Source organism: Ranitomeya imitator, chromosome 2 (assembly GCF_032444005.1).
Source record: "Ranitomeya imitator isolate aRanImi1 chromosome 2, aRanImi1.pri, whole genome shotgun sequence".
In the NCBI taxonomy this organism is placed as follows: domain Eukaryota; kingdom Metazoa; phylum Chordata; class Amphibia; order Anura; family Dendrobatidae; genus Ranitomeya; species Ranitomeya imitator.
The window spans coordinates 350,480,604-350,614,960 of NC_091283.1; the positions used below are offsets into that span (position 1 = coordinate 350,480,604).

General features: G+C 44.8%; 2 protein-coding genes across 2 annotated transcripts; both read right to left on the bottom strand.

Moving 5' to 3' along the window:
• Nucleotides 1-20,041: 20,041 nt before the first annotated feature.
• LOC138663748 (zinc finger protein 585A-like) lies at nt 20,042-114,174 on the bottom strand. The gene is made up of 8 exons (XM_069750077.1): nt 114,126-114,174; nt 94,612-94,766; nt 94,303-94,482; nt 93,787-93,910; nt 93,606-93,703; nt 93,330-93,420; nt 84,360-85,744; nt 20,042-21,524 (listed from the first exon to the last, which is right to left on the bottom strand). The coding sequence occupies exons 2-8, from the start codon at nt 94,687-94,689 to the stop codon at nt 20,583-20,585; spliced, it is 2,898 nt and encodes a 965-aa protein (XP_069606178.1). The 5' UTR covers nt 94,690-94,766; nt 114,126-114,174; the 3' UTR covers nt 20,042-20,582.
• Nucleotides 21,759-57,892, bottom strand: LOC138663745 (uncharacterized). The gene is made up of 7 exons (XM_069750074.1): nt 57,838-57,892; nt 32,447-32,601; nt 30,898-31,077; nt 30,692-30,815; nt 30,515-30,612; nt 30,239-30,329; nt 21,759-23,800 (listed from the first exon to the last, which is right to left on the bottom strand). Exons 2-7 carry the CDS (start codon nt 32,522-32,524, stop codon nt 23,661-23,663), a joined length of 711 nt encoding a protein of 236 aa, XP_069606175.1. The 5' UTR covers nt 32,525-32,601; nt 57,838-57,892; the 3' UTR covers nt 21,759-23,660.
• Nucleotides 114,175-134,357: the final 20,183 nt, after the last annotated feature.

The following is a 134,357-nucleotide window of genomic DNA, read 5'->3' on the forward strand; positions in this document are numbered from 1 at the left end:
TACTCCCATTGGCTGAGTCAAAAGTGGCAACACGAGAGATGTTCGGGCATGAGATACAGTCACCACAGGGGAAGCATCCCCTGGGTGGTCCACCAGATCCAAAATAGTGCTGACTGGGTCTAGGAACATAGTGACTTGACACTAATAGGTCTTTTAGGTTTTTACTCCTTCTCGCAGTCATGGAAGGATACTCTTGAAGGCATTTAGAGAGCAGTGGGTCACTCCTGAGGATGCCCCAGTGCTTCTGGAGACACCTCCTCATGGTGGCCCATTCCCCATTGTAGGTAGAGGTGAACCTCACTATGTAATTTTGTTTAGACATATCCTTATTTTTCAGATTGCCTTTGTTAGTACTCAGACACAGTAGCTCGTCCCTCGATGTATACTTGGCTCTCAAATAGCCTTTCTTAATGTTCCTATTACTATATCCCCTTGTTTGGAACCTGGTTCTAAGATCCACTGCCTGGGCCTCAAATTTGGTAGTTGAAGAGCAGATCTGCTTCATCCTGAGGTGCTGACCAACTGGGATGGCTTTGATAGTACTATAAGGGTGACCCGAATCAGCATGCAAAAGAGCATTGACCGACGTGGACTTTCTGTAGACATCTGTCTGTAGGTACCGATCACCATCAACCTCAATTTTAATGTCCAAAAAGTCCACATCGGTCTTGCTTGTTTGGTATGTTAATTTGATATTGTAGGTGTTATCATAGAGTTGTCTCATAAATTTATGCAAAGCGTCATCGGGCCCCTGCCATATAATGAACAAGTCATCGATATAGCGCAGCCAGCACTGCACATGGTCCGCGGCCTGCGGCCCCCCTCCACCAAAAATCTCCCAATAACCTAGGAAGAGGTTAGCGAAGGAGGGCGCACAGGTCGAGCCCATGGCAGTGCCACGCTGTACTTGTTTTTATTATGTATACCCCTCCTTACATGTAGAGCGCCATGGAATAAATGGCGCGATAACAATAAATAATAATAGTATATTGGTTGTTTGTTATTTTAATCTTTTTTACAGATGACACTGGCTTCGGGGATCAAAATGACAAGTGATGGTGAGTATGTACTCTGTTATATGTACTGTATGTCTATATGTATGTATTGTATGAATGTAATGTATGTAGTATGTATGTTGTATGTATGTAGTATGTATGTAGAATGTATGTATGAAGTATGCATGTATGTTCTATGTATGTAGAATGTATGTAGTATGTGTACGTATGTATGTTGTATGTATGTATGTATGTAGTATGTATGTATGTTGTATGTGTGTAGCATGTATGTTGTATGTATGTATATAGTATGTATGTAGTAAGAATGTATGTATGTAGTTGTTTTTTTGAATTTTTTTTACAATCAACACATTAGCCGGATGATGGGACTACTACTGTCCCAGCATTGGCTAATATGTCAATCACTGCCATTGTAGCAGGCTTAGCCCGATGGGACTTTTAGTCCCATTGGGCGATGCCTGCACAAACACAAAGACCCCTGGCAGGCCGCACAGACCCCCGAGAGGCCCGTACAGACCCCCAGCAGGCCGCACAGATCCCCAGCAGGCTGTACAGACCCCCGAGAGGCCCATACAGACCCCTGGCAGGTTGCACAGACCCCCGAGAGGCCCGTACAGACCCCCGGCAGGCCCGCACAGACCCCCGGCAGGCCGCACAGATCCCCGAGAGGCCCGTACAGACCCCCGGCAGGCCCACACAGACCCCCGGCAGGCTCGCACAGACCCCCGTACAGACCCCCGGCAGACCCGCACAGACCCCCCACGGTCCCACACAGACACGCAGTCTCCGCCCACGCACCGCCCACACTCTTTCCCCCTCCGGAACAGGATGCATTCCGATATTTGTGTCCCATTGACTTGCATTGGTATCGGCGATATCCGATATTTTTTAGATATCGGCCGATACAATCTGATCCCCATATTTCCGAATATCGGAAGGTATCGCTCAACACTACTTAATATATACTTTATACAATATCATGATTGTCACATGTAAATCCATTAAATATATAATGGTCTAACTCTTTTTTCCTTTTGTTATTTTTCCATTCCTAATTATCTTCTTCACATTCCTTATTTGCCATTCATTCACACAAAATATTTGTAACTATAATCAAATAATGGTCTGAATCCTCTATTTTCTTGTCTTCTTTTTCACTTCATATCCATGTAATTGTTCATTTGCATAGCTACATTCCCATGTAACATCCACCTCATCCCTTTGCACGCATACCTTCACATAATTTTCCTTGCACATTTCGCCATTATTTTTTCACCTAACCCACACCATTTTGCAAATATTCCTTATACATTACCAGTCCTTGCTTCCCAGGGGTGTGCGCTCCATCCGGATGTCCTGCACGAGCGTTGCCGCGGCGACGCATCTTCATGTGTCTGGTTCGGCCGTACTGACGCGTCAGGCGGGGGAGAGCAACAGAGTCACATGACGCCCAGACCTGTGACGTTAGGTGGACGTTGCCGGTGGAAGCGCCACTAATGCCGGGCGCACATCTAATATATAATTGCCTAGAATACTACTTCCTGCAATTTGTGCCAACTTCCGTGGCTTTGTCCGGAGCTAATGTCCGGAGCTAATGTCCGGAGCTAATGTCCGGAGCTAATGTCCGGAGATTAATTGCCTAGAATACTACTTCCTGCAATTTGTGCCAACTTCCGTGGCTTTGTCCGGAGCTAATGTCCGGAGCTAATGTCTGGAGCTAATGTGCGGAGATAATGTCCGGAGCTAATGTCCGGAGCTAATGTCCGGAGCTAATGTCCGGAGCTAATGTCCGGAGATAAGTGACGTCAACAGTGTCCAGTGTCTGATTGGTTGCCGCCTGCTGCGAGCGACCAATCAGAAACGTGCCGTACTGTGACACATTCCGCCCGCCATTTTGGTGTGATTTTTGAATTTTTACCTCACAGCAAGTTTCAACTGCGTGGAGGCGGGCCCAATGACGTTGCTCTTCAAGCTCCTGCCGAATTTCGTCAAAAAAATGATAATACCATTTACCAAAACTATATATATTTATTTGTGAAGTGGTTCAGTGACATTTTCACACCAATTTTGAACTTTTGTTTGGTGTTTTCTCCATATACTGCATATTATTTTTGTTCTTTCTTACTATTATTTATTAATTGTATTATTCTTACATTTGAATAAATAAAGTATATATGGATTCTAGACTCCCGATTCTTTAGAATCGGGCTGCCATCTAGTGATATATAAGCTCCCAGACCTCAACATACACCCTAGCACCCCTCGAAAAAGCTGTACGCGAAACGCGCATTGGGGTTCCTGGTCCACACCTTACAGGTAACATGCTTATGTTACTAATGCCATACTACTATCTTGATCACCTTTAGCTACATATGATATTCCTTTCCTTCATTATTTGCTTATAAATTGGTCTCTCCACTGCTTCATGTTTGGCACATGCACTTTACTTACTGTTATGGTGCAATATTTATTGCTTTTATTATGTACACTGTTTACCAACTACCAGATAAACCCTTTGGAGGCACTATGCACTTTACAGGTCACTACGACCACAAAAGAGGTTTTTCACCCTTTTTTATATAAGCTCTTACTGCATATATACATAGTATCATTTATAATATTCTACTCATTTTTTGTAGCTACCGTATATACTCGAGTAAAAGCCCACCTGAGTATAAGCCGACCCCCACTAATTTTGCCACAAAAAACTGGGAAAACTTAATGACTCGAGTATAAGCCTAGGGTGCAAAATGCAGCAGCTACCGGTAAATGTCAAAAGTAAAAATAGATACCAATAAAAGTAAAATTAATTGAGACATCAGTAGGTTAAGTGTTTTTGAATATCCATATTGAATCAGGAGCCCCATATAATACTTCATAAAGTTTTGTAGGGATTGTACTCGCTCAGGTGCGGCGGATGACACTCTGGAGGCACGTTTCATTAAAAGTTCACAGGTTTATTGCTCCATAAACCACATAGCAACAGGAACAACAGGTAAACAGTCTTACTTCAGACAGTTGAATCCTCAATGTCCATATTAGAGCTCCGCTCTCTCTCAGACCTGTAGGCATACAGGCTGTGCCATGTCCAGCACGTAGGCTCTCCAGCCTAAATATGGTCTCTGTGTGCTGTTCAGGACATCTGTCCCCACTTGGAACCGTCCAACACACAGGCCACTCTGCAGTGTCCAGCCAGGACACATGGAAGTGTATCCACTCTGACAGACTTCCAAAACACTCTCTCCAGGTGCTACACACCTCTTTACATAGGTGTAACCACACCCAGGAACACATCACATAATTAGACATGTGGTTCTGACATCACCACAGGTCCTGAAACAAACATAGATAGGCACGGTTATGCCCCTTACCCAGGGGTGTGGTATATGGGTAGCCAGACCCTCCCATCTCTCATAGCTACCCGTAACCCGGACCCAAATATACTACACAATTCCTTATTGCTTTATGTGCATTACAGAAAACACTCCGGGTCACATCACGGCGACAAGCCTTCTCTGTGATACATACCTCCCGTCGACTATCCAACCTTTAGCCATGCTACATACCTCCCCCCTCTGCCTAAAGCCGTGGGGCTTGGCACTTGTCCTAAACCGACTAGAGACCCCTCTCAGTCGTCCCTGACAGTCAAACCGTCTGTCTAAGTCAGGGCCTGTTATTGAACCCTTTCGTCGGCATTTGTCATCCCTTTCCATCACATCCTTTGACAACGTTGACCCCTTGTCATCTCGTCTGCTATAGGATCTCCCGCTTAGGTCACTGAGCCCTGAACTAACTGAGGAGTCACTATTTCTAGCTCTTCCATCTGACCACCTTCGGTTCTCTCTCGGTCGTTGATCTCTCCTATTGTCTTTCTTCGGAGAGCAGCTCTTCTCTTTACGTCTATATCTTCTGTTAACTTCAGCTTGAGGACTTCCAGGCTTTAGAGCACCTCTTCGCCTCTCTGGCAGCTGTTTATTAACTTGCAGTCTCTCAAGTCTCAGCTGCTCTACCTCCCTTAGGTATGCCATGCGATATTCCAAGAGTATGCGGATATTCCTAAGACTCTCTCTGGATCCGACAACAAGGAACGGAACCATCCCATCTTCACCCATGACCTGGACCTCTTCATCAGCGGGTATCCTCAGTCTCTTCAGACCAGATTTATCCACCATCTCCTGCATCACTCTCCCAAGTTTCCCAATGACTTTTGCCACCAGACCTTTAGGTACTTGGACTGTGTTTTCCACTAAGCCCAGCCGACTAAGAGCTTTCCTTTCACGCTCCAAACGTCGAACGGCTTCATCATTCTTCAAATTGACCTTCTGCTTTGTACGGAGGCAGTGTAGGTGCATATCTCTCAGGACAGCCACCCGTTTCACTGTGACTTCCCTAGTCGACAGTATGACCAACTGCTGAGTCTCAGGCACCCAGTGCACACTACAAGCCTCTACTGCCTTTCTAAATGCTTCATGCACACCCTTCCTGGCGCACACTTCTCGCATGTCTTCGGGTACTTCTATTATGCTCTTGAAAAGCGGGGTCTCATCTTCACGGACATCTGCCACAACCGGGTGACTCTCTTGTTCCGCTTTTAGCACGAACTCTTCCTCAGTCTTTTCTTCCGCTTGAGCCTTCGCCAAGATGGGCAATGGCAACTCCTCTGCCAGGCAGCGACATTCCTCCTCTCTCTGGAGAAGCTCCTGCTGATGCTTTTCTTGAGCCATTCTGAGCACATCCATAGCTTTCAATATGGCCCTATTCATGGCCCGACACACTGATACGTGACCTCTGAGTTCAACGACCTCCTTCTCTAGGTCATCCACTTTGTGCTCAATTGCTTGCCTCAGGACCCTATCTTGTTCAACAGTTTCTTTAAGCAGCTCTATGTTATGGTCCTGCTCTCTTTTGAGCAGCACATGTCGCACCACCAGTTCTTTAATTAAACTTTCAAACGGGGGCTCTTGTCCACCCACACTCTGCCTCTTCAGAGTTCCACCTGTTTCTTCAGCATCAGGTACTTCATCATACTGAGCCACTTCACTCTTTGCGGGCATTGCAGATGTGGGTCTACTACAGGTCTGTTCTAACCCCAGCCCGTCACTAACCACCTCAGTGCTAGGGTTTGTCAGAGATAAAGTGACCCCCTCATCAAGGACAATAACGTTATCTGCACCTGACCCTGTCTCTTCCTCATCATCTTTCTTCTCAGAGGGTATAACTTGTCCCGCCTTTCTGCGGCCCCCGCGACGAGATGAAGATCTGTGATTTTTACTCGGCTCCTCCTTACTGCACTCCTTTCCCTTTGTGCTCGAGTCACAGTCTGAATAGGAGTCACCCCCTCTCACTCTGTCATCCTGGAACAGCAATTCCCCATTTAAACATGTGTCAGGGGCGCATGCGCGGACCTTAACAGAGTCAGACATGCTCTGCTGAGCTCCGCAACCCGATATCCCAACTCACCCTCTCAGAGTGCCGAAACTGGGGAGATATTAGCACCAACGGGTCCCCCTTATACCTGGGAAGCCGGCGGACTGCAATACCTAAGAAAGGAGGCACAAACCAAACGGCAAACCGCACAATCCCAGAGCTCCTGACAAGCGCTAGTGCGGGTAAGATGGCCGCCGTAGCTCTTTCCCTACCCGCCCCCACCTCCTCACAGCCAAGCGTGGACGGGAACGCAGAGGAGCACTGTGAGACAGGGGAAACCTCCACCGCGGTCCTAACTAAGTCTCTCCAATAAACTTTTCGGTCATAACTTACCTCAGCTATGAACTCCGTTGCCACACAGCTGCAGGATATTGCTCAGCGTACATCAAGCCTGGAGGAGAAGATGGACGCCACAGCAGACGCCCTCGAGGAGGACCAAGAGACCCTCAGGTACCATGCCGATCGTATCATGGAACTTGAATTGAAAAGCGAGGACTATGAAAATAGATCCCGCAGGGGCAATGTGCGTATACTACTAAAGCAGGATGGCACCATTGAAGCTCTAAAAAACTATAGGGAGAAAAATACTTTATCTAAAAAACTAATTAAAGCTGGCAAAAAGGAAACAGAGAAGCACATTGCTAAGGAGAGTAAAACTAATCCCAAACTGTTCTTCAACTATATCAATAGTAAAAGAATAAAAACTGAAAATGTAGGCCCCTTAAAAAATAGTGAGGAAAGAATGGTTGTAGATGACGAGGAAAAAGCTAACATATTAAACACCTTCTTCTCCACGGTATTCACGGTGGAAAATTAAATGCTAGGTGAAATCCCAAGAAACAATGAAAACCCTATATTAAGGGTCACCAATCTAACCCAAGAAGAGGTGCGAAACCGGCTAAATAAGATTAAAATAGATAAATCTCCGGGTCCGGATGGCATACACCCACGAGTACTAAGAGAACTAAGTAATGTAATAGATAAACCATTATTTCTTATTTTTAGGGACTCTATAGCGACAGGGTCTGTTCCGCAGGATTGGCGCATAGCAAATGTGGTGCCAATATTCAAAAAGGGCTCTAAAAGTGAACCTGGAAATTATAGGCCAGTAAGTCTAACCTCTATTGTTGGTAAAATATTTGAAGGGTTTCTGAGGGATGTTATTCTGGATTATCTCAATGAGAATAACTGTTTAACTCCATATCAGCATGGGCTTATGAGAAATCGCTCCTGTCAAACCAATCTAATCAGTTTTTATGAAGAGGTAAGCTATAGGCTGGACCACGGTGAGTCATTGGACGTGGTATATCTCGATTTTTCCAAAGCGTTTGATACCGTGCCGCACAAGAGGTTGGTACACAAAATGAGAATGCTTGGTCTGGGGGAAAATGTGTGTAAATGGGTTAGTAACTGGCTTAGTGATAGAAAGCAGAGGGTGGTTATAAATGGTATAGTCTCTAACTGGGTCGCTGTGACCAGTGGGGTACCGCAGGGGTCAGTATTGGGACCTGTTCTCTTCAACATATTCATTAATGATCTGGTAGAAGGTTTACATAGTAAAATATCGATATTTGCAGATGATACAAAACTATGTAAAGCAGTTAATACAAGAGAAGATAGTATTCTCCTACAGATGGATCTGGATAAGTTGGAAACTTGGGCTGAAAGGTGGCAGATGAGGTTTAACAATGATAAATGTAAGGTTATACACATGGGAAGAAGGAATCAATATCACCATTACACACTGAATGGGAAACCACTGGGTAAATCTGACAGGGAGGACTTGGGGATCCTAGTTAATGATAAACTTACCTGGAGCAGCCAGTGCCAGGCAGCAGCTGCCAAGGCAAACAGGATCATGGGGTGCATTAAAAGAGGTCTGGATACACATGATGAGAGCATTATACTGCCTCTGTACAAATCCCTAGTTAGACCGCACATGGAGTACTGTGTCCAATTTTGGGCACCGGTGCTCAGGAAGGATATAATGGAACTAGAGAGAGTACAAAGGAGGGCAACAAAATTAATAAAGGGGATGGGAGAACTACAATACCCAGATAGATTAGCGAAATTAGGATTATTTAGTCTAGAAAAAAGACGACTGAGGGGGCGATCTAATAACCATGTATAAGTATATAAGGGGACAATACAAATATCTCGCTGAGGATCTGTTTATACCAAGGAAGGTGACGGGCACAAGGGGGCATTCTTTGCGTCTGGAGGAGAGAAGGTTTTTCCACCAACATAGAAGAGGATTCTTTACTGTTAGGGCAGTGAGAATCTGGAATTGCTTGCCTGAGGAGGTGGTGATGGCGAACTCAGTCGAGGGGTTCAAGAGAGGCCTGGATGTCTTCCTGGAGCAGAACAATATTGTATCATACAATTAGGTTCTGTAGAAGGACGTAGATCTGGGGATTTATTATGATGGAATATAGGCTGAACTGGATGGACAAATGTCTTTTTTCGGCCTTACTAACTATGTTACTATGTTACTATATATACGTGGTCTGCCTGAATCCAATATGGCGCTTAAAGAGACAGCCACCACACTCTTTACCACGCTGCTGCCAGATATAGACCCCGCGCTTTTACATATCACGAGGATCCACAGAGCACTCGGCAGACCTCGCTCCTCGGATTTCCCAAGGGACATAGTCCTCAAAATGCATTATGAGGAATCCAGAGACCTGATCCTAAACGCAGCAAGGCCTCTTACCTCACTACCTGGTCTCCCTGACTCAGTGCGTCTATACGCAGACATAGCTCCAGCCACGCTCTCCAGAAGAAGAGCCCTCAAACCGATCACCGCTGCTCTGCAAACAGCAAAAGTTAAGTACCGATGGGGATACCCATTCTCACTAACTTTCACCCTTGGAAATGAGCTTCATGTTTGCCGCTCGCTGGACGAGGGTAAAAAAGCCCTGGAACAAGCCGGAATACCAATTCCTGATATTATACCACCCCAGCTGCAAAGGAAATAAAGACCAGCCAGAGAATGGAAGCCAGCTCCAAAAACCAGGAGCCAAACTGCACGTATTACATGACTGGCATTAGAACTTATCCCGTTGGTCTTCTCAGGTTAATTCATCGCTATAAGATCAAACGTCGAGAGTTATGCTAAACTTTAATAATATCTTCACCGTTCTCCATTGAATAACCCCCCGGTTCCGAATTTTACATCAATAGCCCGACCCTATCTTACTCCCCCCTTACTTCCCCTCTCCTCCCCCCCTTTTTTTTTTCTCTCTCTTTCCCCTCTTTTCTTCCTTCTTTTTCCCTTTTACCTCCCCTTATTTCCATTTCCCGCCCCCTCTATCAGGGCTTGCTACTGCAAGGGTCAGATTCTCGGGTTCCCTACATGTCGCCCAACCTCGGTGATACCCGGTTTTTCTCCTAATATGAATCTCCGGGTCACCACACTCTTTGGGCTTTTGACCCAAGTCCTTACATACTATGTGGTATATGTTTGTACTCCCCCTTGTTTTGTACCTTCCCTATTGTCTCCCTTTAGAGTTACACGAAGCTGTTCATCACGTTAACATCAACACAGGTGGCATTTCTTATATGGTCAGAGAGGCGCTTGAGACATCTGGATCATGCGCGGTAACTATTTAATTAGCAATGTGTAGAGTTCTATCTCATAATGTTAGGGGGCTCAATTCACCGATAAAAAGGAAAAAAGCCTTTTTAGACTATCATAAGTCCAAGCCAGACATCTTGTGTTTACAAGAAACCCACTTCTCCAACACCTCTTCCCCCAGATACTTTGACTCTAACTATTCCCGTTTCTTTTTAGCCTCCTGGGACCGTAAAACTAGGGGAGTGGTCATATTTCTCAAAAATAACTTTCCGTACCACGTAACCAACTCCTATTCAGACCCAGAGGGCAGATTCTTAATTTCACAAGGGACGCTACAAGGCCATAACCTCTGCATTGTAAACAGTTACCTTCCCGCTACCACTCAACTATCGGTTTTTAAATTAATCCTCTCTAAACTCTCCTTTATCTCCTACCACCATCTAATCTGGTGCGGAGATTACAATTTCACATTAAACCCTATCCTAGATAGCAGCTCATCAAAACGATCAGACATTTCGAAGACTGATAGGAAAAAAATTCTTCGCATAATGAATGATAACCGGCTAGTAGATATCTGGAGAGAAGTTAATGGGCCCACGAGAGTATATACCTATTTTTCCCCAGCTCATGGATCATACTCCCGAATTGACCTCCAGATTACTGTGGCAAACACTCTCCCAACTATTCTATTCTCGCGTCATGTCCCGTCATCATGGTCCGACCATGATGCTGTCCTATCAGTCTTTAAATTTGATATCATTACATCCAATCTTTTTAGATGGCGGCTAAATGAATCCCTTCTAGCTGACCCTATGATATCCTCTCAAATTGTAGAGGAGCTGAAACTCTATTTCCAAACCAATGCTACCGAAGACTCTTCACCTGGGAATGTTTGGTTTGCTCATAAAAAATATATCACCGGCACATTAATTAAAATAGCATCTACTAAGAAAAAAGCCAGGTCCGAGCTTCAAAATAGGTTGGAAACAAAATAATTTAAACTTGAACAGGCAATCAGATGTGTACATCCCGATATTTAATCAAACAAATACACAACGTTAAATTACAATTAGATGCGATCCTAACCACCAGAACGGAAAAAGCTTTAACCTGGACCCGAGCCTCCTTTTACAAACAGGCAAATAAACCCTCTAAAATGCTTGCCCGCCAATTACGATCAAGACAACTCATCAACACTATACCCTCTATCAGAGATAATGCAGGACACATATCAGCACACCCAGGGACCATTTATAAAGCATTTTATGAATTTTATCAGAAACTCTACTCCTCCCCCGGGACACCTTCTCCGCGCTTGTTACAATCATTTTTACAAGATATAACCTTACCCAATGTTTCAGAGTCAACATCCCAACAGCTTCAATCGGAAATACTAACTGAGGAAATAGACTCAGTGATAAAAAAATTAAAAACAGGAAAAGCTCCAGGCCCAGATGGGCTCACTGCCATATACTTTAAAAAATGTAACAATTTATTAATACCCCACATTAAAACCTTCTGTAATGCCCTTTTAAACGGCTCCCAAATGCCCCCCGAGTTTTACACAGCCCATGTGACGGTCATCCCCAAACCAAAGAGACCACTTACTAGTTAAAAATGACAGACCTATTTCACTGCTAAATGTAGACCTCAAAATATTTACATCAATTATCACTGATAGACTCAATAAGCTCCTTCCCTCATTGATACACCAGGACCAAGTAGGCTTTATACCCATGAGGCAAGGCCCTGATAACATAAGGAGGAACCTCAATGTAATTCACTCGGCAAACCACTCTCACAGGCCACTTTTGATGTTAGCGTTAGACATCGAAAAGGCTTTTGATTCACTATCCTGGTCATACCTTTTTTCGGTTTTAACAAAATTTGGCTTTCCTCAAAAATTGATTTCATGTCTCCAGCTAATCTATGATAATCCAACTGCATATCGGAAGCTCCCATCTACCAGACCATCTCCCATAAACATACAGTGAGGTACACGTCAGGGATGCCCATTATCGCCAACGCTGTTCGCTCTAGCCATGGAGCCCTTAGCTCACTCTATAAGAAACAATCCCAACATATTAGGCCCCGCCGACCTCGGAGATCAATATAAAGTCAGTCTTTTTGTGGACGACCTCCTTTTGGCCCTAACGAACCCCTATTCCACCCTCCCCAACCTATTCTCCCTTCTCCGCACGTTCGAAACAATATCCGGCCTTAAAATTAACGTCGAAAAATCGGAGGCACTGTTTATTAATACCTCTAAGGACGACCAAGACAATCTGGTAGCCCAGTTTGGGTTTAGCAAAAAAGATCACTTTCTAACATACCTAGGAATTAACCTAACATCCCATAAATCAGCTTTATACAAGTGGAATTACCTCCCTTTAATTAAAAAAATTCAGGTCGATGTAGCTAGATGGTCCTCTCTGAATCTGTCCATGCTGGGTCGACTACATGCCATCAAGATGATATTCCTTCCGAGGTTTTTATACCTCTTTCGATCCCTCCCTATTACAATACCGTCAAAAAATCTTCGTGATATACAAAGGCTCATCTCAAAGTTTATATGGAACGGTAAGAGACCAAGGATCAAACAAAATATTATGTCCCTACATAGAAAGATAGGCGGACTATCCCTACCTAACCTCACATTGTACTTCAAATCTGCCCAAATAGCCCAACTAGCCAGTATTAACTCTGGTAGCAGATGCCCTAGATGTGTACATTTAGAATCCCATTTCCTAAGGCCGTACTCTCTCCTCGGCCTACTATGGTTCACTGGAAAAATTCCGCAAAATATCTCTGACACTGCCCCTTTTTCTGCCCACTCTTTAATTTTATGGAGGAAGGAGAGGTTCAAGTATGGTTTACAAACCAAGTCCTCCCCACTCACCTCCCTCTTCCGTAACCCTATGTTCCCACCAGGCTTGGAGCCCTCTCTTTTCTCATGGTGGATCTTGAAGGGAATCACCACATTAAAACAACTCTGCACCCCATTCAATACTTTACTCACTAGACAAGAGTTTATTCAGAAACATGAGCCACCATGTAAGGAAGCACTACGCATAAATCAAGTCTTTCACTTCGCTAAACATATTATTCCTCTTGGGACCCCATTCATTGTATCTGGGTTTGAGAATAGATGTCTACATGACCCAATGGGGAGGGGTCTGGTCTCCTTGGTTTACTCTGTCTTTAATACACCTCGCACTAAAGAGAAATTAAAATTTATGATACAATGGGAGGAGGACCTGGGCCTTGTTCTGCCCATAGAAAAATGGCATATGTCCTGCGATACACTAACAAAGGGCAGTCATCAGGCCTCGTTAGCAGAAACGTTGATCAAAGTCCTCCACAGGGCATATTACGTTCCAGCGAGACTTCACGCCATCCACCCACACATACCCAACAATTGTTTCAGGGGTTGCAGTGCCTCAGGCGACATGTTACACATATGGTGGAGTTGTCCTGTTGTCAAGGCTTTATGGCACGAGGTCAAGTTGATCATTGATCAGATCTGTGGTGGAGCAATCCCTGTGGACCCCTCAGTATTCCTACTGGGAACAAAGTACCCTGGATTCTCTAAAAGTCTGCACAAATTAGTAACTATTATATGTATGGCCACGAAAATCCATATTGCGGCCAGATGGAGAACCACGTCACTTTCCATTTCGCTAGTTAAAGACAGGGTGAACTCGATTCTACTTTATGAACGTATTCAAGCAACCAGGAATGATGAGTGGAACAGCTTTTTCCGGACTTGGAACCCCTGGATGGACCTCAATCCTGCCGCTCAACTGACCCAGGCTCTCACGGTTTCCCCATGATGTGGGGCATGCGCGGTTGAGGGGTCTGTAGGGGAGGTTACTTCGGTGAAGTTGGCCTCTCTGCAATTTATTTGTATGCAGTGTAATATACTTTTGGTATTTCTTTGATACACACTTGACTAAGATTATATCTGACAATAACTAACCAGATTATCGAGCCCTTTGGGTATTGATCTATGTGAGTGATCTCTTCTGTTATGTTAAAAATATTACTAAATTGATGACCAATTCAATATCCCCTTCCCTGATGTGTTTACCCTTTGTCTGTTTGTACTGTCTAAGTGTCTTTATATGTTATGTTTGCCCCCTTTAAAGCTGATTGTAGGTGCAAAGTAATTGTTATATTTTTCTCCTTTTTATCAATGCACATTTCTCTTCTGTATAGAGGTTTGTTCAGCTTTAGTTGTATTTAAAACTTTGAATAAAAATATTGAAACTAAACACGTGTCAGACCCACACTTTTTTCCAGTCACCCGGAACTCTGGACTATCGACCTTAGGTGTTGCTATCTCCTTTTCACACATCACACAATCCGGAATCACTACAGCCGCCTGTTGTGGTGGGGCTCCCTTAGAGTCATTCTGGATCCTTTTTGAGCAACCAGATACTCCCCTTTCCTCCCACAAATCCCAAAACCTTTCAAAGTCCTGGCCTATTACAACCGGTAATGGCAAGTCTGGGACTACAGGTACATCATGGCTGGTAATAAACGTGGGCGTCTCAATGATTACCCTGGACACCGGATAATCCCTAGCGACCCAATGAATGCAGTGAACTTCCATCTTCCTTCCGGGATTCAGATAGACAGGGAGTGTGGCGCTTACCAGCATCACCAGGCTCCCCGAGTCACACTCCATTGACTTCTACAGAACAGCTCTGTGTCATCTTGCCAGATGAAAAGTCAGTACAATATTCTGAACATGTGCTGTTCGAACACTGAACCCGGCAACAGTCCATCAGTGCATTCACCGCCACCCCTTTTTTGGACTCCACCACCTTTTGGGTTACCGCCACCTTGTGGACCATTTTCTCCTTTAGGGCCACCGCCCCTTTTAGGGACCCCACCCCCTTTTGGGTTACCGCCCCCTTGTGGACCATTTTCTCCTTTAGGGCCACTGCCCCTTTTAGGGACTCCACCCTCTTTTGGGCAACTACCCCCTTTTGAGACGCAGCCCCTTTTTGGCCAACCATAATTATTTGAGCACCGCTGTTTTTTTGGGACTCCACCCACTTTTTAGGGACACCACCGCACTCTGGGGTACACCCTGTGGACTTCCCACAGTACTCTCAGGCCCCAGTTTGCACAGCACACCAATGTGACTCTGGCCCTTTAAGAGTCTGAACACTCTAAACCAGCACTGTCTTTTTTTTCTTTGCTGCAACTGCACTTCACAAGGCTCTGCACCGCGGACTTCGTGGACCCGCCGATCCACAGCAAAACTTCGTAACCCCGCCGAGTTACCGCCAGACGCCTTCAGTCTTCGTGGCCCCGCCGAGCCACAGCAAGTCGATCACAGAAGAAAAAAAAGAAATACATGGACTCGCCGGTCCACAGCAAGCACTTGCACATGTGCTTATAGAAAAAAAAGTCTCTCAGTGACCTCTGGTCAGCATAGCACAGACTCCTGTCTGTTACAAAAAAAAAATCACTGATCCCAATCAGCACAATACACGGTTTTCAGACCGTTACCCGCTGGCAACCTGCATGGGTTCCTGGACACGCCTCAGAGATGCCCAGACGCACTGTCTGTTTTCTTCCACTCTGACCCCGGTCAGTACACACGGACACCTGTCCGTTACCTGTTGGTGCCGGCCACACAGGTTCCCTGATTCCTCTTCTCCTCAGAGGTATCCCATAAACAACAATTCTTACTGACCCCGGTCAGAATACCACAGACACCTGTCTGTTACCTGCTGGCCACACAGGTTCCCGGATCCCTCTTCTCCTCAGAGGTATCCACAAACTGCAGTTCTCACTGATCCCGATCAGTATTTACTCACGGTTTTCAAGACCGTCCACACTTCTGGCTCAGACCAGCCAGCGCTGCAACATGTGCTCCTTGGATCTTTGTCCGCATTCGAAACACCAATTGTAGGGATTGTACTCGCTCAGGTGCGGCGGATGAAACTCTGGAGGCACGTTTCATTAAAAGTTCACAGGTTTATTGCTCCATAAACCACATAGCAATAGGAACAACAGGTAAACAGTCTTACTTCAGACAGTTGAATCCTCAATGTCCATATTAGAGCTCCGCTCTCTCTCAGACCTGTAGGCATACAGGCTGTGCCATGTCCAGCACGTAGGCTCTCCAGCCTAAATATGGTCTGTGTGCTGTTCAGGACGTCTGTCCCCACTTGGAACCGTCCAACACACAGGCCACTCTGCAGTGTCCAGCCAGGACACATGGAAGTGTGTCCACTCTGACAGACTTCCAAAACACTCTCTCCAGGTGCTACACACACCTCTTTACATAGGTGTAACCACACCCAGGAACCCATCACATAATTAAACATGTGGTTCTGACATCACCACAGGTCCTGAAACAAACATAGATAGGCACGGTTATGCCCCTTACCCGGGGGTGAGGTATATGGGTAGCCAGACCCTCCCATCTCTCATAGCTACCCGTAACCCGGACCCAAATATACTACACAATTCCTTATTGCTTTATGTGCATTACAGAAAACACTCCGGGTCACATCACAGCGACAAGCCTTCTCTGTGATACATACCTCCCGTCGACTATCCTGTTGTGAATTCTGTTGTCAAGCTCCCTCCTGTGGTCATGAATGTTACTTCGGCTGGTTCTGTCCATGGGCTTCCTCTGGTAGTTGTGAGTGGGGCTGTGGCATCTGAGGTTCCTTCCACAGGTGACGAGGTTAATTCGTTAGCTGGCTGCTCTATTTAACTCCACCTAGATCATTGCTCCATGCCACCTGTCAATGTTCCAGTATTGGTCTAGTTCACTCCTGGATCGTTCTTGTGACCTGTCTTCCCAGCAGAAGCTAAGTTCCTGCTTGTTTTTCTTTAGTTTGCAATTTTTCTGTCCAGCTTGCTATTTTAATTGTTGTCTTGCTTGCTGGAAGCTCTGGGACGCAGAGGGAGCGCCTCCGCACCGTGAGTCGGTGCGGAGGGTCTTTTTGCGCGCTCTGCGTGGTCTTTTTGTAGTTTTTTGTGCTGACCGCAAAGCTACCTTTCCTATCCTCTGTCTGTTCAGTAAGTCGGGCCTCACTTTGCTAAATCTATTTCATCTCTGTGTTTGTAATTTTCATCTTTACTCACAGTCATTATATGTGGGGGGCTGCCTTTTCCTTTGGGGAATTTCTCTGAGGCAAGGTAGGCTTTATTTTTCTATCTTTAGGGCTAGCTAGTTCCTTAGGCTGTGTCGAGTTGCATAGGGAGCGTTAGGAGCAATCCACGGCTATTTCTAGTGTGTGTGATAGGTTTAGGGATTGCGGTCAGCAGAGTTCCCACGTCTCAGAGCTCGTCCTATATTATCAGTAACTATCAGGTCATTCCGTGTGCTCTTAACCACCAGGTCCATTATTGTCCTGACCACCAGGTCATAACACTATCCAACCTTTAGCCATGCTACAGTTTATAATGGCCCCATAAGATGTCCAATATTAAAATAAGCTATCCATCTTGTGTAATGACACTGGCTATCAAGGTATCATGCCTCCTGAGGAGCCTTAATTGGCGAAACGCGTCGAGGCGTTAGTTTAAGGCGGACGGTGAACCACTTTGAATGCATTTAAGATGAGTACTGACACTTTTCACATTATATGCCATTATACAGGAATCTATGTGGCTTTAAACTGTTGGCATTTGTGTTGTATCAAGTGAATTTGATGCTCTCTAGATACATGTGATAGGTATTAGTGGCCAATGATTATGGCTATTTGCGGTATTTACATCTAAGTGATATCTTCCACCGCTACAGTGGTTTTCACCTACTATCTGAAAGTTATGTGTCGCCAGGTGTTCATTCAATGCTTTTAAATTTATGTGGGGGTCTAGGTCTTCCCTAGCATAGGTTACTCATTGTCTAGTAATAGGGGACCCTCTAGTGTACGGGTAGAGGCTCTCATTAGTGGCAACAGGGCGTATCAGGGCCTCTAGGGTCAGCCATCGATGAGCGGGGGCACCAATACGTTTCCCCCTAGGGCGTCTACCTCCGCAGCCAGGTAGGGGCGATATAGGTGCCTTGAATAGGGTGGACTAGATATCCCCATTAGATTTTGGGTTTTCTGAGCACTTTTTGTTTTGTGTTTGTCACTATAAGTGGTCTTAGTTTGCCTGTTTTTAACAATAAAGTATATTTTTAGGGGAGATTTATATGATTTTGGTTTCTGCATCCTCTTATTGATATTTTTGTACATGTGAATATTAAAATATGCCCCATATAATCCTGCATAAAGGTTAATAATGACCCCATAAGATGCTCCATAGACACATTTGCCCAATATAATGCTGCACAAATGCTGATTATGGCCCCATAAGATGCTCCATAAAGATATTTGCCCCCTATAGTGCTGCACAAACCTTGATTATGGCCCCATAGGATGCTCCATACAGACACTGGCACCATATACCATAATGCTCCACAAACGTTAATTATGGCCCCATACAGACACTTGCCCCATATAGTGCTCCACAAACGTTTTGGCCCCATACAGATACTTGCCTCATATAGTGCTGCACAAACGTTATGGCCCCATATAGACACTTGCCCCATATATTGCTGCACAAACGTTATGGCCCCGTACAGACACTTGCCCCATATAGTGCTGCACAAACGTTATGGCCCCATAGACACTTGCCCCATATATTGCTGCACAAACGTTATGGCCCCATACAGACACTTGCCCCTTATAGTGCTGCACAAACGTTATGGCCCCATACAGACACTTGCCCCTTATAGTGCTGCACAAACGTTATGGCCCCATACAGACACTTGCCCCATATAGTGCTGCACAAACGTTGATTATGGCCCCATACAGACACTTGCCCCATATAGTGCTGCACAATTGTTATGGCCCCATAGATGCTCCATACAAACGCTTGCCCCATTTGCTGTTGCTGCGATTAAAAAAAAAAATCACATACTCACCTCTCCGTCGTTCAGGCCCCTGGCACATTCAATATTCACCTGCTCCTCGTTTCGGCACCGCTCCATCTTCAGCGTCTCCTGCACTGACGTTCAGGCAGAGGGCGCGCACTAACCACGTCACCGCGCCCTCTGACCTGAGCGTCACTGCAGAAGACGCTGAAGACGGAGCGGCGCGGGAACGGGGAGCAGGTGAATATCGTACAGCGCTCCCCTCCCGTTATACTCACCTGCTCCTGGCGCTGTGCAGTCCCTGCTTCCCTGATGCCGCAGCTTTGTCCTGCACTGTAACCGCTCATTACAGTAATGAATATGCGGCTCCACCCCCATAAAGGTGGAGCCGCATATTCATTACTGTAATGAGCGGCACCATGTGACCGCTCAGTACAGGAAGAAGCTGGGGCGCCAGCGAGTCGGGGACCTGCAGGGACCGCGTCAGGAGCAGGTGAGTATAATTAGACAGCCCCCGCTCCCACTCCCCTGCCGACCCCTGGGTATGACTCGAGTATAAGCCGAGAGGGGGACTTTCAGCCCCCAAAAATGGGCTGAAAATCTCGACTTATACTCGAGTATATACGGTATATTCATTTTGGTAAACCTTGGCATTTTTCCATACTGGTGTGGTCCACCTTACTTGCACATGTTGTCTCTAAGGTTTTATCATACTTTGTCATTTTTATCAAATACATATTTTTAATTTAACTCTAATAAAATGTTAAACTTTTAAGGCATTAGCTTTTTTCTTTTTCTCTGATGGATTGATCTTTTGAAAGCTGCTTAACCTAGGCTTGTGTTTAATCTGATAAATCACTATTCCATGATGTGGCCAGCTACAATGCACAAATGCACAAACTGGTGAAATGTCCCCTGAAAACCTTAGGGCAATGTAAAGCTGGGTAATTATACTAGTTTTCTATAAAAGGACAATTTCAAAAACAGAAAAGTGTCAAACAAACCTGAGATCCTTAATGTAATTCTGCCTTCAATACTTCTATACAAACCATACCAACTACAGAGGTCCTACGGCAATATCTTAACTTATAAATAAAAAATATAAATGCAAAGAGATGGATATTAGTATTAATGGCAGATGTTTATTAATCTTTGGTTTCAAGTTTTAATGGGGTGGTCTGACACTTCTCTTACATGTGGTCTGGTATCACGTGTGCGTAGATGCTGTTGTACTTGATTAGGTCAGTTGAAAAGAGGTCCATCCAGTTGGTCTCAGCTGATTAATAAGACATCATCCTTATTAGATGTGACATGTTTGGTGTCTGATGTTTGCCATAGCAACTGTCCAGATCATGTATACAAAAGAAGTGCTGGACAACCCCTTGAAGATGCAGTTATAGTGTTCGGTAAAGTATTCTATATGCACGGTGAAATATTTAGGATTGTGACATGCATTCTACTTGCTGATGTTTATTGCTCATTGCATACAGTACATTTCCTAATCATTATCATTTAGTATTCTCAATTGCTTTCCCTTTTCGATGTGTGACAACTTTTACTGTAACTTTTCTTGTTCAATTCATGAATAAATAATTTTATATAATATGAAGTGGTTATGTTCCTGTGTAATTTCTCTGATGTTTAAGAAAATGTAATTTCTTTGTTAAACATTTTCCCAGTGCGAAAATGGCTTCTCCTCTGAGTGTATTCTTTGATGACCGGAAAATGGCTTCTTCCCTGTATGAATTCTCAGATGGGCAACAAGATATGCTTTCTTGGTAAAACATTTCCCACATTCTGAACAAGAAAATGGCTTCTCCCCTGTGTGTGTACGTTTATGTTGAATAAGATCTCCTTTGTTAGAAAAACATTTCCCACATTCATGACATGAATATGGCTTCTCTCCTGTGTGAATTTTCTTATGTACATTAAGATTTGACTTCTTGGTAAAACATTGCCCACATTCTGAGCAAGAAAAAGGCTTCTCCCCTGTGTGAATGACCTTATGTGAAACAAGACTAGTTTTGCATGTAAAACATTTTCCACATTCTGGACATGAAAATGGCTTCTCCCCTGTGTGAATTACCATATGCGCAATAAGATTTGCTTTGGAGGTAAAACATTTCCCACATTCGTGACATGAAAATGGTTTCTCCCCTGTGTGAATTTTCGTATGTGCAGTAAGATTTTCTTTCTTGCTGAAACATTTCCCACATTCTGAACAAGAAAATGGCTTTTCACCTGTGTGAATTTTCTTATGTGAAACAAGACTTGTTTTGTAAGTAAAATATTTCCCACATTCTGAACATGAAAATGGCTTCTCCCCTGTGTGAATTCTCTGATGGTCATTAAGAATTGATTTTTTGTTAAAACTTTTACCACACTCTGAACAAGAAAATGGCTTCTCTCCTGTGTGAATTTTCTTATGTGCAACAAGACTTGTTTTGTAGGTAAAACATTTCCCACATTCGTGACATGAAAATGGTTTCTCCCCTGTGTGAATTCTCTCATGTACAGTAAGCCTTGTTTTGTAGGTATAACATTTCCCACATTCTTGACATGAAAATGGCTTTTTGCCTACATGAGCTTTTTGATGTTCAGCATCCTTTTTGTTATTGTCATTTTGCTTAGCTGTTTGAATTGAATCAGAAGATGGAGCCTGTAGATAAGGAACTGATGATAGATTTGTTCTGCAAAGGCCTGGTGGTATGTCTGGAATAGTGTCATGCTCTTCATATATATGTGGTGTGATACCATAATCAGCTGCTTCAAAATCCGTATATGTCGGATGTCCCTCTGACGCACACTCATCTGCCAAGAAAAAAATACATTTCTTCAAAAATGCTTCCTTTTGAAACAAATTGAGATAAAATTCAATTACTAGTTAACAAAGACACGGGTACCAACTGTAGACTTCATTGCAAGGACTAATTGATTGTGATATTCAGCTAAAAAGTTGTGCTTTTTCTCTTGGACTTTTTAATTGATTTAGCCCTGACCAAGCTCACTGTAGTTTGTCTACCTTTGCTGGTAAGTATAATCGTCATAAGACAACTGTTCGATACATTTAGAACATCTGCAATCTACAGTGGATCAAGTTCATGGAATGTCTCAGCTGGATCGAGAATTGGCCAAACAATTTCAACCTTAGGAAATATCCCTTAATGCTGCAGCTGTTACTGAACTCAAAATAAACTCACCGAATTGATTTTTTGGAGACTGCAAAAAAGTCTTGCCTTTCCGTGAAAGTTGTAAATTCTCTGCCCTCAAACCTTTGACTCTGAACATCAACATGCTAGACTATGTTTATTACAGCACTAGGATCCTTAGATGTGGATTTTCTTTCCATTTCTTGGGTCTCCGGAAGTGTTTTCTGTAGAAACCATTTATGACCAAAACAGAACAACATTGCAGAGTGAGACTTTTTCTCTTTTTGTTCACCTAATATATAAAGCTGAATGTGTGTGTGTGTGTATGTGTGTATGTCCGGGATTGGCATCTGCACCGTCGCAGCTACAGCCACAAAATTTTGCACAGTCACACCTCTGGACCCCGAGAGTGTCATAGGCTATGTTGTGAGGCGAAATTTTATCCCCGCGCATTCCAATTCACCAAAAATTTTTGTCCCTATCTACATAATGGGGAAAAGTGAAAGGAAAAGTGTTGGAGGCAAATTGACAGCTGCCAGATGTGAACAAGGGGGACTTAAAGAATGAGAGCGATGGCACCAAAGAGTATATACTGTAAAGTTGCTAAGGTGGGGCCCCGACATGGGATACTCACCACACACGGGGATATGAGCACACACACAAAACGCGCCACACACTACCACATGCTTGAACACATATACCACCCTCAGCACACATTTCACCACACATACACCAACTTCGCCACATAAAAGTCGAAACACAAAAGTCACCGCTCAAAACTCGCCACATGCAAAATTAGCCACATGCAAAACTAGGCTCACGCAAAACTCGCCACACGTGCAAAACTCGCCGCATGGAAAACTCGCCACAAGCAAAACTTGCACACGAGGAAAAATTGCCACATGCACAAAAGTTGCAACACATGCAAAAGTTGCCTCACACAAAACTTGCACATACTCAAAACGCACCACACATAAACCTCGCCACGCGTAAAACTCGCCATGCGCAAAACTTGCTGCACACAACTTGCTACACTAACCTGTCACATGCAACTTGACACACAAAAAGTTGCTATACGCATGTCGCCACACAAAACTCATCTCACAAAAGTCGCTACATGGATGTTGCCACACGCAACTCAACACACACAACTTGACACATGAAACTCGCCCTAAAACATACACACGTCTGGTATTATCCTTCAAAAATAAAAATCTGATTAATAAGCAGACAAACTACAAGAGAACCAAATGTACCATATAGGAAATACGGCAGCTGTCAGTCACATGACCTGTCTATTATGTGTATGTGTCAGCTAATATATACAGTTAGGGCCAGAAATATTTGGACAGTGACACAAGTTTTGTTATTTTAGCTGTTTACAAAAACATGTTCAGAAATAAAATTATATATGTAATATGGGCTGAAAGTCCACACTCCCAGCTGCAATATGATAGTTTCCACATCCAAATCGGAGAAAGGGTTTAGGAATCATAGCTCTGTAATGCATAGCGTCCTCTTTTTCAAGGGACCAAAAGTAATTGGACAATGGACTCTAAGGGCTGCAATTAACTCTGAAGGCGTCTCCCTCGTTAACCTGTAATCAATGAAGTAGTTAAAAGGTCAGGGGTGGATTCCAGGTGTGTGGTTTTGCATTTGGAAGCTGTTGCTGTGAGCAGACAACATGCGGTCAAAGGAACTCTCAATTGAGGTGAAGCAGAACATCCTGAGGCTGAAAAAAAAGAAAAAATCCATCAGAGAGATAGCAGACATGCTTGGAGTAGCAAAATCAACAGTTGGGTACATTCTGAGAAAAAAGGAATTGACTGGTGAGCTTGGGAACTCAAAAAGGCCTGGGCGTCCACGGATGACAACAGTGGTGGATGATCACCGCATACTTAATTTGGTGAAGAAGAACCCATTCACAACATCAACTGAAGTCCAGAACACTCTCAGTGAAGTAGGTGTATCTGTCTCTAAGTCAACAGTAAAGAGAAAACTCCATGACAGTAAATACAAAGGGTTCACATCTAGATGCAAACCATTCATCAATACCAAAAATAGACAGGCCAGAGTTAAATTTGCAGAAAAACACCTCAAGAAGCCAGCTCAGTTCTGGAAAAGTATTCTATGGACAGATGAGACAAAGATCAACCTGTACCAGAATGATGGGAAGAAAAAAGTTTGGAGAAGAAAGGGAACGGCACATGATCCAAGGCACACCACATCCTCTGTAAAACATGGTGGAGGCAACGTGATGGCATGGGCATGCATGGCTTTCAATGGCACTGGGTCACTTGTGTTTATTGATGACATAAGGGCAGACAAGAGTAGCCGGATGAATTCTGAAGTGTAGCGGGATATACTTTCAGCCCAGATTCAGCCAAATGCTGCAAAGTTGATTGGACGGCGCTTCATAGTACAGATGGACAATGACCCCAAGCATACAGCCAAAGCTACCCAGGAGTTCATGAGTGCCAAAAAGTGGAACATTCTGCAATGGCCAAGTCAATCTCCAGATCTAAACCCAATTGAGCATGCATTTCACTTGCTCAAATCCAGACTTAAGACGGAAAGACCCACAAACAAGCAAGACCTGAAGGCTGCGGCTGTAAAGGCCTGGCAAAGCATTAAGAAGGAGGAAACCCAGCGTTTGGTGATGTCCATGGGTTCCAGACTTAAGGCAGTGATTGCCTCCAAAGGATTTGCAACAAAATATTGAAAATAAAAATATTTTGTTTGGGTTATGTTTATTTGTCCAATTACTTTTGACCTCCTAAAATGTGGAGTGTTTGTAAAGAAATGTGTACAATTCCTACATTTTCTATCAGATATTTTTGTTCAACCCTTCAAATTAAACGTTACAATCTGCACTTGAATTCTGTTGTAGAGGTTTCATTTCAAATCCAATGTGGTGGCATGCAGAGCCCAACTCGCGAAAATTGTGTCACTGTCCAAATATTTCTGGCCCTAACTGTACTGCCGGGGGGAGGGCTTCCTATTGGCTGGGGATTTATCAGGCTGCCAATTTAGCTTACAAATACTGAGGTAAAAATACTGATCAAATAACGTGTGAACGAGGTCTAATACAGGAGGAGATGACACACAGATATATACTATATACAGGAGGAGATGACATACAGGTACATACTATATACAGGGGAGATGACACACAGGTATATACTATATACAGGGGAGATGACACACAGGTATATACTATATACAGGAGGCGCTGACATACAGGTATATATTATATACAGGAGGAGATGACACACACATATATACTATATACAGGGGAGATGACACACAGGTGTATACTATATACAGGAGGAGATGACATACAGGTATATACTATATAAAAGAGGATATGACACATAGGTATATAGAGATGACATACAGCAGGTATATACTATATACAGGGGAGATGACATACAGGTATATACTATATACAGGAGATGACATACAGGTATATACTATATATAGGAGGAGATGACATACAGGTATATAGTATATACAGAAGAGATGACATACAGGTATATACTATATACAGGAGGAGATGACACAGGTATATTCAATATACAGGAGATGACATACAGCAGGTATATACTATTTACAGGGGTTATGACATACAGGTATATACTATATACAGGAGATGACATACAGGTGTATACTATATAGATGGTGGCCCGATTCTAACGCATCGGGTATTCTAGAATATGCCGTTCCACGTAGTATATTGCCCAGTCACGTAGTATACTGCCCAGTCATGTAGTATTTTGCCCAGTCATGTAGTATAATGCTCCATGCAGTTATGGCCCCATAGATGCCCCATATAATGCTCCATGCAGTTATGGCCCCATAGATGACCCATATAATGCTCCATGCAGTTATGGCCCCATAGAGGCTCCATATAATGCTCCATGCAGTTGTGGCCCCATAGATGCCCCATATAATACTCCATGCAGTTATGGCCCCATAGATGCCCCATATAATGCTCTATGCAGTTCATTATGGCCCCATAGATGCCCCATATAATGCTCCATGCAGTTCATTATGGCCCCATAGATGCCCCATATAATGCTCCATGCAGTTCATTATGGCCCCATAGATGCCCCATATAATGCTCCATGCAGTTATGGCCCCATAGATGCCCCATATAATGCTCCATTCAGTTATGGCCCCATAGATGCCTAATATAATGCTCCATGCAGTTATGGCCCCATAGATGCCCCATTTAATGCTCCATGCAGTTCTTTATGGCCCCATACACGCTCTATACAGCATTGTGACACATGTAATGCTGCTGCAATTAAAAAAAAAAAAAAATCACATACTCACCTCTCGTCGCTGCTCCTCAGCGTCCCGTCTCTCCGCACTGACTGTTCAGGCAGAGGGCGGCGCGCACACTAATACGTCATCGCGACCTGACCTGCACAGTCCTCTGACCTGCACAGTCACTGCAAGAGGACGGGAAGACGGAAGGGCGCCCGGCGGATGGAAGGCGGACAGGTGAATATGAAATACTCACCTGCTCCTGGCGCTCCTGACGCTGTCCCTGCCTGTCCCATGGTACCGCAGCTTCTTCTCGCCTGCGCGAGAAGGACCTGCCATGACGTAACGGTCACATGACCGTGACGTCATGGCAGGTCCTTCTCGCGCAGGCGCGCAGGGCCTGTGATGACGTCGCGGTCACATGACCGTGACGTCATGGCAAGTCCTTCTCACATACCATCGTTGGCACTGGAACCTGCCGCTTCCATGGAGAGGTCACCGGAACGTCGCGAGGAGCGGGAAAGGTGAGTATATAATAATTTTTTATTACTTTCAACATTAGATCCTTTTACTATTGACGCTGCATAGGCAGCGTCAATAGTAAAAACTTGGTCACACAGGGTTAATAGCGGCGGTAACGAAGTGAGTTTCCCGCGGCATAACGCGGTCCGTTACCGCTGGCATTAACCCTGTGTGAGCGGTGACTGCGGGGAGTATGGAGCAGGCACTGACTGCAGGGGAGTAAGGAGGGACTTATCGGACTGTGGCCGTCACTGATTGGTCGCGGCAGCCATGACAGGCAGCTGCCGAGACCAATCAGCGAATGAATATCCGTGACAGAAAGAAAGAAAGAAGGACAGACGGAAGTGACCCTTAGACAATATAGTAGATAAGGGAGATGACAAACATGTATATACTGAGGGGAAAATGAGAGGTGTGAGGTGAAAATGAAAAGGTGTGAGTGCAAAATGAGAGGAGTGAGGGAAAATAGTGGAGGGATCGGAAAATGAAAGATGTGAGGTCGAAATGACAAGTGTTAGGGGGGAATGAGAGGAGTGAGGGGGGAATGAGAGGAGTGCGGGGGAAAATAAGAGGAGTGAGGGGGAAAATGAGAGGTGTAAGGGAGAAAATGAGAGATGTGAGGGGAAAAATGAGAGGCGTGATGGGAAAATAAGAAAAGTGAGGTACTATAACTAACCACAGATATTTGCTATGCCCAGGCAACGCCGGGCTCTTCAGCTAGTACTCTGTATAAATTTAGTATAAAGTCTCTGGCCCGGATGCATAACTTACAAAATTGCGCCTGAAGTGCGCTATACGCATGCGCCATTTCCGCCAGAGGATTCATGTCCCGGCCTCCAGCCCAAAGAGACCCCACGGCAATACCTGATAAGTAAGTTGTTGTGCCGGAGATCGTGGTATGCATTCAATGCTTACTTATACCACGATTTCCTGGGCCTCAATCCTCACGGATGCGTAACTCTGTGGGGTCCAGACTGTGCAGGCGCGTCGCACTTGCGCAGTCTATAAATGCTTCGAACAGAGTGATGCTCCTAGCATTATATTATAGATATAGATATGTATACACAGGGTGGGCCATTTATATGGATACACCTAAATAAAATGGGAATGGTTGATATCAACTTCCTGGTTGTGGCACACTAGTATGCTGGGGTCATCTGAAGGCAATTGTCTATGAATCATTTCTCTTAAGTATCGGGCCAATCAATCATACCAGGAACTGGATGGGGCCAATCAATCATACCAGGAACTGGATGGGGCCAATCAATCAACCAGGAACTGGATGGGGCAAGTCAATCATACCAGCAAGGGGATGGGGCCAATCAGTCATTCCAGGAACTGGATGGGGCCAATCAATCATACCAGGAACAGGATGGGGCCAATCAATCTTATAAGAATAAGAATGGGACCATGCATACCAGGACTGGGATGAGGCCAATGATACCAGAATAAGAATAGGACCATGCATACCAGGACTGGGATGGGGTCAATCATACCAGAATAAGGATGGGGCCATGCATACCAGGATGGGGATGAGGGCCATGCTTACCAGGATAGAGATGAGGGGACCATATTTACCAGGATAGGTGATCTTAAGTACAGAACTGACCACATTTTTTGCTTCAGTTTTTTTTCTAATTTCCTCCTCTAAAACCTAGATGCGTCTTATGGTCTGGTGTGTCTTATAGTCAAAAAACTACAGTACATATGATGAGAAGAGCACTCCTAAGCACGTCATGCAAGAGATACAACTATGATCTTTTGTGATAAATCTCCTGCAATTTGGACTCATGACTTTGCGCCACCTCTGGATGAAAGCGACATTGGGGATGCTCAAAGGCAAGATATCAGGGAATCGTCATCCTGGGGCTGTTGAAGATCAGCCAGGATTAATGTCACATTCAGGAGGATGTATGGGAGGATAAAGAACTAGGAGCAATTGAATAGGAGGAGTAATAGGTGGATTTGTCTGCCGACACTGAGGTATTCCAAAGTCATGCAGACGATGTAACTTAGGCTGGAGTCACACTAGCTTATTGCATCCAATGTGAGAGCATCGGATGTGATATGCTAATGACCCTCGGCTCCTGCTCTGCTGCGAATGGGAGCCAACTGTCATGCGTCTGCGCTCTGAGCCTCTCGCAGAGAGCGGATCGGAGCACAGCTACGGAGGAGGCGGAGAAACTAATTTCTCCATATCCTCCATTGCCATGGTCAGCGTTTAACGCACAGCACTCGGATGATATCTGAGTGATGGGCGTTGTCTCACTCGCACCCTTAGCCTTATATGGGTGCGAGTCAGCTGAGAGTCGGCCAAGTGTCCGTGACAATCGCTGCATGCTGCGATTGTCTCGGACCGAGGAAAACGGCCGACAAAAAAATCGGCTGCTGGGAGCTGCCCCATAGTTTAACATTGGTCCGAGTGCAATGCGATTTTTTTATCGCATTGCACTCGTCCGTTTTAGTCGCCAGTGTGACCCCGGCCTTACACTCATTGTTGTCCTTGTTATCATATTCACAAAGACACTGACAAGACAAGAATGATAAAACGTCATATAATGAGGAGGAGAGTTAATTAACAGGGTCTTCAATTACATTGGTGAGCATAACAAGTTGACTATTGTGTTGATTGATGGCTGTCAGGTGTATCTTTAGCATCAAGACAAGTGGTGACCATTGGATACCCATGCTGTTAGACCCTCGCTATTAAGGCAAAATGTGAGAATTTTTCCTGCTTCTGAAAGACACGCAAACCTGAAGTATTACCTGAATAAGCTCAGCCTGTGGTAGGTTTCACCTAAAAGATACTTGCTGTCTGTATGTCTGAACTGAAAGTCTCTCTCGACTTCCTGCAGAGTCAATGCTCCAGCACTTCTGTCAGCTATAAAAGTAGCCAAAGAAGCAGCAGAAAAAATAATTTATAGGACATGATACACCACATATTTTATCATTAGCTGCGCCAACCTCACACACATCAGTAAAAGCAAATGCACCACCTCAGCAGCCAGGAAGAGTTATACCTGGACTGTAACTTTTCTCGAGAAGATATCCTGAGATCTGACCCCACGAACTTCAATGTTAAACAATTGCACCAGTAGCAGGATTTGACCGAATTTGCCATTAGTCTACTTACTGCCCTTCCCAGCCTCAAAGATGGTAATTGATTTAGAAATAAAAATATTATGAAAGTTCCTTTTTAATTGCATGCAGATTGGTTGTTGTCCAGGTCCCAAGACCCCCACCTATTGCTTAAAAGACTGCTAAGAAGAGCATAGCTTGTGAGGTAGGTGCACAGAATGGAGTACCGATTCAATAGAAAGTCTACAAAATAATTGTACCAACTAGTGAATATGTAAATATATAGGTCACTACTCACCTGCATGGTAATCTGCAAAAACCTCCACTTTAAAACAATCATCCCCTCTCACATATGTCTCTGTAGTATCAACACTGTTCAAGCCTTCATCCTGAAACAAATATTGTAAAAGTCACAGACAGGTTAAGATGTCACATCTATGAACAGCTCTAATCCTGCCATCTCCACTGAACTCATTACACAAGTATAAAACATATAACCCAAGACTGAACACAAGATCTTCACATCAGTCTACACATCATAGGGAACATCTCAAGACGCCTTCTCTCCATCTACCTGATGATCCTGAGGAACGTTGGGATCTTCTTGCTCACAGTCCTGTGAAAGAAGAGGATGAGGACATCTCTCTGGTGTGGTCCTGTTACTGGACAGAACTGGAGGAAACACATACAAGGACTGAATCCATTCTTTACACACAGATAATTATAGGTCATATGTATTTAGTCCTATTACCTGGTGATGTGAGGGGCTGGGGAACCTCCATCATGACTTCCTTGTACAGATCTTTGTGTCCTTCTAAATACTCCCACTCCTCCATGGAGAAATAGACGGTGACATCCTGGTACCGTACAGGAATCTGACACATACAAAGATACCGTCACCCACCGATCCCTTCATAGCATTACTGTAAAATGTTCCAGCATTCCCAGCAGTGTCACCTCTCCAGTCAGCAGCTCAATCATCTTGTAGGCGAGTTCTAGGATCTTCTGGTCATTGATGACCTCATGTATCAGGGGATGAGGTGGAGGCACCGTGATTGGACTCAGGGTTCTTCCCCATCCCTCAGACACAGGGTTCTGACAGCGCTCACCAGAGGTCTTCTTCACCACTGTGTAATCCTGGTTATGGAGAGACACATTAATAAATCTCTCTACAGACATTTCCAGAGTTCTCACATCTCCAGTTCTGTCCATCTGTTTCCCATAGATGAGAATGATGTGCAACGCCCCAGAGTCCTGGTCGTTGCAGTAATGTCATTCTTCCACCAGGGGGAGTGATGTTACGTCTGATGGCACCAAAGGAGTTCACCTTGCCAGGTATCACAGCCACACACACACTTCACTCGCCAGTCCACCAGGGGGAGCTAAGGGTTCTATCTACTAGGCCACTCCTCACATTAGGGTAAAACTGGTGGGTTGGTTAGGAAGTTAGTCAGTCAGAAGGAGGAGAGGAGAGTTCCTGGCTGGGGACGGATGAGGAAAGGTCTCCCGGTCGAGCTGGCTGGGGTGATCCCTGGTCAGATCCAGACTGAAGTCTAAGGAGAAAGGAAAGAAGGACACGGAGCTGCGCCTGCAACCCATGCGGCAGCATCCTAAGGACACAAAAGGAATTGTGCTGTAGTGAGTGAGAAAAGAAGTCATAGCAACAGGAGTGAAACATCAATGGGAGACCAGCTAGAAGCAGGCTGCCTCCATCTGAAGAGCAGATCCGGTGGCCGGAACACCGAGGGAGTAATAGACTCTACTCTTTACTTCAGAGACCGGCAGGGCAGTCAATTCCAAGTTGGATGTCTGACCTAAATACCTAAGCAGACACGGTGGCAATTGTGGAGGAGGGGCATCTCTAGGGTCCCTATAAAATAGCCTCAGGCCATCACCGTCATACGGGTTTGTCCTATCCATCTGGGGGTCAGAGAGAGAGAAGTAACAACAGTGATGACCTTATGATAGCTTATGCAAGTAGGGACCTACTAAGTTACTGTGCGCAAGGGGAAGGCTATTGAATTCCTCCTGGTCCTGGATAAGGGACTCTGGAATTGCCATCAGACCGGCCGGACCCTGCCTACCCTGTGATCCGGCACTCTGGACTGTGGATGCTGAAGCCTTCAGTAAAGGTAAAGAGACTGCACCCATTGTGTCCTCGTTATTCGCTGCGCCTTACATCCTCCACCATCACCATCTACACTTCTGGGAAGCCCTGGGGATATACTTCACCTGTGGGAAGGTATACCATCTAGCTGCCATAACATCACCCCAGCGGACCCCCAAGCAGCATCGGTCACTCTGACCGAATACCACAGGTGGTGTCACGAACACTACCATTATCTACGAACTCTGCCTTTTATTGAGCGCCCCTCATAGGGCCACGGTCCGGATCGGGCCACCGCGACATCCTCGCTGTGGGAACTGAAGGACCCGGTACCGAGTACCCCATTGCCCTTACGTGGGGGCGATCCAGATGTAATGTGACGTCATCAGAATCTCTCACCTTTCCAGTAAGCTGGAAGAGGATCTCTAGGGTGAGGTGTAATATCTTCTCCACCATCTTGTCACTGTTCCTTTCCATCCTGGATGGCTAAATCAGGAAAATTCTCTTATATAGAAGATCTTGGATATGGTAGTGACCTGAATGAGAAGATTTGCCTGTGTAATAACATAAAAAATGTAATAATACAAATACAGGAGACTTTATATCCATTACTAGCTTCTGAATTTATACTAACATGTATGGCACATGACTATTTTATAAGTGTTCACCTGTTATTTTTATTGTTCACCAATTCTGCTGTGGTTTGGGGTTTCAAGATGTTTTCAGTTGATTCATCAACTACAACTTTTTAAAAAGTTGCAAGATTTGTCAAATGTACTACTACAGTTCATCCCAAGATATATTAGTGCAAGGTTTGTGTAATTTATTAAAATTTGAGACTTTTTTTTACCTAAGAGCATTTTTATTTTGTGCAAAATTCATGACCCGCGTGTGCCATTTTGAAGAGAAAATTTTAGAGAGAAAAAATGAAATGCCTACCACAAGGTAAAAAAGAAAAGTAAATTAAAAATAATTAATTAATTGGGACCCAAATTTTCTTGCTCTGTTATACTAGCAGATCGGATGTGACTGAAGTCCTTTCATAAACAGTCAGTGAAGGGAAAGATTGTTAGCTTTCTACTTGAACTCTATCTCTATCCTTGATGTACCTGCCTCTAAGGCCAAGTTCACAAGACAATATAAAAAAATCCTCAGAGTTTCAAGCAGAAAACCTCAAGCAGCTATTAATAATTTAGAGCTTTTTTTAACTGGATTTTGGTTCAGGGATTTAGGAACAACCAATAGAGCCTAGGAGGGAAAGGTTGCTCCCATACTCCAGTTCAGGTCTTATAGGTCTAATAAGATGCAGCTGAGATGTGTGTTGTGTTGGAACTGGAGAATAGACCGTTAATGGTGGACAGTCTGTGCAAAAGACTCAAAAGTACCTATAATACCAAGTTGGTGATATTGTTTTGCTATATTGTTCCCTTACCAAAAGAAAATACAGTCTTGTTATTAATTTGTGCCCAAAAAAGACTTTTCATTTTGGAGCTGGAAAGTTTATGAAGGAAAATAAACTTTACTTTGTTTTGATATGAAAACCGGTGACTGTGCATGACCAAGCGACAACCAGAGAGCTGAAACTGCCACACCATTTACACTTTACTATGTTAAAGAACTGCGATGTACCTGTAAAAACAATGGATGCTATACGATGGTTGTTTGGAATCTAATTTTTTGTGTGCACCTATTGACTTTAAAGGATGAATCTCATCCACATTATAGAAGAAACTAATGTATGCTGTGACTACTTTTTTCCCCATAAGCACAGATTTGGTCAGTGAAAGGAAAAAAAATTATCACTCATCTGCACTGCCACATTAACGCCTTTACCCCTAAGGGTGGTTTGCACGTTAATGACCAGGCCAATTTTTACAATTCTGACCACTGTCCCTTTATGAGGTTATAACTGTGGGACTGGTGATAAGCGATTGTACTCGTTGCTCGGGTTTTCCCGAGCACGCTTGGATGATCTCCAAGTATTTGTTAGGCCGGCGTCACACTCGGCGTAAGACAATATGGTCCGTATATTACGGCCGTAATACACAGAAAAGTCCCCAAAATAGTGGTCCGTAGCTCCTCCGTAGGCAGGGTGTGTCAGCGTATTTTGCGCATGGCATCCTCCGTATGTAATCCGTATGGCATCCGAACTGCGTGTTTTTCTCGCAGGCTTGCAAAACCGACATACGGATATACAAGGGATCCATGTGTAAAAAAAACCATAAAAACATATATACTGTCTATATACAGTGGGGCAAAAAAGTATTTAGTCAGTCAGCAATAGTGCAAGTTCCACCACTTAAAAAGATGAGAGGCGTCTGTAATTTACATCATAGGTAGACCTCAACTATGGGAGACAAACTGAGAAAAGAAAATCCAGAAAATCACATTGTCTGTTTTTATTATCATTTTTTTTGCATTTTATGGTGGAAAATAAGTATTTGATCAGAAACAAACAATCAAGATTTCTGGCTCTCACAGACCTGTAACTTCTTCTTTAAGAGTCTCCTCTTTCCTCCACTCATTACCTGTAGTAATGGCACCTGTTTAAACTTGTTATCAGTATAAAAAGACACCTGTGCACACCCTCAAACAGTCTGACTCCAAACTCCTCTATGGTGAAGACCAAAGAGCTGTCAAAGAACACCAGAAACAAAATTGTAGCCCTGCACCAGGCTGGGAAGACTGAATCTGCAATAGCCAACCAGCTTGGAGTGAAGAAATCAACAGTGGGAGCAATAATTAGAAAATGGAAGACATACAAGACCACTGATAATCTCCCTCGATCTGGGGCTCCACGCAAAATCCCACTCCGTGAGGTCAGAATGATCACAAGAACGGTGAGCAAAAATCCCAGAACCACGCGGGGGGACCTAGTGAATGAACTGCAGAGAGCTGGGACCAATGTAACAAGGCCTACCATAAGTAACACACTACGCCACCATGGACTCAGATCCTGCAGTGCCAGACGTGTCCCACTGCTTAAGCCAGTACATGTCCGGGCCCGTCTGAAGTTTGCTAGAGAGCATTTGGATGATCCAGAGGAGTTTTGGGAGAATGTCCTATGGTCTGATGAAACCAAACTGGAACTGTTTGGTAGAAACACAACTTGTCGTGTTTGGAGGAAAAAGAATACTGAGTTGCATCCATCAAACACCATACCTACTGTAAAGCATGGTGGTGGAAACATCATGCTTTGGGGCTGTTTCTCTGCAAAGGGGCTAGGACGACTGATCCAGGTACATGAAAGAATGAATGGGGCCATGTATCGTGAGATTTTGAGTGCAAACCTCCTTCCATCAGCAAGGGCATTGAAGATGAAACGTGGCTGGGTCTTTCAACATGACAATGATCCAAAGCACACCGCCAGGGCAACGAAGGAGTGGCTTCGTAAGAAGCATTTCAAGGTCCTGGAGTGGCCTAGCCAGTCTCCAGATCTCAACCCTATAGAAAACCTTTGGAGGGAGTGGAAAGTCTGTGTTGCCAAGCGAAAAGCCAAAAACATCACTGCTCTAGAGGAGATCTGCATGGAGGAATGGGCCAACATACCAACAACAGTGTGTGGCAACCTTGTGAAGACTTACAGAAAACGTTTGACCTCTGTCATTGCCAACAAAGGATATATTACAAAGTATTGAGATGAAATTTTGTTTCTGACCAAATACTTATTTTCCACCATAATATGCAAATAAAATGTTAAAAAAACAGACAATGTGATTTTCTGGATTTTTTTTTCTCAGTTTGTCTCCCATAGTTGAGGTCTACCTATGATGTAATAGGTAGACCTCAATGCCGATACCCCATATGTGTGGGTAAACCATAGTTTAGGCGCATGGCAGAGCTCGGAAGGGAAGGAGCGCCATTTGACTTTTCAATGCAAAATTGGCTGGAATTGAGATATGGATGCCATGTCGCGTTTAGAGAGCCCCTGATGTGCCTAAACAGTGGAAACCCCCCACAAATGACACCATTTTGGAAAGTAAACCCCCTAAGGAACTTATATAGATGTGTGGTGAGCACTTTGAACCCCCAAGTGCTTCACAGAAGTTTATAATGTAGAGCTATAAAAATTAAAAATCATATTTTATTCACAAAAATGATCTTTTCGCCCCCAATTTTTATTTTCTCAAGGGTAGCAGAAATTGGACCCGAAAAGTTGTTGTGCAATTTGTCCTGGTACGCTGATACCCCATACGTGGGGGTAAACCACTGTTTGGGCGCATGGTAGAGCTCGGAAGGAAAGGAGCACCATTTGACTTTTTCAACACAGAATTGGCTGGAATTGAGATCAGATGCCATGTCGCGTTTGCCATGTCCCCCTGACGAAGGACTTCTGATCCAAAACGCGCGTCGGGGCGTGTCTGTCCACACTCACTACACCTTTCAGGTAAACCATTCCTCTACGATCCACATGCTGTGACTGTTATTTTTCAGCTGTGGGTCATGCTGCTACTGAGTCTCACATAGTGCAGTGGGCACTTTTTTGCATACAACCCACGGGCTGGGATTGTTACCTTTTAGCTGTGGGTCATGCTGCTACTGTGTCTCACATAGTGCAGTGGGTACTTTTTCTCATACTCCTTAATGTCTACTGACTATCTTATTTTTGGCACGCACATTGTGCATTTGGTACCGCTTGTAGACATTTCTATATTTATTTTTATATGTATTCTATCGTTAGTACATATGCACGTATGTGAATTAGTAGATACTATCCTGCCCTTTATTTGCTGTTGATTGGTTGCCTGTTCATTTATTTTCATATTACATGGACATTTGTATATACATGTATATGCCCTTTGTACTCTGTATACATGTTTGTTTTCATAGTCTCTATGGGCTATATTAGTGACAGATGTTTTCTTACATTTTGTCCATTTATATTTGTGATATATCTATTAGGTGTGTTCTGTGTGGACTGATACACATTGTGTTTTGGTACCGCATTACCAGGTTTTTCTTTCTTCTTTTGTCCCCATGTACCATAAATAAAATTTACATTTTGATGCTTCCATAGATTATTGTGTGTTTATCTTTTTGCTTTTGGACTTTTTTTGTTCGGTTTGTCCGTTTCTTTTTTGCTCCAGTTTTGCCGAATGGTCTGCCATTCTTATAGTTACCCCTTATCAAGCTTGGTGATATATATCTTTTTCACCTCAAGGTTATGTTTTTTACATTGCTTGTATAGTGTGCTATTTTCCTATGATGTAATAGGTAGACCTCAATGCCGATACCCCATATGTGTGGGTAAACCACAGTTTAGGCGCATGGCAGAGCTCGGAAGGGAAGGAGCGCCATTTGACTTTTCAATGCAAAATTGGCTGGAATTGAGATTTGGACGCCATGTCGCGTTTAGAGAGCCCCTGATGTGCCTAAACAGTGGAAACCCCCCACAAATGACACCATTTTGGAAAGTAAACCCCCTAAGGAAGTTATATAGATGTGTGGTGAGCACTTTGAACCCCCAAGTGCTTCACAGAAGTTTATAATGTAGAGCTATAAAAATTAAAAATCATATTTTATTCACAAAAATGATCTTTTCGCCCCCAATTTTTATTTTCCCAAGGGTAGCAGAAATTGGACCCGAAAAGTTGTTGTGCAATTTGTCCTGGTACGCTGATACCCCATACGTGGGAGTAAACCACTGTTTGGGCGCATGGTAGAGCTCGGAAGGAAAGGAGCACCATTTTACTTTTTCAACACAGAATTGGCTGGAATTGAGATCAGATGCCATGTCGCGTTTGGCGAGCCCCTGATGTGACTAAACAGTGGAAACCCCTCACAAATGGCCCCATTTTGGAAACTAAGGAACTTATTTAGATGTGTAGTGTGCACTTTGAACCCCCAATTGTTTCACTAAAGTTTGTAATGTAGAGCACTGAAAATTAAACAATCATTTTTTTTCCCACAAAAATGATTATTTTAGCCCCCAAATTTTTATTTTCCCAAGGGTAACAGGAGAATTTGAATAGCATAAGTCGTTGTCCAATTTGTCCTGAGTACGCTGATACCCCATATGTGCGCGGCAGAACTCAGAAGGGAAGGAGCATAGTTTTACATTTTCAATGCAGAATTGGATGTAACGGAGATCGGACGTCATGTTGCGTTTGCAGAGCCCCTGATGTGCCTAAACAGTGAAAAAACCCCAATTCTAACTCCAACCGTAACCAAACACACCTCTAACCCTACTCCCAACCCTAACCACACCCCTAACCCCAACACATTTCTAACCCAAATCCCAACCCTCACCATAACCCTAACCACACCCCTAACCCTAATCCCAACACACCCCTAACCCCAACACACTCATAATCCCAACCCTAACCATAACCCTAACCACGCCCCTAACCCTGACACACCCCTAACCCAACCGTAAACGTAATTCAAACCCTAACCCCACTCTAGCCCCAACCCTAACCCTAACTTTAGCCCCGTCCCTAACCCTAACTTTAGCCCCAACTCTAACCCTAACTTTAGCCCCAACCCTAACCCTAATGGGAAAATGGAAATAAATACATTTTTTTATTTTTTTATTTCGCTTAACTAAGGGGGTGATAAAGGGGGGTTTGATTTACTATTTATAGCGGGTTTTTATAGCGGATTTTTGTTTGGCAGCTGTCACACACTAAAAGACGCTTTTTATTTCTAAAAATAGTTTTTGCGTCACCACATTTTGAGAACTATAATTTTTCCATATTTTGGTCCACAGAGTCATGTGAGGGCTTGTTTTTTGCCGGACTAGTTGACATTTTTATTGATACCATTTTCGGAAACATGACATTTTCTGATCGCTTTTTATTCCGATTTTTGTTAGGCAAAATGAACAAAAACCAGCAACAATTCATGAATTTCTTTTGGGGGGGGGGGGGTGTACTTTTATTTATTTTTTCTTTACATAAAGAAATGTATTTATTGGAACAATATTTTTTTTTTTATTATTATTTAGGAATTTAAAAATATATATTTTTACACAGTGTAATTTTTTTTTTATGGGACATCACTATATATTGTCAGATCGCTGATCTGACACTTTGCAGAGTACTGTATCAGATCAACGATTTCACAGGCAGTGCAGGAGGCTTGCCCGCGCATACTCTCAGCAGGCACTGACAAGCCACCTCCCTGCAGGACCCGGAAGCACCCCGCGGCCATCTTGGATCTGGGGGCCGGCAGGGAGGAGGGCGGAGGAGACCCTCAGAACGCGATCACATCGCGTTGTTCTGAGGGTCTCAGGGAAGCACATAGGGAAGCATCGCGCAGCGAGGGGGCTACCTATGTCCCCGAATGCTGCGATCTTGTTTGATCGCAGTGTTCTGGGAGTTAAAGTGTCGGGAGCGGTCCGTGACTGCTCCTGGCACATAATGCCGGGTGTCAGCTGTGATAATCAGCTGACACCCGGCCACGATCGGCCGCGCTCCTCCCGTGAGTGCGGCTGATCACATATGACCTACTATCCCGTCAATGGTCATACGGGCCCAGGTCACCTCGACGGGATAGTACGTCTGATGTCAGAAAGGGGTTAAATAATATTGATCCACCAGACGCGGTACATACTTTACAGACAGCACTGGGACTCAAAATATGGTCGTGTGAACGAGCCCTAAAAAGAACTATTGGAGCTATCTATTATTGCTCCTGTTTAACCAAAGCAAATGCCACTATCAATCTCTGACTGTGGCCTTTAAATTGTGAAATCCTTGTGGGGCATATTGTTCCTTCTGCATGACAAAATAGTGGGATGCAAATGGATTGCCACAGCAACATCGGTCCTGCTGAAGCCTCGCATTAATTCCTTCTTGGTGCTCATGTGAAGCTCAGCTCCAGGCTTGGCTTCCTAAAAGTCTGTATTTTTCACTATACAGGTCCTTCTCAAAAAATTAGCATATAGTGTTAAATTTCATTATTTACCATAATGTAATGATTACAATTAAACTTTCATATATTATAGATTCATTATCCACCAACTGAAATTTGTCAGGTCTTTTATTGTTTTAATACTGATGATTTTGGCATACAACTCCTGATAACCCAAAAAACCTGTCTCAATAAATTAGCATATCAAGAAAAGGTTCTCTAAACGACCTATTACCCTAATCTTCTGAATCAACTAATTAACTCTAAACACATGCAAAAGATACCTGAGGCTTTTATAAACTCCCTGCCTGGTTCATTACTCAAAACCCCCATCATGGGTAAGACTAGCGACCTGACAGATGTCAAGAAGGCCATCATTGACACCCTCAAGCAAGAGGGTAAGACCCAGAAAGAAATTTCTCAACAAATAGGCTGTTCCCAGAGTGCTGTATCAAGGCACCTCAATGGTAAGTCTGTTGGAAGGAAACAATGTGGCAGAAAACGCTGTACAACGAGAAGAGGAGACCGGACCCTGAGGAAGATTGTGGAGAAGGACCGATTCCAGACCTTGGGGAACCTGAGGAAGCAGTGGACTGAGTCTGGTGTGGAAACATCCAGAGCCACCGTGCACAGGCGTGTGCAGGAAATGGGCTACAGGCGCCTGACCTGGGCTACAGAGAAGCAGCACTGGACTGTTGCTAAGTGGTCCCAAGTACTTTTTTCTGATGAAAGCAAATTTTGCATGTCATTCGGAAATCAAGGTGCCAGAGTCTGGAGGAAGACTGGGGAGAAGGAAATGCCAAAATGCCTGAAGTCCAGTGTCAAGTACCCACAGTCAGTGATGGTGTGGGGTGCCATGTCAGCTGCTGGTGTTGGTCCACTGTGTTTCATCAAGGGCAGGGTCAATGCAGCTAGCTATCAGGAGATTTTGGAGCACTTCATGCTTCCATCGGCTGAAATGCTTTATGGAGATGAAGATTTCATTTTTCAGCACGACCTGGCACCTGCTCACAGTGCCAAAACCACTGGTAAATGGTATACTGACCATGGTATTACTGTGCTCAATTGGCCTGCCAACTCTCCTGACCTGAACCCCATAGAGAATCTGTGGGATATTGTGAAGAGAAAGTTGAGAGACGCAAGACCCAACACTCTGGATGAGCTTAAGGCCGCTATTGAAGCATCCTGGACCTCCATAACATCTCAGCAGTGTCACAGGCTGATTGCCTCCATGCCACGCCGCATTGAAGCAGTCATTTCTGCCAAAGGATTCCCGACCAAGTATTGAGTGCATAACTGAACATTATTATTTGATGGTTTTTTTGTTTGTTATTAAAAAACACTTTTATTTGATTGGATGGGTGAAATATGCTAATTTATTGAGACAGGTTTTAAAACAATAAAAGACCTGACAAATTTCAGTTGGTGGATAATGAATCTATAATATATGAAAGTTTAATTGTAATCATTACATTATGGTAAATAATGAAATTTAACACTATATGCTAATTTTTTGAGAAGGACCTGTATATAACAAGCCAGACACCTACAGATACAAAAGGGCGGCACCTCTCCCACACATCAGTTGGATTACAGAGCTCGAGATGACCACCATGGTTAATGGCAACAAAATATGTACAATATTCTAATGGCTAATCAATTGACAAACGTGAAAAACTATTAGGAAGAAGTGCACACCCACACGTGAAGGGAGGGAATCTAAAGGTGATGTCATGGGCTCTGAAAAATACAGTAACTAATACTTTATTAGGTCTCCCATAACAGCACCACGAGACAATTACAGAGAGGAAATAACTGCCTTAGGGAGGGACTATAGCCTGCAGCACCCTTATACCGAAGGTGAGATCTGTGAAAGCACCTATATCCTATCTATAATGGTTATAAAAGGTGAAAGGAGAAGACCAACTGGCTGCCTTGCATATCTGGTTGATGGAGACTTCCATCCTTTCAGCCCATAACGCTGCCATGGATTGAGTGGAATGCACCCTAGCTTTTCCGGAGCTGACCTGCCACTTGATGTCTACGCTAGAGAAATAGCCTTCCTAATCCACCTAGCTAAAGTGCTTTTTGACACTCTAAAGGTACCGTCACACTTAGCGACGCTGCAGTGATACCGACAACGATCCGGATCGCTGCAGCGTCGCTGTTTGGTCGCTGGAGAGCTGTCACACAGACAGCTCTCCAGCGACCAACGATGCTGGTAACCAGGGTAAACATCAGGTAACTAAGCGCAGGGCCGCGCTTAGTAACCCGATGTTTACCCTGGTTACCATCCTAAAAGTAAAAAAAAACAAACACTACATACTTACCTACAGCCGTCTGTCCTCCAGCGCTCTGCTTCTCTGGTCTGGCTGTGAGCACAGCGGCCGGAAAGCAGAGCGGTGACGTCACCGCTCTGCTTTCCGGCTGACCGACGCTCACAGCCAGTACAGGAGGAGTGCAGAGCACAGCGCTGGAGGACAGACGGCTGTAGGTAAGTATGTAGTGTTTGTTTTTTTTTACTTTTAGGATGGTAACCAGGGTAAACATCGGGTTACTAAGCGCGGCCCTGCGCTTAGTTACCCGATGTTTACCCTGGTTACCAGTGAAGACATCGCTGAATCGGTGTCACACACGCCGATTCAGCGATGTCTGCGGGGAGTCCAGCGACCAAATAAAGTTCTGGACTTTCTTCCCCGACCAGCGACAGCACAGCAGGATTCTGATCGCTGCTGCCTGTCACACTGGACGATATCGCTAGCGAGGATGCTGCAACGTCACGGATCGCTAGCGATATCGTCTAGTGTGACGGTACCTTAAGACCTTTCCTGATGCCTTGAAAGGAAACTAACAAGGCATTGTCCTTCATCCAAGAATCAGTGACCGACAGGTATTCTAGTAGGCATCTCCTAACATCTAAAGTGTGGAGCTCCCTTTCTTTCTGGTTAGTAGGATTGGGAAGGAAAGAAGGAAGAACTATCTCCTGTGACCTGTGAAACCTAGAGGCTACCTTGGGCAAGTAAGCTGGATCCGGCTTAAGCACCACCCTGTCATCCAAGAACTGTGTATACGGAGGGAGTCTAGACAGGGCCTGGATACCACTCACCCTCCATGCTGATGTTAATGTGACTAAGAAGGCTACCTTGAGGGAGAGTGCTTTCGCTGAGGCCAATGAAATGGGCTCAAAAGGGGCTTCTGTCATGGCTGAGAGTACTAAGTTCAAGTCCCAGGGTTTGGGTCTGGACCTGCCTGCTGCTTTAATAAACCTGGAAACCCAGTAGTTATTAGCGATGTCACAGGTAAATTAAGCTCCCAGGTCTGACACTTGTACCTTAAGGGTACTGGTGGAAAGACCCATGTTTAGACCCTTCTGAAGGAACTCCAGGATCTGGCCTATTGGCACCCCTTCCCCTGCTCTAACTTCTGTGGTAGCTAGAAACTTTCACCAGGTCCTAACATAGATCCTGGTTGTAATTACCTTCCTACTTTTTAGTATGGTAGCTACCAAATTGGGGAAGAATCCTCTATCCTTCATTAATGCCCTTTCTAATTCAATGCCATCATGTGGAGTCCCGCCACTTCTGGATGGCAGACTGGGCCCTGGGAGAGGAGATCCGGATGTTCTGGTAACACCCAAGGGTCACAAACTGACATGGTCCTTAGCCATGAGAACCATGCCCTTGTGGGCCAAAAGGGGGCAATCAGTATAAACCTTGCCCGGTCTTCCCTGACCTTCCTCACTACCAGAGGCAACAGGGATAAGGGGGAAAGGCAAAGGCCGGGTTAAAGTCCCAGAACATCAGGAAGGCATCCACCAATAGGGGACTCTCTCTGGGGTTCATAGAACAGAATTGTTTCAGTTTCCTGTTCCTCCTGATGGTGAAGAGCTCCACCTCTGACCGACCGCACATCCGCACAATCTGGTTGAAGATGGCATCTTTCAGTGACCACTCTCCCTGCCTTAGCAGGTTGCGGCTCAAAAAGTCTGCCCTGGCATTGTCCTTTCCTTTTATGTGAAGTGCAGGCAAAGATAGAAAATGCTCCTCTGCCAACTGAAACAGGCACTTTGTTACTTCCATAAGGGGTCTGGATCGAGTCCCACCTTGGTGGTTGATGTAGGTCGCTACCACCTGATTGCCTGAGAGGACCCTTACGTTATGACCCTGAAGATATATAAGCAGTCCTTTAACTGCCAACTCTACTGCTTTTATTTCCTTCAGGTTAGAAGAACTTTCTCTATCTTGGTGATCCCATAGGCCCTGGACCATGACTTCACTCATATGTGCTCCCCAACCAGAACGGCTTGCATCTGGTGACTACTCAGGTTACACGATTCTCCCAGGGAACCCCTGTGGACAGATTACCCCGGTCGAGCTACCAACTAAGGGATTTTACAAAAGCCCGGGATAAAGTCAGTCAACTGTGCAGGAACTTCCCAAGGGCTCTTTTATCAATTAAGATATCTCTTTGTAGGGTCTTTGTATGAAATTGTGCCCACTGGACCACCGGGATGCATGAGGTTAGGGAACTCAACAGGGACATAACCTGTCTAAGGGACATGTTAGGATTGTTGGATGCTTTCAACACCTGGTGACGAAGGTGGACCAACTTGTCAGATGGCGACACTCCTGTTTTTCAGAGTCGAAAATGAGGCCTAAAAACTATTGAACCCTCAAGGGTTGTAGCTGGGAATTTTTAATATTTAATAACCACCCCAAATATTCCAGAGTGGATATTGTCCTCTCTACCTGAACCAGACAAGTCTGCCGACCTGCCTACAATGAGGAAATTGACCAGGTAGGGAATGATGAGGATGTCAGACTCACGCAAGTGGGCGATGACTTCAGTGACTACTTTAGTAAACACCCGAGGGGCAACTGCAAGGCCAAAGGGGAGAGACCTAAACTAGAAGTGTCGGACCGAACCTCCAATCAGGGCCGGCGTCAGCACCTGGCGCACCCGGGCAAGTGCCGGGGCCCTGAGCAGGCAGGGGGCCCACTTGCCGTTGGGGACACTGGTGCGCTATAGTGCCAGCCCAGGCGAGTGGACCCCCGCCTGCGCCGGGCCCCGGCACTTGCGATACTTACCTCTCCCGATTCCAGCGCTGCAGCGTCTTCCATCCTCTGACTGTGACGTTCATGTCAGAGGGCGCGATGACGTCACCAGTACGCGCCCTCTGCCTGAGCAGTCGCAGCACAGAGAGCAGGAAGACGCCGACGGTGAGGAGTCCAGAGCAGAGCAGCGTCAAGCAACGAGAGGTGAGTATTTCATTTGTTTTTTTAATATTTGGAGCAATATATGGAGCATTATATGGGGCTAATTCTATATGGAGCATCTTATGGGGCCATTAATATAGGGGACATCTTATGAAGCCAATTCTATAGGGAGCATTATATGGGGCCAATTTAATATGGAGCATCTTATGGGGCCAATTCAATATGGAGCAGTATATGGGGCCAATAATATATGAAGCATCTTATGGGACTAATTATATATGGAGCATTTTATATTGGCAATTATATATGGAGCATTATATGGGGCCCATTATACATGGAGCATCTTATGGGGCCAATTATTTTTGGAGCATTATATGGGACCCATTCTATAAGGAGTAATATATGGGCCCATTCTGTATGGAGCATCATATGGGGCCCATTCTGTATGGAGCAATATATGGGACTCAGTATACTGTATGGGGCCGATCATAAACTGTATGGAGCATTATATGAGGCCCATTATATATGGAGCAATAGATGCGGCCCATCATATACTGTATGGAAAATTATATGTGGCTCACTATACTGTATGGAGTATTATATGGGATCAATTCCGTATGGAGCAATATATGCGTCTCATTCTGTATGGAGCACTCTGTGGTGCCCATTGTACTGTATGGAGCATTATATGAGGCTGATTATTCTGTATGGAGCATAATATTTGGCTCATTCTGTTTGGAGTAATATATGGGGCTCATTATTCTGTATAGAGGACTATGTGGTGCCAATTATACTGTATGGAGCACTATATGGGGCCATTATACATTATGGGGCAATATATGGGGCTCATTATTCTGTATAGAGGACTATACTGTCCGGTTTCTGAGCTAATGTAGAATGCACAATAGATATCACTCATGTAATGTAAGAAGTAAGTGAAATCTTTGGCATTGTACTATACCTATATTTTTCTGCCGTTTCCGGACCGTGCATTATGAATTGTGGTATGTGTTAAAGGGGCCCACCGGGACTCTTTCGCCCAGGGCCCATGAAAACATGGAGCCGACCCTGCCTCCAATGGACACTGCTGAGGAACCGCTGATGATCTATGTGAATATGCAGATGATAATATGCATCTTTCAGATCTAATACTGCCATAAAACAGTTTTCAATAATCAGCTTTATTGCAGAGCCAATTCCATTCCATCTTGAAGGGGTGTACTTTCAGGAATTTATTCAGTGCAAAGTTAATGATAGTCCTGAAAGAACCATCTGGTTTCCGAACCAAAAATAGTGGGGAGTAGAATCCTCTTGTTTGGGATTCCGGAAACTGAATTAGGAACTCCTTATGACACAGTGCAGGGACCTCTGCTTCTAGGGCAGCCTGCTCTGAGGGAGAGGATTGGAATGGGGTTGCCCTGAATTTATCTCATGGAATGAAAGAAAATTCTAATCTGAGTCCCGATAATATTAGACTCTGAACACAGTCACTATTGGTGATTCGTGACCAGGCTGGGTAGAAGGCAGATAATCTACCTCCGACGGGAACAGCTAGTCATTGGGATGGCTTCTTACGCTCTCCTGATGAGCCTCCAAACATAAACCCTGTACCTCTTTTCTTCCTCTTATCCCACTTAGCTCGGTCTCTGGAAGGCATCCTACAACTGAACCTCTTTCTGCTGAAGGGACGCCGGTAGGAAAGGGTCAACAAGCTGGGAAACCTCTTTTTATCGTCCCCAGCTTTCTCCAAAAGCTGGACCGTCCAGGACCGTACCAAAGAGGTACTCCCCCTCACATGGGATGGCACAAAGTCTGGACCTGGCTTGAATGTCCCCTGGCCAGCATTTTAAACATAACGACCTCAGAGCGGCGTTAGAAAGCCCTGCTGCTTTAGCAGCCATCCTGACTGAATCCACTGAAGCATCGGACAGAAATGCCGCAGCATCTTGATTCACCAGTAAGGTGTTCAGGATAGTCATCATTGACCTGGCTGTACAAGTGGACGCCACTGTTAGCCTCAGGGATCCAGCTGACATATGCCATGTCCCTTTAAGGAAAGTGTTAGCCTTCCTATCTAGAGGGTCCCTAAGTCCTCAAAGGGCAAAGAAGACTTATTTGAAGCCTGGGTCACCACCACATCCAGTTTCGGGCTTTATCCCAATTATTTACAGCGGGGTCCTTGAAGGGGTACCTTCTAAGGCATAAACACCGGGAACAATGAGCCCCTTTTTTCCGGCCTCTTCCACTCTCGGCGAACCAGGTCCTGAATTTTCTCATTTAGAGGAAAAGATCTGCGTTTTCTCTGACCCAATCTCCAAACATGACATCCTGTACCGAATGTTCCGGCCTGGATTCTGTCACTTCCATAGTTCCTCTGACTGCTTTCACTAATCTGTCCACTTGGTCTAAGGGAAAGCAGAAACGGCCAGAATCTTCTTCCGAGGAAGAAGATGAAGGGGAAGAGACCGAGGAATCCTCATTCCTCACGTAATCAATAGAGGTCTGAATCTGAAAAGCTTGTTCTACGTCCTTTCTCCTTTTTTTTGGAACTTTCTCCCTGAGACAGGGACCTCATGGACTCCCTCACTTCCGTCCTAATGATCTCCTTCAGGCTTGCAATGAAGTTAGGCATTTCCTCCGCTACCTGTGGAGGGGCAACCATGAGGCACTGTATCTTACCCTAGTGACTGATACCCCCCTCCCTGGAGAAGGCTCACCATCTGATGGACACAGGGCTGACATAACCTTTACAGACAAGAGTCCAACAGGGGGCATCTGCAGAGGGCACATTCCTTGTGTCTTAACTTCCCTGTACATTTCTTCCCCTAGCATAATAGGAAAATAAGGGGAAGACTGCATCACTGAGTGAACGTTCACGAAGATCCCTTACCAGTGTAGAAGTAAGTAGGTACCGGATCACAAGGGGGGCATCTCTCAGTCAACGCTGCTGACTCATCCACTCTGGAGGAGCTCCTGTGGCTGGACCGACCACTTGCCTGGCCATCACCCGTCTTTCGCCGGGCAGTACGGGGCTTCTGAGTAGTGTGCTGCTGTGCAGGATTCTCCTGCTGCTGCATCATCATCTGCTGCTGCTGGTGCTCACCACTCTCCATTCTCCCAGAAGCATGATTTGCATGAGCCCACTTCCTTTTATACACGCCTCACCCTCGAAATCCAGGTCAGAAGGTCATGGCCCAGGCGCCTCCCTTCCCCTGGAACTGCACGCCCCCAGTATTATATGCAGTCCCGCTCCTTAGCGGATGGCGGGACAGCGAACCGCTCCTGGACCCTGGTGTCCCTGACCGCTGCCGCAGTCAGAGGACCCACCATGCGTGCGACCGTGGTGCCATTATTCAGAAGCCGGTTGAGCCCTCGGCCCCGGCCGTGTCACCCGGCACGCCCCCAGACACCGTCGGACCTGGATGCTCAGAACCCCAGCTCCGCAGGGAATACTTACCTTCCGGCGCTGGCCCTGCAGATACGGTAATCCTCGGGACACCGCTGCACCTGCTCGCTCACAAATGTGCAATCCATCCTGGACCACCGTGGGTTGTCCAGGAACCCTGCACTGGCCGAGGCAGGGGACCTCCGCTACCTGAATCGATCAGACGGGCCTGGGATCCGACGACTCCTCACAGGTCAGGGACAAGACACCAGCGGATGCGTGGGAGAGGTGCAGCCCTTTTGTATCTGTAGGTTTCCTGTCCCTGAAGGGTGGATCCCCTCTCTCGTGGTGCTGTCATGGGAAACTGAATAAAATACATTTTTCTATCAATGTACAACTCCATGAAAATACAATACAAAGCGAGCAAAATCTTGTTTGTACCCCAAAATTATAAGCACACAAAACCCTCATACAATTCCACTGGCTGAACAAATTTTTTTTAGAAGTCTCAGAAAATGGGGACACAAAACAATTTTTTTTTTTTTAAGCAAGCTTCCGAATTTTACTAAAGTTACTAAAATAACAGAGAATTATATTGCAGTTTGAATGGGTAGCCTCTGTTCATAAAATGTTCGGCGCTGGCTGCAGTTTGCTATATATTAAACTGAGGTGTACTTACCATCTCTGGTCCAGCATTGAATTTACACCTTTGCTCCAAAATTGGCTGTGGCTTTGACATCCCAATGATAGTGTTGCATTCAATTAGTGATCTCAGCAACTCTGCCCAAGTGGAGAGAACGCCTCCTTTGGAATGGTTTTACATTTGCTTTTGGCAGGGCTGCATACTTCTTCCGTGAAGTCCCGCCCACTGCCGCACTTCTTCCATTCAGCGCTGCCTACGTCCTGTGTACCTATCTTTAACATTGGGTACGCAGGCCATGCGGGTGTATTTGGATGAGTCCGCATGCGTTGTTTTGACGCTGTGTCGAAAGCAACATGTTGCATTTTGTTGTCAAAACGACACATGCGGACGCATCTGCATACACGCATACATCCGCATGGCCTGCGTACCCAATGTTAAAAATAGGTATGCAGGACGCATGCAGACGTAGGCGGAGCTGAATGGAAGAGGTGCGGCAGTGGGCAGGGCTTCACGGAAGAAACGCAAATGTGAAACCAGCATTAGAGGATCCGAGTGCACTGACTGCCTGCCACTGTCAACATCAGTGCCACAATCAATAGCAGAGAGCAGGACCTGGGGACGATGAGTACAATATCATTTGTTATTTTATAATAATCAGTAGCCGGGGCCAAATAGTTTTCTAAAGTGAGAAAAACAAATGTATATCACAATGAACCTGTAAAACTGTGAAAACGAAACCCAAGAAGACAGTGGTAGAATTATATTTTTTTTTCAACAATTTATCTCACTTTCATTTTTTCCCCCCATTTTCAGTACATTAAATCATAAAATCTATGGTGTCATTCAAAACTACAACTCATCCCGCAGAAACGAGTCCTTCCTTAGAGAAAGGGAAAAGGGGTAAATATAAAAATTGGCCGTGGTCTTATAAAGGTAGTCTGAAGTTTGGAAGTTGTAAGCTATTCCGAATGCTGGGACTCCCACCGATCCAGAGACCTAAAGAGCCCCACGTGGATGAAGCAATAGTTGATCATGCGTACTGCTGCTCCATTCATTTTTATTGGGAATGCCAGAGATAGATGAGAGTTGTACTCAGCTGTTCTTCATAAGAATGAAGTTTGCACAATTGCTATTACTCCATTCATATGGTTCTCTGGATCGGTGGGGGTCCATGTGGCTGGACTGCCAGCGATCAGCAAGTTATTCACAATCCAAACTTGAGAATTACCATTTCATTGGTTAAATAAACATGCATAGGGAAAAAACTACACCTCCCATCAACCACAAAAAATAAATCAGAAAGAGGGAGGAGCTAGAGAAGTGAGGAAAGACTGTAAGATGATTGGATGTCAGCCCTGTCAGAAAGATAAAGGGAGAGAGATGAGGATACACTATGGCAGTCTGGGTGTTCTCCATTGTATGCAACACTAAAGAGAGATACCGTAATCGTTCCCTCTTTTTGAAGTACTAATGAAAGTAAAGCTTCCTCCATTTTATCTGAGATACACCATGAGAGAGAACCTCCTCCATTTTATATGAGGTACACCAAAATAGAGACAGAGCCTCCTCCATTATATGTGAGGTACACCAAGAGAGAGAAAGCCTCCTCCAATATATCTGAGGTACACAAGGAGAGATACAGAGTGTCCTCCATTATATCTGAGATACATCAAGAGAGAGATAGAGCACCCTCCATTATATCTGAGGTACACCGAGAGACAGAGCCTCCTCCATTATATCTGAGGTACACCAAGATACAGAGCGTCCTCCATTATATCTGAGGTACACCGAGAGACAGAGCCTCCTCCATTATATCTGAGATACACCAAGAGAGATACAGAGCGTCCTCCATTATATCTGAGGTACATCAAGAGAGATACAGAGCGTCCTCCGTTATAGCTGAGGTACACCAAGAGAGACAAAGCCTCCTCCATTGTATCTGAGGTACACCAAGAGACAGAGCCTCCTCCATTATATGTGAGGTGCACCAAGAGAGATACAGAGCGTCCTCCATTATATCTGAGGTACACCAAGAGAGATACAGAGCGTCCTCCATTATATCTGAGGTACACCGAGAGACAGAGCCTCCTCCATTATATCTGAGATACACCAAGAGAGATACAGAGCGTCCTCCGTTATATCTGAGGTACACCGAGAGATACAGAGCGTCCTCCATTATATCTGAGGTACACCAAGAGAGATACAGAGCGTCCTCCGTTATAGCTGAGGTACACCAAGAGAGACAAAGCCTCCTCCATTATATCTGAGATACACCAAGAGAGATACAGAGCGTCCTCCATTATAGCTGAGGTACACCAAGAGAGACAAAGCCTCCTCCATTATATCTGAGATACACCAAGAGAGATACAGAGCGTCCTCCATTATATCTGAGGTACACCGAGAGACAGAGCCTCCTCCATTATATCTGAGATACACCAAGAGAGATACAGAGCGTCCTCCATTATATCTGAGGTACACCAAGAGAGATACAGAGCGTCCTCCATTATATCTGAGGTACATCAAGAGAGATACAGAGCGTCCTCCGTTATAGCTGAGGTACACCAAGAGAGACAAAGCCTCCTCCATTATATCTGAGGTACACCAAGAGACAGAGCCTCCTCCATTATATGTGAGGTGCACCAAGAGAGATACAGAGCGTCCTCCATTATATCTGAGGTACACCAAGAGAGATACAGAGCGTCCTCCATTATATCTGAGGTACACCGAGAGACAGAGCCTCCTCCATTATATCTGAGGTACACCAAGAGAGATACAGAGCGTCCTCCGTTATAGCTGAGGTACACCAAGAGAGACAAAGCCTCCTCCATTATATCTGAGATACACCAAGAGAGATACAGAGCGTCCTCCATTATAGCTGAGGTACACCAAGAGAGACAAAGCCTCCTCCATTATATCTGAGATACACCAAGAGAGATACAGAGCGTCCTCCATTATATCTGAGGTACACCGAGAGACAGAGCCTCCTCCATTATATCTGAGATACACCAAGAGAGATACAGAGCGTCCTCCATTATAGCTGAGGTACACCAAGAGAGATGCAGAGCCTCCTCCATTATATGTGAGGTGCACCAAGAGAGATACAGAGCGTCCTCCATTATATGTGAGGTACACCAAGAGAGATACAGAGCGTCCTCCATTATATCTGAGATACACCAAGAGAGAGAGAGCCTCCTCCAATATATCTGAGGTACACCAAGAGATAGATACAGAGCGTCCTCCATTATATCTGAGATACACCAAGAGAGAGATAGAGCACCCTCCATTATATCTGAGGTACACCGAGAGACAGAGCCTCCTCCATTATATCTGAGGTACACCAAGAGAGATACAGAGCATCCTCCATTATATCTGAGGTACACCAAGAGAGATACAGAGCGTCCTCCATTATAGCTGAGGTACACCAAGAGAGACAAAGCCTCCTCCATTATATCTGAGGTACACCAAGAGACAGAGCCTCCTCCATTATATCTTAGGTACACCAAGAGAGATACAGAGCATCCTCCATTATATCTGAGGTACACCAAGAGAGATACAGAGCATCCTCCATTATATCTGAGGTACACCAAGAGAGATACAGAGCGTCCTCCATTATAGCTGAGGTACACCAAGAGAGACAAAGCCTCCTCCATTATATCTGAGGTACACCAAGAGACAGAGCCTCCTCCATTATATCTGAGGTACACCAAGAGAGATACAAAGTGTCCTCCATTATATCTGAGGTACACCGAGAGAGCGAGCCCCCTCCATTATATCTGAGATGCACCAAGAGAGAGATAGAGCACCCTCCATTATATTTGAGGTACACCGAGAGAAACAGTATCCTCCATTATATGTGAGGTACACCAAGAAAGAGACAGAGCCTTCTCCAGTATATCTGAGGTACCCCAAGAGAGACAGAGCCTCCTCCAGTATATCTGAGGTACACCGAGAGACAGAGCCTCCTCCATTATATCTGAGGTACACCAAGAGAGATACAGAGCGTCCTCCATTATATCTGAGGTAAACCAAGAGAGATACAGAGCGGCCTCCATTATAGCTGAGGTAAACCAAGAGAGACAAAGCCTCCTCCATTATATCTGAGGTACACCGAGAGAAAAAACCTCCTCCATATTAAACTGAGGAACACCAAGAGAGACACAGCCTCCTCCATTTTATCTGAGTTGCACCAAGAAAGAGAAAGAGCCTCCTCAATTATATCTGAGGTACACCAAGAGAGACAGAGCCTCCTCCATATTAAACTGAGGTACACCAAGAGAGATACAGCGCCTTCTCCATTATATCTGAGGTACAGCAAGAGAGAGAACCTTCTCCATATTAAACTGAGGTACACCAAGAGAGACAGAGCCTCCTCCATTATATCTGAGGTACACCAAGAGAAAGAACCTCCTCCATATTAAACTGAGGTACACCAAGAGAGAGATAGAGCCCGCGCCATATCTGAGTAATACCAAGAGAGACAGAGCCTCCTCCATTTTATCTGAAGTACAAAGAGAGAGAGAGTCTCCTTAATTATATCTGAGGTGCACAAATATGTAGAACATCCTCTATTTTATGAGGTACACAGAGAGAGAGAGATATTTAGCCTTCTCCATTTTATCTGAGGTTCACCGAGAAAGAGAAAGCCTCCTCCATTTTATCTGAGGTACATCGAAAAAGAGAGCCTGTGGTCAGGGAGAGCAAAAACAAATGGCCACACACTCCTCCCATAGACCTGCCAAGGAAGGAACCCGTAAGAAAACAGCATACTGACAAATCCTAGTGACAACGCACACATGAATTGGGTGACAAACAGTGAAAAAATATAAAAATAAGTAATGAAGGTATTTCCAGTGAAATACTGGGAATTTAAAAATAACCTATCAAAAGGCCAGGAAAAGTGTGTGTGTGTGTCCACTAAGGGTATGAGCACGTTACGGATTTTGTTGCGGATCCGCAGGGCTTTTGGACGCACGGAATTGCACCAAATCCGCAATGTAGTGCACAACCAATGTTAATCTATGTGAATCCAGTGCACATGGTGTGCACATGCTGTGGAAAAATCCAAGTGGATTTGCAGAGTTTTATTTTCCGCAGCATGTCAATTCTTTTTGTGGATCTGCAGCGTTTCTGCACCCGTTGACTTCCATTGAGTCAGTCAAATCCGCAGTAAAACTGCAGGTGTAAAAAGATTTGTGGATCTGCTGTGGATGTGCGTGCGAAAAACTCTGCAGAAAAGCAGGAGGAAGAGGGTGTGGGCAGAGAATGTGTGTGTGGGCATAGACTGTGTGTGTGCGGAGATGTGTGTGTCTGTGTGTATCTGCGTGTGTGTGCGTGTCTGCGGGCGGGTGTGTGCACGGCTTTGTGTGGTGTCTGCGGGTGTGAGTGCGACTGTCTGTGTGTTCGGGGCTCTGCACGGCTGTGTGTGTCTGCAGGGGGGTGCGCGGATGTGTGTGTGCGGGTCTGTGTGTAGGCAGGAATCGTCCGATGGGACTCCTAGTCCAATCTATGTCTGCTGTCACATAGAACAGTGACAGCATTAGCCGATGATGGGATAGTAATCCTATCATTCGGCTACTGTGTTGAATATTGGAAAAAAAATTTTTACATATACACATACAGTACATACTTACCAAACAGCTAATCCCCGACGCCCTCGATCGCCTGCAAAAAAATAAAATAATAAACCAACACAAATACTCCCTGTTCCGATGTAGTCCATTTATTAACCAGTGTGCCATGACGATCTCCCGTGTAGAGCTGTCACATCAGGAGATGTGACCGCTCCACAGGGGCTCCAGTGTTACAGTGGCAGGAGGTATCCTCCTGCCTAGAGGTCACTGGAGTTTGTCCTGTCACTTGTGGCACTGCTGAGTGAGAGAATTCTCACACAGCTGTAGAGCTGTAGAGTGAGAGCATGAACTCTGATGAAATACACTGCGGAGTATTTTCTCCGGTCAGTGTATCATTGGAGGCCCCAGTAGAACGGTCACATCTCCTGCTGAGACAGCTCTACACGGGAGATCGCCGTGGGACAGTCGTCAGAATAGGGATTAATTGTGTTGGTTTAATCCTTTTTTTTTTTTTAGCAGGAGAACGAGGGCATCGCAGGAATTAGGCATATAATAAATATAGGAAACTATGTGGTGTTTTATTTCATTGAAAGACTTTATTCTGGCTGTGTCTTTATTTACCATATAACTATAGGATTAGTAATGGATAGGTGACTTATTGACACCTCTCCACTACTAAGCCGTGGGCTTGATGTCACCTTACAATACAAAGGTGACATCAACCCCACAACTATTACCCCACTTGCCGTTACAGGGCAAGTGGGAAGAGAGAGGCTAAGTGCTGGAATTGGCGCATCTTAGACATGTGCCATTTCTGGGGCGGCTGAGAGCTGGTGTTTGTAGCCGGGGCTATTAAGATCAGCCCTCAGCTGTTTGCATAGCCTTTTCTTGTTATTAATTATAGGGGAACACACGTCATTTTTTGAGGTGGGCTCCCCTATTTTAATAGCCAGTAAAGGCTAAGTACACAGCTGTGAGCTTATATTAATAGCCTGGGAAGCTTCATGTGTATTACCCCCTTCCCAAGCTATAAACATCGGCCCCCAGTCGCTGGCTTTCCCTCTCTGGTTTGCAAAATGTGCGGGAGCCCACAACATTTTTTTTAATGAAACAGATATTACGTTTAAGGCCGGGGTCACACTTGCGAGAAACTCGCCCGAGTCTCGCACCTCAATACCCAGCACTGCCGTAGGCACTCGGGACTGGAGTGTGCAGCTGTATGTATTTCTATGCAGCTGGATGCTCCAGTCCGAGTGCCAGTGGCAGTGCCGGGTATTGAGGTGCGAGACTCGTGCGAGTTTCTCACAATTGTTACCCCGCCCAAACGCAGATTTTGTGTGTGTGTTATTTAACTCTTTATGTACCATTTTATGCTTATTAACCCCTTTCTGACCTCGGACGGGATAGTACGTCCGAGGTCAGAAAGCCCCTCTTTGATGCGGGCTCCGGCGGTGAGCCCGCATCAAAAAAAAAAAAATGTGAAAAAAAATGTGAAAAAAATAAAAAAAATATAAAAAAAGTTTAAATCACCCCCCTTTTGCCCCAATCGAAATAAATCAATTAAAAAAAAATCAAACCTACACATATTTGGTATCACCGCGTTCAGAATCGCCCAATCTATCAATAAAAAAAGCATTAACCTGATCGCTAAACAGCGTAGCGAGAAAAAAATTAGAAACGCCAGAATTACGTTTTTTTGGTCGCCGCAACATTGCATTAAAATGTAACAACGGGCGATCAAAAGAACGTATCTGCACCAAAATGCTATCCTTAAAAACGCCAGCTCGGCACGCAAAAAATAAGCCCTCAACCGACCCCAGAGCATGAAAAATGGAGACGCTACGGGTATCGGAAAATGGTACAATTTTTTTTTTTTTAGCAAAGTTTGGAATTTTTTTTCACTACTTAGGTAAAACATAACCTAGTCATGTTTGGTGTCTTTGAACTCGTAATGACCTGGAGAATCATACTGGTAGGTCAGTTTTAGCATTCAGTGAACCTAGCCAAAAAACAAGTGTGGGACTGCACTTTTTTTGCAATTTCACTGCACTTGGAATTTTTTTCTTGTTTTCTAGGACACGACATGGTAAAACCAATGATGTCGTTCAAAAGTACAACTCGTCACACAAAAAATAAGCCCTCACATGGCCATATTGACGGAAAAATAAAAAAGTTATGGCTCTGGGAAGGAGGGGAGCGAAAAACGAACATGGAAAAACGAAAAATCCCAAGGTCATGAAGGGGCTTGGTATGATCTGTAGATCTATCTATCTATGTAAACATTATTCTTCAATGGAGTATGTAAATGAAGAGGTTGGGCAAGGAAACTACATCACAATTTTTTTTTGTTTAATAATATAGCTTTACTTAGCTTACAAAAGCGCATTAAATCCGCACGGATTTTCAACTGTGTTTTTTGCCAAGAGAGGAAGAATCCGTGCAGAAAATTCCACAGACAAATCTGCAACGTGTGCACATACCCTAAGTAAGAAAAGTGACGTGCGTATGCAAATGTGTCCAAACTCATGGGGTTCCCAATCCCATTGAATTAAAGGGACTCTGTCACCTGAATTTGGCGGGACTGGTTTTGGGTCATATGGGCGGAGTTTTTGGGTGTTTGATTCACCCTTTCCTTACCCGCTGGCTGCATGCTGGCTGCAACATTGGATTGAAGTTCATTCTCTGACCTCCATAGTACACGCCTGCGCAAAGCAATCTTGCCTTGTGCAGGCGTGTACTATGGAAGACAGAGAATGAACTTCAATCCAATATTGCAGCCAGCATGCAGCCAGCGGGTAAGGAAAGGGTGAATCAAACACCCAAAAACTCCACCCATATGACCCAAAACCAGTCCCGCCAAATTCAGGTGACAGGTTCCCTTTAAGGCACCACAGGGTCACCAGGCCTAATGGCGTCGATCCTAAGGGCCATGCTTTCCACTATATGACTATATAAACCACCCGGAATACTAACAAGCCCACCAAACCCAGTGTGCACATTGTACCAGTCTAATAGGGTGGTCCCTGGATATAGAGGGCCTTTTCAAAAGATACTACACTTGATCTTAGCCAAAAGGCCTAGAGGCAAAGGCCTGGGCCTAGTAGTAGGGGCTCTTCACCTACCTCCACCTGCAGAGCCGCACACCAGATACATGCTTGTTATGTGCGCACAGGACCTGTGATGAGGTCACAGGAGGGGAGGAGTCAGGGGTCACATGATCAGGGGCCTCACCTCAGTGTATGCAGGACTCTGCTGTGCTGGTTGTCATGGGGCTGGATGAGAGGAAGTTTATGTGTGGGGTGAAGAGGGGTTTACAGTGTGGATGTAACAGAGCCATAGGTGTACGGAGCGGAGCCATATGTACAAGGTGTACGGAGCGGAGCCGTGTGTGTACGGAGCGGAGCCGTGTGTGTACGAGGTGTACGGAGCAGAGCCGTGTGTGTACGAGGTGTACGGAGCAGAGCCGTGTGTGTACGAGGTGTACGGAGCAGAGCCGTGTGTGTACGAGGTGTACGGAGCAGAGCCGTGTGTGTACGAGGTGTACGGAGCAGAGCCGTGTGTGTACGAGGTGCACGGAGCAAAGCCACGTGTGTAAGGAGCGGAGTCGCAATTGTGCGAGGTGTACGGAGTGGAGCCGTGTGCATATGAGGTGTTCGGAGCGGAGCTGCGTGTGTACAAGGTGTACGGTGTGGAGCAGTGTATACGAGGTGTACAGAGCAGAGCCGCGTGTGTACGAAGTGTACGGAGCGGAGCTGTGTGTGTACGTAGTGGAGCCGTGTTTGTACGACATGTACAGAGCGGAGCCGTGTGTGTATAACCTCTACAGGATCTAAAATCCTTAAAGAACAATTTCTCCCAATTACAATTTTCTAAAAGTTTGTAAAGTTCCGTTATGAAATTACTGCATAAAAGTTTCAGTACTTTAAAACATTATTCTTTTTGCAAAACATTTTATGCCAATTTTCTGATATTTATTTAGAGGAAACTTAGCAGCAATTCAAATAACTGAAATCTGTCTAAACATTATTGCAAATTCTAAAGTTACAGAAATTGCTCTACAAAATGTGCTCCTCATTCAGTGATGACTCTTTTTTGCTTGTCTCTTGTACTCCTGCATAGGATCATCTCTTATCATTTCCAACAGTAATCTGCAAGCATTACCGGATTCCATTTTCCTTTATATCTTTTCTCCATAGCCACAATATCTTGGTGAAATCTCTCACCGGGATTGTCTCCCACTGCTCCACAGTTTAGTGTAACATAGTCTAGATACGAATGTAAGAAATGAATCTTTAATGACATGTTACAGCCAAGATCCTTATATGTTTGTATGAGATACTTGAATTCTTTTGCATTTTATCCATTGTTTTTACAAACTTCTTCATTAGACCCAACCTGATATGCAATGGAGATTACAAAATGTTATGTGGGTCAACAAGTGCTGGATGCAGGACATTATTACTCCATGGCTGAAGTGAATGTCAGAGAGGCCAGCCTCTTTTATCGTAGTGATAGTCTCTCGCACGACTATCCCACTCACACAGAAAGGAGCAGTAATTTGTGTATCCACCCTGGAGACCAAGTCACCACAGAGGGACCACAAATTGTTGGTCACAGTTCAGGCACCTCAACAGTGGTTTCATGTTGTCATAGGTTTCTTTCATGTAGATGTCATAACAACTGGAATTGAAGGTAGCGAATTGCCATTATGCAGCAAGACGGCTTTTAGGCTTGTTTTGGACGAATCGATGAAGAGCCTGCATTCCTCTGGATCATGACTTATCTTGAGAGCTTCCAATAAACTGTTGATGTTGTTACATGCCACAAAATCGCCCACCATGAAGAAGTGTTGGAGAAGTTCTTTATCACAGTTGAGGAACAAAGAAATCCGAACATTGCCCGCTAGGAGACTCCACTGTTGTAGCCTCTAAGGCTACTTTCACACATCAGTCTTTTGCCGTCAGGCATCATTCAGCGGCGGGATGGATTGCTGGATCCGGCGAAAATACTGGAAAAACTGATGCAATGGATCAGTTTTTCTGCCGGATCAGAGTAGCTGTTCTGGCCAATCGGGTGAGAGAGAGATTTGTGTTTTTTTTTTTAATTTGCCAAATTATATGTGTGCCGTCCATGTTTAACATGGAAAGCATGTGAGAAACTTTCATTTCCAGTATCCATACCGGAAAAACACAGATGGCACACTGACGGCACACTGATTAAAAATGCTGGTGACACCGATATCGGTGTAACACGTATGTGTTTTATATGGACATGTGAAGGGGGCCTAACAGTGTTGTTGGTGGAATACTTCAGGATTGGGGGCCCCACTTTAAATTTTGCCCAGGGCCCCATTTTGTCTAAAACCGGCCCTGGCTTTGGGGAGTGAGTATTCTTTTGCTGTATGTAGGGACAGTTAAGGTGACATGAAGATGTTGCACCTACTGCTATTCCATTAGGTGTAAATCCATGTAGAAATATACGGTTGTCAAGAGTATAATATCTGTTCATTTGACTTGGACCATAATGTTTAGCCATTTTCTTTTTAGCCTCATTTGCCTTCACCATATAATGTGTCCACTGTACTTTATCCACTAAATCAACTTTTTAAACATTCCAGACAGTAATATATGACCGGATCTACAGGGATTGGCTGTCTGCTGGTTTGTAACAGATGATACTCAAGGAGCTCTACAGGGATTGGCTGCCTGCTGGTTTGTAACAGATGATACACAAGGTGCTCTATAGGGATTGGCTGCCTGTTGGTTTGTAACAGATCATACACAAGGTGCTCAACAGGGATTGGTCTGGGATGAGTATCACACTAGGATGGGTGTGACTTCTGAATACTTCGTGAAATATAATGCCTACAATTTAGGTGCCTATCAGTGTTTTGGGCTCCATATTTTTGAATAGTAGAGCGTTGCCTTGATGTCCTATCATATTTCTCTTTTCTCCTCAGTATGGAGGGGGCATATGATGATGCCTAATATTAATGGTCAGAGCTAACCATGGGTGGGTGGCCATGATTGATGTTTGCATGAATAAACATGATCTTACTAACCACCTACATCTACATATCAACAGTCTTAAGCCTCTGTTTAGATACTATGAGATAAAGAAACCTATTGGTGACCTTGAATGGATGTATATTTGTATTTTTATTTATGTTTTAATGATATTGATGTTTTGTTTTTACTATTAAGTAAAGCTCTATGACAACGGAGGTTGGACTGATGAAAGGATTTATGGGGAGTGGTTTACAATTAACTCTCTATAAATAGGACCCCATCTACTTTGGTTGTCTATGCATATCTCTCTTTTTTGATGGCATGATAAAGGCACTGCATGGAAGGAATGTTGTTATTTTTCTTTACCACAAAAGTTACCAAAGGAATACATATGGTGCCCTGGTTCCTGGATTTATCTGGATTACAACATCAGACTGTCATGGCTTGACTCCTGGACTCAATCCGGTGACCTCCACCTGTGGGTCAGTTTCCCTCTCTGTTGGATCACAGCCTGTGTTATCTTTATCCAACTGCTGATAATGCTCTTGCCTTTGCTTTGCTGTGTTGCTGCTATACAGGTGTTTTCACTTTCTAGTTTTGGTTTGTCCTATCACATCTTTGAAAAGGCTATTTATACTCTCCTAGCACACTTAAGTGTTTGCTGGCTAGATTGCAAGTTAGATGGATGTTTGGAGTCCCAGCTTCCTAGTGAAGGATTTCTTGCTGAGGTTTTCTCTACTGCTTTTCCTGTGGTTTGTTTGCATGTTCCCCTTCTAAGCGCTTTTCCCATTTTGTTACATTATGAGTTTGGAGGGTTTTTCACGTATAGTAACATAGTAACATAGTTAGTAAGGCCGAAAAAAGACATTTGTCCATCCAGTTCAGCCTATATTCCATCATAATAAATCCCCAGATCTACGTCCTTCTACAGAACCTAATAATTGTATGATACAATATTGTTCTGCTCCAGGAAGACATCCAGGCCTCTCTTGAACCCCTCGACTGAGTTCGCCATCACCACCTCCTCAGGCAAGCAATTCCAGATTCTCACTGACCTAACAGTAAAGAATCCTCTTCTATGTTGGTGGAAAAACCTTCTCTCCTCCAGACGCAAAGAATGCCCCCTTGTGCCCGTCACCTTCCTTGGTATAAACAGATCCTCAGCGAGATATTTGTATTGTCCCCTTATATACTTATACATGGTTATTAGATCGCCCCTCAGTCGTCTTTTTTCTAGACTAAATAATCCAAATTTCGCTAATCTATCTGGGTATTGTAGTTCTCCCATCCCCTTTATTAATTTTGTTGCCCTCCTTTGTACTCTCTCTAGTTCCATTATATCCTTCATGAGCACCGGTGCCCAAAACTGGACACAGTACTCCATGTGCGGTCTAACTAGGGATTTGTACAGAGGCAGTATAATGCTCTCATCATGTGTATCCAGACCTCTTTTAATGCACCCCATGATCCTGTTTGCCTTGGCAGCTGCTGCCTGGCACTGGCTGCTCCAGGTAAGTTTATCATTAACTAGGATCCCCAAGTCCTTCTCCCTGTCAGATTTACCCAGTGGTTTCCCATTCAGTGTGTAATGGTGATATTGATTCCTTCTTCCCATGTGTATAACCTTACATTTATCATTGTTAAACCTCATCTGCCACCTTTCAGCCCAAGTTTCCAACTTATCCAGATCCATCTGTAGCAGAATACTATCTTCTCTTGTATTAACTGCTTTACATAGTTTTGTATCATCTGCAAATATCGATATTTTACTGTGTAAACCTTCTACCAGATCATTAATGAATATGTTGAAGAGAACAGGTCCCAATACTGACCCCTGCGGTACCCCACTGGTCACAGCGACCCAGTTAGAGACTATACCATTTATAACCACCCTCTGCTTTCTATCACTAAGCCAGTTACTAACCCATTTACACACATTTTCCCCCAGACCAAGCATTCTCATTTTGTGTACCAACCTCTTGTGCGGCACGGTATCAAACGCTTTGGAAAAATCGAGATATACCACGTCCAATGACTCACCGTGGTCCAGCCTATAGCTTACCTCTTCATAAAAACTGATTAGATTGGTTTGACAGGAGCGATTTCTCATAAACCCATGCTGATATGGAGTTAAACAGTTATTCTCATTGAGATAATCCAGAATAACATCCCTCAGAAACCCTTCAAATATTTTACCAACAATAGAGGTTAGACTTACTGGCCTATAATTTCCAGGTTCACTTTTGGAGCCCTTTTTGAATATTGGCACCACATTTGCTATGCGCCAGTCCTGCGGAACAGATCCTGTCGCTATAGAGTCCCTAAAAATAAGAAATAATGGTTTATCTATTACATTACTTAGTTCTCTTAGTACTCGTGGGTGTATGCCATCCGGACCCGGAGATTTATCTATTTTGATCTTATTTAGCCGGTTTCGCACCTCTTCTTGGGTTAGATTGGTGACCCTTAATATAGGGTTTTCATTGTTTCTTGGGATTTCACCTAGCATTTCATTTTCCACCGTGAATACCGTGGAGAAGAAGGTGTTTAATATGTTAGCTTTTTCCTCGTCATCTACAACCATTCTTTCCTCACTATTTTTTAAGGGGCCTACATTTTCAGTTTTTATTCTTTTACTATTGATATAGTTGAAGAACAGCTTGGGATTAGTTTTACTCTCCTTAGCAATGTGCTTCTCTGTTTCCTTTTTGGCAGCTTTAATTAGTTTTTTAGATAAAGTATTTTTCTCCCTATAGTTTTTTAGAGCTTCAATGGTGCCATCCTGCTTTAGTAGTGCAGTAGTATACTGAAGTTCTTTTAGGCTATATTCACACTTAGCGGTTTTTACCGCGGAACCGCCGCGATTTTGATGCTGCGGGTCCGCAGCAGTTTCCATAGCGTTTACAGTAACATGTAAACCCTATGGAAACCGCAAACCGCTGTGCACATGCTGTGGGAAAAACCGTGCGGGAACGCAGCGGTTTACAACCCGCAGCATGTCACTTCTTTGTGCAGAATCGCTGCGATTCTGCACCCATAGGAATACATTGAACCGCTTACTTCCCGCATGGGGCTGTGCCAGAGGTTGCGGGAAGTAAGCGGATAATGTGCGGGTGGTACCCGGGGTGGAGGAGAGGAGACTCTCCTCCAGGCCCTGGGAACCATATTTGGGGTTAAAAAATAAAAAATCTGGTTATACTCACCCTCTGATGTCCGGAGCTCCTGGGCGCTGCACGCGGCTGTCCGGTCAGAGTTGCTGTGCGACCAGGACCTGCGGTGACGTCGCGGTCACATGACCGTGACGTCACGAAGGGTCCTTCTCCCACAGCATCTTAGGAACCGGACCGCCGGGTGCAGCGCCCAGGAGATCCGGACATCAGAGGGTGAGTATAACCAATTTTTATTATTTTTAACATTACTATTGATGCTGCATATTGCTGCATATGCAGCATCAATAGTATAGGCGGAAACCCGCAGCGGAAAACGCGGAACAAACCGCGATAAATCTGCAGGGAGAACCGCAGTTGTTTTGCCCTGCAGATTTATCAAATCCGCTGCGGGAGAACCCGCAGGGACCCGACGCAAGGTGTGAACATAGCCTTAGAGTTCATTTCTTTTTCTTCCGTCTTTCATGTATGACTGTGAACTAGTGATGAACGAGCATACTCGGTAATGCTCGGTGCTCGCCCGAGCATCACTGTACTCGTGGTGCTCTGTGAGTGTCAAGCATTTCTGGGGTTGTTCGGCAGAAGTTTGGGTCCATGCCCTGCATGTTTGGCGCTCTTTAGAGACCCAATCAACATGCAGGGATTGTGTGCTACACACCGTATTGCCGCAGCCATGTTGGTTGTGACATTACAGTGATTGGCTGGCTACAGTATCTGTGTGCTAAAGATTATGGCATTTCAGGCTTCCATTCAACTGTTTTTGCTGTGTCTTACCCTAGTTTTTGACACTATTTTCCTGTAAAAAATAAAAATACAGGCCAGATATTTGAATCCGGGCTATCTCCGTCAGGTTTTGGCATTTGAGGCCTCCATTCAACTGTTTTTGCTGTGTGTTACTCCAATTATTAACACTATTTTGCTGTAAAAAAAAAATACAGGCCACATATTTGACAGCGTATTATCTCCGTCACACGCCTCATCTATTTGTAGGCTACAAATTGTGGCATTTGAGGTCTCCATTGAACTGTTTTTGCGGTGTCACCCACATCCTCTCGCTCAGCCTTCCTGTCACTATTGCTAGGGAACTGCAGCAGCACACCACTATTGAACCCAGAGCAGTGTCAGAAGGTTGTTGGTTGGATAGCGGATAATGCTTCCAGTCACTTTGCCGCCACCACCACCACCCTGTCTTTCACACGGTCAAGTCTGAGAAGCCGTGAGTGTGGACCACATATTCCTTACCCTGATCCTCCTTCCTCCCACAATGTCTAATGCCCAGAGAAAACTGATCCCACACTTAGACACTCCGAAGAGCTGTTCACTTTTCCATTTATAGATTCGGGCCTCTCACCCAGTCCACTTGAAGCGGAGCAACAGGAGATGGGATGTAGCGATGCCCAAATATTTGAGCAGCCATGGTCACACAAAGGTGATGGTGGGAAAGTGTCACGAGAGGTGGACGATGATGAGACATAATTGCCAGAAAGTCAGGAGGAGGACCAGGGTGCGAAAGTGGATGATGATATAGTAAGTGACCCAACCTGGCAAGAGGACACGCAAAGAGAGGACAGCAGCACACAGGGGGAGGTAGATGTAACATAGTAACATAGTTAGTAAGGCCGAAAAAAGACATTTGTCCATCCAGTTCAGCCTATATTCCATCATAATAAATACCCAGATCTACGTCCTTCTACAGAACCTAATAATTGTATGATACAATATTGTTCTGCTCCAGGAAGACATCCAGGCCTCTCTTGAACCCCTCGACTGAGTTCGCCATCACCACCTCCTCAGGCAAGCAATTCCAGATTCTCACTGCCCTAACAGTAAAGAATCCTCTTCTATGTTGGTGGAAAAACCTTCTCTCCTCCAGACGCAAAGAATGCCCCCTTGTGCCCGTCACCTTCCTTGGTATAAACAGATCCTCAGCGAGATATTTGTATTGTCCCCTTATATACTTATACATGGTTATTAGATCGCCCCTCAGTCGTCTTTTTTCTAGACTAAATAATCCTAATTTCGCTAATCTATCTGGGTATTGTAGTTCTCCCATCCCCTTTAATTTTGTTGCCCTCCTTTGTACTCTCTCTAGTTCCATTATATCCTTCCTGAGCACCGGTGCCCAAAACTGGACACAGTACTCCATGTGCGGTCTAACTAGGGAATGTAGCACCCCAAAAGGCAGGAAGAATCAGTGTGGTGGCCTCAAACAGAAGATGGGCAACCATTACCCGTAACACCAACCCCACGGAAGTTGGCAGTACAACTGTTTGGTCTTCCCGAGTCTGGTTGCTTTTTAAGGATTCTGCCGATAACCCCAAACAGGCCATTTGCTCCACCTGCCATGCCCGCATCACCAGGGGTAGCAAAACTACCAGCCTGACCACCACCAGCATGATCAGGCACATGGCAGCAAAGCACCCGACTTTGTGGGCCGAACCCCAGAGTCCAGAAATAGTGTCTGCAGGTGACAGCACTGCTTTTTCCACTGTTGCACGTGCAAGCCAATCCCCTGTACATGGTGCATGGGAAGATGCATCCTGCCCAGCACCTGTCGTTGCACACACTCAACTAGCACCATCATAAAGCATGTCCACGTCCTTGTCCCAGCGCAGCGTTCAGTTCTCCATACCCCAGGCTTGGCACGCAAGCGCAAATATGCTGCCAACGCCCCACAGGCCACACTACTAAATTCACACAGTTCTCATCTGCTTGCGCTCGAAATGTTGCCTTTTAGGCTCATGGAGACGAAAGCTTTCCGCAACCTGATGGTGGCAGTCGCCACAAGGTACTCGGTCCACAGCCACCACTATTTCTTCCGGTTTGCCATCGCCAATTTACACAAGCACATGTCCAATAACATTAGCCGCGCCCTCAACAATGCTGTTACTGGAAAAGTACACTTAACCACAAACACGTGGACAAGTGATTCTGGGCAGGGATGGTACATCTCGCTGACAGCACACTGGGTTAACATAGTGGAAGCTGGGACCCAGTCAGACCTTGGGATGGAACACGCCGACACCGGGGATTGTGGGCCCTACGTCAATCAGGGTTGCCCCCGCAGTGTACAGCTCCTGCACCTACTCCTCTTCACCCTCCATCTCCAAAATGACCAAATCAGTCACAAGCTGGAATCACTGCAGCACTGCCTCAGCCAAGCGGCAACAGGCCGTGCTGAAGGTAATATGCTTAGGTGACAAACCGCACAATGCTGAAGAGTTGTGGACAGCTCTGAAAGAGCAGGCAGATCTGTGGCTGACACCGCTGAACCAAAAGGCAGGCATAGTAGTGTGGGACAATGGCCGTAATCTGGTGGCGGGCCTGAGGCAAGGCGAGCTCACACACGTACTATGCCTTCACCATGTGCTTAACCTCGTTGTTCAATGGTTCCTCAAAAGCTACCTGGAGCTGCCGGATCTGCTTGTCAAGGTACGCTGCCTGTGTGCCCATTTCAGAAAGTAAGCTACAGCTTCCGCAGCCCTTGCCGTGCTTTAGCAGCGTTAGCAGCTTCTGACTCACCGACTGTTGTGTGATGTCCCCACGCTTTGGAACGCTATACTGCAGATGTTAGAAAGGATTTGTGAGCAAAAGAGGGCAGTTGTTGACTATCAGCATAAAAAAGGCCATCGGTATTCAGTTCAGACTCCACACATAAGACCTCAGGAGTTGACATGAATGTCAGACATATGTACTATCCTCCAAAACTTTGAGGACTCCACCAAGAGGGTGAGTGACGATGACGCCATAATTAGCATCACCATCCCACTTCTCCTGAAACACTCTCTGCTCACTATCAAAGAAAATGCATTGCAGGTGGAGATTGATGAGGAGCAAGCAACCATACAGGGTGACTACACACAGTCCAGCCTCATCTCATCCCAACGTGGATTGGGTGACAATAAGGAAGAGGAGGAACAGGAACTACTTTCATACACTAAAGACGGTACTACAAGCACAACTCTCATACCGTCTGTTCAGTGTGGATGGCCTGAGGACAGGGAGGAGGAAGACTGCATGGTTAGTCCTCTTGGTGAGGACACAGAAGTCTTGCCTGTTAGCAGCATGGCTGAGTTTATATTACGCTGCCTTTCCCGTGACCCTCGTGTTCTCAAAATTTTGGGCGACAACCATTACTGGTTGGTGACACTTCTAGACCCACGCTACAAAGAGGACTTTCTATCTCTTATTCCAGAGACAGATGGGTGTACTAAAATGGTGCAGTACCAGAGGGCCCTTGTTGCGGAATTCTTAAAAAATTCCCATCTGAAAACGCTGATGGCAGAGGTCACAGTTCATTGGACAACCAAGGAGTACAGGCCAGAGAGACAACTCTAATCCAGCAGAGGCAGGGAAAGACTGAGAAAGTTCTGGGAGAGTTTTCTCAGACTCTCCCATTGCACAGGCCCTGAGGCGCGGGGTACACTCACAAGGAGTGCAAAGTTTTGGAAGATGCTGAGGGAGTACCTTTCTGACCGTACTGTCATCCTCTGTGATTCCTCTGTGCCTTATAATTATTGGATATCCAAGCTGGACACATGGCATGAACTGGCTCTATACGCCTTGGAGGTCCTGGCCTGCCCTGCCGCTAGCGTTTTGTCAGAGGGGGTATTTAGTGCCGCTGAAGGAACAATAACTGATAAGCGCATCCGCCTGTCAACTGAAAATGCAGACAGGCGGACTCTTATAAAAATTAACAAGGGCTGGATTGGGCCAGATTTCTGTACACCACCGAATGATAGCAGCATTTGAAAAACGCTTTAAAAACGCTACCTGTCAGAGCCTTGTCCGTATTATACTGACAGACTGTCCTCATTTCCCATAATACATTGCGCTATCTTCAGCTAGTGTCCATGAAATGCCCAACCCCCCTCCTGTGCCCATTAAGAAGGCACATAGCGGTGATGCCCAGCCCCTCTGTTATGTGAGTAGCTACAGGCTGTAGCATGGATGTGGTTCAGCTACTGAGAGACCCCCTACTTCCTGCAGTCAGACTCAGAGGTTGTGTTACTACAGCTCTGGCAAAAATTAAGAAACCACCACATCAAGACCTTGTCATGGGCTGCCCAATCTCCAGACCTGAACCCATTGAAAACCTCTGGAATGTAATCACTGAGATAGTCACAAGCCATCAAACAAAGAAGCACTGCTTACATTTTTGCGCCAGAAGCAGTGTGAAAGACTGCTGGAAAGCATGCCAAGACGCATGAAAGCTGATTAAAAATCTGCAAAATATTGATTTCTGAACTCTTCCTGAGTTAAACATTAGTATTGTTGTTTCTAAATGATTATGAACTTGCTTTCTTTGCATTATTTGAGGTCTGAAAGCACTGGGTTTTTTTTGTTTGTTTTTTTAAATGTTGACCATTTTTCTTTGTCAGAAAAAAAAAATACAAAAATTATTGCTTGGAAATTTGGAGACATGTCAGAAGTTATAGACTAAAATAAAAATTTAAATTTTACTAAAAAAAATACCTATGAAGAGAAAAATCAGACAAACTGGACATTTTGCAGTGGTCTCTTAATTTTTGCCAGAGCTGTAGATGCTGAGACTAAGGCCGGAATCACACACAACATATAAAAATATGGTCCGTTTTCGATGGCCGAGATGCGCAGAAAATGTCCTGAACAGTGATCCGTATTCAATGCGAGGATGCGATTTTTTTCTCCAAAAATTATCTGTGTGTCATCCATATGGCATCTGTACGAAATCTCGCCGGCTTGCAAAATGGACATAGAATGGATCCATGGCCTCAAATATTCGTAAAAACATATATACAGTCCATATATATATATATATATATATATATATATATATATATATATATATATATATATGTCAGTGAGACACATATGTATACATATATTTATATTTATTACAGCGCTAGGTAGCAGAAAATCCGGTAATTCAATTGCCGGCTTTTGCTATCTCCTTCCCAAACACGACATGATATGAGACATGGTTTACATACAGTAAACCATTTCATATCCCTTATTTTTTTACATATTCCTCACTACTAATGTTAGAAGTGTCTGTGTGCAAAATTTGGGGGCTCTAGCTGTTAAAATAAAGGGTTAAAACACGGAAAAAATTAGCGTGGGCTCCAGCGCAATTTTCTCCGCCAGAGTGGGAAAGCCAGTGACTGAGGGCAGATATTAATAGCCTAGATAGGGACCATGGTTATTGCCTCCCCCCCTAAAAACATCTGCCCCCAGCCACCCCAGAAAAGGCACATCTGTAAAATGTGCCTATTCTGGCACTTAGCCTCTCTTCCCACACCCCTGTAGCGGTGGGATATTGGGTAATAAAGGGTTAATGTCACCTTGCCATTGTAAGGTGACATTAAGCCTGGTTAATAATGGAGAGGTGTCAATAAGGCACCTATCCATTATTAATCCTATGTTCATAAAGGGTTAAAAAACCACACACACATTAGGAAAAAAGTATTTTAATGAAATAAAGACGCATGGTGTTGTAATAGTTTTTTAAACGCTCAATCCAATTGAAGACCCTTGTCACCTGAAACAAAGTTAAAATAAAAAACAACAATATCCCATACCTCTCCAGCGTTACAGTCAAGTTCCACGCTGTAAATCCATCAGAAGGGGTTAAATATTTTTACAAGCAGGAGCCTGCTAATGCAGCTGTGCTCCTGCCTGTAAAAAGTGGGGAATGAATGGAAAGCAGGGGAACGTAGCATTGTAGACTTGCGGTGCTGCGCCCCCTGCTGGCATAAACTCATATGAACTCGAGCATGGGAATTTTTCAGAATATTTTCTCACGCTCGAGTCTAGTGTGACTCCGGCCTAAGGTCCATACTGGTTGCAAACTAGATGACCAGATGCCTGATTAGACATGTGTCTTTTCTCTACCATTGTTATATAATTTTTGTTGCTGCTTTTTGTCATTCATATTTTGAATCTGAACAATAAACTTATTTTTTCCCGAATACTAAGAGTGCTGGCTTCTACGTGGATCCACCCATATTACTATTGAGGGCTTTTTGCCATGCACCAGACAGGTGAGCTGATTGCCTCTTTTTTTGGTTACTACAGAGACAGATTTTGCCTAATGAGGGGTAGTGAAAAGTAAAGTCAGAAGAAGTGCGAGCCTTTTGAGCGGAAACTTTAAGGCATTTTTCAAGGCATAAGACATCGAAATTTTGAATCAAACTAAATTGAAGAATTATAGTACTTTTCAACATATTATCTATTAAATAAACTTAAGTTCCATTGTAATTCCTTTACGGTTCAGATGTGATCTCTGGTATAGCGCCCAAAGTCCTTTGATAAGCATGGTGGCTCAGTGGTTAGCATTACAGAGCTGGGGCCCCGGGTTCAAATCTCACCAAGAACAACATCTGCAAAGAGTTTACATGTTCTCCTGTGTTTGCGTGGGTTTCCTCCCACACTCCAAAGACATACTGATAGGGAATCTAGATTGTGAGCCCCAATGGGGAGTTTGTGTGTGTGTATGTGTGTTTGTTTAAGTGGTGAAAAAAAATTCAGATGTACTGTATATACTCAAGTATAAGCCGAGAATTTCAGCCCATTTTTTTAGGCTGAAATTGCCCCTCTCGGCTTATACTCGAGTCATACCCAGGGGTCGGCAGGGGAGGTGGAGTGGTCTAAGCATACTCACCTGTTCCTGGCGCGGTCCCTGGTTCCCCGGCAGCTTCTTCCTGTAGTGAGCGGTCACATGGTACTGCTAATTACAGTAATGAATATGGACACGACTCCACTCCCATAGGGGTGGAGCCGCATATTCATTACTGTAATGAGTGGTACCATGTGACCGCTCACTACAGGATGAAGCTGCCGGCACCAGGGACGCAGGGACACCGCGCCAGGAGCAGATGAGTATAAGCAGTGCGCTATATTCACCTGCTCCCCATTCCGTCGCCAGCCGCCGCTGCGTCTTCTGCATCCTCTGCACTGACGCTCAGTTCAGAGAGCGCGGTGACGGGATTAGTGTCTGCCGCCCTCTGCCTGAGCAGTCAGTGCAGTGGACAGGGAACATAGTGCCAGTGGAACGCGGAGCAGGTGAATATAGAAAGTGTCGGGGGCCTGAGAGACGAGAGGTATGTGATTTTTTTTTTTTATCACCACAACAGCATATGGGGCAAATGACTGTATGGAGCATCTTATGGGGCATAATCAGCATTTATGGAGCATTACATGGGGCAAATGACTGTATGGAGCATCTTATGGGGCCATAATCAGCATTTGTGCAGCATTACATGGGGCAAATGTCTGTATGGAGCATCTTATGGGGTCATAATCAGCATTTATGGAGCATTACATGGGGCAAGTATCTCTATGGAGCATCTTATGTGGCCATAATCAGCATTTATGGAGCATTATATGGGGCAAATGTCTGTATGGAGCATCTTATGGGGCCATAATCAGCATTTGTGCAGCATTATATAGGGCGTATTTTGTATGGAGCATCTTATGGGGCTATAATCCGCATTTGTGCAGCATTATATGGGGCATATTTTATAATGGAGCATCTAATGGGGCCCATCATGAACTGTATGGAGCATTATATGGGGCTCCTGATTCAATATGAATATTCAAAAACACTTAAACTACTGATGTCTCAATTAATTTTACTTTTATTGGTATCTATTTTTATTTTTGACATTTACTGGTAGCTGCTGCATTTTCCACCCTAGGCTTATACGAGTCATTAAGTTTTCCCAGTTTTTTGTGGCAAAATTAGGGAGTGTCGGCTTATACTCGAATATATGCGGTATGTAAAAAAATTATTTTGCTTTTATCACTTTTGTCCAAGACCCGTAACATTCTCATTTTTCGGGAGGGCTTTGTGTGATGGCTTATTTTTTTTTTATACCTGAGCTGAGGTTTTTATTGATACCATTTTGGGGTAGATTTAATGTTTTGATCTTCTCTTATTGCATTTTACTACAGTGTTTCAGCAGCAAAGAAATAATGTAATTCTGTCCGTTTGATTTGTTTTCTCATTACGCCGGTCACTGCTCGGATTTTTTTTTTATTTTGATAAAACTCCATCTAGTTTATATATTGCAGTTCTAGCTCTGTCATTTCAATTGTTATCAGCTCAAGACAGTCATGATAATCATCCGGGTGAGAAAAGGGATAAAAAAAAATGTGTGTGTTATTTGATACCTTGTTTCCTCTCCCCATTCACCACTCACCGCTCTTCCTCTTCTTCGGCTTTCTCATATCTCTCCCATAACTATTTTACGTTCATATCTGTCTTTTGTTTTTATACAACAGCAACATCGTAGCTTGGTGCAGATTTGAACATATTTTAAAGGCAATGTCAGAGGGAATTCGGAGAGCACCATCACACCTGGTGAGTCTGGCAGCAGAGACATGTTTTGTTTGTGTTTGGGTCAGCATTTCAGTGACAATGTGACTTTTGAATTATAAATAGTGATGAGTGAACATGATCGGATGAGGGGTTAGAGCATGCTCAGGTGCTAATAGAGTATCTTCTCAGTGCTCAAACACTATGTTAGAGTCGCTGCGGCTGCATGTCTCTCACAGCTGTTCGACAGCCGCAACACATGAAGGGACTGCCTCATTGTTAGGCAATACCTGCATATGTTGCAGCTGTCAAACAGTCGTGGCAACTAGAACATAATAATCGAGCATGCGGAAGATATTCAGTTAGCACCCGAGCATGCTCGAATAATGGCTTATCCGGGCACGTTCTCATCACTAATAAATAGGTGATCGAGTATCATGTCTGTGTATTGCCACTGCTTGCATGGAGAAAGAATACCTCTCATTATTGGATCTAAGTCTAACATCCAGGCCAGTGCCTGTCTCCTGTTTCCACTTAGGTCGCTTGGAGGTACCCTTATTGCGTGCGATGTGGAGTGGCTGTGCTGTTTATTTAATTGACCTGTTGGTGCTGCTCAGTCAGGCAGCTATGGGGTCAATTCCTGACCCTTCTTTGTCTTCTGATTTTGTGCCTGACTGCCCACCTCATTCTGACCTGATTGCATTGACTTCTCTTGCTTCTGGTTCGCTTCTCTAGCCAGCAGCTGTTCTAATGAAACAATCCTTTGTACCCTGTTGTAACAACCGATCCCTGTAAATGGGTCACAAGCTGAAGACTGTTTTTTTTTTTGGAGTAGTTAGTGCCAAGTAGGTCCAAGGTAGCATTTTTCAGCCATTTTTACAGACATGGCTTTAATGAGTTACAATTTCCTCCCATGGAGTTGGGTAAGAATTCTCTGCGAGGAGTGTTAGGGGTCGAGTTCCTGCCTCTGCACAGGGGGAATCTCGGGCCATCTCCGCTGCGGTCTCACATTCTTCTCCTGCCACAGTGGAGCCTGCTCAGCGGAGACGTCGATCCCAGCGCCTCGCTCAGTCTGACTCTGTGCTAAGAGTTACTGCTGCATTTCCTGCTTCTGCCATTGAAGTCAGTGCTGGGCAGCGGCGAGCGGACGCTTCTGGAGCTAAGTCCTGCTTTTCACATTCTGAGCATGCCCAGAGTAAGATCTCTCAGTGGAGATCGGGGGTCACATGATCAGATACTGCAGCTAAGGTCCTTGTAGGTGCTAGGACTAAATCCTGCTTTGCACTCTGAGCATGCCCAGGGCAAGATCTCTCAGTGGAGATCTAGGGTCACATGCTCAGGTACTGCAGCACTCCATTGGTCCTTCTTTGAAAGGTCCTAGACGTGCTGCAGCTATTTAAGGCTTGCATGGCCGCACGGCCATGCGCTAGTATCAACTCTAATATGTGCTTTGCGCCAGTATGGTTATGCATGTATGTGTTCAGGGACCCGGCTGAAATAAGCCCCTAGAATGCTGGCACCTCCGGCGAGGAGATTGTGTGAACGTGATTCAGGGACCCGGCTGAAATAAGCCCCTAGAATACCGGCACCTCCGGTGAGGAGATTGCGTGTGTGCATAACCACTGACTGCTATCAGTTCGGCAGTAAGCTTGTGCTCCTGTGAGGCTAACAGGGCGCAGTGCTTTCCTCTCGCGGCTGCTCTGTGAGGTAACAGAGCTGGTCTATACCGCCAAACAGTGCCGCCATTCACTAGCAGCAGGTTCCTCCTGCACGGTGGACCCCGGGCTGCGAACACACCATTTATAATAAACATCTAGTTCTACTCGGTGCGTTCCGCTAGCCCTAACAAGGAGTTTGTTGTATTCTCGCAGAATTTAAAGCTGGTTGCAGGTTGATTGTGTCTGCTCTCACACTGGTGATAACAGAAACATTAAAATAGCAATTAAAGTTTGTTCTAAATCAAATCAATAATTTATTTCAATAAAACACAGTGCCTTGCGAAAGTATTCGGCTCCTTGGAACTTTTCAACCTTTTTCCATATATCATGCTTCAAACATAAAGATACCAAATGTAAAGTTTTGGTGAAGAATCAACAACAAGTGGAACACAATTGTGAAGTTGAACGAAATTTATTGGTTATTTTAAATTTTTGTGGAAATTCAAAAACTGAAAAGTGGGGCGTGCAATATTATTTGGCCCCTTTACTTTCAGTGCAGCAAACTCACTCCAGAAATTCATTGTGGATCTCTGAATGATCCAATGTTGTTCTAAATGCCTAATGATGATAAATATAATCCACCTGTGTGTAATCGAGTCTCCGTATAAATGCACCTGCTCTGTGATAGTCTCAGTGTCTTATTTGAAGCACAGAGAGCATCATGAAGACGAAGGAACACATCAGGCAGGTCCATGATACCGTTGTGGAGAAGTTTAAAACCAGATTTGGATACAAAATGATTTCCAAAACTTTAAACATCCCAAAGAACACTGTGCAAGCGGTCATATTGAGATGGAAGGAGTATCATACCTGTTGTGAATTCTGCTCTTGGGTTCCCTCCAGTGGTTGTAGGTGGGAATGCAGTTGTCTCTGAGTCGCAGTCCTGGCCAGGAGTATTGGATGATTACAATTCTGACTGGGATATTTAGGTGTGCAGGATCCTTTAGCCCTTGCCAGCTGTCAATGTTCCTTGTGAAGTGTTGGATCACTTTCTGGCTTCTCCTGCTTGCTGCCAAATTCAGCAAAGATAAGTGTTTGGTTTTTGTATCTGTGGCACACTGCTGTGTGCTTGTTTCAGTTTAATTCCTGCTCTGATTGTAGGATTCACTGGAGTTGCAGATTTACACTCCTACATCTTTAGTTAGATGTAGGAAGTTTTTGTATATTCTGCTGTGGATGTTTTTGAAGGGTTTTAATACTGACCGCACAGAACTCTGTCCTATCCTGTCCTATCTAGCTAGAGTGGCCTCCTGTGCTAAATCCTGTTTTTCTGCCTGTGTATGTTTTTTTCCTCTCCGACAATATTTGTGGGGGGCTGTCTATCCTTTGGGGATTTTCTCTGAGGCAAGATAGTATTCCTATTTCCATCTTTAGGGGTATTTAGTCCTCCGGCTGTGACGAGGTGTCTAGGTGTGTTAGGTACACTCCACGGCTACTTCTAGTTGCGGTGTTAAGTTCAGGATTGCGGTCAGTATAGTGGCCACCTTCTCCAGTGAAAGTTCTCATGCAGCTCCAAGGTCACCGGATCATAACAGTACAACTGGCCCACAATGAGTTAAATGCATCTCAGAAGAAGGGAAGGAAGCTATTGAGCCATTTTTTTCTCCAGTCTGTTCTGTGTTCTGTACCCTCTTAATATCTGGGTGGCTGAGGAGCCTGGTGCAAGCATGAATGTTCAGGAATTAGCTTCTCGTGTAGACCAGCTTGCTGCTAGCGTGCAAGGTATTTCTGATTATATTGTTCAGACTCCTGCTTTAGAACCAAAGATTCCTACTCCTGATTTGTTTTCTGGTGACAGGTTTAAATATTTGAGTTTCAAAAACAACTGTAAACTGTTTTTTGCCCTGATACCTCGATCCTCTGGTGATTCCATTCAGCAGGTAAAAATCGTAATCTCCCTGCTGCGTGGCGACCCGCAGGATTGGGCGTTTTCCCTGGAATCTGGGAATTCGGCTTTGCTTAATATTGACTCCTTTTTTCAGGCTTTAGGACTATTATATGATGAACCTAATTCTGTGGATCAAGCTGAGAAGACCTTGTTGGCCCTGTCTCAGGGTCAAGAGGCCGGCAGAATTGTATTGTCAGAAATTCAGAAAATGGTCTGTGTTGACTAAATGGAATAATGATGCTTTGGCGGCAATTTTCAGAAGGGGGCTTTCTGAATCCGTTAAAGATGTTATGGTGGGGTTTCCCATGCCTTCCGGTCTGAGTGATTCTATGTCTCTGGCCATTCAGATTGACCGACGCCTGCAGGAGTGCAGAACTGTGCGCGCTGTGGCGTTATCCTCAGAGCAAATTTCTGAGCCTATGCAATGTGATAGAATTCTGTCTAGAACGGAACGACAAGGTTTCAGACGTCAAAATAGGTTGTGTTATTATTGTGGCGACGCTTCTCATGTCATTTCTGTCTGCCCTAAGCGGACAAAGAGGATCGCCAGTTCAATTACCATCAGTACTGTACAACCTAAATTTTTGTTATCTGTGTCCTTGATCTGCTCATTGTCCTCATTTTCTGTCATGGCGTTTGTGGATTCAGGCGCCGCCTTGAATTTAATGGATTTTGAGTTTGCCAAGCATTGTGGTTTTCCCTTGCAGCCTTTGCAGAACCCTATTCCTTTAAGGGGCATTGATGCTACACCCTTGGCTAAAAATAAGCCCCAGTTTTGGACACAGGTGACCATGCGCATGGCGCCAGCCCATCAGGAAGATTGTCGATTTCTGGTGTTGCATAACTTGCATGATGTTATCGTGCTGGGTTTTCAATGGTTGCAGGTACATAATCCTGTGTTGGACTGGAAGTCCTTGTCTGTGACTAATTGGGGTTGTCAGGGGGTTCATAATGATGTTCCTTTGATGTCAATCTCCTCTTCTTCACCTTCTGAAATTCCAGAGTTTTTGTCTGATTTTCAGGATGTATTCGATGAGCCCAAGTCCAGTTTCCTTCCACCGCACAGGGACTGAGATTGTGCTATTGACTTGATTCCAGGCTGTAAGTTTCCTAAGGGTCGACTTTTCAACCTATCTCTGCCTGAACATACCGCCATGCGGAGCTATATTAAGGAGTCTTTGGAGAAAGGGCATATTCGACCATCTTCTTCACCGTTGGGAGTGGGGTTCTTTTTTGTTGCTAAAAAAGATGGTTCCTTGAGACCCTGTATAGATTATCACCTCTTGAATAAAATCATGGTCAAGTTTCAATACCCTTTGCCTTTGCTTTCCGATTTGTTTGCTAGGATTAAGGGAGCTAGTTGGTTTACCAAGATTGACCTTCGAGGGGCATATAATCTTGTTCGTATTAAGCAGGGTGAATTGAAAACTGCGTTTAACACGCCCGAAGGCCATTTTGAATACCTTGTGATGCCATTCGGACTCTCTAATGCTCCATCTGTTTTTCAGTCCTTCATGCATGATATCTTCCGGACTTATCTTTATAAATTCTTGATTGTATGTTTGAACGATATTTTGATTTTTTCCGATGATTGGGAGTCTCATGTGCAACAGGTCAGGATGGCATTTCAGATCCTTCGTGACAATGCCCTGTTTGTGAAAGGGTCTAAACGTCTCTTTGGGGTGCAGAAAGTCTCTTTTTTGGGCTTCATTTTTTCTCCCTCGTCTATAGAGATGGATCCGGTTAAGGTTCAGGCCATTCATGATTGGATTCAGCCCACATCTGTGAAGAGCCTTCAGAAATTTTGGGGTTTTGCAAATTTTTATCGCCGTTTCATTGCTCATTTTTACAGCGTGGTTAAACCCTTGACCGATTTGACGAAGAAAGGCGCTGATGTGGCGAATTGGTCCTCTGCGGCTGTCTCTGCCTTTCAGGAGCTTAAATGTCGATTTACAGTTAGGTCCATATATATTTGGACAGAGACAACATTTTTCTAATTTTGGTTATAGACATTACCACAATGAATTTTAAACAAAACAATTCAGATGCAGTTGAAGATCAGACTTTCAGCTTTCATTTGAGGGTATCCACATTAAAATTGGATGAAGGGTTTAGGAGTTTCAGCTCCTTAACATGCGCCACCCTGTTTTTAAAGGGACCAAAAGTAATTGGACAATTGAGTCCAAGGCTATTTCATGGACAGGTGTGGGCAATCCCTTCGTTATGTCATTCTCAATTAAGCAAATAAAAGGCCTGGAGTTGTTTTGAGGTGTGGTGCTTGCATTTGGAAGGTTTTGCTGTGAAGTAAACATGCGGTCAAAGGAGCTCTCCATGCAGGTGAAACAAGCCATTCTTAAGCTGCGAAAACAGAAAAAAAACATCTGAGAAATTGCTACAATATTAGGAGTGGCAAAATCTACAGTTTGGTACATCCTGAGAAAGAAAGAAAGCACTGGTGAACTCATCAATGCAAAAAGACCTGGGCGCCCACGGAAGACAACAGTGGTGGATGATCGCAGAATTATCTCCATGGTGAAGAGAAACCCCTTCACAACAACCAACCAAGTGAACAACACTCTCCAGGAGGTCGGCGCATCAATATCCAAATCTACCATAAAGAGAAGACTGCATGAAAGTAAATACAGAGGGTTCACAGCACGGTGCAAGCCACTCATCAGCATCAAGAATAAAAACGCTAGACTGAACTTTGCTAAAAAGAATTTAAAAAAGCCAGCACAGTTCTGGAAGAACATTCTTTGGACAGATGAAACCAAGATCAACCTCTACCAGAATGATGGAAAGAGAAAAGTATGGCTAAGGCGTGGTACAGCTCATGATCCAAAGCATACCACATTATCTGTAAAACACGGCGGAGGCAGTGTGATGGCTTGGGCATGCATGGCTGCCAGTGGCACTGGGTCACTAGTGTTTATTGATGATGTGACACAGGACAGAAGCAGCCAAATGAATTCTGAGGTATTCAGAGCCATACTGTGTGCTCAGATCCAGCCAAATGCAGTCAAACTGATTGGTCGCCGTTTCATACTACAGATGAACAATGACACAAAACATAAAGCCAAAGCAATCCAGGAGTTTATAGAAGCAAAGAAGTGGAATATTTTTGAATGACCAAGTCAGTCACCTGATCTCAACCCAATTGAGCATGCATTTCAATTGTTAAAGACTAAACTTCAGACAGAAAGGCCCACAACAAACAGCAACTGAAAACCACCGCAGTGCAGGCCTGGCAGAGCATCAAAAAGGAGGAAACAAAGCGTCTGGTGATGTCCATGAGTTCAAGACTTCAGGCAGTCATTGCCAACAAAGGGTATTCAACCAAGTACTAAAAATGAATATTTTATTTAAAATTATTGAATCTGTCCAATTACTTTTGGGCCCTTTAAAAACAGGGTGGCACATGTTAAGGAGCTGAAACTCCTAAACCCTTCATCCAATTTTAATGTGGATACCCTCAAATGAAAGCTGAAAGTCTGAACTTCAACTGCACCAGAATTGTTTTGTTTAAAATTCATTGTGGTAATGTCTATAACCAAAATTAGAAAAATGTTGTCTCTGTCCAAATATATATGGACCTAACTGTACTTCTGCTCCAGTGTTGCGCCAACCGGATGTTTCTCTTCCGTTTCAGGTTGAGGTTGACGCTTCTGAGATTGGGGCAGGGGCCGTTTTGTCTCAGAGGGATCCTGTTGGTTCCTTAATGAAACCGTGTGCCTTCTTTTCCCGTAAGTTTTCGCCTGCTGAACGCAATTATGATGTGGGCAATCGGGAGTTGTTGGCTATGAAGTGGGCGTTTGAGGAGTGGCAACATTGGCTTGAGGGAGCAAAGCACCGTATTGTGGTCTTGACCGATCAAAAGAATTTGATTTACCTCGAGTCTGCTAAACGGCTGAATCCTAGGCAGGCTCGATGGTCCTTGTTTTTTTCCCGTTTTGATTTTGTGGTCTCGTACCTTCCGGGTTCTAAGAATATTAAGGCTGATGCCCTCTCTAGGAGTTTTTTGCCTGATTCTCCTTAGGTCTTAGAGCCGGTCCTTATTCTGAAAGAGGGGGTGGTCTTTTCTGCCATTTCCCCTGATTTACGACGGGTTCTTCAGGAATTTCAGGCTGACAAACCTGACCACTGTCCTGTGGGGAAATTGTTTGTTCCTGACAGATGGACTAGTAGAGTGATTTCTGAGGTTCACTGTTCCGTGTTGGCCGGTCATCCTGGCATTTTTGGTACCAGAGATTTGGTTGGTAGGTCCTTTTGGTGGCCTTCATTGTCACGTGATGTGCGTTCTTTTGTGCAGTCCTGTGGGACTTGTCCGCAGGCCAAGCCTTGTTGTTCCTGTGCTAGTGGGTTGCTTTTGCCATTGCCAGTCCCTGAGAGGCCCTGGACGCATATTTCGATGGATTTTATTTCTGATCTTCCGGTCTCCCAGAAGATGTCTGTTATCTGGGTTGTTTGTGACTGGTTCTCTAAGATGGTTCATTTGGTGCCCTTGCCTAAATTGCCTTCCTCTTCAGATTTGGTTCCGTTGTTCTTTCAGCATGTGGTTCGTTTGCATGGTATTCCGGAGAATATTGTGTCCGACAGAGGTTCCCAGTTTGTCTCTAGGTTTTGCCGGGCCTTTTGTGCCAAGCTGGGCATTGATTTGTCTTTTTCTTCTGCATTTCATCCTCAGACAAATGGCCAGACCGAGCGAACTAATCAGACCTTGGAGACTTATTTGAGATGCTTTGTGTCTGCTGATCAGGATGATTGGGTGGCCTTCTTGCCATTGGCCGAGTTTGCCCTTAATAATCGGGCTAGTTCTGCTACCTTGGTTTCGCCTTTCTTTTGTAATTTTGGTTTTCATCCTCGTTTTTCTTCTGGGCAGGTTGAGCCTTGACTGTCCTGGTGTGGATTCTGTGGTGGACAGGTTGCAGCAGATTTGGGCTCATGTGGTGGACAAGTTGGTGTTGTCTCAAGAGGAGGCTCAACGTTTTGCTAATCATCGTCGGTGTGTTGGTTCCCGGCTTCGGGTTGGGGATCTGGTCTGGTTGTCTTCCCGTCATGTTCCTATGAAGGTTTCTTCTCCTAAGTTTAAGCCTCGGTTTATTGGTCCTTATAGGATTTCTGAGATTATTAATCCGGTGTCTTTTCGACTGGCGCTTCCGGCCTCTTTTGCTATCCATAATGTCCTCCATAGATCTTTGTTGCGGAAATATGTGGAGCCCGTTGTTCCCTCTGTTGATCCTCCGGCCCCTGTGTTGGTTGATGGGGAGTTGGAATATGTTGTTGAGAAGATTTTGGATTCCTGTTTTTTCGAGGCGGAAGCTTCAGTACCTGGTCAAATGGAAGGGTTATGGCTAGGAGGATAATTCTTGGGTTTTTGCCTCTGATGTCCATGCTGCTGATTTGGTCCGTGCCTTTCATCTGGCTCGTCCTGATCGTCCTGGGGGCCCTGGTGAGGGTTCGGTGACCCCTCCTCAAGGGGGGGTACTGTTGTGAATTCTGTTCTTGGGTTCCCTCCAGTGGTTGTAGGTGGGAATGCAGTTGTCTCTGAGTCGCAGTCCTGGCCAGGTGTATCGGATGATTACAATTCTGACTGGGATATTTAGGTGTGCAGGATCCTTTAGCCTTTGCCAGCTGTCAATGTTCCTTGTGTTGGATCACTTTCTGGCTTCTCCTGCTTGCTGCCAAATTCAGCAAAGATAAGTGTTTGGTTTTTGTATCTGTGGCACACTGCTGTGTGCTTGTTTCAGTTTTATTCCTGCTCTGATTGTAGGATTCACTGGAGTTGCAGATTTACGCTCCTACATCTTTTAGTTAGATGTAGGAAGTTTTTGTATATTCTGCTGTGGATGTTTTTGAAGGGTAAAACCCTTCAAACTGACCGCACAGAACTCTGTCCTATCCTGTCCTATCTAGCTAGAGTGGCCTCCTGTGCTAAATCCTGTTTTTCTGCCTGTGTATGTTTTTTTCCTCTCCGACTCACCGCCAATATTTGTGGGGGGCTGTCTATCCTTTGGGGATTTTCTCTGAGGCAAGATAGTATTCCTATTTCCATCTTTAGGGGTATTTAGTCCTTCGGCTGTGACGAGGTGTCTAGGTGTGTTAGGTACACTCCACGGCTACTTCTAGTTGCGGTGTTAAGTTCAGGATTGCGGTCAGTATAGTGGCCACCTTCTCCAGTGATAGTTCTCATGCAGCTCCAAGGTCACCGGATCATAACACATACCACTGCAAATCTACCAAGACCCGGCCGTACCTCTAAACTTTAATCTCAAACAAGGAGAAGACTGATCAGAGATGCAGCCAAGAGGCCCATGATCACTCTGGATGAACTGCAGAGATCTACAGCTGAGGTGGGACTGTCTGTCCAGAGGACAACAATCAGTCTAATTACTGTAATTACTTAGGGATCCAGCAATAGTAGAAACAAAAATACAGCACTCACCAAATGGCAAAAAACTCTACTTTTATTCCTTACTCCATCAATCCAAATACTTTTCATAGGGAAGAGTAGCAAAGCAGATGACAGGCGGCAGCCTTTTTGCATCCACTGACTCTTTAGCCCTGTGTGTTGGCATCATAGCACACATTAGTTAAAGCAATCCTGGCAGCAGGATTTTGCTACAGAAACTACAAACCATTTCAGATTGCGGCTGTCATACTGATTAAAATGATACCTGGGGTGAAGAGATCCATCTTATGGTTCTTGTGTAATCAGTGTTAGGCTGCCGTCACACTTGCTGTATTTGGTCAGTATTTTACATCAGTATTTGTAAGCCAAAACCAGGAGTGGAACAATTCGAGGAAAAGTATAATAAAAACATATGCACCACTTCTGCATTTATCACCCACTCCTAGTTTGGGCTTGCAAATACTGATGTAAAATACTGACCAAATACTGCTAGTGTGACGGCAGCCTTAGACGTTTGCAGTTAATGACATGCTCGTGCTCCGGGGCCTGCTCTAGGCCATAAAAATCAAGGAAAGACCTTGCCACAGGCCACCCCGAAGCACAGTCTGTCTCTATGATGCTACTGTACTTGATCAGGTCAGTTGGTCTCCACTAACTAATAAGACATTATCCTTATTAGATGTGACATGTTTGGTGTCTGATGCTTGCCTTAGCAACTGTCCCGATCATGTGTACAAGAGAAATGCTGGACAACCCCTTTAAGATGCAGTTAGTGTTCACATATTGGTAAAGTATTCTATATACATGGTGAAATATTTAGGATTGTTATATGCATTCAACGTGCTGATGTTTATTGCTTATTGCATACAGTACATTTCCTAATCACTATCATTTAGTGTTCTCAATTGCTTTCCCTTTTTGATATGTGACAACTTATACTGTAACTTTTCTTGTTCAATTCATGAATAATTTTATAAAACATGAAATGGTTTTGCCCCTGTGTAATTTCTCTGATGTTTAAGATGATGTAATTTCTTTGTTAAACATTTTACAATTCTCAATGCGAAAAGGGCTTCTCCTCTGTGTGTATTCTTTGATTTATAATTGGTTGACCGGAAAATTACTTCTCCCCTGTGTGAATTTTAAGATGGGCAACAAGATATGCTTTCTTGGTAAAACATTTCCCACATTCTGAACAAGAAAATGGCTTCTCCCCCGTGTGTGTGCGTTTATGTTGAACGAGATCTCCTTTGTTAGAAAAACATTTCCCACATTCGTGACATGAATATGGCTTCTCTCCCGTGTGAATTTTCTTATGTACATTAAGATTTGACTTCTTAGTAAAACATTTCCCACATTCTAAGCAAGAAAAAGGCTTCTCACCTGTGTGAATGATCTTATGTGAAACAAGACTAGTTTTGCATGTAAAACATTTCCCACATTCTGGACATGAAAATGGCTTCTCCCCTGTGTGAATTACCTTATGTGCAATAAGATTTGCTTTGTAGGTAAAACATTTCCCACATTCATTACATGAAAATGGTTTCTCCCCTGTGTGAATTTTCTTATGTGCAGTAAGATTTTCTTTCTTGTTAAAACATTTCCCACATTCTGAACAAGAAAATGGCTTTTCCCCTGTGTGACTTATCTGATGACTAACAAGTTTTGATTTAATGCTATAGGATTTTTCACATTTTGTACATGAAAATGGTTTCCTCCCCGTGTGAGTGATTTTATGTTTAACAAGCTCTCCTTTGCCTGTAAAACATTTCCCACATTCGTGACATGAAAATGGCTTCTCCCCTGTGTGAATTCTCTGATGTACAGTAAGATTTGCTTTTATAATAAAACATTTCCCACATTCTGAACATGAAAATGGTTTCTCCCCTGTGTGAATTTTCTTATGTGAAGCAAGACTTGTTTTGTAAGTAAAATATTTCCCACATTCTGCACATGAAAATGGCTTCTCCCCTGTGTGAATTCTTTGATGATCAATAAGACTTGCTTTCTTGTTAAAACATTTACCACACTCTGAACAAGAAAATGGCTTCTCCCCTGTGTGAATCTTCTTATGTGCAACAAGACTTGTTTTGTACGTAAAACATTTCCCACATTCTGAACAAGAAAATGGTTTCTCCCCTGTGTGAATTTTCTGATGTGCAGTAAGTGTTTCTTTCCGGTTAAAACATTTTCCACATTCATGACATGAAAATGGTTTCTCCCCAGTGTGAATTCTCTCATGTACACTAAGCCTTGTTTTGTTGGTAAAACATTTCCCACATTCTTGACATGAAAATGGCTTCTCGCCTGTATGAGCTTTTTGATGTTCAGCGTCCTTTTTGTTATTGTCATTTTGCTTAGCAGTTTGAAATGAATCAGAAGATGGAACCTGTAGATAAGGAACTGATGATAGATTTTTTCTGTAAAGGCCTGGTGGTATGTCTGGAATAGTGTCATGCTCTTCATATATACATGGTGTGATACCATAATCAGCTGCTTCAAAATCCGTATATGCCGGATGTCCCTCTGACGCACATTCATCTGCCAAGAAAAAATAAATAAATTTCTTCCTAAATGCTGCCTCTTGAAACAAATTGTGCTAAAATTCAATTACCGGTACCAGTTATCGAAGACACAGATACCAACTGTAGTTTCAATGCAAGGACTAATAGATTATGATACTAAGCCAAAAGGTTGTGCTTTTTCAATTTTACGGTACTCTTCTAATATTAGTTTCTTACACCTTTATGTTTCAATGTGCTTGTCAACATTTTTTTCTAATGAAATGTTCAGTGCAAAATCAGAGAGGCCTGTAAGTCACTGCTATTAGGTGGTGTCTGTCCACCCTCCCTGACAGCTACATGAACTATAGCATAGAACAAGGCAAAAGGGAGGAGCAGTTGGTTGTGTACAAAGAAGCCATGACTAGAGTAGGTGTAAGGTTGGAGTAGTACATGCATTTTTGTAATTATTTTCATTTGCAAAAAATAAGGAGCAAAAAGAAATGAAAGGAGGACAAGTGAAACATTGGCTTTTGAGATGTATATGGAAGCACTGAAAATTAATTTAAAGCAGTGTCATTTTGTCATGGTTGCCAGTCTCGGCTCTTTGGGCGATCAGCTTAAGCTACTTAAAATGTATTGTATAATCCTAACAGAAAAATTTGGTCATTTCTGAATCAAAATGAGTTTTGTTTCTTTGCCCAAAGTACTGAGACTTGTACAAAATATATTACCGTATATACTCGAGTATAAGCCGAGATTTTCAGCCCAAAATTTTGGGCTGAAAGTGCCCCTCTCGGCTTATACTCGAGTCACGGTGGGTGGCAGGGTCGGCGGGTGAGGGGGAGAGGGCGCTGAGGCATACTCACCTAGTCCCGGCGATCCTGACGCTGCCCCTGCCTGTCACACTGTCTCCGGGTGCCGCAGCTTTTCCCCTGTTCAGCGGTCACGTGGGACCGCTGATTAGAGAAATGAATATGCGGCTCCACCTCCCATAGGGGTGGAGCCGCATATTCATTTCTCTAATCAGCGGTGCCGGTGACCGCTGATAGAGGAAGAGCTGCGGCACCGAAGACCGTGTGACAGGCAGAGGGAGCGGAACGCCGGGAGCAGGTAAGTATTACATATTCACCTGTCCGCGTTCCACACGCCGGGGGTCGCTCTGTCTTCGCGTCCTCTTGCTCTGACTGTTCAGGTCAGAGGGCGCGATGACGCATATAGTGTGCGCGCCGCCCTCTGCCTGATCAGTCAGTGTGGAGAGACACCGGGACCGGACGCTGAGGAGCTGCAAGCGAGGTGAGTATGGCATTTTTTTTTTATTGCAGCAGCAATGGCACAGCTTTATATGGCACAGCTACGGGGCAATAATGAACGGCACAGAGCACTATATGGCAGCTATGGGGCAATAATGAACGGCGCAGAGCACTATATGGCAGCTATGGGGCAATAATGAATGGCGCAGAGTATTATATGGCAGCTATGGGGCAATAATGAACGGCGCAGAGCACTATATGGCAGATATGGGGCAATAATGAACGGCTCAGAGCACTATATGGCAGCTATGGGGCAATAATGAACGGCGCAGAGCACTATATGGCACAGCTATGGGGCAATAATGAATGGCGCAGAGCACTATATGGCACAGCTATGGGGCAATAATGAACGGTGCAGAGCACTATATGGCACAGCTATGGGGCAATAATGAACGGCGCAGAGCACTATATGGCAGCTATGGGGCAATAATGAACGGCTCAGAGCACTATATGGCAGCTATGAGGCAATAATGAACGGCGCAGAGCACTATATGGCACAGCTATGGGGCAATAATGAATGGCGCAGAGCACTATATGGCACAGCTATGGGGCAATAATGAACGGTGCAGAGCACTATATGGCACAGCTATGGGGCAATAATGAACGGCGCAGAGCACTATATGGCACAGCTATGGGGCAACAATGAACGGTGCAGAGCACTATATGGCACAGCTATGGGGCAATAATGAACGGCGCAGAGCACTATATGGCACAGCTATGGGGCAATAATGAACGGTGCAAGCACTATATGGCACAGCTATGGGGCAATAATGAACGGTGCAGAGCACTACATGGCACAGCTATGGGACAATAATGAACGGTGCAGAGCACTATATGGCACAGCTATGGGGCCATAATGAACAGTATGGAGCATCTATTTTTATTTTTGAAATTCACCGGTAGCTGCTGCATTTTCCACCCTAGGCTTATACTCGAGTCAATAAGTTTTCCCAGTTTTTTGTGGCAAAATTAGGGGGGTCGGCTTATACTCGGGTCAGCTTATACTCGAGTATATACGGTATCAGTAAGCAGGATTTAAAAAAAAAATGGAGCACAACAAATATAAAGCTGATCATCTAGAAAAAAAGATATTTGTACTTACAATATCTTTGCTATACTGTCACATGATTATGCTATAATGTAATTGGCATGCTCCTGCACTTCACTTCATACCAGCTGCATTAATAGAGTCCATGGCTGCAATGGTGGGGACGCTGCACAATGCACGTGGTCTCCCAATCTGTGTACATCCACTCTGCTTGACAGCTATTTGTTTAGATAACTGGCTCTATTTTGTGATGGTGAGTTTTGCTACTTAGTTCTGACCCAGCTTGTTATCTGACCTTGCTTCTTGGTTCTCCCCAATCGGTTTATACACTTGCTGCTGATCTCCAGGGGGCTGACTTCTATTTTGTTTACCATTCTGGAACTTGAATCGGTGACAGATAATACAGCAATGTCTAAATCTCTGTTTGGCCATCAAATTGTAAAATATAAGGGATCTCTTGGACTTGTTAATTGGTTTAGCCCTGACCAAGCTCACTGTAGTTTGCCTAACTTTGCTGGTAAGTAAAATCGTAACAAGACAAATGTTGAATACTTTTGGAATGAAACATCTACAATCTACGGTGGATCAAGTTCATGGAATGTCTCAGCTGGCTTGAGAATTGGCCAAACAATTTCAACCTTAGGAAATATCCCTTAACACTAGAACTACCGCAGGTTTCATAATACCTATAACTTCCATTAGGGGTAATTTTGACCCCCATTCAAAAGTACTGACTCTGGAGTAAAAATAACTTTTTTGTTGCCAACAAATTAAAGAACATTTATTTTAACTTAGTAGGAACAGTGTTAAGATCAAGTACAGCACACATTTTCCTTTTACACGGTCATAGCATGAAGCTGAAGAATGATCTCACGTTTGCTAATTTTACTCCCAGTTGCTGTTTTATAGAGTATAGTTGCGTTTATAGATGCTAAATCAAGTACATTACAAAACACCTGAACTGGCCATCGGCGGCTTACAGATTTTGTGGTGTACTTTCGAGCCATTTGGTCTACTGTGTCCACTCCAACCTTTGTTTTATTGTAAAATTGTACCGTTTCCGTTTTTTTTTTTCTTGTCGTTTCCAACTGCTACATCTGGGTGAAGACTACTGAGCAAAATGACATTCTTATTTGGCTTACCTTGGTAAACTTTAAGAGTGATGTCACCATTCTTCATCAGAGTAGTCTTATATGTATTTGTTATTAGGAGACTTGCCTACTACTACTTTTATGTATGGGGGTCAAATTGACCCCTTCAGTACTTAGGTATGAATTGTAAAATCCGGGCCCCTGAAAAAGTTTCAATTCATTTTTGTGTCCTAAAATATACACTACCGTGAATAAATAAAAGTCACAAAAACTCAGAACTCATTTGTTAAAATTTTAGAAATTATAGGAAAAAGAAATAGCAAAAGGGTCAAAATTACCCCTCCGGTAGTTCTAGTGTTAATGCTGCAGCTGTTCCTGAACTCAAAAGAAACTCACAGATTTTTGGGAAATTGCAAAAAATTCTTGCTTTTCTATGAAAATTGTAAATTATCTGCCCTCAAACCTTTGTCTCTGAACAACAACATGCTAGACTATGTTTATTACAACACTAGGATCTTTAGATGTGGGCTTTCTTTTTATTTCTTGTGTCTCAAGTAGCGTTTTCTGCAGAAACCATTTACGACCAAAACAGAACATTGCAGAGTGAGACTTTTGCCCTTTTTGTTCAATGGGCTACAAATTCTCAGAGCAAAGATTTTGGCATTTGATGACAATTTCTTCTCGGTGGCTTTGAGGAAATCTACCTAGATGAATGAGTATTTTCTTGATTTATCCAACATTTGGTTGCTATGTTTAGATTTGTTTCAACTCTTTTACACAGCAGAGAAATCATCAGTTTTATTGATCTGACTTTTAGTAGGATGTTGAAATTGCCTTTGACTATTTCTCTGCCAGAGGGATAGACAGAGAGAAACGTAATACACAAAATACACTTAGTGGTTGACAGTCGTAAGAATTAGGGGGCGAGAAGAAAATAAAAAACCCATTTGAATCTGGGATCAACATAAATTTCTGCAGTCTCGTTATATCAAGATTTACTTATGTCTCCAGCTTGAACATGTAACTACAAAAATGGAATTTATTGTTGGGATTCTTACGGTGCAGCAAATTGTGTCACATCATTGGACACATCAAGCAGTAAATATAGTCATGGACAGTATGTCATCTTTTCAGATTGCCTGTGTTTTGCTTGGCAGTGATTTTAGCTCACAAAAAAAGAAAAAAACAAAACGTATTGTTTTGTTATCATATTGTAAAAACAAAACATTTAACTGTTTCTATTTACAGAACTGCATAATGGATTGTATTTTCCATATTGAGCTGAAGTTTTTACTAGTACCATATTGGAATACGTACAAATTTTTAATTTATTATTTTGAACCAAAACTAACAAAAATGACAATTGTATCAATATTTTCCATATATTACAAAAAATAAAAAAAATTATATATATACAGTCATGGCCAAAAGTTTTGAGAATGAGACAAATATTAATTTTTCCAAAGTCTACTGCTTCATTTTTTCTAATGGCAATTTGCATATACTCCTGAATGTCAGAGTGATCAGCTTAACAGCAATTACTGTACTTGCAAAGTCAATATTTACCCAGAAAATGAACTTTAACCCCCAAAACACATTTCAACATCATTGCAGTCCTGCCTTAAAAGGAGCAGCTAACATCGTTTTAGTGATTGATCCATTAACACAGCTGTGGGTGTTGATGAGGACAGGGCTGGCGATCAATCAGTCATGATTAAGTAAGAATGACATCACTGGACACTTTAAAAGGAGGCTGGTGCTTGGTATCATTGTTTCTCTTCAGTTAACCATGGTTATCTCTAAAGAAACACGTGCAGCCATCATTGCACTGCACAAAAATGGCCTAACAGGGAAGAGTATCGCAGCTACAAAGATTGCACCTCAGTCAACAATCTATCACATCATCAAGAACGTCAAGGAGAGAGCTTCCATTGTTGTCAAAAAGGCTCCAGGGCGCCCAAGAAAGACCAGCAAGCGCCAGGACCGTATCTTAAAACTGTTTCAGCTGCGGGATCGGACTATCAGCAGTGCCCAGCTTGCTCAGGAATGGCAGCAGGCTGGTGTGAGTGCTTCTGCACGCACTGTGAGGCGGAGACTCTTTGAGCAAGGCCTGGTTTCAAGGAGGGCAGTAAAGAAGCCACTTCTCTCCAGAAAAAACATCAGGGACCGACTGATATTCTGCAAAAGGTACAGGGAGTGAACTGCTGAGGACTAGGGCAAAGTCATTTTCTCTGATGAATCCCCTTTTCGATTGTTTGGGACATCTGGAAAACAGCTTATTCGGAGAAGAAGAGGTGAGCGCTACCACCAGTCTTGTCTCATGCCAACTGTAAAGCATCCTGAAACCATTCATGTGTGGGGTTGCTTCTCAGCCAAGGGAATCGGCTCACTCACAGTCTTGCCTAAAAACACAGCCATGAATAAAGAATGGTACCAGAATGTCCTCCAAGAGCAACTTCTCCCAACCGTCCAAGAGCAGTTTGGCACCCAACAATGCCTTTTCCAGCATGATGGAGCACCTTGCCATAAAGCAAAGGTGATAACTAAATGGCTCAAGGAACAAAACATAGAGATTTGGGGTCCATGGCCTGGAAACTCCCCAGATCTTAATCCCATTGAGAACTTGTGGTCAATCATAAAGAGACGGGTGGACAAACAAAAACCAACACAATCTGGCAAAATGCAAGCATTGATTATGCAAGAATGGACTGCTATCAGTCAGGATTTGGTCCAGAAGTTGATTGAGAGCATGCCAGGGAGAATTGCAGAGGTCTTGAAGAAGAAGGGTCAACACTGCAAATATTGACTTGCTGCATTAACTCATTCTAACTGTCAATATAACCTATTGGTACTCATAATATGATTGCAATTATATTTCTGTATGTGATATAAACATAAGACAAACACTAATAAAAACCAGAGGGCAGCAGATCATGTGAAAATATAATTTTGGTGTCATTCTCAAAACTTCTGGCCATGACTGTAGATAAATTTATGTTTTAAAGCTTTATAGCAGAAGGTTAGCTATGTATTACAGCCAGCTCCAGCTGTGGATGATATGAGCACTCCTGAGTCCGTGTCAAGCAAGAGATACAACTATGCCCTTTTGTGGTAAATTTCCTACAACTTGGACTCAGAGATCAGGGAATCATTGTCCTGGGGCTGTTGGGGATCAGCAGGAATAATGTCACATTCAGGAGGATGTATGGGAGGATAAAGAACTAGGAGCACTTGAATAGGAAGAGGAATAGGTGGATTTGGATGCCAACATTGAGGTATCCCAAAGTCATGCAGACAATGTGGCTTACACTCATTGTTGTCCTCGTTATCATATTCACAAACACACTGACTAGAATGATAAAACGTCATATAATGGGGAGGAGAGTTAATTAACAGGGTCTTCAATCACACTGGTGAACATAACAAGTTGACTATTGTGTTGATTAATGGCTTTCAGGTGTATCTTTAGCATCATGTAAAGTGGTGACTATTGGATAGCCATGCTGTTAGACCCTCGCTATTAAAGCAAAATGTGAGAATTTTTTCTACTTCTGAAAGGAACACAAACATGAAGTATTACCTGGATAAGCTCTATACTCAGCCTGTGGTTGCTTTCACCCAAAAGATACCTGCTGTCTGTATGTCTGACCTGAAGGTCCCTCTCCACTTCCTGCAGAGTCAATGCTACACCACTTCTGTCAGCTATACAAGTAGCCGATGCAGCAGCAAAAATAATTTATAGGACATGATCAACCACATATTTTATCTTTAGCTGTGCCAACCTCACACACATCAGTAAAAGCAAATGCACTACCTTAGCAGCCAGGAAGAGTTATACCTGGACTGTGTCCTTCCTCGATAAGATATCTAGAGATCTGACCCCGTGAACCACAAGCAGGATTTGATCCAATTTGCCATTAGTCTACTTACTATCCTTCCCAGCCTCAGAGATGGTAATTGATTTAGAATTAAAAATATTATGAAAGATCCTTTTTAATGGTGTGCAGATTGGTTGTTGTCCAGGTCTTACGACCCCCACCAATTGCTTAAAAGACTGCTAAGAAGAGCATAGCTTGTGAGGTAAGTGCACAGAACAGAGTACGGATTCAATAGAAAGTCTACAAAATAATTGTAATAATTAGTGAATAAGTAAATATAAAGGTCACTACTCACCTGCACTGTCATCTGTAATAACCTCCACTTTAAACCAATCATCCCCTCTCACATAGGTCTCTGTAGTATCAACACTGTTCATGCCATCATCCTGAAACAAATCTTGTAGAAGTCACTGACAGATTAAAAAGTCACATCTATGATCAACTCTAATCCTGCCATCTCCACCGATCTCATTACACTAGTATACAACATATAACACAAGACTGAACACAAGACCTTCATATCAGTCTACACATCATAAAGAAGATCTCAAGATGCCTTCTCTCCATCTACCTGATGATCCTGAGGAACACTGGGATCTTCTTGTTCACAGTCCTGTGGAAGAAGAGGATGAGGAGATCTCTCTGGTGTAGTCCTGTTACTGGATAGAACTGGAGGAAACACATACAGGGACTGAATTCATTCTTTACACACAGATAATTATAGGCCATATGTATTTAGTTCCCTCTATTACCTGGTGATGTGAGGGTCTGGGGAACCTCCATCAAGACATCCTTGTACAGATCTTTGTGTCCTTCTAGATACTCCCCCTCCTCCATGGAGAAATAGACAGCAACATCCTGGCACCTTATAGAAACCTGACACATACAATGATACCGTCATCATCACAATTAGTGATGAGCGAGTATACTCGTTGCTCGGGTTTTCCCGAGCATGCATGGGTGGTCTTCGAGTAATTTTAAGTGCTTGGAGATTTAGTTTTTGTTGACGCAGCTGCTTGATTTACAGCTTCTAGCCAGCCTGAGTACATGTGGGGGGTTGCATGGTTGCTAGGGAATCCTCACATGTATTCAAGCTCTCTAACAGCCGTAAATCATTCAGCTGTGGTGACGAAAACTAAATCTCTGAGCACTTACAAATACTCGACAACCAAGCGTGCTCGGGAAAACTTGAGCAACGAGTATACTCGCTCATCACTATCCCTTCATAGCATTACTGTACAATGTCACAGAATTCCCAGCAGTGTCACCTCTCCAGTCAACAGCTCAATCATCTTGTAGGTGAGTTCTAGAATCTTCTGGTCATTGATGTCCTCATGTATCAGGGGGTGAGGTGGAGGCTCCGTGATTGGGCTCAGGTGTCTTCCCAATTCCTCAGACACAAGGTCCTGACAGCGCTCACTAGAGGTCTTCTTCACCACTGTGTAATCCTGGTTATGGAGAGACACATTAATAAATCTCTCTACAGACATTTCCAGAGTCCTCACCTCTCCAGTTCTGTCCATCTGTTATTCCCATAGATGAGAATGATGTGATGTGACATCATCGGAATCTCTTACCTTTCCAGTAAGCTGGAAGAGGATCTCTAGGGTGAGGTGTAATATCTTCTCCACCATCTTGTCACTGTTCCTTTCCATCCTTGATGGCTAAATCAGGAAAATTCACTTATATAGAAGATCTCGGATATTGTAATGACCTGAATGGGAAGTTTTGCCTGTGTAATATCATAATAATAATCAAAATGAAAATATACAAATACAGGAAACTTTATATCCGTTACTGGCTTCTGAAATTATACTAACATGTATGGCACGTGACTATTTCATAAGTGTTCACCTGTTATTTTTATTGTTCACCAATTCTGCTGCAGTTTGTGGTTTCAAGGTGTTTTCAGTTGATTCATCAACTACAACTTTTTAAACAATTGCAAAATTTCTTACAAATGTACTACTACAGTTCATCCCAAGATATGTTAGTGCAAAGTTTGTGTAATTTAGCAAAATATACTTTTTTGCCCTAGGAGAATTTTTGTGTGTGCAAACTTCATGACCCACGTGTGCCATTTTGAAGAGAAAAATTAGGAGAAAAAAAAAGATTAAATGCCTTCCACAAGGGAAGAAAAGAAAAGTGCATTAAAAATAACAAATAACGAATTGGGACCCAAATTTTCTTGTTGTTATACCAGCAGAATGGATGTGACTGAAGTCCTTTTATAAACAGTCAGAGAAGGGGAAGATTGTTAGCTTACTACTTGAACTCTTTCTCTCTCCACGATGTACCTGCCTCTAAGGCCAAGTTCACATGACCACATAAAAAATCCTCAGAGTTTCAAGCAGAAAACATCAAGCAGCTATTAATAATTTAGAGCTTTTTTAACTGGATTTTGGTTCAGGGATTTAGGAACAACCAATAGAACCTAGGAGGGAAAGGTTGCTCCCATACACCAGCTCAGGTTTTATAGGTCTAATAAGATGCAGCTGAGATTTGTGTTGTGTTGGAACTGGAGAATAGACCGTTAATGGTGGACAGTCTGTGCAAAAGACTCAAAAGTACCTATAATACCAAGTTGGTGATACTGTAATGTATATTTTTCTCTTACTCAAAGAAAGCATTGTCTTGTTATTCATTTGTGCCTAAGGAAGGCTGTTTTAATTTTGGAGCTGGAAAGTTTATGAAGGAAAATAAACTTTACTTTGTTTTGATATTAAAACTGGTGACTGTGCATGACCAAGCGACAACCAGAGAGCTGTAACTGCCACACCATTTACACTTTCCTATGTTAAAGAACTGTGATGTACCTGTAAAAAAATTGGATGCTATACGATGGCTGTTTGGAAAAAAATTTTGTGCACCCATAGACTTAAAGAGACAAGTCTCATCCAAATTATAGAAGAAACTAATGTATGCTGTGACTACTTTTTTCCCCATACACACAGATTTGGTCAGTGAAAGGAAAAATAAAAATCACTTATCTGCACTGCCACATTAAATAATATTGATCCGTCAGACACGGTAAATATTTTATAGACAGCACTGGCACTGAAAATATGGTCATGTGAACGAGCCCTAAAAACAACTATTGGAGCTAGCTATTATTGCTCCTGTTTAACCAAAGCAAATGCCACTGTCAATCTCTGACTGTGGCCTTTAAATTGTGAAATCCTCGTGGGGCATATTGATCCATCTGTAAGACACAATAGTGGGATGCCGATGGATTGCCACATCGGTCCTGCATAAGCCTTCCATTAATGCCTTCTTGGTGCATATGTGAAGCTCAGCTCCAGGCTTGGCATCCTAGAAGTCTGTATTTTTCACTATATAGCACAAGCCATCCAACTTTCTCGGGATCAAGTCCTCTAGGGGAGACTAACAGATGCGGTCACACATTAACGTTAAAAAAAGAATAGAAAGTTAAACGCCATAAAGAAAAAAAAAACCAAAATATTTTTCTATCAATGTACAACTCCAAGCAAATGCAATACAAAGCAAACAAAATCTTGTATGTACCCCAAATTATACTAATAAAATCTACAACTAAGCACACAAAGCCTTCATACAGTTCCATTGGCTGAAAAAAATATTTTTATAAGTCGCAGAAAATGGGGACATACAGTTAGGGCCAGAAATATTTGGACAGTGACACAATTTTCGCGAGTTTGGCTCTGCATGCCACCACATTGGATTTGAAATGAAACCTCTACAACAGAATTCAAGTGCAGATTGTAACGTTTAATTTGAAGGGTTGAACAAAAATATCTGATAGAAAATGTAGGAATTGTACACATTTTTTTTACAAACACTCCATATTTTAGGAGGTCAAAAGTAATTGGACAAATAAACATAACCCAAACAAAATATTTTTATTTTCAATATTTTGTTGCAAATCCTTTGGAGGCAATCACTGCCTTAAGTCTGGAACCCATGGACATCACCAAACGCTGGGTTTCCTCCTTCTTAATGCTTTGCCAGGCCTTTACAGCCGCAGCCTTCAGGTCTTGCTTGTTTGTGGGTCTTTCCGTCTTAAGTCTGGATTTGAGCAAGTGAAATGCATGCTCAATTAAGTTTAGATCTGGAGATTGACTTGGCCATTGCAGAATGTGCCACTTTTTGGCACTCATGAACTCCTGGGTAGCTTTGGCTGTATGCTTGGGGTCATTGTCCATCTGTACTATGAAGCGCCGTCCAATCAACTTTGCAGCATTTGGCTGAATCTGGGCTGAAAGTATATCCCGGTACACTTCAGAATTCATCCGGCTACTCTTGTCTGCTCTTATGTCATCAATAAACACAAGTGACCCAGTGCCATTGAAAGCCATGCATGCCCATGCCATCACGTTGCCTCCACCATGTTTTACAGAGGATATGGTGTGCCTTGGATCATGTGCCGTTCCCTTTCTTCTCTAAACTTTTTTCTTCCCATCATTCTGGTACAGGTTGATCTTTGTCTCATCTGTCCATAGAATACTTTTCCAGAACTGAGCTGGCTTCTTGAGGTGTTTTTCTGCAAATTTAACTCTGGCCTGTCTATTTTTGGTATTGATGAATGGTTTGCATCTAGATGTGAACCCTTTGTATTTACTGTCATGGAGTCTTCTCTTTACTGTTGACTTAGAGACAGATACACCTACTTCACTGAGAGTGTTCTGGACTTCAGTTGATGTTGTGAACGGGTTCTTCTTCACCAAATTAAGTATGCGGCGATCATCCACCACTGTTGTCATCCGTGGACGCCCAGGCCTTTTTGAGTTCCCAAGCTCACCAGTCAATTCCTTTTTTCTCAGAATGTACCCAACTGTTGCTTTTGCTACTCCAAGCATGTCTGCTATCTCTCTGATGGATTTTTTCTTTTTTTTCAGCCTCAGGATGTTCTGCTTCACCTCAATTGAGAGTTCCTTTGACCGCATGTTGTCTGCTCACAGCAACAGCTTCCAAATGCAAAACCACACACCTGGAATCCACCCCTGACCTTTTAACTACTTCATTGATTACAGGTTAACGAGGGAGACGCCTTCAGAGTTAATTACAGCCCTTAGAGTCCATTGTCCAATTACTTTTGGTCCCTTGAAAAAGAGGACGCTATGCATTACAGAGCTATGATTCCTAAACCCTTTCTCCGATTTGGATGTGGAAACTATCATATTGCAGCTGGGAGTGTGCACTTTCAGCCCATATTATATATATAATTGTATTTCTGAACATGTTTTTGTAAACAGCTAAAATAACAAAACTTGTGTCACTGTCCAAATATTTCTGGCCCTAACTGTAAAACAATATTTTTTTTTTTATTATGCAAACTTCCGAATTTTGCTAAAGTTACAAAAATAACAGAGATCATTATATGCTAGTTTAAATGGGTCATCTCATGTTTGGCGCTGGCTGCAGGTTGCTATATATTAAACTGAGGTGTACTTGCCATCTAGGGTCCAGCATTAAGTTTACACCTTTGCTCCAATGCTGGCTGCGGGTTGACAATAGTTGATGATAGTGTGGCATTCAATTAATGATCTCTGCGACTCTGCCCATGTGGACAGAACGCCCCCTTTAGAGAATTTGAGCTCACTGACTTCCTGCCACTGTCGACATCAGAGCCACAATCAATAACAGAAAGCAGGACCCAGGGACGGTGAGTACATGATTTGTTATTTTATAATAATCAGTAGCCAGGGCCAAATAGTTTTCTAAAATGAGAAAATGTAATCACAATGAACATGTAAAACTGTGAAAATGAAACCCAAGAAGACAATGTTGAAATTATATTTATTCGGACTCCCATGACAGCACCATGAGAGAGGGGATCTGCCCTTCAGGAACAGGAAACTTGCAGATACAAAAGGGTGGCACCTCTCCCACGCATCAGTTGGTTTCCTGTTCCTGATGGGACGGATCCGTATAGTTGCCTATAGGATTTCGGATCCCAGGCTCGGCCAGTCGACTCAGGTAGCGGGGGGGGGTCTCCTACTCCGACCAGGTGCAAGAATCCTGGAAGCGCCACGGTGCTCCTCGATGGTAACACGGCAGTGAGCAAGCAGCAGGGAGCAAGGTCCGGAGGATCGCGGTCTCCGGAAGTGGCCAGCGTCGAGTTAAGTATTTTCCTGGGCTCCCTGAGGTTCCTGCGGTGTGGGGTCTCTGTGTGTCCCGAGCAGTAGTTTCTGATGTGGGGGCGTGTGCGGCTCTCTTCCGGCATCCCAGAGCGGTGCCTGGCACGCTCAATGCCGCCGGGGGTCGCCGACGCCGGCTCCCTTTGGCACATGCGCGGGGGGTTTCTAGTGCCGGGAAAATGGCGGCCACCATATAGAGAGACCGGAGACCAGATTCAGTTCCATTAGGAACTGAATAGCACTTGCAGGGGTGGGGGATGCCGGGGAGAGGTGCGGATTCACCTGCCAACCCGGAACAGAGGAGGGTATATTGGGCCATCAGATGGAGAGATCCCTGCTTCTGGCCCATTTTCCTCACAATGGAGGATGAGCAGCTGCAAACTGTGTAGCCAGTGGAAGCTGCAGTCCAGCAGACTACAGACAAGCCACAGGCCCCACAGAAAAGTCGGGATGGAGGTGGCCAGCTGAGTGACCGATCCAGCCGCAGGACTTCTTCCAGGCGAATGACTGACTGAAAAATTCTCTCCTCGTATTCCGCTCCCTATCTCTGCAGACACTGGTGAGTGATCTTCGTGAATGTTCTCTCAGTGATGCAGCCTCCCCCTTATGTTTTTATTCTTAGGGGAAGAAGTGCACAGATAAGGCAAGGCACAGGGAATGCTCCCTCTGTGGATCCCCTCTACCGGACTCTTGTCCAAAGAGATTATGCACCCCCCTGTATCCAACAGACGGTGAGGCTTAGGAAGGGGGAGACAATGTAGTTCCTAGATATACCTTATTTCCCATTAAATTTTCCCCTCAGGTGGTGGAGGAGACTTCTAACTTCACTTCAAGTCTGAAGGAAATTATCAGGACAGAAGTAAGGGAGTCTATAAAATCCCTGTCCCATGGAGAAAGTTCTAGGCAGAAGGATCTCCCAGAATCAGACTCGTCAGTAGACTGGAGGGGCGATGAAGTTTCACCTGAATCATCTCTCTCGGCCTCTTCATCTGAAGAGGATTCGGGCCGCTTCTGTCTGCCCCTAGAACTTGTGGATAAACTTGTAAACGCGGTCAGGAGAACAATGGGGATAGCAGAACCCAGACCTGAAATGTCCATACAGGATGTAAATTTTAAGGGTCTAGATCAAAGGAGACGTAGATCTTTTCCCTTGAATGAGAAGATTCGGGGTCTGTTTCTCCGTGAATTGAAAAGGCTGGAAAACAGAGGCTCCCTACCTCCGACCCTCAAGCGAAGATACCCCTTTGATGACCCAGCGGTTAATCTCTGGGATAAAGCCCCTAAACTAGATGCAGCAATCTCAAAGGCATCCAAAAAATCTTCCCTGCCCTTTGGGGATATGGGCTCTCGTAAAGATCCCCTAGATAGAAAGGCGGGCATTTTCCTTAAAGGAACCTGGGAGATGGCAGCCGTATCGCCGAGACCAGCAGTGGCGTCCCCTTGCGCAGCCAGACATATGATTGTCTGGCTGGACCAAATTGAGTATCAGCTCAAAGAAGGAACGCCTTGAGAGACGATTCTGGGAGCCCGTCCAACAAATCAGGAGACCGCGGCTTTCTTGTCAGATGCCTCAACTGATTCAATCAGGATGGCGGCAAGGGCAACGGGTCTCTCCAACGCAGCCCGCAGAGCTCTGTGGCTAAAATGCTGACCAGGAGATATCCAAACAAGGCCTAAGCTCTGTACCATCCCGTGTGAAGGGGCATACCTCTTTGGTTCTGTCCTGGATAAATTGCTAGATAAAACAGGGGATGAGAAAGATTTCCCAATCCATTCTCCTCCTTCCGACGTCCTTTTAGCAGGAGATGATTCGGTCAAAGAAGACCGTCAATGGACCGCTCTAAATGGGATGACAAGAAGAAGAGAGGTACCAGCTTCATGTTCAGGCGTTCATCGCAGGAATGGAAAAAAACATCCCAATGACTAGCGGCTCCCGTGGGAAGTAGATTGTTGGCCTTTTATCCATCCTGGTTTCTTATCACCAACAGCAGTTGGGTGCAGGGTGTGATATCCACAGGACTTAAACTTGAGTTCTTTTTGACCCCAGGGGATCATTTCAAGATGACTCCTGTCCATTCCTCCCTGATAGAACAGTCTGCCTTAGAGTCTGAGGTTGTCAAATTGTGCCAAAAAAGGGTCATGATGGAGGTTCCAGCTTCGGAGAAGGGTAGAGGTTTTTATTCTCCCCTGTTCTTGGTCCAGAAGCTTGACAAATCTTATAGGACCATCATTAATCTTTGGTCCCTTAATAGATTTCTCGTCGCTTGACCCTTTAAAATGGAAACAGTTGGCTCAGCAATAAAAATGTTGTTTCAAAACGGTTTTATAGTGGTCTTAGATTTAAAAGACGCATACTACCATGTACCCAGTCACTCAGATTATCGACGCTTCTTGAGAGTAGCCGTCTCCATAGATGGCATAGTCGGGAATTTTGAGGATAGAGCTCTCCCCTTTGGCCTTTAAGTAGTACATGGATTTTTACGCAACTAATCTCTGAAGGTATGGCCCATCTTCTAGAATCAGACATCTTGATTATCCCATACTTAGACGACTTCTTAAAGGGAACCTGTCACCCCGAAATTCGCGGGTGAGGTAAGCCCACCGGCATCAGGAGCTTATCTACAGCATTCTGTAATGCTGTAGATAAGCCCCCCGATGTTACCTGAAAGAGGAGAAAAAGACGTTATATTATACTCACCCAGGGGCGGTCCCGCTGCTGGTCAGGTCAAACGGGCGTCTCCGGTCCGCTGCGGCGCCTCCCATCTTCATTACAAGACGTCCTCTTCTGATCTTCAGCCACGGCTCCGGCGCAGGCGTACTTTGCTCTGCCCTGTTGAGGGCAGACAAAGTACTGCAGTGCGCAAGCGCCGGACCTCTGACCTTTCCGGCGCCTGCGCACTGCAGTACTATCCTCTGCCCTCAACAGGGCAGAGCAAAGTACGCGTGCGCCGAAGCCGTGGCTGAAGATCAGAAGAGGACGTCTTGTAATGAAGATGGGAGGCGCCGCAGCAGACCGGAGACGCCCGTTTGACCTGACCAGCAGCGGGACCGCCCCGGGGTGAGTATAATATAACGTCTTTTTCTCCTTTTTCAGGTAACATCGGGGACTTATCTGCAGCATTACAGAATGCTGCAGATAAGCCCCTGATGCCGGTGGGCTTACCTCACCCGCGAATTTCGGGGTGACAGGTTCCCTTCAATTTTAGGCAATTCAGCAGATCATTGTCTCTCCCAGTTAAAAAGGTCTGTATCATCTCGAACACCTGGGTTGGTTAATAAACTCAGAAAAATCCCGGTTACAACCCTTGAGGATCCTGCAATTTCTCTGTCTCATTTTAGATTCAGAGAATCAAGAGTGTCATCTGCCAACTGACAAAATAATTCACATCCGTCATCAGGTTCTGCGGGCAGTAAATAGACCCTCCATGACCCTCAGGGCAGGCCATATCCCTTCTAGGTTCCCTAATGTCTTGTATTCTGGCCTTCAAATGGGCTCAGGTTCACACAAGAGGCCTTCAGAAGGATGTTTAATTTTATGATAGGGATCTGCGGGGGTCCCTACAAGGAAAAATAACATTACAACCATCTGCCGTAAGCTCCTTAAAATGGTGACTTAACAGGGATAATTTGTCTTCAGGGGTTCCCTGGGAGAATAACATATCTCGTATAGTAACTACTGACGCCAGTCCCGTGGGACTGTGGGCCTATATGGGGGATATGGTGGTGCAGGGACAATGGGATTCCCAGGTACATGGTTCATCCAACCTGAAGGAACTATTGGCGGTAGAGCTATCAGTTAAAAAACTCCTCGTATACCTACAGGATCACCATGTCAGAATCCTCTTGGACAATCAAGTCACAGTGGCCTATATCAACCACCAAGGTGGGACCCAATCCGAGGCTCTGATGGAAATAACGTAACGCCTTTTTCAGACAGCGGAAAGACATTTTCTATCTTTGACAGCACTTCACATCAAAGGAAAAGACAACACCACAGCAGATTTTCTAAGCCGCAACATGCTGAGGCAGGGAGAGTGGTGTATGAATGGAGCTGTCTTCAGTCAGATTGTACGCCTGTGGGGTCAACCAGACATAGACCTTTTTGCCACCATAAGAAACAGAAAAGTAAAACAATTCTGTTCTCTCAACCCGAGGGAAAATACCCTTGTGGTGGACGCCTTTCTACGGAAGTGGGATTTCAATCTGGCCTACGCCTTTCCCCCGTTGTCTCTGTGCCTCTGGTAGTAAGGAAAATCAGAAAAGACAGGGCGAGGATTACCGTATATACTATAAGCCGAGATTTTCAGCCCAAATTTTTGGGCTGAAAGTGCCCCTCTCGGCTTATACTCGAGTCACGGTAGCGGTGGGGTCGGCAGGTGAGGGGGAAAGGGCGCTGAGGTATACTTACCTAGTCCCAGCGATCCTGGTGCTCCCCCTGCCCTCCCACGGTCTTCTGTGCTGCAGATTCCTCCCCTCTTCAGCGGTCACGTGGGACCGCTCATTAGAGAAATGAATAAGCGGCTCCACCTCCCATAGCGGTGGAGCCACCTATTCATTTCTCTAATCAGCGGTGCCGGTGACCGCTGATAGAGGAAGAGGCTGCGGCACAGAAGACCGTGGGACGGCAGGGGGAGCCGGACGTCGGGACCAGGTAAGTATGTCATATTCACCTGTCCGCGTTCCAGCCGCCGGGCGCCGCTGTCTTCCCGGCGTCTATCTGCGCTCTGACTGTTCAGGTCAGAGGGCGCGATGACGCATATAGTGTGCGCGGCGCCCTCTGCCTGATCAGTCAGAGTGGGGAGACGCCGGGACCGGACGCTGGGAGCTGCAATCAAGAAAGGTGAGTATGGCTTTTTTTTTTTTTATTGCAGCAGCGGCGGCACAGATTTATACCGAGCATATATGGGGCAGTATGAACAGTGCAGAGCACTATATGGGGCAGATATGGGGCAATATGAACAGTGCAGAGCACTATATGGGGCAGATATGGGGCAATATGAACAGTGCAGAGCACTATATGGGGCAGATATGGGGCAATATGAACGGTGCAGAGCACTATATGGGGCAGATATGGAGCAATATGAACAGTGCAGAGCACTATATGGGGCAGATATGGGGCAATATGAACGGTGCAGAGCACTATATGGGGCAGATATGGGGCAATATGAACAGTGCAGAGCACTATATGGGGCAGATATGGAGCAATATGAACAGTGCAGAGCACTATGTGGGGCAGATATGGGGCAATATGAACGGTGCAGAGCACTATATGGGGCAGATATGGGGCAATATGAATGGTGCAGAGCACTATATGGGGCAGATATGGAGCAATATGAACAGTGCAGAGCACTATATGGGGCAGATATGGGGCAATATGAACAGTGCGGAGCACTATATGGGGCAGATATGGGGCAATATGAACAGTGCAGAGCACTATATGGGGCAGATATGGGGCAATATGAACAGTGCAGAGCACTATGTGGGGCAGATATGGGGCAATATGAACGGTGCAGAGCACTATATGGGGCAGATATGGGGCAATATGAATGGTGCAGAGCACTATATGGGGCAGATATGGGGCAATATGAACAGTGCACAGCACGATATGGGGCAATATGAACAGTGCAGAGCACTATATGGGGCAGATATGAGGCAATATGAACGGTGCAGAGCACTATATGGGGCAGATATGGGGCAATATGAATGGTGCAGAGCACTATATGGGGCAGATATGGGGCAATATGAACAGTGCAGAGCACTATATGGGGCAGATATGGGGCAATATGAACAGTGCAGAGCACTATGTGGGGCAGATATGGGGCAATATGAACGGTGCAGAGCACTATATGGGGCAGATATGGGGCAATATGAATGGTGCAGAGCACTATATGGGGCAGATATGGGGCAATATGAACAGTGCAGAGCACGATATGGGGCAATATGAACAGTGCAGAGCACTATATGGGGCAGATATGAGGCAATATGAACGGTGCAGAGCACTATATGGGGCAGATATGGGGCAATATGAACGGTGCAGAGCACTATATGGGGCAGATATGGGGCAATATGAACGGTGCAGAGCACTATATGGGGCAGATATGGGGCAATATGAACGGTGCAGAGCACTATATGGGGCAGATATGGGGCAATATGAACAGTGCAGAGCACTATATGGGGCAGATATGGGGCAATATGAACAGTGCAGAGCACTATGTGGGGCAGATATGGGGCAATATGAACGGTGCAGAGCACTATATGGGGCAGATATGGGGCAATATGAATGGTGCAGAGCACTATATGGGGCAGATATGGGGCAATATGAACAGTGCAGAGCACGATATGGGGCAATATGAACAGTGCAGAGCACTATATGGGGCAGATATGAGGCAATATGAACGGTGCAGAGCACTATATGGGGCAGATATGGGGCAATATGAACGGTGCAGAGCACTATATGGGGCAGATATGGGGCAATATGAACGGTGCAGAGCACTATATGGGGCAGATATGGGGCAATATGAACGGTGCAGAGCACTATATGGGGCAGATATGGGGCAATATGAACAGTGCAGAGCACTATATGGGGCAGATATGGGGCAATATGAACGGTGCAGAGCACTATATGGGGCAGATATGGGGCAATATGAACGGTGCAGAGCACTATATGGCAGAGCTATGGGGAAATATGAACGGTGCAGAGCACTATATGGCAGAGCTATGGGGAAATATGAACGGTGCAGAGCACTATATGGCACAGCTATGGGGCGATAATGATCTATTTTTATTTTTGAAATTCACCGGTAAATGCTGCATTTCCACCCTAGGCTTATACTCGAGTCAATAAGTTTTCCCAGTTTTTTGTGGCAAAATTAGGGGGGTCGGCTTATACTCGGGTCGGCTTATACTCGAGTATATACGGTATATTAATTGCCCCATTTTGGCCCAGGAGGGCTTGGTTTTCATGATTGAGGACAATGTCAGTCTGAGACCCCTGGGTACTTCCCGATCTTCTTGTCCAAGGTACAGTCAATCACCCACGGGTAGCAGGGCTCCACCTGACAGCGTGGAGTTTGAAAGGGCATTATTAAAGGATTATAAAGGATTCTCCCCCGATCTGAAAGATACACTTCTAAAAAGTAGAAAATCAGTTACAGTCAAGATCTATGCTAAAACCTGGAGACAATTTCTAGCCACTTATGACCTTAAAGCTAAAAAAAGGGATACCTATAGGGTAGATTCTCGAATTTTTGCAGAAAGGCCTTGAATTAGGTCTGGCTACTAGTACCCGTAAAGTACAAGTCTCGGCCCTCGGTGCATTATTTAATTATGACATCGCAAGAAATTACAGGATATCCCGACTTATTAAAGCAGTTGGCAGGTCTAGGCCCATACACAGGGTTTCGTGTGTCCCATGGGACTTGAACTTAGTCCTTACGGATATGACGGATCCTCTATTTGAGCCTATGATATCTGCCTCAATTAAAATCCTATCCCTCAAGGTAGCTTTATAGTGGCTATCACATCGGCCCGTAGAATAAGCGATATTCAGGCACTCTCTAGAATTCCCCCCTACACACAGGTTTTGGATGACAGGGTAGTTAGTACTTAGGCCAGATCTGGCCTACTTGCCCAAGGTTGCCTCAAACTTCCATAGGGTCCAGTATAAACTTATCTCTCTCACCCACAAAGCTCTCCACAGTTCTGCACCGCCTTATATCTCCTCTCTCATCTCTGTCTATCGCCCTACACGTGCCCTCCGTTCTACAAATGACCTAAGACTAACATCCCCTGTAATCCGAACCTCACACCTCCGTCTCCAAGACTTTACTCGTGCTGCTCCAGCTCTCTGGAATGCACTTCCCCAGACGATCAGACTGATACCTAGCCCCGACCTATTCAAGCGCGCTCTGAAAACCCATCTCTTCAAACAAGCCTACCACATCAACTACTCAGTAAACTAACTTTGCCCTGTTCCCTCCTTCCAAATATTACTCTGAATCTGCACCCTACTATTCATCTGTCTCCACACCCTCCATACACATAACTGCACTTTATACTCGACCATTGCACTTAAACACACGGGCTAATGACCGGATCATGCAGCTTTGTATGAAAATCCCTATTTATTATAATTGCCAGACCTGAAATAACAATTACTTTTCACCTATTGTGTCCCCTCATTTCCTTGTAGATTGTAAGCTTGCGAGCAGGGACCTCACTCCTAATGTCACTGTTTAAATTGTCTTAACTCGTACCGAATTTATTGTTTGTACATGTCCCCGCTTAATTGTAAAGTGCTGTGGAATATGTTGGCGCTATATAATTAAAAATTATTATTATATTATTATAGGGTTTCAAAATGTATATTAGCAAGATGGATTAGGGAGGCTATCTCTCTAGCTTACACAGCAGGTGGCGGTACGGCTCCACAGAACTTAAAGGCGCATTCTACCCGGGCCATGGCAATTTCTTGGGCAGAGAGATCTGGCGTTTCCATCGACCAGATATGTAAGGCGGCTACATGGTCATCCCCTTGCACCTTTTTTGACCATTATAGGCTAGACATGGGTGCTTTCACTGAGCTCATCTTTGGGTTAAGGGTGCTGCAAGCTGTAGTCCCTCCCTAAGCTAGTTTACATCTCTGTAATTCTCTTGTGGTGCTGTCATGGGATTCCGAATAAAGCATTAGTTTACTTACTGGTAACGGCATTGTTCGGAGGCCCATGACAGCACCCTTAGTTCCCTCCCTTAAAAGTATGGGTGCGCACTTCTTCCGCTTATAAGTTTCACATGGGGTGAATTGTTAAAGTCGTATATATATATTCTTTGTGCCATCAACCATGGAGGTCCTCTCAAGCTCTGTAATCTCTCGTGGTGCTGTCATTGTCCTCTGTAAAATGCAGTTACCAGAAAGTAACTTAATGCTTTTCTGTTCAATAATTTATCTCACTTTTATTTTTTTTCCCCCCTTTTCAGTACGTTATATCATAAAATCTATGGTGTCATTCAAAACTACAACTCATCCAGCAGAAATGGGTCCTTCCTTAGAGAAAGGGAAAAGGGGTAAAAATAAGAACTGGCTGTGGTCTTATAAAGGTAGTCTGAAGTTTGGAAGTTGTAAGTTATTCCGAATGCTGGGACACCCACCGATCCAGAGACCTAAAGAGCCCCAAGTGGATGAAGCAATAGTTGAACATGCATATTGCGGCTCCATCCATTTTAAGTAGCAATGCCAGTGATAGATAAGAGTTGTACTCAGCTGTTTTTAAGCACTTCCATAAGAATGAAGTTTGCACAATTGCTATTGCTCCATTCATATGGTTCTCTGGATCGGTGGGGGTCCCTGTGGCTGGACTGCCAGCGATCAGCAAGTTATTCATAATCCAAACTTGAGAATTCCCATTTCTTTGGTAAAATAAACATGCATAGGGAAAAAATTACACCTCCCATCATCCACAGAAAATAAATCAGAAAGAGGGAGGAGCTAGAGAATTGAGGAAAGACTGTAAGATGATTGGATGTCAGCCCTGTCAGAAAGATAAAAGGAGAGAGATGAGGATACACTATGGCAGTCTGAGTGTTCTCCATTGTATGCAACACAAAAAAGAGGGATAATCGTTCCCTCTTTCTGAAGTACTAAGAGAAGTAAAGCCTCCTCCATTTTATCTGAGGTACACCAAGAGAGATACAGAGCCTACTCCATTATAGCTGAGGTACACCTAGAAAGAGAACCTCCTCCATATTAAACTAAGGTACACCAAGAGAGACAGAGCCCCCTCCATTTAATCTGAGGTACACCAAGAGAGATACAGAGCCTCCTCGATTATATCTGAGGTATACCTGTAGAGAGAACCTCCTCCATGTTAAACTGAGGTACACCAAGAGAGACAGAGCCTCCTCCATTTTATTTAAGGTAGAGCCGCCTCCATTTTATATGAGGTACACCATGAGAGACACAGCCTCCTTCATAATTTCTGAGGTACGCTAAGAGACAGAACCTCCTCCATTATATCTGAAGTACACCAAGAGAGATACTGAGCGTCCTCCATTATATCTGAGAAAAAAACAGATAGAGAGCCCCTCCATTATATCTGAGGTACAGAAATATGTAGAACCTTCTCCATTTTATGAGGTACACAGAGAGAGATATTTAGCCTCCTCCATTTTATCTGAGGTACACAAGAGAAAGAGCGCTTGTGGTCAGGGGGGAGCGAAAACGAATGGCCGCACACTCCTCCCATAGACCTGCCAAGGAAGGAACATGTAAGAAAACCGCATACTGACAAATCCTAGTGACAAAGGACACGAGAATTGGGTGACAAACAGTGAAAAATATTAAAATAAATAATGAAGGTATTTCCAGTGAAATACTGGATTAACATTAGACTGGGAATTTAAAATAACCTATCAAAAGGCCAGGAAAAGTGTGTGTGCTCAATAAGTAAGAAAAGTGATGTGCGTATGCAAATGTGTCAAAATTCATGGGGTTCCCAATCCCATTGAATTAACCCCTTAGTGACAGAGCCAATTTGGTACTTAATGACCAGGCCAATTTTTGCAGTTCTGACCACTGTCACTTTATGAGGTTATAACTCTGGAACGCTTCAACGGATCCCGCTGATTCTGAGATTGTTTTTTCATGACATATTGTACTTTATGTTAGTGGTAACGTTTCTTCGATATTACTTGCGATTATTTATGAAAAAAATGGAAATATGGCAAAAAAATTTAAAATTTTGCAATTTTCAAACTTTGTATTTTTATGCCCTTAAATCAGAGAGATATGTCACGAAAAATAGTTAATAAATAACATTTCCCACATGTCTACTTTACATCAGCACAATTTTGGAAACAAAATTTTTTTTTGTTAGGGAGTTATAAGGGTTAAAAGTTGACCAGCAATTTCTCATTTTTACAACACCATTTTTTTTTAGGGACCACATCACATTTGAAGTCATTTTGAGGGGTCTATATGATAGAAAATAATGAAGTGTGACACCATTCTAAAAACTACACCCCTCAAGGTTCTCAAAACCACATTCAAGAAGTTTATTAACCCTTTACGTGCTTCACAGGAACTGAAACAATGTGGAAGGAAAAAATGAACATTTAACTTTTTTTTGCAAACATCTTAATTCAGAACCATTTTTTTTTATTTTCACAAGTGCGAAAACAGAAATGTAACCATAAATTTTGTTATGCAATTTCTCCTGAATACGCCAATACCCCATATGTGGGGGTAAACCACTTTTTGGGCGCACCGCAGAACTTAGAATTGAAGGAGCGCCGTTTGACTTTTTCAATGCAGAATTGGCTGGAATTGAGATCGGACGCCATGTCACGTTTAGAGAGCCCCTGATGTGCCTAAACAGTGGAAACTCCCCACAAGTGACACCATTTTGGAAACTAGACCCCTTAAGGAACTTATCTAGATGTGTGGTGAGCACTTTGAACCCCCAAGTGCTTCACAGAAGTTCATAACGTAGAGCCGTGAAAATAAAAAATCGCTTTTGTTTACACAAAAATGATCTTTTCGCCCACAAATTATTATTTTCACAAGGGTAACAGGAAAAATTAGACCACAAAAGTTGTTGTGCGATTTCTCCTGAATACGTCGATACCCCATATGTGAGGGTAAACCACTGTTTAGGCGCATGGCAGAGCTTGGAAGTGAAGGAGCGCCATTTTACTTTTTCAATGTAGAATTGGCTGGAATTGAGATTGGACGCCATGTCGCGTTTGGAGAGCCCCTGATGTGCCTAAACAGTGGAAACCCCCCACAAGTGACACCATTTTGGAAACTATACCCCTTAAGGAACATATCTAGATGTGTGGTGAGCACTTTGAACCCCCATGTGCTTCACAGAAGTTTATAATGTAGAGCCGTGAAAAAAAAAAATCACATTTTTTCTACAAAAATGATCTTTTTGCCCACAAATTTTTATTTTCACAAGGGTAACAGGAGAAATTAGACCACAAAAGTTGTTGTGCAATTTCTCCTGAGTACGCTGATACCCAATATGTGGGGGTAAACCACTGTTAGGGCGCACCGCAGAGCTTGGAAGAGAAGGAGTGCCGTTTTACTTTTTCAATGTAGAATTGGCTGGAATTGAGATTGGACGCCATGTCGCGTTTGGAGAGCCCCTGATGTGCCTAAACAGTAGAAATCCCCCACAAGTGACCCCATTTTGGAAACTAGACCCCCCATGGAACTTATCTAGATGTGTGGTGAGAACCTTGAATGCCCAAGTGCTTCACAGAAGTTTATAATGCAGAGTCGTGAAAATAAAAAATATTTTTTTTTCACAAAAAAGATATTGTAGCCCCCAAGTTTTTATTTTCACAAGGTTAACAGGAGAAACTGGACCACTAAAGTTGTTGTCCAATTTATCCTGAGTATGCTGATGCCCCATATGTGGGGGTAAACCACTGTTTGGGCACACGGCAGAGCTCGGAAGGGAAGGAGCGCCATTTTGGAATGCAGACTTAGATAGAATGGTCTGTGGGCGTTATGTTGCGTTTGCAGAGCCCCTGATGTACCTAAACAGTAGTAACCCCCCACAAGTGACCCCGTTTTGGAAACTAGACCCCCCAAGAACTTATATAGATGTGTGGTGAGAACTTTGAATGCCCAAGTGCTTCACAGAAGTTTATAATGCAGAGTCATAAAAAAAATATATATATATATTTTTCCACAAAAAAGATTTTGTAGCCCCCAAGTTTTTATTTTCACAAGGGTAACAAGAGAAATTGGACCCCAGAAGTTGTTGTCCAATTTATCCCGAGTACGCTGATGCCCCATATGTGGGGGAAACCCACTGTTTGGGCGCACGGCAGAGCTCAGAAGGGAGGGAGCACCATTTGACTTTTGAGCGCAAAATTGGCTGTCGTGTTTGGAGACCCCCTGATGTACCTAAACAGTGGAAACCCCCCAATTCTAGCTCCAACCCTATCCCCAACACACCCCTAACCCTAACCTGATCCATAATCCTAATCACTAACCCTAACCATAATCACAACCCTTACCCCAAAACAACCCTAATGTCAACCCTAACCATAACCCTAATCAAAACCCTAAATCCAACACACCCCTAATCCTAATCTCAACCCTAACCTCAAACCTAATCCTAATCCCAATACACCCCTAATCACAACCCTAACCTTAACCCTAATCCCAAACCTAACCCTAATCCCAAGCATAACCCTAATGCCAACCCTAACCCTAATACCAACCCTAATCCAAACCCTAACCCTAATCTCAACTCTAACCCTAACTTTAGCCCCAACCCTAGCCCTAACTTTAGCCCCAACCCTAACCCTAAGGCTACTTTCACACTTGCGTCGTTTGGCATTCCGTCGCAATCCGTCGTTTTGGACAAGAAACGGATCCTGCAAATGTGCCCGCAGGATGCGTTTTTTGCCCATAGACTTGCATTGCCGACGGATCGTGACGGATGGCCACACGTCGCGTCCGTCGTGCACTGGATCAGTTGTGTTTTGGCGGACCGTCGGCACAAAAAAACGTTCAATCAAACGTTTTTTTGTACGTCGCATCCGCCATTTCTGACCGCGCATGCGTAGCCGTAACTCCGCCCCCTCCTCCACAGGACATAGATTGGGCAGCGGATGCGTTGAAAAACTACAGCTGATGCCCACGTTGTGCACAATTTTCACAACGTGCGTCGGTATGTCGGGCCGACGCATTGCGACGGCCCCGTACCGATGTAAGTGTGAAAAAAGCCTAACCCTAAATTTAGCCCCAACCCTAACCCTAAATTTAGCCCTAACCTTAGCCCTAACCCTAGCCCTAACCCTACCCCTAACCCTAGCCCTAACCCTACCCCTAACCCTACCCCTAACCCTAAATTTAGCCCCAACCCTAGCCCTAACCCTAGCCCTAACCCTATCCCTAACCCTACCCCTAACCCTAATTTTAGCCCCAACTGCTGTTCTCCTGCCGGCCGGCAGATGGAGACAGATGGCGGGCGCACTGCGCATGCGCCCGCCATTCTCTTCTGCCGGCGGCCAGGAGGAGCAGCAAGAGGATCCAGGGACCTAGGTGAGTATGCTAGGGTCCCCGAATCCCCCTATTTCTCTGTCCTCTGATGTGCGATCACATCAGAGGACAGAGAATTACACTTTACTTTTTTTTTTTGCGGTCGCCGGTAAAGTTAATTACCGGCGATCGCAAAACAGGGGTCGGTAAAACCGACCCCGATCATGCTCTTTGGGGTCTCGGCTACCCCCGGCAGCCGAGACCCCAAAGATTCTCGCGGGGCCGGCCGGCGGGCGCACTGCGCATGCGCCCGCCATTTTGAAGATGGCGGAACCCACCGGGAGACACGAGGAGCATCGGGGGAGATAGGTAAGTATTGGGGGGCCACCTGGGACCCCTTTTCTCTGTCCTCCGATGTGCTATCACATCGGAGGACAGAGAAATTAAAAAGAGATCGCGTTTTTTTTTTTTTTCGATCGCCGGTAAACGGTTAATTACCGGCGATCGCAAATGCGGGGTGGGTTAAAAAAACCCCGAATCATGTTCTCTGGGGTCTCGGCTACCCTCGGCAGCCGAGACCCCGGAGAAAATCCAACTCTGGGGGGCGCTATTTACTTTTTCCACAGCGCCGTTAATTAACGGCTCTGTGGTTTAAGTACCCTTAGCGGCCACCGTTAAAAGGCGTGTCGGCGGTCGCTAAGGGGTTAAGGCACCGCAGGGTCACCATTCTTGGGGCACTTCGGTCTTTCAAACTTAGCTGGCCTAATGGCGTCAATCCTAAGGGCCATGCTTTCCACTATATGACTATATAAGCCGCCCGGAATACTAACAAGCCCACCAAACCCAGTGTGCACATTGTACCAGTCTACTAGGGTGGTCCCCGGACATAGAGGGCCTTTTCAAAAGAAACTACACTTGATCATAGACAAAAGGCCTAGAAGCAAAGGCCTGGGCCTAGTAGTAGGGGCTCTCCACCTACCTCCACCTGCAGAGCCGCACACCAGATATATGGCTGTTCTGTGCACACAGGACCTGTGATGAGGTCACAGGAGGGGAGGAGTCAGGGGTCACATGATCAGGGGCCTCAGTGTATGCAGGACTCTGCTGTGCTGGTTGTCATGGTGCTGGATGAGGGGAAGTTTCTGTGTGGGGTCAGGAGGGGTTTACAGTGTGGATGTAGCAGAGCCGTGTGTGTACGGGGTGTATGGAGCAGAGCCGTGTGTGTACGACGTGTACGGAGCAGAGCCGCGTGTGTACGAGATGTACGGAGCGGAGCCGTGTGTGTACGAGGTGTACGGAGTGGAGCCGCGTGTGTACGAGGTGTACGGAGCAGAGCCGTGTGTGTACGAGGTGTACGGAGCGGAGCCGTGTGTGTACGAGGTGTACGGAGCAGAGCCGTGTGTACGAGGTGTACGGAGCAGAGCCGCGTGGAGAGGTATACGGAGTGGAACCTCGTTTGTATGAAGTGTACGGAGCAGAGCCGTGTATGTAGGAAGTGTATGGAGCGGAGCCACGTGTGTACGAGGTACGGAGCGGAACCGCTTGTGTACGAGGTGTACGGAGCAGATCCATGTGTGTATGACCTCTATGGGGTCTAAACATCCTCAAAGAACAATTTCTCCCATTTACAGGTTTCTAAAAGTTTGTCAGGTTGCGTTATCTTCACAAACTTCTTCATTACGCCTAACCTGATATGCAATGGAGATTACAAAATCTTATGTGGGTCAACAAGTGCTGGATGCAGGACATTTTTACTCCGTGGCTGAAGTGAATGTCAGAGAGGCCAGCCTCTTTTATCGTAGTGATAGTCTCTCGCACGACTATCCCACTCACACAGAAAGGAGCAGTAAATTGTGTATCCACCCTGGAGACCAAGTCACCACAGAGGGACCACAAATTATTGGACACAGTTCAGGCACCTCAACAGCAGCTTCATGTTGTCATAGGTTTCTTTCATGTAGATGTCATAACAACTGGAATTGAAGGTAATGCATTGCCATTGTGCAGCAAGTCAGCTTTTATGCTTGTTTTGGACTAATCGATGAAGAACCTGCATTTCTCTGGATCATAACTTCAGAGCTTTCATTAAACTGTTGATGTTGTTACATGCCACAAAATCGCCCCCATGAAGAAGTGTTGGAGAAGGTCTTTATCACGGTTGCCAGGGCCGGCGTCAGCACCCGGGCAAGTACCGGGGCCCTGACAAGACAGGGGGGCCCACTCACGCAGTCATACATCCATCTGGCCGCTTTAACCCTTTCTACCCTTTCAATTTGCCCTGCCTGGCACAAGCATCTTCTCAGTCAGTGCAGGGCCAGGCACATAGGGGTTAACGACACAGCACCTGAGTGAGTGCCATGCTATATCGCTGTATATTCTGACAGTCTGGGTGACCTGGGGGGGCGGCCATGGGCTGGGCGGCTGCAGCTGACATATATATATATATATATATATATACTACAGCAGCCGCCCAGGCCCCCAGCACAGCCTGTATAGGTACAGTGTATATAATATATATACAGGACAGGTGCTGGGGGCCTGGGCTGGGCGGCTGTTGAAGTATATACACCGCACAGTACCTCTCCCCTGTATATATATACTGCACAGTACCTCTCCCCTGTATATATACACCGCACAGTACCTCTCCCTTGTATATATACACCGCACAGTACCTCTCCCCTGTATATATACACCTCACAGTACCTCTCCCCTGTATATATACACCGCACAGTACCTCTCCCCTGTATATATACACCGCACAGTACCTCTCCCCTGTATATATACACCGCACAGTACCTCTCCCCTGTATATATACACTGCACAGTACCTCTCCCCTGTATATATACACCGCACAGTACCTCTCCCCTGTATATATATACACTGCACAGTACCTTTCCCCTGTATATATACACTGCACAGTACCTCTCCCCTGTATATATACACTGCACAGTACCTCTCCCCTGTATATATACACCGCACAGTACCTCTCCCCTGTATATATATACACCGCACAGTACCTCTCCCCTGTATATATACACTGCACAGTACCTCTCCTTTGTATATATACACCGCACAGTACCTCTCCCCTGTATATATATACACTGCACAGTACCTCTCCCCTCTATATATACACTGCACAGTACCTCTCCCCTGTATATATACACCGCACAGTACCACTCCTCCTGTCCTGTATATATACACTGCAGAATTTACAATAGCTATCACTCATGTAAGAAGTGAATTATGGCATTGGACTATACCTATATTTCTCTGCTGTATCTGGGCATCATGAATCGTGGTATGTATTAAAGGGGGGGGCCCACTGAGACTCTTTCGCACGGGGCCCTCAAAAACCTGGAGCCGGCCCTGACGGTTGCGGAACCAAGAAATACGAACATTGCCCGCTAGGAGATTCCTCTGCTGTAGCCTCTAACCTAAGAGCGCAGCCTTACTCTTGGGCAGATCCAAATAATAATATCTTAATTTTTTAATAATAATCTTTATTTTTATATAGCGCTAACATATTCCGCAGCTCTTTACAGTTTGCACACATTATCATCACTGTCCCCGATGGGGCTCACAATCTAAATTCCCTATCAGTATGTCTTTGGAATGTGGGAGGAAACCGGAGTACCAGGAGGAAACCCACGCAAACACGAGGAGATCATACAAACTCCTGCCAAATCTGTAAAAAGATCATTCAATACACTTTGTGTTATAAGATGTGGCTCAGTTGAGGTTCCTGATAGACAGTATTGATGGTGAGAGGAAGATACTTCATAACGCCAAGCACCCTCTTCTTCCCCACTTGACTAAAAATGTTTTTTGGTGCTTTTAGAACCAGCAGTTCTTCGGTATGTGGTACTGTGCATATTGCAGAAGGAATGTTTAGACTCTGTAAAGTTCACTTCTTCGTCTTTGAAACTCTTCCTAATGGGGGCAATGTGATCAGTTGGCTCTGCATAAGGCATAGATTGCTTCTTCCCATGCAACCACTGGATAAGATGTGATGAACATCTATTGGAGCATATGTGTGGAGGCCAACTGTTGTCCTGATCTCCTATTCTGTAGCCAAAATACAGGTTGTAGACTTTCCCTATCATGGTAGTCAAGTTTCACCTTTGGTTTTGTTCTTTTAAATAAACTTTATATGATGGGATAAAATGTACATACATATCAAATTAGGTTTCGCCTTTGTGACACAAAAGTGACTTCTCCGCATATGTAGCAAAAAATGTTCGCTTTGTTAATGCAAGAACAACATGTATCTGAAAAAAACATGGAAATAAGTCAATATGTTAAGAAACTAAGTCAAGAAATCCTAAAACTGTATACCTTACACAGAGAGCTTTTATAAAAGTAGGTGATGCAACTGTAATTGTAATTACATAATCAAATGCAATGATGATGAAATAATCAAATGACAAAAGACTGACGGGCACTTACAAGCTAATGTGAACAGGTGCAGCCATCTCTAATGCAAGCGCTCTGGCCGACAGCATCCCTGCACTGACTGTCAGTGCCGGCTGTAAAGCAGAGCACAGCGGTGACGTCACCGCTGTGCTCTGCTTTACGACTGGCGCTCACACAGTCAGTGCAGGGAAGCTGTTGGCCGGAGCACTTGCATTAGCAGCGCTCCTGCCGAAAGCAGTTTTAACCCTGTGGACGCCGGGGGACGTGACAGACATCAGAATGTGAGTATGTACTGTTTTTTTTTACTTTTACAATGGTAACCAGGGTAAATATCGGGTTACTAAGCGTGGCCCTGCGCTTAGTAACCCGATGTTTACCCTGGTTACCCAGGTGCTGCAGGGGGACTTCGGCATCGTTGAAGACAGTTTCAACGATGCCGAAGTCTTTCCCCTGATCGTTGGTCGCTGGAGAGAGCTGTCTGTGTGACAGCTCCCCAGCGACCACACAACAATTTACCAACGATCACGGCCAGGTCGTATCGCTGGTCGTGATCGTTGGTAAATCGTTTAGTGTAACAGTACCTTTAGTCTCTTAACCAATTTGGCTGTAGCACAGTGTTATCCAGGAGAAAATTGTTGACAAACAATGTTTTCCTGGATGTCACAGGGCAAAAGACAATGGATTAATCTAATGGCCCCCCATTATTCAAGGTTAATAAACAGTAAAACAATTGTCTAAGCAAAATACCAACCAATTAAGCCCACTTATTAGGCAATCATAAATGCATGGAACCTGTATTTATTCCTCTTCTTTGGATAAAAGACATGTGTCCACAGCAAGTAAGGGTTGCTACATAAACAGGCTTGTGTGGCCCTCAACACATTTTTTGCCTTCCTTCAAACAAGTGGTAGACTTGTCCCTTGGGTAAGCTATGTAAGATGACTGTTACGTTTATACTGACTGGGCTGTATAGAAAGTATCATCGTTTGTCAGATTTATGTATCCGGTTGCCACTGTTTTTCCTATGGCCTCTTCATACCCCTGCATTATGAAGTGATTATAATGCTGGTGGGTGTGGACCCACTGTTGAACTTGCCGGATTTACCTAGAAGGGGTGTAACTGAGTTGCTACTGGGTATTCACTAGAGCTTCTGATGGTGAGGATAGACTTGGCTGCCGGTAGTCACCAGGTACCACTCCAGGGCAGTTCCTGGGTCTGCAGCAGAAGCACGGTACATGTATAGAGCGGCAAAACAGAGGTGTAATCAGATGGTCTGAGGTTGAGGTGGCAGCACATGATCAGTAAACGCAGCTGAAGACAGGAATGGAGAAGTCAGGCAGGATGTCAAAACTAGCCAGGTCAGTAACAAAGAATTTTGAGGAAAGCATAAACATGATCCAATGGGTAGGAACCAAAGTTCGGGCAGGGAGTGGAAGGAAGAGCAGCCTGATAAAGGCCTGCTAGTACGGAATAGGCTGGAGAAGCTAATTTCTGCAGGACACAGCAGAGTTAAATTCCTGCAAAGACCGGCAACACCTTCTAAAGCTAGATTGAAGCCACATGCGGGTGCAGCAGTGCTGCATGAGTCTGATTCAGCGGGATGGCCAGACATGAGGAGAAACCGCATGGAGAGTACGGTGATGCTGGGGAAGCCTGTGAGTTACTGCCATGACAGTACATCCCGTTTACACCCACTTTTGGCCAGAGCCTAGCAAGAACCTTTTTGGAACCTTGCGAGAATTGCTTGGGTATGGATGTTCTCAGCAGGCTCCCAAAACCTCTCCTTGGGGCTAAAACCTCTCCAGTTGACCAAATAAAAGGTCTTCGCCTGTACCTTCTTAAAGTCCAAAATGTACTTAACCTCAAACACGTCCAAAGGAACTCCAGCAATGGACATAGGGGCAGGAGTACGGACCTTGGAGAATCTATTAAGGACTACCGATTTCAAGAGCAAGGCGTGAAAGGCATTTGCAATCCACAGATTGGGCGGCAGCTCAATCTTATAGGACTGATTTATATTGGGCTGATTTGCCTAAGAACCCTGAAAGGATCAAGGTACCAAGGAGAAAACTTGACCAAGTTGATGATGTGCAGAGGCTCTTCAATGGAATTGATCACATAAAAGGGCGAGACAGAACATTTGCCTTCACATCCTTCTCTGTTGGACAAAAGTGCAATTTGAAGTTAAAACGAATGAAGAAGATTGCCCACTTGGAATACAATATACAGACTTTTTTGTTCCCAAATACCTACTTCAATGTACTACCAAAATAAATAAAAAACAAACACTGTATATACAAAATGTTCCAGAAATGTACAATATAGGTTCAAAAGAAATGCTGAATAATTGCTAGTAAGCACACTGAACATCATTAGTACAAAGAACGGGTTACCACTGGTAAATATCGGTACAAATCCAGAGTAATATAATAATATAGAGACGTTCCTGGTGCGTTGCAAAGTCCGAATGGCATCTAGTTGAATTCGGAGAGGCCCACCGGTGTCGTGAAGGTGGTCTTTTCTTTATCTGCCTCTGCCCCGGGAACCTGCCAATTATAGAAACTTGATTCCAGCTCACCCAGTTGCTCCATGCTTAGTCACCTGGGGCCCAGACTCTGGCCTCGCCCTGGCCTCACATCAAGGAAAATAGAAAAATAGGTATTAAGCTTACCGTTAATTATGTTTCCAGGAGTCCATACTGACAGCACCCTGGAGGACGTCCTCCTCCCCCTTTGCTGGGACAGGAAATACACGAGAGTTCAAAAGGGCATGTCCCACCCCCAATCCTCAGTGTTGTAACAAGAACCACCTCATGGACATGCAGAAAAAAAGACTTTTTTAATAGAAACAATATATATATATATATATATATATACACATTAGATTAGTCATAAACATATTTACTCATACGTTAAAATAACATGCATACATTTTATACCAGAACATAATACATCTTATGTCAGGCATCTTACATAGAGGATCTCAGTACTACAGGGAGGGAACTACCAGTGCTGTCAGTATGGACTCCTGGAAACATAATTAACGGTAAGCTTAATACCTATTTTCCAGGACGTCCCTCCTGACAGCACCCTGGAGAGTACCAAAGCACCTCCTTAGGGTGGGATTACTGCCTGGAGAACCCTTCTCCCAAATGCCATATGTTGACCAGACAGAACATCAAGTTTATAGTGTCTACAAAATGTATTAGCACTAGCCCAAGTGGCTGCCTTACAGATCTGCTCAAGAGATGCACCTGCTCTCTCAGCCCACGAAGTAGCTATCCCTTGAGTAGAATGAGCGTGAAGACCCCTTGGAGAAGGAGGCCCTTCAGACTGATAAGCCTCGGAGATCACCGAAGTGATCCAACGAGCAATAGAAGCTTTAGAAGCCTTCTTACCCTTATTCTTCCCTCCAAACAAAATTAACAAATTCGGGTCGATACGCCATGAGTTGGTGGCTGCTAAGTAGTCTAGAACCGCCTGTCTGACATCGAGGGAATGAAGGGCTCGTTCTTTCTCATTAGCCGGATTATTACAGAAGGATGGTAGCACGATCTCCTGATTTCTGTTTTTTACTGACCCCACTTTTGGAATAAAGGAGGGATCCAATCTAAGAACTAGACTATCTTCTCTAATCTGAAGGTAAGGGTCCCTAATACATAGGGCCTGGATTTCCCCCACTCTTTTAGCCGTAGTAATTGCCACTAGGAATGCTGTTTTACGAGTGAGTACTGAAATGGGCATATTTTCGGCCGGGGCGAAAACATCCTTACAGAGGAATCTGAGGACCAGATTTAGGTCCCAGGATGGCGAGATCTGTCTAATAGTAGGGCGCAACCTCTGGGTGGCTCTGATAAACCTGACTATCCACGGGTGAGATGCTAGGGGGTAGTCAAGAAAAGAACTAAGTGCCGAGATCTGCACTTTCAGAGAGCTAGGTTTGAGACCTTTGTCAAACCCGGCCTGCAGGAAGTCTAAAATTCCAGGTAAGTCGGGAGCACCTGCCGTAACCTCAGACCTGCCACCCTCCAGACAGAAACGTCTCCAGATCTTCAGGTAAATTGCCGATGTGACTGGCTTTCTGCTGGATTTTATAGTAGAGATCACCTGATCTGATAGCCCTCTAGCCTTCAGGATGTTCCTTTCAGGATCCATGCAGAGAGATGGAGATTCTCTAGGCTTGGGTGGTACACCGGACCCTGATGGATTACATCTGCTCTGAGAGGAAGCTCTACTGGGTTCTCTACTGCCAGATCCAGCAAGAGAGAGAACCAGCTCCTTCTCGGCCAAAATGGTACGATCAATATGACCCGAGCCTGATCCTCCTTGATTTTCTTGAGCACGGCTGGAATCAGTGCTAGAGGCGGAAATGCATAAGAGAGAGGTTCTGTCCACTCCTGGCTCAGAGCGTCTATCCCTTCTGGGAGATCTTGAGGGTTCAGCGAGAAGAATTTTGAGACCTTTGAGTTTCTCCTGTTTGCAAATAGGTCTATACTGGGAGTTCCCCAGTGAAGACAAAGATCCTGGAAGACCTCCTGATTGAGTTCCCACTCTGTTGCAAACACTCGTCTCCTGCTCAGATAGTCCGCTATGGTGTTTTGCGAGCCTTCTAAGTGGACTGCAGAGATGGATAGAACCGAATCTTCTGCCCATCGGAATATTCTTCCCGCCAGCTCCTGAAGCGGATAGTGTCTTGAGCCTCCCTGATGTTTCAGGAACGACACCGCTGTAACGTTGTCGGATAGTATCCTGACATGACAATTTGTGAGGGTGTGTTGGTTCCTTCTTAACGCCTCCCAAACGGCATACAATTCTTTGAAGTTGGAGGAGTTGTGAATGACGTCTGCTGGCCATCTCCCTTGTAGGATCCTGCCCTTCAGGTGGGCACCCCAGCCCCAGGCACTGGCATCTGTAGTTATCACTACATAGGGACTGGTAGACCATAACACCCCGATTCTTAGCTTCTCTGGTTGATTCCACCAGAGTAGAGATCTTCGTACTGGATACGTCAGCTTTAAAGAACTGTCCAGAGAAGACTGACGATGGTCCCACGTGGAAAGGATTAACCTTTGCAGAGGTCTTGAATGGAACTGAGCCCATCTTACACACGGTATGCAGGCCGTCATCAGACCTAGTACCTTCATGGCCGTTCTTATCGATGCTCTGCGTTCTAATAGAAGCCTGATCTGTATCTGGATCGCCTCCAACTTGTTCTCGGGTAGCCGGGATATCCTGTTTCTTGAATCCAGACATACTCCCAGGAAGATCTTTTCGCACTCCGGATTCAGGTCGGATTTCTGCCAATTTATGATCCATCCTAATCGTTCCATCAGTGTCACCGTTCGGGTCCTGTGATCTGACAGAATCTCTGGTGTACTTGCGATCAGGAGAAAATCGTCTAGATATGGAACTATCTTGATCCCTTGGTTTCTCAGGAAAGCGACAATTTCTGACACCAGCTTTGTAAATACCCGAGGTGCCGAGGCAAGTCCGAACGGAAGACACTGGAACTGGTAGTGACAGGTCCCGGACGGCAGCGCCACCGCAAACCTCAGAAGTTTCTGAGATGATGGGTGAACAGGGACCTGATAATAGGCACTCTTGAGGTCGAGAGTGCACATCACAGCGTCCCGATCTATTAAGAGGATTGCAGAGCGAATGGACTCCATGCGAAACCTCTTGTACCTGACCCAGGCATTTAGAGGTTTCAAGTTTATTATTGTGCGTGAGTCGCCGGAGGGTTTCATTATAGAAAATAGGGAAGAATAGTGACCCCGACCTACATCTAGAGATGGTACTGGGATTATGACCCCTGAGGAAAGCATGTCCTCTAGGTCTAACATCATGGGAGAGTCCTGCAAGACTATCGTAGGACCGATGTATCTGTCCGGAGGAGGAGAGGAAAGCTCTATGCTGTAACCTTCTGACACAGTCCGAAGAACCCATTGATTCTGGGTGATTCGGGCCCAATTCTCCACAAAGTGGCGGAGCCTTCCACCTATAAATGTGGCGTCATTGTGTCTTAGGCTTTGAAGATGGGCTAAAGAAGAAACTCCTGCTTCTATTGCCCTGGTAACGGGAACCTCTACTGAATCCTCTGTTGGATCTGCCTCCCCTGTAATCAGATTGTCTCCTGAAGGGGAAACCTCTCCGAAAGGACTGACCCTTTTTTGGTTTGTCCTCTGGAAAACCTTTCTTTTTATCAGAGGCTGACTCTAGGATGGTATCTAGAGAAGGTCCGAAAACCCTAGCCCCCGAGAAAGGAATAGAACATAATTTGGTTTTTGAGGCATTATCCCCTGACCAGGATCTTAGCCATACTGACCTTCTAGCCGCATTGGATAGGGAACCATTCCTAGCTGAAAATCTGACAGATTCAGCCGTCATGTCGGATAGGAAGGCCGTAGCAGATTTCATTATAGGAAGGGAGCTTAATATATCGGCCCTGGGGGTCTTATTGGAAAGGTGTTCCTCCAATTGACCCATCCACAGATACATAGACCGGGCTACCGAGGTAGCTGCTATGTTGGTCTTAATTAGGGCTGCAGAGGATTCCCAAGCCCTTTTAAGCAGTATATCAGCCTTCCGATCCATAGGATCCCGCAAATTTGAAGAGTCCTCAAATGGAATGGCTGTCTTTTTGGCAACCTTTGCCACCGGAACATCAACCTTGGGAATCTCTTCCCAAAGTTTGACTTCTTCTAGCTCGAAAGGTAAGCGAGCTTTGAAGTCCTTAGTCAAAACCAGGCGACGTTCTGCCTCCTTCCACTCCTCCAGTATCATGGCCTTGATATGCTTGCTCACTGGGAAGACAGTCTGTTTACGTGACATGAGTCCACCAAACATCAGATCCTGCCTGGATTGAGGCTTTGATGTCTCCTCGATCTGCATCGTGGATCGCACCGCCTGCACAAGTTCACTCGTATCCTCAGCCTGGAAGAGGCAGGTCCTCCGAGCTATATTCTGGCTCCTTATTGTTTCGTTCCCTTCTGGCTCTCTTACGGCTGGGAACTGGGCTGGACCTTTCCACAATACTGGATAAAGAAGCCTGGACTTCTTCCCGTATTAGGGACCTCATTTCTGATAGAAGTGTCGGCTGTTCGTCTTTCATAACCCTGGAAGTGCAATCTGCACACAAGGTCTTTGTATGGGTGTCCGGGAGCTTTACGTTGCATATAGGACATCTATATGACTTCGCAGCTGATTTGCCGGACTTCTTAGCTTGAGGAGGGGGGGCAGCGGGGGTTCCCTTATCCTTAAACGATATAAGATAGGGAGAAGTAATGGGAAGCCTGAATAGTATGTGTGAGTGAATAGGGGGGACAGCGCACTGCGCACTCACCCCATCCTCTGCTGTTGTACTTTCCATGATGATTCAGCAGGTCCCCGCAGCGTCCACGCTGGATTAGGAGCGATTCGGCTGCTTGTGCGTCCCACGCTGGAGCGCACACACTCTCCCCGCACTTCTGCCTCGTCACCGGAAGTGACGGGATCAGATGCCGCGAAACCGGAAGTGACGCGGTTCCCCTGAACTTCCGTTGAAAGACGCTCTGCCAGACACCGCAGCGCTCTGGATGCTGCCCGCATGGAACCGCGTCGCGGCCGAGAGCCTCCCCCCGGGAGGAGCGGCCGCAACAGGAACTTGGCCTTCCTGTTCTTTGGAGCAGAGGGACCCCCCTCCGGAGGATTTCTGCCCTGAGCCTCTTGACAGGGGGAAGGGTATTGGACGAGCCGCACGATCCCCCTGAGCTCCGGTAAGCCAGTACAGCTTCTCTCGTGCGTCCCTAGCAGGGACAGGAAAAACACTGAGGATTGGGGGTGGGACATGCCCTTTTGAACTCTCGTATATTTCCTGTCCCAGCAAAGGGGGAGGAGGACGTCCTCCAGGGTGCTGTCAGGAGGGGCGTCCTGGAAAAATTGAGTCCGGGTCAACAGGACTGGATTTTCCTTTTCTTTTTCAAAAGGAATTATAGTGCATACACCTCATCACCGGAGTCTGCAGCGGTTCCTCCTGCACTCTGTAGGGTGCTCCTCCCGGTTCTCCTTCCGGGGCTTCCATTTTCCTTACTTGCAGATCTCTCTGCACGGTGCCTGCTTCTTCTTCGTGCTCTTTTTCCAGGCTCCGCCCATGAAGGCACACCTCACTCTTCTCCTCGCGCTCCACGCGGCACGGCAATGGTGGCTCACATACAAATTCAACGCAGTCTATGGCACATAATACCCGGTGATGCCGGGGCACAAATCCTGTTCGTGACGCCAAGTTAGAGAGCCCGCCAGGGCATAGGGGTACTCGGTACCGGGTCCGATCGTCATTAAAGGGGGTGGTCACGGTGGCAGCGACCCGGTCCGTGGCCCTGGGAGTCCAAATAAAAGGGGTTTTGAATAAAGTTTGTAAAATAAGAAATGTTTGTGACGCCACCTGTGGTACTCGGTCAGGAGTGACTGAGGCCGCTAAAAGGGGTCCTCTGGGGGTGATGGTACTGTAGCAAAGATGGAATGGCTTCCCACAGGTGAAGCTGGGTCCCCAGGGCTCTCAGTGTATTTGGCAAGGATGGTGTGGTGCCAGAAATAATCAGAGGACACAGGGTTGCAGTGTCTTTACCTGGTTTACTGATGGTAGCCTGCCACAGTCCAGGGTACCAGCAACAGGTGACAGTAGAATCCAGGCAGCCTGAAAACGAGTAGAATTCCCTTTGCCAGGTCAGATTGGGAACCTTCCACTATGTGCTGAATAATAGTCCCTTGCTGGCTATGGCTTCCTTCAAGGTCCTCTCTCACTCTCGGTCCTGGGACAGTTGTTGCATGGAAGGCAATGTGAGCCGTTTCACTGGGGTCTCTATCCACAGTGACTCCAGGCTCTGGATGTTGCTGTACCTCAGGGTGTAATGTGGACAAGTTACCTTCAATTTCCTGCACTCCGGTTTCTGCTGTGGGGCATACAGTCCCACACAGCCTTGGGCTCCCGACGCCCGGTTTCTGTGCTTCAGCTTAGAAGGAGCCCTGTCCCTTCCAGCTCCTGACTTCTCCTCTGTTCCTTTTTTTGCTACCGACAAATGCCCCCCCCCCCCCCCCCGAGAGGAAGGCAGTACCACTGTGGTACACGAACTCCTGGGGTGCCGCACTCTAGCCCAGGTCTGCGAGGAGATCCTTCAGGAGACCATCCGCCGCCTCATCAGGAGCATGCCCAGGCATTGTAGGGAGAACATACAGGCACGTGGAGGCCACACATACTACTGAGCATCATTTCATTGTCTTGAGGCATTTCCACTGAAGTTGAATCAGCCTGTAACTTCATTTTCCACTTCTGGGATGTGGGATTTTGGTGTTCCCTTTATTTTTTTGAGCAGTATATATATATATATATATATATATATATATATACTAGCTGGTGGCCCGATTCTAACGCATCGGGTATTCTGGAATATGCATGTATGCATGTATGTATGTATGTATGTATATAGCAGCCACATAGTATATAGCACAGGCCACGTAGTATATAGGAGCCATATAGTATATAGGAGACAAATACTACATGGCCTGTGCTATATACTATGTGGCTGCTATATACATACATACATATTGTAGAATACCTGATGCGTTAATACAGGCCACGCAGTATATAACACAGCCCACGCAGTATATAACACACAGCCCACATAGTATCTAACACTGGCCACGTAGTAAATAACACTGGCCACGTAATATATAGCACAGCCCACATAGTATATAACACATATAACACAGCCCACATAGTATGTAACAGTGGCCATGTAGTATATAACAGTGGCCACGTAGTATATAGCAGCCACGCGGTATATTAACACAGCGTGGCTGAGAGCTGAGACCGCTAAGTTTTCTGGGTAATTTCGCAATGCATCTCTGGGAACGGAAGCTGGCGGCAGGCGCAAGCTCATCGTCGGACTACGGAAGGTGAGAATAGCAGGTTTTTTGTTTTTTTATTATTTTTAACATTAGTTGATCACACAGGGTTAATAGTGGCGTTAACGCTGGCATTAACCCTGTGTGAGCGGTGACTGGACAGGAGTATGGAGCAGGCAGTGACGGCAGGAGAGTATGGAGCGGGCGCCGGTTTTAACATTAGTTGGTCACACAGGGTCAATTGCGGTGTTAACGCTGTCATTAACCCTGTGTGAGCGGTGACTGGATGGGAGTATGGAGCGGGCAGTGACGGCAGGAGAGTATGGAGCGGGCGCTGAGCACTGACTGGACTGAAGTTGGGAGGGACTGATTATCGGCCTGACTGTGCCCGTCGCTGAGTTTTGGACACACATCATTTAAAGATTTTTGTGTATTTTCATGACTATGAAAATTGTACATTCACACTGAAGGCATTAAAACTATGAATTAACACATGTGGAATTATATACTTAACAAAAAAGTGTGAAACAACTGAAATTATGTCTTATATTCTAGGTTCTTCAAAGTAGCCACTTTTTGCTTTGATGACTGCTTTGCACACTCTTTGCATTCTCTTGATGAGCATCAAGAAGTAGTCATCGGGAATGGTTTTCAAATCACAGGTGTGCCCTGTTAGGTTTAATAAGTGTGATTTCCTGCCTTATAAATGGGGTTGGGACCATCAGTTGTGTTATGCAGAAGTCCGGTGGATACACAGCTGATAATCCTACTGAATAGACTGTTAGAATTTGTATTATGGCAAGAAAAAAGCAGCTAAGTAAAGAAAAACGAGTGGCCATCATTACTTTAAGAAATGAAGGCCAGTCAGTCCAAAACATTGAGCAAACTCTGAAAGTGTCCCCAAGTGCAGTGGCAAAGAAACTGGCTCACATGAGGACCGCCCTAGGAAAGGAAGACCAAGAGTCACCTCTGCTTCTGAGGATAAGTTTATCCGAGTCACCAGCCTCAGAAATCGCAGGTTAACAGCAGCTCAGATTAGAGACCAGGTCAATGCCTCCATGCTAATTCTCTTGGATCTCTCTGCAGCATTCGACACTGTGGATCATCAGCTCCTCCTCACTATGCTCCGCTCCATCGGCCTCAAGGACACCGTTCTCTCCTGGTTCTCCTCCTATCTCTCTGACCGATCCTTCACTGTATGTTTTGCTGGTTCCTCCTCCTCTCACCTTCCCCTTACTGTTGGGGTTCCTCAAGGATCAGTCCTAGGCCCCCTACTCTTCTCGTTGTATACTGCCCCTATTGGACAAACAATCAGTAGATTTGGTTTCCAGTACCATCTCTATGCTGACGACACCCAATTATACACTTCTGCTCCCGATATCACACCGACCTTTTTAGAAAACACCAGTGATTGTCTTACCGCTGTCTCTAACATCATGTCCTCCCTCTATCTGAAACTAAACCTGTCAAAAACTGAACTCCTCGTGTTCTCTCCCTCTACTAACCTACCTTTGCCTGACATTGCCATCTCCGTGTGCGGTTCCACCATTACTCCAAAGCAACATGCCCGCTGCCTTGGGGTCATCCTTGATTCTGACCTTTCATTCACCCCCTACATCCGATCACTGGCTCGCTCTTCTTACCTGCATCTCAAAAACATTTCTAGAATTCGCCCTTTTCTTAATTTCGACTCTGCAAAAACTCTGACTGTTTCACTTATTCATTCTCGTCTGGACTATTGTAACTCTCTACTAATCGGTCTCCCTCTTGCAAAACTCTCCCCGCTCCAATCTGTCCTGAATGCTGCAGCCAGGATCATATTCCTCACCAACCGTTACACCGATGCCTCTACCCTGTGCCAGTCATTACACTGGCTACCCATCCACTCCAGAATCCAGTACAAAACTACTACCCTCATCCACAAAGCACTCCATGGCTCAGCACCACCCTACATCTCCTCCCTGGTATCAGTCTACCACCCTACCCGTGCCCTCCGCTCCGCTAATGACCTCAGGTTAGCATCCTCAATAATCAGAACCTCCCACTCCCGTCTCCAAGACTTTACACGTGCTGCGCCGATTCTTTGGAATGCACTACCTAGGTTAATACGATTAATCCCCAATCCCCACAGTTTTAAGCGTGCCCTAAAAACTCATTTGTTCAGACTGGCCTACCGCCTCAATGCATTAACCTAACGATCCCTGTGTGGCCTATTTATAATAAAAAAAAAAAAAAAAGGTTCCTCGCATCATGTTCTCATACACTTTATGCAGTATTAGCCCTCTGTGTCTGTACTGCTACATACTTAGGCAGGTAACTGGTTCATGCAGCTTTACATGAACACCTGAGCCTTACACTATAGCTGGTCCGAATAACTAAAGCAATTGTTACCATCCACCTCTCGTGTCTCCCCTTTTCCCCATAGTTTGTAAGCTTGCGAGCAGGGCCCTCACTCCTCCTGGTATCTGTTTTGAACTGTATTTCTGTTATGCTGTAATGTCTATTGTCTGTACAAGTCCCCTCTATAATTTGTAAAGCGCTGCGGAATATGTTGGCGCTATATAAATAAAATTATTATTATTATTATTAATGCCACACAAGGTTCTATAGCAGCAGACACATCTCTACAATAACTGTTAAGAGGAGACTTTGTGCAGCAGGCCTTCATGGTAAAACAGCTGCTACAACAAGGCAACAAGCAGAAGAGACTTGTTTGGGCTAAAGAACACAAGGAATGGACATTAGACCAGTGGAAATCTGTGCTTTGGTCTGATGAATCCAAATTTGAGATCTTTGGTTCCAACCACCGTGTCTTTGTGCGATGCAGAAAAGGTGAACGGATGGACTCTACATGCCTGGTTCCCACCGTGAAGCATGGAGGAGGAGGTGTGATGATTTGGGGGTGCTTTGTTGGTGACACTGTTGGGGATTTATTCAAAATTGAAGGCATACTGAACCAGCATGGCTACCACAGCATCTTGCAGCAGCATGCTATTCCATCCGGTTTGCGTTTAGTTGGACCATCATTTATTTTTCAACAGGACAATGACCCCAAACACACCTCCAGGCTGTGAAAGGGCTATTTAATCAAGAAGGAGAGTGATGGGGTGCTACGCCACATGACCTGGCCACCACAGTCCGCAGAGTGAAGGCAAAAGGGCCAAGAAGTGCTAAGCATCTCTGGGAACTCCTTCAAGATTGTTGGAAGACCATTCCCGGTGACTACCTCTTGAAGCTCATCAAGACAATGCCAAGAGTGTCCAAAGTAGTCATCAAAGCAAAAGGTGGCTACTTTGAAGAACCTAGAATATAAGACATATTTTCAGTTTCACACATTTTTGTTAAGTATATAATTCCACATGTGTTAATTCATAGTTCTGATGTCTTCAGTGTGAATGTACAATTTTCATAGTCGTGAAAATACAGAAAAATCTTTAAATGAGGTGTGTCCAAACTTTTGGTCTGTACTGTATATATCCTTATATGTGTATCTATATGCCTGCATGTGTATTTATAAACATAAGGATGAATGACCTTGGGGAGATCAAAACATCCAACACCGCGGAGACACCATCACGTGTTTCTCAACGCAGTGATCCAGAACACTGCCCCCATCCCTTATGGGAAATATGCAAATGCATGTAGAAAAGCTGCAGAGACACCATCACGTGTTTCTCAACGCAAGCAATAAATAGCCAGGTCTTTCACCGGGAAGGAACAACCACGGGAAGGGCAGCATCCAAAAAGGAAAACCACCTATGCCAAAACATGGTATCCATCCACAGACAGCTGTTTCGGGGTATTTGCCCCTCATCAGTGTGGAGTAGGGGCAGTGTTCTGGATCACTGCGTTGAGAAACATGTGATGGTGTCTCCGCGGTGTTGGATGTTTTGATCTCCCCAAGGTCATCCATCCTTATGTTTATAGTCCTTTTACTAGGCACTGCTCCTAATAGCCAGTTTCCTACTCCACACTGATGAGGGGCAAATACCCCGAAACAGCTGTCTGTGGATGGATACCATGTTTTAGCATAGGTGGTTTTCCTTTTTGGATGCTGCCCTTCCCGTGGTTGTTCCTTCCCGGTGAAAGACCTGGCTATTTATTGCTTGCGTTGAGAAACACGTGATAGTGTCTCCGCAGCTTTTCTACATGCATGTGTATTTATGCATGGCATGTGTGTATAGATACAGCTCTGGCAAAAATTAAGAGACCACTGTAAAATTTTCAGTTTGTCTGATTTTTCTCTTTATAGGTTGTAAAGCTGCAGTAGCATCGTACGCAATGAAGAAGCAGTGACCCACAAATTCAAACACAAAAGTCTCTTTTCATGTGTTTCTTCACAGCATTAAAGTCCAATTCACATAAATGCATATAACTTCAGTGGATATTATCAGTGACCAGTTTACACCAGTTCAAAGCAATACATATCACATGGCTTTAGATTTGCGGTCCCTAAACAGGCCAGACTTCCCTTGTCTAGTTTCCCTGGGTGACCGCACGCCATCTCACAGTCTCTGTATGTCTCCATACACACATCCTCATATGTTCCAGACACTACACACGCCAGCCCTCCTCTGACTAGTTCTCGTGGGTGTCCTGCATCGCTGTATTGCAGTCTCTTTACATACTCTTTACTCACACAGTCATACACAGTTCAGGATATCCTCCGGATAGCAGCCGGGCACCATATCCACCTGTTTGCAATCGTTGCACATGCTAGTCCTCTTTCGGGTACAGGACATCCACCTCCAGGCACAGGACTGTCCACATCCGACTCCTTCGGGCACAGGGCATCCACCTCTGGGCACAGGACTGTCCACATCTGACTCCTTCGGGCACAGGACATCCACCTCCGGGCACAGGACTGTCCACATCCGAGACCAGTACCATGGATGACTTGCATCTTTGTGCACGCTGTGGGTGCCAGGCTATTCAGCAGCCCTGCGTGCTGGCTCTGCTGGCCTCCATGCACTCTGCAGACCAGCACACACCAGACTGACACTGACGTGCACCTCGCACACCTGGCCTGACCTGGCCAGATACCTGACACACCCATACTCCTTACTGAAGGGTTTTTAAACACACCAACCTGTGGCCTTCAGCCACCTGGAAAACCTGGACCGGAGATCCGTGACTCTCATGCACACCTATGGATTTCATCGGTGTGCATGCACATTCTGGGGAGAACAAACAGCGCCCCCTAGCTGTATCAGAGGCCACAGCCTCACAAGGTATATTTTTGATTAAAATATAAATTGTTCTTTTATTCTATAAACTACTGACAACATGTCTCCGAAGTTGAAAGAGAAAAAATGATCAAAATAACAAAAAATGCATTGCTTGCAGACCCCAAATAATGCAAAAAAAAAAAAAAAAACAAGTTCATAATCATTTAAAATCAACAATACTAATGTTTTAACTCAGGGAGAGTTCAGAAATCAATATTTTATGGAATAACCATAATTTTGCATCTCAGCATTCTTTTCACCAGTCTTTCACACTGCCATTTCACTTATGCCACTCCTGGTACAAAAATTTAAGCAGTTCTTATTTGTTTGATGGCTTGTGACTATCCATCTTCCTCTTGATTACATTCCAGAGGTCTTCAATGGGGTTCAGGTCTGGAGATTGCGCTGCCAATGACAGGGATTTGATGTAGTGTTCCTTTATCCACAACTTGATTGACCTAGCCGTGTGGCATGGCGCATTGTTCTGCTGGAAAAAAACAGTCCTCGGAGTTGGGGAACATTGCCTGAGCAGAAGGAATCAACTGTTTTCCCAGTATAACCATGTATGCGGCTTGATTCATATGTCCTTCGCAAAAAAACAACCTGCCCAATTCCAGTCTTGCTGAAGAATCCCCAGATCATTACCGATCCTCCAAATTTCACAGTGGGTGCAATACTGTGGCTTGTCCGCCTCTCCAGGTCTCCGTCTAACCATTAGACGACCAGGTGTTGATCTGGGGATGCTTCAGCAAGGCTGGAACAAGTTGCGTTCCCATGCAGTCGGTAGGCACGTCAAAGCTACGCATCCGCATATATCTGCATACATTCGCATGTCCTGTGTACCTAATGTTAAAGATAGGTACGCAGGACGCATGCAGAAGTAGATGGACCTAAATGGAAGAAGTGCAAAAGTGGGCGGAGCTTGAGGGAGAAAGTACGCAGTGATTCGCAAAGCCCCGGTATACAAGTGTGAACTCGGCCTTACCAGTTGTAAGTTGTTATTTGCTGCCCATCTGGCATGGCCAGGATTCAACCGCTTGGTGGACTGCAGGAAGTTCAGATTTTTATGGTCCATGTAAATTATCACCAAAGAGCTGGCACACTCCAGTAGATGTCTCCACTCCACTTCAAGCTCAATCTTGATAGCCAGAAGTTCATGTTCACAATCTCCAATAGAATATCTCTCAGCAGGCAAAAACAGTTTGGAGAACAAAACACAAGAGACAGACTTCCCCGAAGAAGTTATTTGCAGAAGCATTGCCCCAACACCGTCAGATGAGGTATCTACCGCCAAGAAAAACTACTTGTTGGGATTGGAGTGATGCTGAACCAGAGCGCTTGCAAAGGCCTCTTTCAAATGCTGGAAGGCTGACACTGCCGACTCAGGCCAGTCTGTGGCATTGTCCCTTTTCTTATTTAAGAAAGAGATAAGTGCCATAAGGGATGAGAAGTGTGGGATTAATTGTCTGTAGAAGTTGGTGGAACCCCTGAAGCGCTGGATGGCATACATACCTTGAGGACGGAGCCAGGTTAAAATAGTATAAACCTTCTCAGGATCCATTTTGAGATCTTGGTTTGAGACAATGTAGTAGAGGAAGGGCATGGAGGTTTTTCAAAGACACATTTGGACAATTAGGCAAACGAGTTGTTCTCCTAAAGAACTTGACGGAAGCATTCTCTGTGGGAAGGAA

Coding starts and splice junctions, on each gene's coding strand:
- LOC138663748 (XM_069750077.1), bottom strand. CDS start 94,689: ATGGAAAGGAACAGTGACAAGATGGTGGAGAAGATATTACACCTCACC. Junction 94,483..94,611: donor TCTTCCAGCTTACTGGAAAG/GTAAGAGATTCC, acceptor CTCCATAACCAG/GATTACACAGTGGTGAAGAA. Junction 93,704..93,786: donor CCAGACCCTCACATCACCAG/GTAATAGAGGGA, acceptor TGTTTCCTCCAG/TTCTATCCAGTAACAGGACT.
- LOC138663745 (XM_069750074.1), bottom strand. CDS start 32,524: ATGGAAAGGAACAGTGACAAGATGGTGGAGAAGATATTACACCTCACC. Junction 30,816..30,897: donor TTGAGCTGCTGACTGGAGAG/GTGACACTGCTG, acceptor TGTATGTGTCAG/ATTCCTGTACGGTACCAGGA. Junction 23,801..30,238: donor TTTTGCAGATTACCATGCAG/GTGAGTAGTGAC, acceptor CTTTTTTTTCAG/CCTCAGGATGTTCTGCTTCA.